Consider the following 114,860-nt stretch of genomic DNA (forward strand, 5'->3'; position numbering starts at 1 on the left):
ATGTAAAAAAAAAAGATTGCAAAATAAAATCAGCTTATTTTTTTTTGGGGGGGGGGGGGGATTGAAAAGATGATACTTCCAAGTCCTGGAACTCGACTAAAAGGCCCGTCTTCCCCGTATGGCTGCCAGTGAACAACAGCAGTAAAAAAAAAAAAAAAAAAAAGGGAACGACAGACATGACGTTTTGGGATTATCATCTGAGTGAAGGCGGAAAAAAAGAAGTTAAGATGGACGTAGAAAGCTATGAAAAGCTCCACGAGTTCTTTCATACGCTGGAACGTTACGAGCAACTGAAAGCCGTCGGCTAAAATATTTTGATACAAGTGGGGAAAGAAAAAAAAAAAAAAAGTGTGTCGGTGTCAAATACTTTCAATCCTTTTCTGATTTGCTGTAACAGTTCACCGGCCGCGATATGAATTTCGTTGGCAGGAGGTAGTAATAGGCGAAAGACCCAGACATTATTGTGTGTCAACCAACGCGTCATGTCCAAAAAAAAAAATACCCACCACCACGTCGAATAACCTAAAGACAAAAGATATGCAGACGAGAGATGTTTTGTTTTTTTTGTTTTTTTTTGTTTGGTCTCTTTTACGTGTCCTCCTTGCTTAGTACTTTTTTTGCTTGTTCTTTTTCCCTTTTTTTTTGGGGAGTTGTGTAGTATACTGTGTTGCGCTGTGGTTGGGGTTATAGTCGGGAAGAAACAAAAAAAAAAAAAAAAGAAAGGATTCCCGCTGCACGATCGTTGTCTATTATTCATCTTACTCACTTGTCACAGTCTTATACAACATGTGATGTCGGGGCGTAGTTCACATTCCTACAACTCGCCCTTCTGCTATGTTGTGCTGTGTGTGTGTGTGTGTGTGTGTGCGCTCGTTCGCTCTGTCTCGCACCCCGGCCCGTCACGAAGCGGATATGCGCCCAGCACCGGTCCGCTACATACAGGCACACACGGTTACACCAGCACCGATATCAAACGTGTTTTCTTTTTTGTTTTTTGAAAGAAAAGACTAAAACCGAAAAAAGGCAAGGAAAAAAAAAAATAATAAAAATAAAAGATTGGTATCGTTTTTCGTTGCTGTTGTTGCCGCGTTATGTAGGTTGTTGTATTACAATGAAATGCCTTTCGGCGTTGTTGGAAATGTAAGTAATTGGTCTCCGGACGAGAACGCAAGAAGTGGCGAGGGCAACCACTGAGGAGCATCAATGAGAGAGAGTTGATTTGCGTTGCGGCAGCTGCTGTTTCGTTTTATTTATTTATTATTTCTTTTCTTTTTTTTTTTTCTTTTGCTCTTTGCGGTTTCTCTTGATTTCTTTTCCCTTCACTCTACCATCCCACCAAAATGAAAGAAAAAAAAAATGCTGTCCTTTTTTCTTTTCCATTTTAATTGTACAAGCCTTTGTGTTATTGGTCCGGCACCGCCACGACTCCCGTTTCACGCTGCGCGTTCGATTCAAGTCCGCAGGAAGACAAAAGCGACATAGGCGGCAAATTACAAACCGTGCGAAGATAGTTTCTCTCTTGTTCTCTTTAAAAAAAAAAAAAGGGGGAGGTGTTGGGTATTGGAGCGAAACTCCCTTTTCTTTTTCTTTTTCACATGGATGTGTTTCTATGCCAGTGTGCGATTAAAGAATCTATATACCATACCACTGTTCACAAATCGCTCAACGTGTTTGATTGAAATGCAAATATCTGATATACCAGTGCAATTGGCCAGAGGAGACGAAATGTTACGAAAGGAAACGAAAAAAAAAATTTAGGTTATTTGAAATGACAGCAGGAGATACACAGATAAAAAAAAATAGGGAGGGTTTATAAACACAACGCGCAGAGGAACAATTGCTAGCGAGGAATCAATAAAGAGCTTCCTTATGGATTGCTGGGAGGGGCAGCGGGGATCATGGCTGCCGGGGGCCAATTACAAGATTGATCGGCTCCTCTATTTTATTTCAATTCTTTCTATACGTATATATTCTCTCTGTTTATCATGCGGTTTAATTATTGGTCTGGCATGCATCATTCCTGTATTGTCGATGACTTTCGCATGCCAACCTAGCAATTTTGGTTCGCAAAAAAATTCCAGTTTCTTTTATTTATTTATTTTTTCTTGCGCGGGTGATGCTATGTAGAAATAATTGATTAGACATTTGCGGCACTCAAAAATTATATGCATAAGTGATTCGTTGGCAAACGTGTTTTATCCTCTCAGCGTAGTTCTGTTTTTATGGGCGGTGGTTTTTCTCAGTTTTATTTTATTTTTTTTTTTTTTTTAAAGAAGTAAACATTATTTTCAATCTAGCTATTTATAGCAGCACACAACATCGCCAAATTTGACTACTGTTTCATTTTTTTTTTTTTCACAAGAAACCGCCCGTCTGCGAAACCGCGCCGGTTTTTACGACTTATCGTAAAACTTAAAAAAAAAGGAAGATTTGCCATTTTTACCTTTGCATTTTTTTTTTTGGGGGGGGGGGGGCAAAGGTATTTTCTTTTTACCGGCGGCTGGCCTGTCAGTCCCATAAAAAACTAAAGGAGGGGTTTTGATATCTGTTTCTCTTTATACCTTTACTGTCCGTGCAAAATTTTGTATGACTTTCAGTTACGCTCTTCGTTGAGCTAAATCAGCAAGTGGTGGACCACACGGCTATTTTTCAAATCATCATGGAAACACTTAGTATTTCTAGGCTGCCGAATTCCATGAAATGGCAAACGGAAAAAAAAAAAGAGCCAGCGGTAGAAAGTCTAGGCCTATATCGCACCCGAGCCGCCATTTTGGTATGGCTGCCCTGACTTATGATTGGCTCGTAGTCAATGCGACACCAGCCCATGATTGTGTTATTAAAAACTGAAATATTCTTCGTGGGTACAAAAATGCAAACATCTTTCAATGGTTTTTTTTTTTCTTTTTCTTTCAGCTTTTTCAAACATTGATTGTACACCGCACGCACTCTGCAAAAAGAAAAAGACAGCGAAAAATATTTTTGACCAAAAGAAAAGAATTCAAAAGATCATCAAAACAAAACTTTGCGAAAATGGGCAAATAGGTCAAAAATGAATACTTTGTACACACACACACAAAAGGCGACACTATTGGTAGAGCGTTCACGGTGGTGGCCGGTCGGTATTTTTCTCAGGGACGGGACGAGGGTTTGTTCACTCTGTTGATATGCGCCCACATAATCCCTGGGATTAACTTAATGTTTCTTGGGGAAGAAAGAAAAAGCCCGAATAGGAAAACATTAGGACATGGTAAGCAAAGGCTGTCAAAGGTGGTGCTCGGGGTGCGCTGGAGTGTCCCTGTTGTTATCCGAACCCCCTCGAAGACGACGGAAGAACATTTTCGAAAAAAAAATAAAAAATAAAAACCCTTTTTTTCTATTTGATTTTTTTTTGCGAGTTATGGAGGTTAAATTCGGAATCTCCGTGTCAAAACGTATCGACTATGTTTTCTCCGTTTTCTTTGCTTTGAATAATAATAGAATAGTATGTACAGTACAACATATGGCAGAAAGATTAAGAATCAAAAAAGAAAAGGCTGAAAATTGTGTGTGTGTGTGTGTGTGCAATTTGCTGTTACTTGTGCCATAAAAGAAAAAGGGAAACAGCTACGAACCATTTGTCAGCCATAGATAACCCCCGTATGTGTGACTGATGAAAATAGTTAAGAAGACGAAACTGCACATGTTTTTCGGAAGACTACTACTACTACTACAACTACTACAAGTACCGCTAGAGTTTTCAAAAAAAAAAAAACATGGGCAAGCAAATTCTATGGTACTGGGTGCGCGCTGTTCCAAACTCCTTATTTCGTTTTTTTTTTTAACCTCCGTCTCCAAACCCTTTTCGTTTTAACCTTTGGCAAACACACACACACACGCACATTTGGGAAAGCAAAAAGAGAGAGATAGGGTGGGCCATCTCCAGATTGGATGGCAGATTGCAGAAGCCCTTTTATATTAGACGGCCATTTACTCAGTGTCTCGACGGCGATCAGGTAAAAAAAAAAAAAAAAAAAAAAAAAAAATGGGAGGATGGATATCTAGACCGTCTGCAAAAGTCTTGGCCAGTCTCCGTTCTATGTACATGTAGAGTACGTTCCATCTTTTTTTTTTTTTTTTTTTAAACGGCTACAGTGCTGCTGCCGCCGCTGCAGGTATTGATAGTTTCATGATGGTGATGAGTCGACGTGGAGACGGTGTGCTCCTCCTCGTCGATGGCGGCGGCCGAGACGGACGACAGGATCATCTGATGATGATGTTGGTGGTGATGCTTGTCCATGGGCGACGAATCGGCGCTACTGCTATAGTTCAGCTCAGCGTTGGCCGAATTGGGGAACGATGATTGAGATGGCTGTTTCGTCTCCTTCTTGGCTTTCATCCGCCGATTCTGGAACCAGATTTTGATTTGGCGCTCCGTCAGGCACAGGGCGTGAGCGATCTCGACGCGCCGGCGTCGCGTCAGGTAGCGATTGAAGTGGAACTCTTTCTCCAATTCCAGCGTCTGGTAGCGCGTGTAAGTCTGGCGCGTTCTCTTCGGGTTTGGCACCACATCTATATGGCCATAAAAGAAGCAAAGAAAAAAAAAAAAAAAAAATCAATGTTTTATCATTACACTAATGTAGCAGACACTTGTAGGGCAAATAATTTTCTTTCGAATGAAGTTCCAGAGTTTAATTGAAGCAAATCGAAACAGGTTCATTGGAATTTTTGTCTTTTGTTTTTTTCTATTTTACAACAAACGAACAGGGAAAACAAAAATATATTCGAATGGCGCTAGAATAAAATAATATGAAAGAAAAAATATGTTTCTTCCGCTCGCGCTGTGTATAAAAAAAAAAAAAAAAAGATCTGTAGCGGAGATTAGATTCCAGCTGGAGATTCCAGCGTGCCAGCAAATGAGCGCGCCACAAGAAAAAAAAAAAGGGAAGAGCTTCGGAACGAATAACAAATCGTGTGGGATCCCTACGTGCGGGCGAAACAAGATGAATCTAGCTTTGCTCTTTTTTTTTCATTCCCTTCTGTGTAAAGTAATAATAATGCGTAGAGACCAAAACAAAAAATTTCTTCCGCTTTTTTGTTTTTGCCACCTACAGTGCGTTGGGTCCGCTTCATCTGCTACTCGGAACGTGCATTACACACATCCAGCCCTTTGAATACCCCACGTGACTTGCATTCTTTTATGGTTTGTAAGCCTTATCTTCTTCCCTCTTTGATTTGGGACTGTCGGCCCAAAATATTCGAACTTTTCTCCGTTGATTTTTTACAAAAACTTATGACGGAACTGTTTGATTTCCTTCCATTTGGAAAAAAAAAAAAAAAATACGCGCACGAATTGCGGAACATATTTTTTCGTGGGGAAATTAAAATGCAAATAAGGAGTTACATACCTGCGTAGGCTTGCATCCAGTTTCCGGGGAAATAACTTGAAGCGTTAGGATTTTTGATGCAGTACGAATTTGCATGCGTTTGGACCATGGCGTGATGTTGTTGCGGCAGGCTGTTGTTTTGGAAACTTCGATGATGGAGTTCCACGTAAGGATTGATGTTGTTGTTGGTTACCGCAAGTGGACGACGATGTTTCTAAAAGCGGATTCACAACCGAAGGGCCACCCATCGATCCGTTGGTCAGCTGATTCTGCTGATGGATGATCGGTGCTCCGCCGTGACGTTGAGAATGGAAGGAATCGATTTGATGTTGGCCGATTCCGTACAAGCCACCGCCGGCCAACGTTCCGACAGTTGCATCGCAACGCTGGTGATCGTGAACGGAGGCTGGCGAAGCGGACGATAAGGAAGGCGATGCGGACAGATGTGAAGACGAAGACGATGTCGGCGACGTGCAACTCGACGCATCGAGACTCGCATGTTTCGCAACCGGAGCCAACGTTGTGCTGCACTGGAAACTGACCGGTGCCGTTGCGGCCGGAACGGGTTGCGGATGATATCCGCCGTGCACGGACGATCCCGCGTACCTGAACGATGGCGGTGATGGTGTGGCCGTCGTCGAATTGGACGCCATCGCCACTGATTGGTGATGATGTTGGTACTGATTGTGATGGCCGTAATACTGCGGCGATTCACTGTAACCGTATTTGTAAAATTGATGATGATGATCTTGATTGGTCAGATGATGGTGGTGTGGCATAGCCGTAGCTGTTGTAGCGCCCCATCCGCCCGCAGCAGCCGCCGCAACGTTACCGAAATACGAAGAACTCATCCTTGCGTTTTTGCGATCGCGTAGAGAAACAAACCAAAACTAAACTAAACACACTGAAAGTCAACTGAAGTTTTGATTTTTTTTTTTTTTTTAATAACAACAAACAAAAATGGGTAGTTGTCAAAGGGGCAGCTAGAGTCGTTTCATCCAGTTCGACACTTGGATTGGCAATGAGGTGCAGTCCGTCAAGACGTGCGCGGATATGTGAAATTGGTGAGAATGGATGTCCATCCCACTACCCTTATACAGCGGCCTATGCTATCCTTCTTCTTCAGTCAACCCTCTTCTTCAAATCACATATGAGCCTATGGATGTATATATATTTTTTCCGCACGGGCCTTTTTTTTTTGTGTCCCAACCACCAACTGATTGGACCAATGGCAAGTCTTGAAAAACAACCCCCTTTGCGTGCTATGGCTCCTGCTGCTACTGTTCCCTACACTCTATGTTGTGTGCGAAATTCACAATTGAATACACACACACATGGAACAGATGGAGAGGGGAGGGTTGAGCATGTGGAACGCTCCTGCCACCCTATTGGATGTCAATCCTCCCCCCTACACCCCTGCTTAACTCTTCAGGCTGCCTCATCGCACAATAGAGCAGCTCTCTCTCTCCCCCTTCGTTCTTGATCTTTGTATTTTATTCGAAGCTATTCAGTAGATTCAGTTATAGAAATCTATTATATTGAATGAAGAAGACCAGCAGAACGAGGATCGTTGCCTCCCCCTTTGCTGTGTGATGTTCCCCCAGCTTTTATCCATCCGTCCATTTATTCCGCTCTTCCTACAATACGTCCACCATCTTTTTTTTTTCTTCAACTCAAGAATTGAATGTAGTGTAGCTCTATAACAAAAAAAAAACGCACGATCCATCAATTCCAGGCTTGCAACGGCACGAATTCTTTCGTGTTTGTACTGTTACAAGCGGCTAATCGATTGACATTCTCGAGCCGACTGTAGCAACAACAAACAACAACAACAACGAAAAACTATTTCTCTAGTTTGTTTTTTTCCCCCTCATTTTCCCGAAAAACTGTTCATTAGGAAGTTTTTGGTACAATGAACTGCTTCTTTGTTTGATCGGAAAGTCTTGTACTTAGGGAGGAAAAAAAAAAGAGGAACTTTGGAATGATGATTAGATTCTAGGGAATGATGCTCGTTGTTTTGTCATAGACCAGTCTTTCATAAAAAAGAATTTCAGCAGTGTGGCCCATTATAACCAAATTTCCATGATACTGGCGTCATTTTGTATCGCGAGCAACAGGTCCCGCAGAAGAAGACACGCTGCGCATTTCTAATGCTTCATTATCTGGCATGTTTCAATTAAATCAGAGAAGAAAATGGAATTACAGACTCGTGCAAGGCTATCGGACTTCTCCTGGAATGACGGAGATGTTCTTTTATTTTTTTATTTTTTTTTTTTGTCCACATTATATTCTACTTTTCATTTCTGTGATATTCCATTTTGATTAGCTTGCAGCCCTTTCATATTAACTTTTTTTATTTTTTTTTTTTTATTCTGTCGTGTCCCTCATTTTTATCATCTCACTCCGGTTCCAGTTTACAAAAAGTTTTCTGGGGAAAACAAAAAAATTGTAGACCGTGTCGATGCGTGTCCGGGGCTGTATATACTACCGTTAGCTTTTAAAATAAAATAAAAAAATCTACCGTAGCAAAGTATATGGTGGATGTTGAAAACCGGTAGCTCCGAAACATATGAGTGCGCAGCCACATTATCCTCATTTTTATCCGCCATAAAAAAATATCCGGTTGTAACTTTTTATATACATTCGCGCTCGCACATGAGTCCAGGCTCTACTTTCAATGAGCTCCTTATGTTTCCGTGATGTGGCCAGACGTATGAGGGTTTCTTCTTCTTTTTTCTCTAAAGGTTAGCAGGGTTAAAATGGCAATAATAGGGTTTGAAGCAATTGAGAAAGAAACGGTTATATTGCTAGTGAGCAAATAGCAGGGTTAAAGTTCTAGGCAAAAGACCAGCTCCCACAATGTTCTTCCATGAGGGTTGTCTTTAACCATTTATTTATTATTTTGTGTACGTGTGTGTGTGTGTCTTGTAGTTTAAATGCCCGGAATGACGGATGAACACGAAGCTTGACATGTCACTTTTTTTTAAAGAAAAGAAATAGGTAAAAGGGGAGTTTTTTTTGCAGCGGGAGCAGAAGCTGTTGCAACTGGGGTCTCTGCATGTCTCTCGGCCGTGGGACTGGGCCTGGTGTACCACTTGTTTGTTGTGTGTCTCTTGTCTTGTATAGGGAATAATAACGCGAAAAGAAGCGTAAGGCATCCACACACACACAAAAATGGTGCCTTGCTGTTAAGGGTAGTTCGTCGTATATAGTAAGTGTCCATGTCTAGTTTTATTGCCCATTAGTTGTCGCCCTCGGAGCACAACAGCCGACATGACTAGCAGTACTCAACTCTCGGTAAGGTCTTCCCCCCTTTCCCAATAAGGGCCACCCCCCTCCTCGAACACTGTAGTTGTGTGTGTGTGCCAAACTGCCATTTTTCGCCATCCGCAAAATCGGAATCTGGACGCGACAATCCGTCCTATTCTCTACTCTTTTTTTCTTTTTTTTCTTTCTTCGTTGTTTATTATTATTTATTATTTCCTTTTGGCTTTATGTTACCCCGTACAACATGCCCATCTTCTTTCTTTTTTTTTTTCGTTGGTGAGTGTGTGAGTCTCCCGTGTCTCGTCTATGCCAAATGGGGTCGTTTGGGAAAAAAATTCGTATATCTATGAACCGACCACGCATTGCTGTGAGCACGTTGAATGGGCCGTCCAGCCAAACAACTTTATCTGACAGGGCCTCCTAGCTGGGCACATTAGACGTTCTAGCTCCACTGCAGCAGCCTCGCGTTTTTGACAATAACAAGTCTATGTTCTCGTAGATATAAATGTAGTTAGGATTTACACTGCTAGCAAAAAATGGAAGTGGGAAAGAAAAGTATATAACCTGAAGTGTAAAGGCTTTAAACAGCATGGTGGGTCTCATGAGAGAAGATTGACGTCTGCTACCGGTAATAAAGCTTGCCAGACAGATGATTAAGCTGCTAAACAGTTGTCCCTAAACACTTAGGCTATAAAAAAAAAGAAAACGTGAAAAGAAACAAGAATATTTTTTTATTTCCTAATTTTCTTATCATTTTCCTGTTGTTTAACTATGGTCCCTTAAAGAAATCAAAAGATTAATTTGATTTTGGATGGGACATGATCGAGGAAACTGTTTAGTACTGATAACGTCGTCTGCCATTAAGTGGAATTTATTTCAAGTATTAGCTGCTGCCATTGCAGTCGTGATTGAATGTTACGCCATCCTTTTCCGTGCAAATTTTGCAATTCGTCACTCAGACATTTGCGGTTGTTCTTCAACCTGAATAAGGAACTAAAAACACACGTGATGAATGCCAAATGTAAACTGTGATGTTCTTGCCTTCCCAGAGAGCCATTAGCCATTGCTGCCTCACCACGTGGTTCGCGCCCAGAGTGAAGCCAACTTTTCACCGTGGCCTTTGAATAGCTGTCGGTCAGACTTCTTCCCAGCGACGAGCCTTTCTCCGCCGCCATTGTCTGTAAGTCATTTTTATATTCTCTTGTTTTTCCAATGCGAAATGCTGAAATGTAATGGCGAACTTCCAGCTCATTTCAATATCTCAGGTTTCCCCCCCAAAACGAGTTAGCAGACTATGACTAGCAAACCCGTTTTTCTTTCTTCTTTGTTCTTTTTTTTTTTCGATCTGCGAAATCGTAATACCTTATGCGAAAATGTAAACGTCACGTTAGATCGCTGTAAAACAAGAATCGAGGTGGAAACACGTAACTTAAAGTCCATTGCAGAAAAGATGAAGCTGCTGTACAATTCTAAAAATGCAAATTAACTTAAAGGATGGAAAGAGATGGACTGTGGGGGAAGGGGGAGTATTTGATTTCTCTATTTTCCTCGTTTCCATACTCTTCGCGTTGCGTTTTCCAAAGAATTATTTACTTTTTTTCTTTTATTTTTTTTGGACACAAGATAAATCAAATTTAAAGCTATTTATTATTCGGACGGCTTGAATACGTGCTCCGTATAAAATAAAAAACCGCACAGCGTTTATTGTGGCTCAGAGGACTTGTCACCGAACACCCCAAAAAACTGCTTTAGCAAACGACAACGAGCGCATTACATCAAATTTACAGGCTCTTTCACGAACCTTGGACAGACTCATTTTTTTTTTCTTTCTTCTTCCACTTTTTTTTTTCTTTTTCATTTTTTGTTTGAACTGACGGAGAAAGTGCACACCGTGTTTGCTTCCTTTCGTCGTACCTGTGTGTTACGCCCTTAACTAGGTACGAGTCAATCAAGGGAAAAAGATATTTTGAGGTCTTCTAGAATATTTGCTGAAAATGGAAGCCGGTTTATTGTGATATTGGTTTTCCAGTTAGTTTTTTTTTTTTTTTTTGAAAAGAAAAGCGTTTTCATTAGGCGAAAGTGTTGAGCAAGGCCGTTCACGACAAGCATACTCGTTACACACCTGGCCACAAACTTTCATCTTGTTGTTGCTGTTGATTTCGGGGAAGAAGGAAACTCAACACTCGCTGAGTTTCTATTTGATTTTTTGTTTTGTTTTTTAGTTTTTAAAATTGCAATTGAAATTTTAAAAGCTAAATTATTTACCTGTTGATAGCACCTAGCGTGTCTTGTCAATTGACGATACACGTACGGTCATCTTTTTCGAAAATCATTTTTATTTCCAATCAATTTACTTTGATATTTTAACACCTCGACTTGTTGACCGCTACCTCCTGTCCGTCTCGCAAAAGAAGCCGCTCTTTTTCTGCAAACGGGCAACAGAAATCCAGCAATGCGTTGGTGAGACGTGGTCGTTGTTCATCATTTTCCGTAAATGCCAAAATAAAAATAATGGTGAATGTCGCTACGTTTTGAGATCGATGCTAATCCAGGCAAATAAAACCGTTCACCCTTGTCTTTCCCCCGTAAACCGGTACGGCACATTGTAGCTCGGCGTACGGTACTTGATAGGAGCTGCGCTATTTTTTTTTTTTTTTTTTTTTTTACTATCGAAAAGAAAATAATAATAAAAGGTTAAGGATCCTTTTTGTGACATTTTTTGAGTCTTTTTGAGTCCACGCGCCCAATCGAGGAGCGCAGAAGCGGCAGCGCATCAACGGTAGCAATTTGAAATTGGCCGGCCTGTCGTAAAAATAAAAAAAAAAAAAATTTTGAATCTTTAGATTAGAAATCAAAACGGCCGCGACTATTCACCATGAGCCGGCATCTGTGTGTGTCTGGCGGCATGGGGCATAGATTTGATCCTGACGGTGTACATATAAAAAAAAAATGCCTCTACCTTAGGCCTACATACCTGTGCCCGCGGAAGAAAAAGAACGGTACAATACTGGACGAGGATCAAGCATCTGCGTTTTGTCTGACATAGTTTTTAGAGGGCTGACATTTTTGTGTTTTTATTGGAGAGCGAAAGAGAGAGAGAGAGAGAGAGAGATTGTGTGTTGTTGTTAACCCGTTTGTTGGAAATGAATTCAAAGCTTCTTGGAGAACGCAAACGAGATTTGATAATTGAGAGGGGGGGGGGGAAAGTAGAACAAGAACCTGGTTCTTCTTCTTCTACACTTACTGCCTATCAATCATTATCTCTTCGGCGCATGTTTTCGATGATGATTCGAAAACTTGGTCGTACAAGTTTTGGGTTTTTTGAATTTCCCGGTGGCTGCTAAAATTTTTATTTGTAGACGAAAAAAAAAGGGAAATCATTGAGCGAGATAGCAAACTAACAAAAAAAAAAAATAATTCAGACCAAATTACCATATTATAGTATTAGTTGTTATCAATGGCTTGCTTTTCCCTTTTTTTTTATTGCCTTTTTGGAGAAATGTAGACGAGCAGAGAGAAGCCCACAAAAGCTTTGTTTCCGTAATTGATTTCATTTTGGTTTGGGTCTTTTTGTTTTTTTATGTCGATTGACATACAAAGCAAGTAGTTTGGCCACACGCGCAAAGTGCAATCACCCATTTTATAGCGTTCCTTTTTTTTTTCTTTGCTGTTGAATCCCCCTGTTTGGGTTGTCTTTCTTGGTCTTAACGAATGTTTACAAAACAAAAATAATAATAAGATGATAATTCAAAGAAGAGGAAAAAGACACAGCCGGTGTGTGTTTTTTTTTCTTTACACGGGGACGTAGAACACACGGGGACATCCTTCAAGAAAAAAAAAAAAAAAGGCTGCGCACAAAGAAGTAAATAAAAGAATATTTAGAATGTAGAAAAGAAAAAATATAGAAGTCCCCCCCTTTAAAAAATAACTTGAAACTACTCGGAAAAAAAGACGAAGAAGAAAAAAAAAAATGAAATTGAGAAGAGTTGGTTTAGGTTCACAGCAGCGAGAAAAGAAGAGAGACAGGGAGAGAAATGAAAAAGGAATCAGCGTAGCCTGCTCGTTCGTCATTAATTTTGCGCCCAGGTTCTTTTCAGTGCCAGTGACGGCGCGCTAGGGACGCGCATCCATCACAGTCCGGCGTTTTTCGTTCGCCTGTCGTTGCGCAGCTGTATACAAGGCAGCTATCCAGCCCAGCACACAGAAAATAGGGAAATAAAAAAGAAGAAGAAGAAGAGAGAGGAGAATATGGGAGGAGTGTGTGTTGTTGTATAACGAAAAAAAAAAAAATAAAAAAAAAAAAAAAAAAATAAAAATAAAAAGACAAGAGACCGGCTTGGTTTTTGTGTACTGCCAACCAACACGGTCGCCATCATCCAATCGGTGGCCGGACTCTTGTCTTTTTATTTTATTTTTTTTTTTTGTTAAAAAAATAGACAGGATAGGAGGAAAAAAAAGGGAATAATAATGAAATAGAAGACGAGAAGAAGCCTCTATACAAATATCGGTTTATCTAATAAAGAAAGAAAATTGGTTTGAATTTTTTTTTCTTTAAAAGAACGCTTGTCTTATCACCCTAGCGGATGGTATAACGAGTAGTAGTAAGTTTGTTTTGTTTTTTTGAAGGAAAAGGAAAATCAGTTTGCCGTTGATTGGCACGAGAAACAGGAAACGAGGATTCACGTTCAATTTGCATAATTGTGTGTTGTCTAATTTCATGCATTTGAAGATTATTTTTTGAAATAACGGACCATCACAATTTTTCTTTGTTGTTTTGTTTTGTTTTATTTTTGATTGTGATGACTCTGTCACTGTGTTTACTGCCCTTTGAGAAAAGAAAGGATTTCTCCTGTTGTTGATGATGATCTTTTTTTTTTTTTGCTTCCCATTTGGCTGCCAAAAGGTGCCATAAAGTCATTGTTTATTTTCCGTATTTTGCGCACTAATTGGTCTGGTGGTGTCCCTGCCGCTCGTTTTCAACGTAGAAAAAAAAAGGGCACACAAAAAATCTATTTGAAAAATATCTGTATACTTATTTCGCGTTGAAGGGTCTCTCATTTTCTTTCGACTTGTTGCTTCAAATCAGGCTCGAGCCATCTTAATTTTTCTTTTCGTTTCTGTGTCTGCCTGTTGTTCTTTTTTTTTTTCTGGTCCAGCACTTGACTCTTGTTTTCGATTTCTATCGCATTCGCCCCATATTTTCTTCTGATTTAATATTTTTACCATTTGTTGAAGGGGGGGGGGGGAGGTTGCCCGTTGAGCCAAAATGGAACGCACGCACGCAAACAATAATGGATGTCGAGTAGACGCTATTTGAAATCAATCAAAAACGAGGTCCCCACTCTGAGTCGGAGGAAATAGTTTCTCTTTTTCCCTCTCTGATTCATACCCATTGACTCGATATCAATCCCCCCCCCCAAACTCTAAATATCAAATTCTTTGAGCTACGCACACACCCCACTGCAAGAGATGAAAGATAATGAAGCAGCCACCATATCTGATTTATTTATATTTAAATGGAGTTCCACTATTGCCGTAGAACTGATGGGAAAAAAAAAAATAGCGAGAAAAACAGAATAAAAGAGAAAAGAGAGAAGGCCCTGCCTTCTAAGCTTTCGATTGGCCGACCCTTCTTTATCCTCCTCCTTCTCCCGCCAGCATGGCACATAGATAATAATAAAAAAAAATTGAGGGAAAGAAAAAAAAAAAAAAAGGAAAAAAAAAAAAAAAAAAAAAAAGGCAGAGAGAAGACCTTTCGGTCGGCTAGTGTAGCAAACACATACACACCGACCGGGACGACGTTGACAAATCGAAGCTTCGAAGCTCCTTGATCGATTTCCGGCTCCGTCTTCCAATGTAACAGAAACTCTCCTCTTCTTCTTCTTCTTCTTCTTCTTCTTCTTCTTCTTCTTCTCTTCTTTTCTTCTTTATAGACGATGTTTGTATATATATATATATATATATCGTGCGCATATATAGACCAACCAAGTACAAACTTGAGCAAAAAGGAAATTGTGCAAAGTTTTTTATTTTTTTAGAAAAGAAATAAAAGAAAAAAAGATCCCCCTCTTTTTTTTTCTTTTATTTCTTCCGAGCTGTTGTTGGTAGCAGCTTGCACTTCATGTTGTTTTTGTTATTTTTTGTTATTGGGTTTTACACTGATTTTATTCGCGTCCCCTCTTTTTTTTTTGCGTTCGGTATAAGGGAAACAATCGTTCAACATTCGATTCCCTTTCCTGTTGTCTGTCTGGGGTAATTTTTTTGTGTGTACATCCGACTTGTATAATGAACGTGTTACCCGGCATGAAAAAAAAAATTGGGAATGTATTATAGCAAGAGGAAAAAAAAAAAAAAGAATTTAGGCTTTGTGTTAATAGTACAGGGCTATCTCGTGTCAGTTCACTGGCTTTTTTTGGGTGGGGAGGAACTTGCAGTTGGATGACGAATGGCCTCCTGTCGCTATCCGCATCCAGTCGGCTGCGTTGCACTCGCGCACGGCGCGAGCCTCTATTTATTAGACATTACGTGCCGAGGTCCGCCTGATTTTTCTTTTTTGCTTTTAGAAGTCCCTCTGATAATGAAACCAGTGTAGGAAAAGTACAAAATAAGGTTGTATTGACGATTGGAAAATATGATGGACGCGACTCAAAATGCGGAAAAAAAAAAACTAGTCGTTCCTGATAATCATAAACCAACCGCATATCAGAGCCAAACACACAAACTCCTTTTTAAGGAGTAGAAGTATCTTTTTTTTTTTTTCGTTTTAAGGGGCTCGTTAATCAATAACCAGCTTCTGGTTTGCCCTGTTCGATTGACAAGGTTTTTTGTTTGTTTTTCCGTAGAAAAAGGAAGCGATGTTTGAAAAAAAAAAAGATTCTTTTTGCTTATTTTCTTGTAAACTCACGGGGACCGTTGCTGCTGCCGCTAATAAGAATGATGCTCTGCCCACGAATGAATCTCGAATTTCTTTTGTATTTATCAAACGTAGCTACCCGTTGTTTTGTTTTTTTTTTCTCTCTCTCGTGTCTCTTTGTGTGAGTAGACACCGGCCACGCCCTCTGTAGCGTCCCGTGCAACCCGAAAAAGAAGTTGATGGCCGTGTATGCGATGTCTCATCGACTAGATTTTCGTTTTTTTGTTCCAAGGCGACCGAAAGTTACAGATTGTCACGACACTCTGTGTCAACCGAGCTCATGGACAACAGCAAACAAAAGGATAGAAAACCAAAAATAGAGCTAAACATATCACGTTTCCCAAAAAAAAAAAAAAAAAATTCAACATGTCATAAACGTGTCTTCAATATCCTGTTGGACGTTGTCCCTTTTTCGGTCGTGATCCAAAGTCCCTCGTCGGTAGCAAAAATAACAAGTCCCTCGGTTTTTGTTATAGGCCTAGTGCTGGAAAAGATAGGTCGGCCTAATCGGGAAAAGGGCTCGTGAAACAAAAGCCATTAGGGGGAAGCCTATCGCGCAAGATTTTCTTTATCAAAAAATCATACCGAAGTCTAATAATAATAAGAATGCCGCGCCGCCATTAAAAAAAAATATCCCACCCACTGAGATCAGCAGACCCCGAGAAAATGACACATGTCCCTTTTCTTTTTTGTGTTTGGTTGCCAACAGTCACGCGGGAGAGAATTTCCCGACCAACCCACACACACCTAACCGTACCCCCCTCGAGTCGTGTACCCGCCTCTTATTTACAAGTCCTGTGAGACATTCATCAAGACAAAAGACCCGGAGGACGAGCCCTAGAAAATAACCCACAGCCGATTAATAATCCACCAGGAGACTTGGGTTTTTATACCAATGCGCTTCAGGGTGTCTCTTGTGTGTGTTTTACACACTGATGACGCATAGCGCAACGGAATGACAATTTCTTTTTTTTTTTCTTTTTTTGGTTAGGCATTTTTATTTTTTAACACTATCAAATCGCTATTTGATTGGCCTGCGGGATGATCGCCCTCTTGTTACCTGTGCTGTGCCATTTGTAATGACGCTAGCACGCTGCGCTATCTAATAGTATGGAAGCAATTAAAAATGGGAGAAGGAAAAATTCAGGCCGTGACGCGCGGTGCCATCGGACGGCCAATAGAACCTGTTGGATGGGAAGGGGGAAAAAAAAAAATCGGGAAGAAGAAACAAAATAAAGAATGGAAGAAAAACCTGAAGAGAAGGAAACACATTAGTTTAAGTCATCTTGGCAGCCGCGCGCGCGCGCTTTTTTCTTCGAGAAAGAGGAAGAAAAAAAAATACTCAAAAGGGAAGATTCTTCTTAAAAAAAAAAAAAAAAACTTAAATGGGAAATGGGAAAAAATGATGCGAAGGAAAAAATAAGAAAAAGAAAATCAGTTCTCTTGATGGAATTATCACCGGGGAATGTACAACTTGCAGAGTCAAATTTTTTTTTTTTTTTAGTGGAGGGACAAAGAAGAGCCAAAAAGATAAAGGTCAAAAAGATACCGAGAAATGGCGGGGAGAGGCTGAGACCCTCTCCGTTGTAGATGATCATTGCTGATTACCTGTAACTTTGCGCGTTTGACTCTTCTGAAGCGAAGCCGATGAGAGATAGGGTAGGAGGATTTGCGAATGTTTTTGAAATTGCTGGGATCGTCTGTAGAAAATGACGTAATTGAAAATGAATGCCTTTAGAAAAAGAAAACAGTGCGTGATTTAATTGGTGGGTTTTTGATTTGTTGTATTCGTGGGCGGATGTTTTTTTTTATCGGTGTGTCCTAACCTGGGCGGCTAGGAAATATTCCATTCATTCGAGTTTCTAAGTGTATTGCGAGTTTCTTTGTCGCCTTTTTGTTTCTTATTTTTATCGAAATGATGGGTTCGACATTGTCCGCATTCCGTTTTCGTTTTCGTCCAACTCAACTCTGGAACAGATACGACTGGGAAAACATTCCGCAAACACCTTTGATGCGAGTAATTACTAAAATTCCGATGCAGTACCACCGTAGAAGGACAAACGAGATTTGTCTCGGACGATGACGATTGTGATTCTATCGCCAAAAAGAACGGGGGAAAAAAAAAGAAACGGGTTTCGGTACGCGGGAAAATTGTTTATAGCCCGTCGTTTTATTGGCCCTGCGAAATTTGTCATTTTCCAAAATAAACAAAAAAAAAAAAAAAGGCCGGAGTTGCCAGCCATCTAGCGGTGGTTCGGTTCACTATACTCAATTGTGCGCTTGGTAGACGTTAACAAAGTTTCGACAAAAAATTTGTATTCAACTTCATTTACAAATTAGTTAGGCTTGTTGTGGAAGAAAAAAAAATATTGTGGGCTTTGAATTGATTCGTTAAGTTCCATCCCGCTACATTGATTTCTGTTTGAATGGGAAACTGGAGAATGAATTCGGGATTCTGGCAGCTTGCGCTATCTGTTGTCAATGTTTAATACTTCTTTGTTGATTTTCAACCTGCTTTCTGGCGGTATTCAAAGTAAACGTTTGCTAGTCAAATCACATCTACGAGAGGTCGAGTTCCCTCCAACCCACATAAGAAGTTTGAAAGTTCGCAAAAAAACAAAACAAAGAATAGTGGGAATGTGAAATAAGTTGGAAAGCAAACAGTATAACAGAAGCCAAGAATCGTGTCATTGCGTGCGTCGTTTTTTTTTTCTTTTCCGTGTTCCAAAAAAGAAGCCAATTCGTTTCTGCAGATGCCCACATATTTTAAGCTCATTAAAAGGCGGTGAATTTACGACTCCCTGGCGACGTCCCGCATTGAAAAGTAGCCGTCGTGATGTATTTTCGTCCGGCCTCCGTTGAGCGCATCCAACGCGTAGGGACTTGCGGATGTTTAGGTTCGATCTTGTATGTACAGCCCATCTTCATCTCCTTCGCAGTTGTGTTGGCCGCTAGCTGGACTAGTTATAAGTCTCGTCCTTCATCCTCGGCTCTCTGCAAATCCCTGCCCGGCACACGAGTACAAAAAATAAATAAAAGATGTGAGAAGAAAAAAAAAATCTGGATCTATTTTAACCTGGCAAAGAAATTTAACGCAATAACGATCAAATTTAGGCTTGTTGAAGAATGTGTGTGTGTGCAATTTGTTATCCGATGCTTGGCCCTTCAACTTAGTTTCGTAAACGATTTCGTTTGGTTGGACGAATGATGTGTCAAGTGGAGAAATTCTTGTGACAAGTCCACGTGTTTTCGCCCTTTAAAGACGAAACGCAATAAAAAAAATGGAGGACAAGGTCGCGGGGAAACACCGTCATTTAGATATCTTTTTAGCTGGCCTTTTTTATTTATTTTTTTTTTCTTTCATGAAGTCCGTCTTTTTTTTTTATTTATTTATTTTTTTTTTATAGCCACCACCTACTGGTTATATAGATATATATACTTGATGATTGCCTTACGTAACCGATGCGGTTTGCCAGTTTATGGACCCATCGCACACAGCTATGATAGCGGACCAATAAAAAAAAAAGTGTTGCGCCCAATCGTCTCCCTACAGTTCTCCATCGAGTTTTTTGTTGTTGTTCTTTTCTAGAGAATTTCCTTTACACAAGTTTGTGAATGGTGTAGGTATACCCGGTTTGACTTGTGACGTCATAGGGTCATATAACGAAGATGGTGGGTTAAAAAGAAAATGGGGGAAAAGACCCCGTTCTCGCCGACCCTTTTTTTTTTTTTTTTTTTTTTTTTTTTTTACTGTGTGTCTACTCTCTCTCTTTCACGACGTGGTAATGGGCCATTGCTGTCATCGTAAACTCGGCGGCGGAACGTGCGCGCTACTGAGGCCTGTAGATACCGAGAAACACCGCAAGAGAAGTGCGGAATGGCCGCCCTAGGAGAAAAAAAGAAAAGATAAATAAAATAAAAAGATTTAGAAAACACACACACAAAAAAAAAGCGACAAACCGCCTACTAACTATTACTATTCTACTACCAACTATAAAACATTTCGTCCCTTCCCATTGAAGAAAAGGGTGGGCAGGGACCGAGGATGGTGGTGGAAAGAGTACCAATTAGCCGAGCTGTGTGTTTCTTTTTGTGTGTGTGTGTGTGTGTGTGTGCGTATGCAAGAAAATGACGACTCTATTCTATTCGTTCAGAAAGGACGGATATCTTGGCGTGTCATCTTCTTTTGTTTTTGTTTTTTTTTTCAAACATTTTTGTTTTTGTTTTCGGTCCCATCCGTCGGTGTATGCAATGTCGTGATTGCTCCGGAGGCGTTCTTCTTTTTTTTTTTTTTTTTTCAAACTCACGAAAGAGACTTTTGGGAAAACCGCAGCGGGAAGTAGGAGGCGATTGTTTTTGTTTCGGGAAGGGGTTTTCTTTTAAAACACATCAACTGACGTAATAATTTAAGACTAGTGTATTATTCAAACCTTATAATTCTTTTCCTCTCCGAGTTCCAAGCCACTGATTGAAAAACAAAACGAACAAAAAAAAAAATAGCAACGAAAAGGGAATCCGTTTTTCGTGTTGTTTGGTTTAAGCAGAGGTCGAGTTACACGAGAGCGCTCAAATCCTCCTGAGACTACACTGTCCATTCCCGACGCCCGATTTGCCTTTTGCGTTTTTTCTTCCACACACAGTCCAGCCTATTTTTTTTTTTTTTTCCTCTTCTCGACTAGTATCTCGTATTTTTCCAGCAGGGTAAAAGCTTTTTATTTATTTTTTTTTTTTTTTGGAATACGAATGAGAATTTTCAAAAGAAAAAAAAAATAACGCTTGGAAGGGGAGAAAAACAGCCGACTGGTGGTGTGACGAAGGAAAAGCTGGAACGTCCAGCTCTCACATGACACCCCTCCTCCTCCTCCTCTAGAAAGTATATAATATGGTAAAAACGAAAAACATTGTGTGGGTGTTGGCTACGTGTCGGGGGGGACGGAGGAAAAAAAAAAAGCGGATTTTTCACAGAGCGGATTAGCAAATTCTTCTTGCTGTCGGACCAGTGGCGCATCGAGCACCCAAAAGAAGGGAGGGGAGACCAGTGGCAGCGATTGATGATGGACCCGAATGAGAAAAAAGAAAGGTCCGCTTTTTCTACATGGGATATAAGAGCCCTCTGTGTGTGCGACGATGAAAAATCGCTCTTGACTCTCTTTCTCGTGTACAGTACTTTTTCCTCGTCTTTTCATTTCCCTCTCTCTCTTTTTTTTTTTTTTCCTTTCCGTAGCGTACAGCCCTCCCTTGTTCCACGAGAGCCTAGCTAGCCGTTTGTACGTTTCCCACCCTATACTCTTTTTAAACGCCAAAAAGGATGGAACGATTGGGCCAGCCCGGACGTCCAATCCTGCGAGGACGACTTTGTCTCCGACTGCGTTCAAAATCGAAATCATTCATCATCAGCGTTTCTTGATGTACATTTTTTTTTTCTTTCTTTTTCTTGTACGTCGTTTATTCAGACACGCATCTTACTTGTATACGTTGGGGAAGGAAAATTTTGGAAACACGCAAAATAGGCTCTCTCTTGCTCCTCATACATATAAGTTCGTAGAGGACTGCCACCTAACGCCAGATTGATGACACGGACATTTTTTTGGAAATTTCGTTTAGTTTTTTTTTTCTTATTAGTTTTTCAAGAGGTGACGTTCTATGTGTGTTCACCCATATAGAACAAGAATGGCCTTTGGGTGGGGACAAACAACAAAGCAGAAAACTATGTAAAGGGTACGCAGTACGTTTGTTATTTCTTTTTTTTTTTTTTTTTTTTTTTTTACATGGAAAAGAGAAAGAATTGAAAAAGATTTATGGCGACGTTGGCCGGTTGGTTATGAATCATTTCGACTGGAATCAATATCTTCAAAAAAATTGTGTATTTAATCTACAACAGGGAAATAATCTCGACGCGAATCAAATACGCCAAGGTTGACGCTTTAAAAAATAATATTTAAAGGGAAATAACATTTAAAGGGAAAACAAAATGTTTTTGGCTCTTTAACGTGAAACGAAATCCCCAATTTATTTTAATATCCAGGATTTCCCGCCAGCTTTTGATCGGATGACCAACTTGATAGGCCCTCTTTTTTTTCTGTGTCTTCCATGTTTAGCTTTTCACATGGAGATGATATCCGACCAAGATGCGACGTGGGGGGGGGGAGGGGGAGATGGCGATCAAGTGCATCTGTGGTCGCACGCGCGATGTAATAACAACGACGTGAGCCAACTGGCCAAATAGTTCCCCCCTTCTTCTCTTTTCCACCCAAACTGTGTTTTAATACCAAGCTGACGATAGAGGGCCCTTATACATGTCCGTATTGTATATTAACTTATATATTTAGAGAAGGGCGAGTGTAGGACAGGAAACAGCGTCGAGGGGTGGTGTCTAGAAAGAAGAAAAAAAAAAGAGCGTAACTATTTTATTTTTCTTTCTCGGTTTCTTGTTTAGAAAAATATACGATAGAGAAATAGAAGAGAGGCCAGAGGATGCGCTGGGTTGGCAGAGCAGGAAAAAATAATAATAATTCGGGACAGCATTTTCTCTTCTTCTCTTTCATCTCCATAACTCATTATTTTGATATTGATTTATTAAATAGAATACAACAGCAGACTTCGCGTGCCGAGCAGTAGTAGGCGGGCAGGGCTGCACACGCGTGCACGTGCAGACTTCCTTTTTTTTTTTTTTTTTTTTTGTTGTTTTTGGCTCAGGCCGTTCTTGTTCCTAAGCGTAACGGATCATTGTCGATCGATTAGTCCCACACACGTACATCGTCATTCTAAACCACGACCTTATTCTATATTTGGTTGTTGTCCAGTTCAAAATGCGAGGTTTTTTTTTTTGGGGCGAAAATCTTGTAGAAATTGAAGAAACATAAATTTACATATTTTATTGCGCAATTTCGGTGCGAGATGAATCGCTTTTGTTCTCATATCACATCAGAATTGAATATTGGTTTAACGAAAGTGAAAGTTTTGATTTTGCGTGTTTGCGTCTTTTGACATCCTGCCTCTTTTTAAAAAAACCGAGAAGCTTGGACTCTCTCTTCGGTGAACAGCTTTTAGGTTTTGGGTAGTCGTAAAAAATCGTTTTACAACCGAAACGTATTGGGAGAAAAAAAAAAACAGGAGACAAGAGTGAACCGCCGAGTTGGATACAGAAAAAAAAAACACGACTTGTCAGTTTTACAACGCTGCCTGAACTTCCAAGTTCCTTTTTTTTTTTTTGCGTCTGTTGTTGTAAGAGCCGGATTTTTCATTTCTTTATAATGGCCGTAAAATGCGCAGAGTTTTCTGTTCGTCCTTTTTGCCTTTTTATTTTTTTTTTTTTGGCCAGTCGCGCCGAAAAAAAATAAGCCCAGCTTGCAAATCTTTTTTAGAAAATCTTGTTATTCTTTCAGTTCCTTCCCATGTTGAAAGAACACCTGAAGGTCGACATGTTGGCCGTGTTTTCCCATTTTGAGAAAATTTTTATTTTCCTTCCAAAAAAGTAAATGAAATAGAATTAAATAAAAAAAACGAGTGGGGGAGCCTATGGAGCTTTTCTTTTTCGTGATTCCCGTTAGGATGGCTGACCTAAAAAATGTTAGTTAGCCGATAGGAATCGTGCAGCAGCTACCACTAGGCCTTCAGTTCACCAGTTCTATCGTACCTGACGACCGGCATGATTTATTGATTAACAACTTAAAGCAGTTAAATGATAATAGTCTTGGGTGGAGGTAGGTCCATGAATAAAGACAAGAGAAGATACGCACAAAAATTTCAAAAAAAAAGAGTTTGGATAGCCGCAAGCTTCTGTTTGACGCAACGTGAATCACCGCCATTTATTATTGACACCTCCCACATCCCCCCCCGACAAATAAAAGTCTATAGTCATTAAATATTTCATTGGAATCTTCCAATCTCCGCCCTTTTTTATTTTTGAACACAAAAGAATTCAGCCAAGCAAATCGTTTGCTTCTGTTGTTTCACGTCGACCGTGAAAAAGGCGTCAAAATGAAACTTTGAAGAAAAAAAAAAAGAAAGGAGATACACACGTGTACGTTTTTCACACACAAAAAAAAATAGAAATAAGGAAAAAAAAAAAAAGAGGAAAAGACAGGAAGTGCAACCGCTGCTGAAACGCCTATGCATATTTATCATGTCTTCTAGTTCTGGCTTATTTGGCATTGTGTCTCTCTCGTTTTTATTTTCGTTATCTCGGGCTGGCAACAGCACACAACGAACTCCCCAATAATATCATCAACTCGTTGGCGACCGAAATAGACGTTAATAAATCATGACGGTATGCAAGAGAGAAGCCAATAATTATAAAGAAGAGGGGGTGTGAAATGATCTTTAGATTCCATTAATAAATATGTCGTTTGAGTTTTGCGTATAATTACAGCTTTTGAAAATCGAATTTTTAACAAATTAGGCGCGCAATTCAAACGACCTATCTTTTTGGCTCTAGACAAACAATGCAATGCCTTTGTCTGACACGAAATAAAACGAGGAGAAGATTGCTGTCGTGTCACAACAAAGCAAGTTACTGTCCATAAAGCCTTAACCACCCCGTTTGGGTGTGTGTGAGTGTGTGTGTGTGTGTACGTGTGTACGTTGAGAATAACGGCGTCGTAAACTCTGACAGCGGAAAGATCCGTTGAGAGTTTTCTGGTTCCGACTAAGTCGGTGTCGACGTCTACGATGGTGTTACCTTAATTGACGACCAACGTGTTGCCCGTATCCTAGTCTATGTATTCGATACGAGCAGCTTGTACTTAATCTTGTAAAACAAGTACCGTATTCACTTGAGCGCGCTACGTAACTTACGAATGATAATGCCCCATCTTGTTGTCAAACGTTTCGCGTCAACGTCGGCGTAATTTGGCGCCTCGCAATGTTTATGTTCTTATGGTAAACGTGCGGTTTTTTCCTGTTAGGCCTAGTTCTGTTTTTTTTTTTTTTTTAAACAAAATTTTCAATTGTAGCGCTTAAATATTTGAACTGAGTGGAGGAAATCTTTTCCATTCATACGATATTTTTCATTATACACCTTGTGGGTTGATGATAATGGCGTCGTCCGTCCTTTAGACAATGTGTCTTTCATAGCTCAACCCCCTTTGGCACCAACGACCCCTGCTGGCCCATGCTGTCTCTTTTTCTTTTATGCTTTAATTGGACGACAACGAGCTGGGCTCTATTTCTTTCTGTTTTTCTTTTTTTTTGTCTCTCTCTTTTTTTGATTTATCTCGCCGGAAAGAAGTAGAAACCTGGAAAAAGAAATGGTCGGAGACACCAAGGACAGAATGATGCGCGTCGATTGAAAAACGTAAAGCCGTAAATCATTTCCCCCTTTTTCTCTCTCCTTCTCTCGCGTTCTTGTATATGTGACGCACGCAGTTAGACGTGCTGTTGTCTAGTGTAAAATACCTTCACCTCGGTATTTGTGTTAGATGCTGTTTACGATATGATGATCATCATCTGCGAGAAAATGAGAATGCCTCGAAAATAGGGCCCACTCTTTTTTTCTTTTTAGTTAATTTTGTTTTTATTTTTTTGAGCTGACGTTGTACACTTTCAGGAGCTGATTGCATTCATTTGAAAATTACACGGGGGTGTGTATGCAAACATCAAACGGGTTGGGTTTCCACCATTCTTTTCCCCCCCGTCTTCTTTCAATCCACGCCCGTTGGCTATGCGTGCGTGTGTGGTATTCATTTAAGCGTCTGCTCAACGATGACGGACTTAGCCCAGCTGTTTGTGTGTTTCATTTTTTTTTTTTTTTTTTTTTTTGTACTTTGTTGGGTTTTTTTTTCCGCATATATTATGGAGCTGATGACAGAAATGCGCTACATATAATTGGCTCTACTCCTTTATCCCCCAAGACTTTTATTTTATTATTAATTTTTAAAGATTGTTATAGCAGGAGAGTGGCATTCCTTTTGCGCAACGGTGTAAGCAAATGAACTCGTCAATTCTTGGGGTCGTGTTACAGTACCGATATGGAAAAGAAAAGCGTCATTTTGAAACTTGCGCTATACTATTAGAATCTTCTTTTTTTGTGTGTGTACGCCGTCAAATATTCTTAGAAGAGTTCTGCTGCAAGAGCGGCACTTTGTCGCTTTGCTTCTCTCCAATTTCTCTCGTTTCCCTTTGGCAGATGTCGTTTAAGAGACAAAGTGAACGTCATTTGTGCTATATACATCCCCCCTTGCCTTCGCTATTTATGTCTGTAAGAAAATGTTGGGCCAAGTTAAAAAAAAAAAAGAGAGAGAGACTCACTCAGACACAATTTTCTTTAGATATTTATTTTTATTTTATTATTCTATATGAAAAAATGGTTGTACGCTCTCTCTCTCTACCAATAGGAAACGCGTCGCTTTTTCATCCAGTGAGAGAGACGCAGGCGATTTACCCCCTCCGTCTGGCCCGCTATCCATTTTTTTTTTGTTTGCATCCGATAGATTTAGTCTTATACACACATGCATATAGTAAATGGACTATATCTTTCATGTTAAGACTAGAAATGAAAGAAAAAATGTCTTCATTTTCTTTTCCTTTTTTTTTTTTTTTTTTTTTTTTTGCAGATCCTCTCAGTTGCGGATAAGACGATTTCCTATTGGAGAAAGAGCGACACGGACCGTATGCGGGTCGTTATCTCTTCGAAGCCGAGGTGAAGATCGCGGTAAGTCGAATGATACTTTTTCTTTTCTACATGATTTACCGCGTTCACTTGTATGCATTTAAAATAGCGTCAGTTATTTTTTTGTGAGGTTAGACAGGCAGGAAAATGTTATATTTAAAATGTATATGGTTTTTTTTTTTCTTCGAACAGTTGCGCGTCGAATAGACTTCATGGAGGGGGGTCGTAGCGAAGCTACTCAGACAACGCAAGAAAATATTATTTCTATTTTTTTTTTTTTTTTTTTTTCAAAAAAAAGCCTGTTGAGTATTAGTCAGTGTCTTTTGCACGCCAGGCCAATCATTTTCCAGCGCAGCAACAGCAGGACAAAAAGCGTTGAGAGTGGGAGGCCTTCACCCCCTGAACGCGCAACTTCCTCCACCTCACAAATGACTTTACGACCAGTTAAAACATTTTTTTTTCTTTCTTTTTCTTATAATAGAAAAAACAAAGAAGGAAAAAAAAAATGCTTAGATTGATGTGCTGACTGGATTTTTTTTTCTGTGCGTGTGTGTCACTTTTCCCACCCTGTGAAGTGTAACAGGATGGGCGGCGGATTTTGCTACATAAAATGAAGTCATTCATTTTAAAGGAGCTGCAACACGAGATTGGCTCGCGGATAGGTTAACGGCATTTAATCAGAAAGTGAAATGGAAGCTGAGCGTCCGACGTCGACATCCATCACAGCCATCCTTCTCTACTACCCCTCCGCTTTCTTCACTCGCTCTTAGTCACTGGCAACAGCAGCGATACAAGTGCAATCACAAGGCCGTAATTTCCTTAGTGAGTTGTTCCCTATAAACCACTAACGATCTACATTGGTTGAGTTTTAAAAAGAAACAAAAAAAAAAAAAAAGGATTCTGCTTTTTCTATTGGTTGGCCTCTTTCTTCCTCGTATTGTGCCACTTAATTCAGAGTTTGAGCGTTAACTATTTACAACACGCCACGTACTATTCGTGTGGTGTTCGTCAAGAGTAGAGACAACACTCAAGCGGATTGAATTCGGAGGTTAGCGCACTCCGGAAATCTCATTTATTAAATGAAACGGGAGTTTTCTTCCCCCAATCCAATCGACTTGTTCTCCCAAGTTCTCATTACATACGATTTCTATTTCTCCCCCCTCCTTTTTTTTCTCTTAACTTTTCGCTTGATGGATTGCCTTACAAAAACTCCGGGCAGCAGAAGAAACACTTACGAACATTTCGTGTTGAATTTTTTTTTAAAGATTATGAACACGTATAATTAACATTATCGGATCTCCTTTTTTTATTTTTATTTTTATTTTTTTTTTTATGATGGCACTTTGGTGCGCAAATGTCGAAGGTTTCGATCAATTTTTTTCCCCCCATACGATGATGGATCGTCAGATGCTCGCCGTTGTACCTCTAGGCCTTTATTATTGTAGGCTCTCGTGATAATACCGGACCATCCGAACCGATATCCTCATGAATTTGGCCGTGACCATCGTTTAAAAAAAAAAAGGAAAAAGAAAATCGACTTTGAGGGGTGACACTATGCTTGGCATTTCCATCAAAATTCTTTCCAACATTGTTCGGCTCTTTTTTTTTTTTTCCTCCCCTTCTCCTGGAGGTATTAGTTGTTTTTTTTTTCTATCCGTGTGGAGTATACGTACTCGGCTGTGTTTAAAAGAAAAGTCATGGCCGTCTTGTATTTTTTTTTTTTTTTCCCTTTATCTTTCTTGTTATCCATTCTTCCTCTTATATATTCCGTTCTTCTTCTTCCAGTTGTGTAGGCTAGCTGCTGTGCAGCAGCAAAAACCCAAACATACTACACGGTAAGAAAAAGAGAGAGAGAGAGAGAGAGAGGTATAAGGAATCCTTTCAGAGAAAAGAAGAGAGAATAAGGCTCTCCGGACACGAGGATTTATGGCGTCCGTGTCAGGGCGAACAAGAAGTGGACGCGAATGCTGAAATTTATGGCCGGTAGTCCGGACAGTACACACACACACACACCCGGGGTTTTTCTCTCTCTCTCTCTCTCTCACAGACTTATTCTTTTTTGGCCGTCGTCCGTCGTCGTCAATAGATTGCTTTCTATAGATTTGGCTCTCTTTTTTTTTCTTCTCTTTTCTATCCGTGTATATATGCCATAACTACTACCGCACAAAGCTCAATCGCCAACTGACGTCAGTTTTCTTTTTTTGCGATCAAAAACCGAGACTTTTTCAGATTTTTTTTTTTTCCAATGATCAAATGACAATTCTCTTCGTATTGAATGAAAAATCATGTTTTATGGAAATGAGAAACAGTTCGTTTGCGACGTCAACAACAGCGGGGGGAAAGAGAGACAAAGATTTCACGCCATTTTTCATTTTACCTTTATGATTTTTCAATATTTGCGAAAAAGAAAAGAAAGAAAAGTGGTGGGAGGGACGGCGGCGGCGAAACTAAACAACGAAAAATAAAATCTGTGTGTGTGTATTAAGTGGCAGCTGCTTGATTTATTACATGCGCCGTGATTTCACCTTGTTCATTTAAATTTTTGTAAGAAAAAGAAAAATGGTTTATTGCTGTTTAACAGAAATGCGTTACTTGGCTGCACTTTTTATTTATTTATTTATTTATTTTTCGTTGAAAATTTTGTTTCGGTTGACGTGCCGGACGGTGGGATATTAATGAACGCAGAGACACGCGTGATGAGATCCGTTTTTTTTTTCTTCTTGGGTCTCCCCCAATTTTTCGTTCTTTTGTTTTCGTTTGTTTCAACAACTCTATACTCTAAATAATCGGTTACGTTTGTACAACATTTAGTGGAACAGAACGGATGCGGACTGGATGTTCACTTGTGCGCAGCGCGACGTTTTTTATTTTATTTTTTTTTTTGTCTACAACTATTAGGTCGCCATCGCTAGCGCATTGGAAAGCCGTTAAACCTTGTGGTGAATCTAAAAACTAATGATGACAATCATTCTTTCTGCACGTCTGTAGGGCGAAATGCGCGGGCGATTTGAAACGGATCAACTAGATGAAAAATAAAGGGAGTCCAGCTATTCAACTGAATAGCTCTATGATATAATAGTAGATGAGTCCTGAAAATGTGCAGGACACCAAAGGGGGGGCTCCTGGAGAATAGAGGGCAGCAGTGGGGAATGAATTTGGAAAAGAAGAGCCGGAAAATGCGGAGAGAGAGAGAGAGCGATACGGAGGGGGTGCAAGAACTGAAATGCGCAACGAAAAGATGCCCAGGTTTTCCAGGCATATGCAGGGGCATGCGGACGGAAGAGGGGGGGTGGAGAGGGGGGGTACAGGTCACCTCCCCTTCTCATCCGTCAACGTCGATTTATGTGGACGGCGACGGGCTGTCGGGCGAATGAGCGAACGGCCCGTCCACCTCGGCACCCTCCCCTTATTCCTTCCTTCCCCCCCCCCCTCGGCTTCTATTTTTTTTTTTTTTTTTCCATCCCAATCACGCGGACGCAGCGACGTGGACAAAGCTGAGTCCGGACCCCTACGGGCTTTTTCTCCTCTTCTTCGTAGTTACTCATTCGATGAAATATAGCTCCGGGTCTATTGATTCCCAACGATCGACTTTTGATACAAACACCTTTCTAAGGCTTTGCCTTGTATAGTGAAAACAACAATAACCGGGTTGATTGCAATCAAGCAACGAGTCATCCATTCAATTATATCATTTATTTTTTTTTTATTTTTACTTTTGACTGCGTCTTCTTTTTTTTTTGCGTTTCGAAAGGTTTTTTTTAAATTTCGTTAACAAACGTGTTTGTGTGTGTGTCTGTGTTCTGCAAAGAAATTGTTTGATACTGAGGGGGGTTTAAGTATTTCAGGAGAAGAGGCTCATATTTTTTGTATATCATATTCACAGTCAATCACACTCAAGCATACACTTACGACTTATTGCCACCATCTATACAAAATTGAGGATCATCAAGGTGGGATTTGTTTGTTTTTTTGTTTTTTTTTTTGTGTTAAAGGGAAAAATAAAATAAAATGATTGGTTGCTGTTGCGTGGGCAGGTAGCATTACACACGGGGACTGGAGGAGTTCACACGCTTTGATTGCAAATTATAGACGATGTGTGAACGTGTTCGCCAGTGAATAGATGAGAGAGAAAAAAAAACAGAGTACAGCACACACAGTTTTACATAAATGTAGAAACAAAAGAAAAACAGCCTGCCCGTTTCTTTGTTTGGTTTCAACTGTACACAACTTTCACTTACAAGAGACACACACACATTTATCTGTTTCTTTTTCTATTATTTTTGTTTTCTGCTGTTTGGGCGACGTTCGGATGAGGTAGTCCCGATAATTTTTTTTAATGTCTTTAGAAAGAAAAGAAAAATTGGACATCCTCATTTTCGTTTTGTTTTAGAGGCGCCTTTGAAAAAATGGGAAATTTTGAAGGGCGTGTCCTTTGTGTTATAGTTACTCTAGATGTCATGAATTTGCTTTTTTTTTTTCGAAAAATCAAATTACGTATATAGAGGAGAGCAGATGACACACAGGAGACAGAAAACAAATTTCTTTTTTTTTTTCATCGAACTTGTTTTTTGGCATTATCTATTTTTACGTAATTTAATTATCAGCGTTTTCCTCGTTATCTTTACACACAAAAAAAAAGTTCTTTGAAAAATGAAAACACGGGATCTGGCAATTTCACAAACAAACGCAAACAAATATAGTATTATTATTATTATTATGCTATACGAAATTCAATGACACGTACACGAATAAAAACCGCATTCTCTCGTCGTCCATAATTTTTTTCTTGGTTTTTCATTTTTGCTTATTTTACGGGGAACAAAAAAATGGGGGGGGGGGTGGGCGGTGGGAACAAGAATTATTATTATATGCAAACCCAAATTGAGAGACAGACATTTTTCTGATGAATAGATTGTGAAAGAAAAAAAAAAAAAAGAAAAGAAAATCGTATACTTTTTCAGGGTTGGTGGGTGGGTGGGGTTTTAGCGCGCGTGTTCCCGCAGCGATAAGACGCCCACAGCGCGGCCAGGAACAGTTGAGTCCAGGGGACGTGCAAAGAGACTGATGAGAGATGAAAGGAAGAAGAACGGTGACAACTTTTTTTTTTTTGTTTTTCTTCTCATATTTTTGACGGACAAATTGTCTGGGATCAATCAAAACCGCGCGCTCACACACCGGAGAATGTAGACACACACACGACACATTCACATGAGAGACGAAATTGAAAGAAAACTGTGAAACGGAATTTTCTCCACAACTGAAAGAATTCCAATCCATCCTTCTTTTGTTTTGTTTTTTCCTATTCCGTCCTTTAATCTTGTTTTCGCTTTCGAACCCAAAATTACATTGAGATAAAGAGACAATCAAACTATTCGTGCGTATATATATTCGTAGCCAAATACACTTATAAAAGGAGGCCTATGTAGGTTTGTCAAAAAAAAAAAAAAAAAAAACATAACTCAAAGGCCACGAACAGAACAAAGAAAAAAAAAACTCTTAAAATAATAATAATAAAAAAGAAATTAAAGAGAAGGAGAGACGTATCATTAAACTAGGACTGGATTGATGTATATCATTTCAATTTTTTTACGTATTTCTGTTCTTCCGCGCAAAGTTTGTTTTTCCCGTCGGCTCTTTTTTTTTTTTTTTTTTTTTTTATGTCGAGGGTCAAAAGTTTGAAAAGGCCCAAAAAGAGAAAATGTTGACCGTAAGCCATTGGAGGAAAAATAAAAGTATTTCTTTTTTTTTTTTTGGTCAAGTAACTACCATGTTGATTTCTACTGCGGCATAGACAGGACGTGCTCGACCAACAGTCCTTCCAGGCATCCGGCATCCAACTTGGCTTTGTTCTCCTTCTTCCATTTCATCCGCCGATTTTGGAACCAGATTTTGATTTGGCGTTCCGTCAGGCAAAGTGCGTGAGCGATCTCGATCCGTCGCCGTCTCGTCAGGTAGCGATTAAAGTGGAATTCCTTCTCCAGTTCCAGCGTTTGGAATCGCGTGTACGTCTGTCGGCCTCTCTTGCGCTCCGCTTAAAAAAACAAGGGGAGGGAAAACAAAACAGAAGAAAATGAGCCAATGTTTTTTTTTTGTGCCTTTGTGTGACGATGAAAATGGCGTGTAAGAAAACGACGTCGTCGGCTTCTTTTTTTTTTGTTTTTTAAAGGGCTTTACGAGCATCGATCAAAATAATGCCCCGGCTTCATTGATTATACAAAAGCCGACGGGCGGCGTCAACGACGTTGTCCGTGCCGTTTTTTTTGTTTTCCTTGCTCGCCTACGACAACGGAGACGTTCATGAATATAAAGTTGCGGTGTCGGCGGGAGAAAATCCCGAAGCCTCCCTTATTTTTTTTTTCGCTGCGGTTAAAATATACGACCGACGCCCCGCGTCGCCTTTCCAAAAAAGAAAAAAGATGAAGGAGATTGACTCACGGCATTTCACCCCTGCCTGGAGCGTGAACATAAGCGCGCCTACTGTGTGTCTGTGTATGTGTTCATATTTATATATTAAAGCGTGCCGTGCGCGTGTTTGATCACCCCAGAACGATCGGGATTGAATGATATCTCCATCATCACAATCACCATCGTTCAAATCCTCAGCTGATCTTTTACATGGTACTTTTGAATAAAGAGTTTTACATTATAGCGCTAGGCCTAGCCGTCCCTCCTCTTTCAACCCGCCCAAACAACGTTTTCATTTAGCGTCATACAGTATACGGGGGGGAAAATTTTATTCCTAATACTTTACGTATATTTTTCAATTTATCTGCGAGCTCTAGCGGGTCATTGTTTAGACGGTTATAGGCCTAGACTGTTTTGCCTCTAACGTACTCTTTTGATTCGTGATGCGTTACGCTATTTACTCTTGGAGATGGCGTACACAGTTTGAACGTAGATAGAAAAAGACTTGAAGAAAAGATAGAGAATGAAAGAATAAAGACGAGGGTTAAAGCTGACTGGATTGTTGTTTGGCCTTTTTTTTTTTTTTTTTTTTTCCTCTCTTGTCTTATTCTGTTTCTTTCTACTCTCTGCGCTATATGTGACAGCAGCAGCAGCGGCGAGCAGCAGTCTAGCGGGAGTGATCGTAAATCAGCTCCGGACAGCCCAAGAGCCTTTTTTTTTCCATCTTCTTCCCCCCTCTCCTTTCTTATAGTATTTTTTTTTCCCACACTTGATTTTTCTTCTCTTACTCTGTGTTCTCTCTCTTTTTGCTCTATCCACACCCTGTATATCTTATATATCCGCCTTCCTATTTTTGTTTTGTTTTAACTGCATCATTCCTTTCTCTTTATAGTTGAGCAAAAAATTCTATTTAAAGAAATGGCGTAATCCTTTTAACTCGGACGCTAGTCTATAATGCATTTGGCCGGAAGAAAAAAAAAACGCGAGAGGGAGAGGGGTGTTATATTTGATTAAAATTAACTTAATTACCGAATTGGCTGCGCATCCACGGATAGAGAGGACTGTCGTGAAGGGAACCGGGCGGCGATTCGCCGTCCATGTCTAATGGAGGCATATGATCGCTGCCATCTAGCGGACTGTGTTCTTGATGGAGGTCGATGGTCAGGTGGTGGTGGTGATCCATCATGACGTCGCCGTGGCCGTGCAGGTCTCCGTGAATATCCCCTCCGTGCTGGACCATTTCGTCCGGTTGGCCAGTCATTTCTTGAGCGGAGGAAACGACCGCACTGCCGGGTATCACTAAGCCTACGCCGACGGGCACAAGGAGTTGTTGCGCGTGGCGTTGCGACGATTGTTGTTGTTGTGACTGAGATGTTTGCTGGTCCGACTCAACCGCTTGTTGTTGTTGTTGTTGCTGGATGGCGGAATGGAGGAGAAGTTGGCTGGGTTGTTGGCTGTTGTCCGCTCCGCTGGCCAGAGCCGCCGGATGCAACGTTTTACCGTTGACCGAGCAAAGATGTTGTTGTTGCTGTTGTTGTTGTCTCTGCTGCTGTTGCAGTTGATCGAGATCAGCTATAACCGGACCGTCCGACACGGCCGATGAAGCCATCGGACCGTGCCCGCACACCTGCTGGCCGTTATAATTGTTGTTGGCGTTGTTGTTGCTCATTTGGCCATTGCTAGCACATCGGCTATTGTTATTGTACATGACTGGTGGCGAATGATTGGGTTGCTGTTGCTGCTGATAGCCGGCCATATCAGCGACGGCCGGATGCTGCTGATAGCCCTCAACTACCGACGGGTTGAGGTTGTTGTAACTCGTTACCGGGTGATCGCTCTGGACGATGGAATGCTGTTGCTGCTGCTGCTGGATGAGGTATTGCTGATGGCTGAGGAGGTGTTGTTGTTGTTGCTGCTGCTGGCCAGCCACTCCGGCAACTATCTGGCGATGATGTTGCGCTTGAAACGATGTCGGGTGACCGTAAGGTATCGACGATAATTGCGGACTCGTTGACGTTGAGGACGACGTCTCCACTTGGCAAGGGACCACCAAAGGTTTGGTGATTTGACCCACAACTACCCCTCCGGTGTAGTTGCCCAGCGGAGGCGATCCGTGTTGAGGTGCCATGGCGCTAATCATTGGCGAAGCCGGCCGATAAAGGTGTTGTTGTTGTTGTTGCGTCGCACCGACAATTCCATTGGCTTCTGATTGACCGATGACGACGGCCTGTTGTTGCGGATGGGAGCGGAGATGTTGTTGTTGCTGGCCAACGGAAGCGAAATAGCCACCCGCTTCTTTGCCGTGTTGTTGCTGTTGATGGATCGTGTACCCGGATGCTGGTGGATAGCGTCCGGGGTAGGATCCTTGTTGATTGTAATTATTCTGATTGCAACTCATTTGCTGCTGTTGGTGATGCTGTTGCTGTTGTTGTTGCTGCTGCTGTTGATTATGATGTTGCGGTTGTATGTGGTAGATCCTCGACGGATCGTAGGGACCCGACTCGAAACTGCCCGTCAGACCGGGATGGTGGACGACGTTGCCGTGTCCGGTGGCCACGCTGACGTGAACAGGTGCCGGAGCGTGATAGTGCTCGGCTTGAACCACATCGCCTCCGCCGCCTCCTCCATAAGAAGACACGTAGTACGAACTCATTTTTTTGTCTTCTTTTTTTGTCCTTCGGTGTCACACTAGCACGCACTGATTTATTGTTGGGCCGCCCCACCCCAAAATAATGATACAATTGCCACTCGTGAAAGAAATTAGGTTTTTTTTTTTAAATTTCTAATTTACGTGAAGAAAGGGGGAAACATAAATTCTTTTTTAAAATAAAATATCCGTCGGTTTTTTTTTTCTTTTTTGGTGCTTGTTCTAGATTTCTTTTTTTCATCTATCTTTTTTTGCACGCCATCAAACAATTTTTTGAATCAGTTTTCAAAATAGAAGATTACTACAATTTATCATATATTTGAGATTGAGTGGGTGGGAGAACCGTCTTGAATGTTCGTTGTCTTGATTTGTTCCTTTTTGTCCACCGCTAGCACAGATACACACGTTCACACACACACACACACACTCACACGGACTACCTGTTAAAGGAAAAAAAAATAAATAAAAGAGAACATAAACAACACGGTATTAGATTGGTCGGTCGTATAATCGTCAACACACGAGCATCTAAATGTAAAACACGCGGTCCCTGTGGCCACGGCACAGTCATATATTTTCACGTTCTAAACGACACGACCGGGATCGCCCTAATGAAACGTTCTTGTATGTCTAATATGCGCGGACTAGCCCTGTTTCTTTTTTTTTTCTTTATGAAAAGAAATAAAATCCACTCCACAGTAGCGTAACCAATGGTGGCGAGCCACTTCAAAAATATACACCAAGTTAGAAAAGAAAAAAAAAACCAAAAAACAAGAGCAGATGATGACGCTGAAACTTACCAGACGGAAACGACGTGTTTAAATCAGTGGGTTTTACAGTACGATTTTTTCCCCCTCTTCCCAAAATTGATGAATGTGAATAATTTTCGATATCTATCTCTCATTGAACGAAGCAGGTGTTTTTCGCTACCGGGAGTATTTCTTTAAAACAAAAAAACGCTAAACTTTGGCAGGCGAATCGCGTTCGACGATGTGGCGTCTTCGCCACTCGCTGGCTATCTGCTTGTCTAATCTTGACGTCTCAATCTCCACCAGTCAAAAAAAGAAAATAAAATAAAAATCCCAAAAAACCGAACTGTTGGAAAGAGAAAAAAAAGGCCCTATGGCAACAACAGAAAAGTCAGATGCCCTGCTTTAACCAATTTATTCAAGTCGACTTTTTTTTTTCTTCATTCCTCCGCCGCTCCTCCCTCTCTTCTCCCTTAGTGAGTAAAAAGAAAAAATACAGACGAAGAAAAAAAAATGAGAAAAGTATTTTCTTTTCTTGTATTTGAGATTGTTTCCGACGTTGCATCATTGGTGAAGAGGAAGCCACCCCACTGGTCGAGCTATTCAACATGTCGTGAAAGAGAGAGAGTCATTTGCAACGTGTCATCCTCGTATTTTTTCTTTTTAGGCCAAAAGGAAGAAAGCAAGCAGCGAAATGTGCGATGGTGGTAGACACGAGATAGTAGTGGGTAAAAAAAAAAAATAAGAAATGCAACAATAACAAAGAGGTGTCGGGAGATTGAATGTTTTCGAAAAAAATGTTCTCATTGGTTCTTTTATGTATCCGCCTCATTACCTTCATCAAACGCGTTGCCTCTCTATCTAAACCCAACCGGGGCTTCTTACATTTTTCTTTACTGCATTACAGATTCCGGAAAAAAAAATGGATTTAAAAAAAAAACAAAAAACATTACCCTCACCTCAGTGGGGTAGAGAACATTATTCAAAGTACGCTTTTCCTTCCCCCCGCATCGTGTACATGATGGTATGAAGACGTCTTTCTTTTTTTTACAAAAAATTTAAATCCAATTCATTTCAGGAGACTTTGAAAAGGATAGCGCTCGAAATTGGAATAACCATGTCGCGACCGGCTCGTTGTGGTTTTATTTGAAGGTTGTTTTTGTGCTAAAGGATCTGCGCGAAAAATGCGGAGCCATAAACTGCGAGCCGTGGCCTAGACACACAGGGGGGAAAAAAGGCAAAATCGTGGCGAAATAGAAAAGGCCATAAAACGGTGCATTGTGTTTTCTTGTTTGTTTCCTTTAGCATAATAACAAAAGCAAAAAGAAAAAAAATTGTACCGAAAATAGCAACAACACACAACCGCACCGACTTGTTGACGAAACGCTTTAACACGTCTGTAGCCTACAAAAAAAGGATGAAGATGTAGAACAATTTTGATGACCCCTGACCTGGTGGGCAATTGAATATGAGACCACCGTACCGGACCTTTCTTTTAAAAAAAATTTTTGCTAGAAAGAGAAATGAAATCAAACATTTTCGAGAAATGTTACATTTCATCATACCACTAAAATCGGATATCTGCCGGATTCAATTGCAAGGCCATCCGGTCAACTGATTATCATTATCCTATAGAGGGTTTGGAGACTAATGAAGACAACTCATTTTGTTTTGTGTAGATTCTGGCATTTCTATTTCGCCTTTGAAACCGCCTTTAATCGCGTTAGCCTTAACCCATGTCACGGGCAAAAAGAAGGGGGAAATGTCAAAGTTGAATCTCATCTACCCGTCATTAGATAATGCTACTGTTTATAAGCAATAAATTATTTCGCGTTGTTTTGATTGAACTATTTATGGAACGGCAATTTTAAAATGGTATTTGCAACAAGAAAAAAATTATTTAATAAATAAAGCGATAATCGTTTTTTGATGAGCTGGCAGCACTGGTTATTAATTAATTTGGAAAATTTGCAACCTTGATTACTTTTGGAGGGAAAGAATGCCAGTCGTGTCGAGAACTGTGGTGTGTCAGTACAACTGTGTCTATTGTGTCACGTTTCCGTGCCATCAATCATCATTCGTCATTTCTGTGAACACTTAAAGATGATTAAACATTTGAGATCTTTGTGCAAGTGAGTGGGGTAAAAAAACAATTGATCCATGGACACATGTGTGCAGAACTTTTCGCAGAAAATCTGGTCTCGGGTGTGCATATCCTCGCCGTTTCTCACAGACCCTGGCAGCTAGTGAGGTAACACCATCATTTTGTCGTATTCTTTATCTGTTGCCATCTCGTGTTATTGAGATCTTACTAGTTTTTGGAATTGCTGAAAGCAGAGTGTCTCGCCATTTCGACTTGTTACTAAGGTCTCGTCACCCTGAAAATCGAACTTTTCATTTTTTTTTTTCGATTTCCAACATTTTTTGTTGCCGCCATTTTTCGTGATCAGTTTCGTAGGTGAAATCTTGAACCTTGAATTTTTTTCTTTTTCGCAACTTGAATTTTTTCTTTTTCGCGACTCGGAACTTTTTTCCCCGATTTCTAACAATTTTGTTGGCGCCATTTTTCGTGGAAAAGTTATTTCATTTGTGAAGTCTCTTGCACCCTCTACCCCCCGTAAAATGAACCTGGCGTGACGTCAGCATTTTGGCGGCCATTACATTTATCTCAACGACCAATAGCCACCAAGAGTTTCTCCCCCCTACCCTACGTAAAAAAAAGGTCTTTTGCAATGAGGCGTAAGAGGGACCCCTAGTTCACAGATGCACTGTACAGTCTCTCTTTCGAAACCTAGGTGACACTACAAGCTTGGCTAAGTAAAATAAAACAAACATGATAAAGACGTTAACAAATAATTTTGTCACAGCAATCTTTTCAGTTTGTTAGTCGAAGCATGCTTTTGTTTTTCCTGATCTATTGCATGTGAACTATAAAAATTTTCTCCATTTTTTCTCGAAGTAAACATGGAAAACAAAAACGGTATTTGCCCTTTCGCTCGTTGGTGGCGTCGTTTTTTGTTTTCGTCCCTAAGCCGCCATTTTTGAAGTATTTTTTTTTTTTTTTTTTGGGGGGGGTTTTGATTAATCGAGTCGTTAGTGATTGACAGTAGGGGAGGAATAAAGCGAGCAGAGGGGCGCGTTGTGAGGGGGAATATCCAATAGAAAACGATGCTAGCTAATGATATGCGGCACGGGGCAGCCAATGCGGGTGAAGGCCAGGGAAGCCGTCGCCCTTTTGTGTATGCCCGTCTGAAAGGACGGACAATGGAGCAGGGAGCTAGTGCAGTACAAGAGGGGAGAACAAGGGAAAAGAGGGGGGGGGGGTATAGCCCTCAAGTAGCGGAGGGGTCTAATGTGAGGGGTTGGAAGCAATCAATAAAGAATCTCAAGTTTCGCCGAGTGTGTGTCTGTTACGTCATTTTTGTAAAATCCGCGAAAGTGCCCATATTATTTATGACTACAGGTCCATAATAATAATCACTTCATTGAGAGATAGCCAAGAGAGATTGTCGTCGATGAAAAGAAGGAACTACTACACCACTTGAATCTTAATGACTATGTTAAGAAGCCCACGCACTTAAAAAAAAAAGAAAGGATTTATTAACACGGAATCAGTGCACGTTTGAACTGTTTCAGACAATTTATTAAACAACTTGTCTAAACGAATGGCACTAAAAAAAAATGTAAAAAAAAAGAAAAAAAGTTTGCAATTCCTCAACATCCCGCCGGCCTAAGCGTTTTTCTTTCCCTACTGATCTGCTTCGTAAACGTTGCGTATTTCTTTTCCTGTAAAGTGGGCCATAACGTCAGCGCGCAGAGCGACCTTATGGGCCCGCCGCTGAGCATATCTTGTTTCCCTTTTTTCTTTTCTATTTTTGCCGACGACAAATATAAATATATCCAAAACGACTCCATTATCGGTTGATGGCTTCTTAAAAACAAGCGCACACACTCATCAATGGGGGGTCGTCGGGGATCCTTTCAACGACTTCATTTGACTCGTAAAGAACCTCGAACTGCTAATTTCTCGCCGCAGTTGTTGCTCTTAATACTTATTTGATTGGGAAAAAGGAAATCGAGAGAGAGAGGCGAGTCTCAAATTACACCGAGCTATTATTAAACATCCATGTGTAGTCTGTGACCCTTCCGATAAAATGCGAAAAATTGTAACGATTTCATGTGACTGGCGTGGTCCCAAGGCCGGACAGTTTTTTTTTTAAACACCCCCATGGCGTCTGTGTGCGTTTATAGCTACGGGCTTTCTTTCTTTTTTTTTTTTTTTTTTTTTTTTTTTTGCTATCCGTCTGGTTCATTTCCGTCAGTTATCACCTCGTCAAGGGGACGGATCTGATGAGAGCGACTTGAAACGTTTTGTAAGCGAACGATTCAAATTTCTTGCCGTGTCATGGCTCAAACCCTCTCTCATCCCGATCTGTTCTCTCTCTCTCTCTTGATCTCCGGAAAGGGAGAGTCTGATACTGGAGAATTGTATGCAACCAAGAAAAGAAAATGCAAACGTATCGTTTTATTCTCGGCCATCGTTTTTAGTTTCACCGTGAATTGATGGTCTATAATTGACGGATGGGTTCGTAAAAAAAAAGCTGAGACGTGAAACAAAAGCAAACGATTATGAGAAGTTAACGTGGACTCCCCTTTAAAGTCAGAAGAAAAAAATAAACAAACAAATGAATCAACTTTTTTGTAGAGACTTCCCATTGTGTGGTTTCCGTCACGACGCCGCCCCACATCGTTGCTAGGCGATCGTTATGCATTTTTTACTTGTTACACCAACAATAAGTCGATGACCGAGGTCGTCCCCAAAGTTTTTTTCTTTTTCTCTTGTGTGTATGTGCGCACTTGTCTGTTATTTAGAGATAAGTCGACGATAATTGAAGAGTTCCTTTTCTTTTTTTTTCCAGGTGGAGACGCTAATTACCAAAACCTCGTTGTGAAAAGATTTTCTCGGCGCTCAACAAACGTAAGTCATTGTTTTCTTTTTCCCCTCTAATTCTAATGTTTTTAAGTGTCGTGTGTTTTTTTTTCCTTTCTGCGTTTGCGAAATGGGTTTCCGATTTTTTTTTTTTTTTTCGTATGAGAAAGTTAAACTAACGAGAGATATTTAAATGGAACATACCGAGACGTTGATGATATTGGAGATGAGACAAACTCCCGTGTCATTTGTTTTTCAAGTCGCACTCTTCTTGTCGTAACCGTACAGTTTGAAAACAACCACCGTTTTTTTGGCGCATTAATTCAATGTTTTGAGTGGGTTGTATTTTTTTTTTTTTGTCAACACTTAAAAACTCGAGATTCACGAAATGTAAAAAAAAAAACATGTAGTCCGCAGAGAGTTTTCACTTTGAGAGCGAACAGGCCGGAGCTCAGCTCGGGAATGAAGACGAACCGAAGGATTAGATACGAAAAGAGAGAGAGAGAGAGAGAGAGAGAGCTCCTCTGGTCGCCGCCTTGCACATGCGAGGCCGTTTCACGCTACTGGCGTCTCAACTGTGCAGGTTAGAGCTCATATTTTCCCCCGGCTGTGCTAGTGCGGCTATTGGGGCTGCTCTTTGCTCATTGCGTGCTAGTAGTTGCCTTTTTTTCTCCTCTCTTTCTCCCCTTAGCCCATTTGTTTTTTTTTTCGCTGTAAGGAGAATAGAGAGCGCAAGCAAAAAAAAAAAAAAAAAAAAAAGAAGCCTTTGCCACAGCCCCCTTTTTGCCCTGCGCTATAGGGGGCTCTTTGCGACTTCCCCCCGCCTCCGCCGCGTGAGTCGCCGCCGCCGATCCGGAGGCCCTTTTTTTTTTCTTGCTGTCTTTGCCATCCACCCGACACACAGACACTCTTTGCGCGCGCCAAGTGACCAACACACGTGACCACCGATTCCACCAATCATATCGCCCGCCCGAGTGCATCCCGCCCTTTTTTACGGCTTCCTTCAAAAATTAACTGAGATCAATTTGAAAATAAGATTTTTTATTTTCAAGTGTAGAGAGAGAGACACGAATTTTGTTTGGTGATGTGGCTGTGGTATAGGCTTGACTCAAAGTTTTGTTGAATTTTGTTTTTTAAACCCACAAAATCGGGGTAAGGGGGTTGTCTTTTAATTTGAGATTAAAAATTTAAAAAAGGAAGAAAATGAAGAAGAGGAATGAGTCTAAAAGAAGATTTATTTCCAATTTTAATGACGAGTGAAATGGTTTAATCATTGGGCAATGGCGTCCCTGCTGCTTCACTCAGTAGGGGTACCTCTGTGCGTAGCATTAATGTAAATGGGTTTCTATTGTCTTCGTCCAGGGGTTTCACAACCGGTGTAGTGTATATCCGGTGGTGTTGGAAGGGAGCGTACCCCCCGCCTCAAAACAAAAAAATTCCGTGTGTATTATTTTTCTTTTGTTTTTCTGTTTTTCTTATTTTTCAAAAATAGACTGAACCGGTTTTTAACGTAGCGGCTGTGTAATAACTGTAGTCTTTTTTTTTGTTCACTAGCCACCTAAATTGGCACCTTGAAAATAAAAACAACAGAAAAGCGAAAAAAACGATCCGATGACATACCCGATGGCTCGTCTCTGTGCAACGTCATAGCCCGAATCCATAAATTGTCGACGAAAATGCGCTTCTTTTTTTTTCCTCCAAAAAAAATCCGTGATAAATACCTCGCCGTGTGTTTGTTATTTGTGCAGTTGGACTAGAGACGGGGAGGTCAGAATTTGCATTGGAAGCTTCTCTCGGTGCAACCTGCGGATTCTCCGCATCTTTTTTTTCTTTCTGATATTTGCGGGGGGGGGGGATTCTTTCCTTCCTTTAGGCTGCAATACGCGCGCTCGTCTATAAAGATATCTATAACAAGCCGGCGATCGCATGATTTATCTTGATTGTCAACCGTGTGTCTTGAGCGGGCCGGTGAGCTATTGGTGCACCTTCTACGTAACGCGACGATAAATCCTTGCCGCCTTGGTGCACCGAGTGGCTGGGGCCGCGCGGCGCGTACAGAGTTACAAAACTCGCACACACACACACACACACTCGCACATAAATAACGCCACAGATTCCCTCCGTGCGACTTGTGTGTATACCAATATCGTATAAATATAGGGACATTTCTCCTTTGATTCTCTACGTGTTTCAATCAAAAATCATCAAGCAAAGAATTATAAGGGAAGAATGCCGGCTGATTTGATGTGCGCTCGGCGGGAATTCGCGTAAATCATTTTGAACCAGTTGAAATTATCGTGTTTTTTTTTTTAAAGGCAAATATCGAATTTTTGCAGCACTCAAATTTTTGGATGTTTTTGTAAACTTGTTTTGAATACTTGAATATAGGAGGGCACAAAAAAAAAAACGAGAGCCTTATAGAGTACATATCTAGGCTAGATTCTTTTATTGATGTTGAGGCTATTTCGCCGACGACGACGGCGAAAATCCCCTCCCATCTTTTTGAGCCCATGAATCTCTGCGAGTAATAAAACGTCTGTTTTTTTTTCTCTCTCTTTGGCCTTAGCATGGCCTATTGCCATATAGTCTGAAATCCCTGCAGGAAGAAAAAAATGTTGCACCGGCAATGTTTTTTCTTTTTTTTTTTCGCTGGGACTGATTTTTATTGCGTTTTACTTCATCTGTTCCGGCCTTCCGCCGCCGCCACTATCGCCGCCATTTCTTGTATTGCTGGTGCAAAAAAAAAAAAAAAAAAAAGAGACTATGGGTCTGTTTTGTTTAAACCATGTCCGGTCAGTAACATTTATTATGCCAGTAAGGCACAAATGTAAAAACAACCTATCCGTTTTTTTTCTTTTGCTCTTTTGGTCGACCTTTATATATACGGCAATTACAGTGAAATAAATCGCAAGTGATGTAAAAGAGAGAGAGAAAAAACAGTCTGAAAAAAAAAAACGATTTCTCCGCCTTCTAAATTGCTTTGCAGATGGTTCCCACTCCATACAAAAAAAAATGCGGATTTTTTTTTTTAACACTAGTGTTGTGACTTGTTTGACTTTGGACCATAACCAATGTTACCTGGTGACCATCCATCACTTGTCATTCTTCAATTAGAAATCGTTTTATTTTTTTGCCTTGAATGTTGTTTTTTGTTTTTCTTTTTTCAAGGTGGGCTTGGTTATGTTTGTGTACATGTTTTAAAGTGTGGGAGAGAGAGAGAAAGAAAAGGAAGAGAGCAAAATCGATCAATTTTGTTTTGGACCAATGGCGTTAGTCCGGTTGAGGTGAACCGTGTTGGTTGGGTCTTTCCCCTCGTCTGCTCGGACGTGTATTAATGATCTTCTTTTCTTTTGCGTTTTTGTATGTGGAAAAAAAAGAGAGGCTCGGTATTGGCGTGGCCGCGTATTGGGTCCGCCGTTTTTTTTTTTCCTCATTTCCATTTCAAAATATTGTGAGTTTTGGTCTTTTTTTTTTTTTTCACTTTGACGATGCGCGGAACTTTTAACGGCCGGCCATTGTATCCCGTCACCTGTGCCCAGGCCATTATCGATATAGCGATAACAGTAGTCAAAGCAAGGGGATTCCCCATTTTTATGTGATGATTCGCCATAGTCTCGTGATTCCGGAGGTAATCTCTCTGTCAATAAAGTCTTCCGTGGCTTTTATTATTTTTGTAAAAACAAAAAAAAAAAAAAGAGAATGTATCCTTTTTTGTGATTCGCTACTTTCCATTTTTTTTTTTTGTGTTGTTGTTGCTTTGGAATGAACGGCAAAACGGGGAGGAAATGAAGACAGGCTCTCGGGACAAATGGTGGTTTGGTTATCGAACTGGCAACGGCGCGCTTAGTTATTATGTATCTATATACATACACACTATATAGCCTGAAGAAGAAAACAGAAAGAAGAATGTCTTCTTTTGATGTTTTTTTTTTTTTTTTTCTTTTTAAATGAAGGCCCCTTTTTTTGTGTGTGCCTGGCATTTATCCAAGGCCCCAGCGTCTCGGGCGCTTGATATGGAAATGAAGAGAAATGAAGGCGAATCTCACAAGTTGTTAATGGCGTTATTTTTTCCATTAAAAACACAAAAAAAAAAAAAAATTCTACTAAGCAACGGGGTTTTGGAGAAAGAAACAAGCAAAAGTTGCTGTTTCTTCCGAAAGTCGGCGGCAACTCATCGCCGGCCCATGTCGGCTATTTGGGAAGTTTTTTTTTTTTTTTCCTCTTTTTTTTTTTTTTTTTTGTATGTGTGTGTGTCGGAGGAAATCGAGTCCAAGATGGCGTGTCTATGATATAAGACTACAGGCTACAAACGAAACACGAGGGAGAAAAAGTGGTGGGGAGAGAAAGAGTAAGAGTACAACGTACTACATACATACACACAGCTCTTTTCTCTTTAACTCTTGTGGAGAGAGCTCCCCCCCCCCCCCTTCTCTTTTTTTTCCCTTTATTTCTTCTTCTTTTCGGGGTCGGATATATATTTCCTCTCTGACTATTCCCCCCCCCCCCTTTTTTTTTTCTTTTTCTGATGTCGTAAATTTCGTCGGGTGGTGGCGGTGCTGGAAGCCTTGATTCCCCAAAGAATAGAAGCGCCCCGCTCTGCTGCGAAACCGATCAATGGATCCGGCGGGCTAGAGGAATATCCCCCCCCCCCTCTTTATTTTTGCCCTCCCACAGATCCACACACACACACACACGATTCGTATCGGCCAACCATCTGCATTTCGTCAATATTGGAGAGAAAAAAAAAGCCTACGGGGCAACGTAACTAATGTATTATATTTAAATTTAAAAATAAATAAAAGTGAGAGGAAGGTACGATATTTTTGTTTCTTGGTTGTCATACCAACGGAAATGCATTTGCCAATCGACCAATCGCGTGATGCACGGCCGTGAGCACGGCAGGGGAAAAAAACAAAAGTGCAATGGAAGTATTTGGAGCTTTTAGAGATCGAATGCCTTAAAAAGTCTCCGTTTGATGATGAATTGAATGCAGTAAAGACTTTAAAAGTAAACGAACAGAGGTATGGTAAGGGGAAAAAAAAATGAAAGAGTGGTAAAACGAGAACTTTTTTCTTGAGAAAGGCGACACCGCCCAGCGGCCTATCCAGACGAATTGCTTCTTCCTTTTTCTTTTTTTGTTTTATAAGCTCACTAAACTTATACATATGAGATCATTGACTGCCAAATTTCTAGCCGGAAGAAAGTGAAATGAGAGACGCTATGATATAAACTTGTTTGCTTTTTTTGCTAGAGGATCTAAAACTTTTGACCCAAGGTCTCGTTCCCTTCGACGTCTGGCCTGATATACATTTTAGACTTAGATTCCGGTCCGTCTTTTTTTTTTTTTTTTTTTTTCAGAATTTTCTTTTCAAGGTTTTGGCGTGTCCACCACCACCACAATAAAGCAGTTAAGATGGTTATCTAGCTCTCTTGTGTTTCTAGCGTCCAGAAAAAAAGAGAGGCATATACAGCATCGTATGCTATATTTACAATCTTACCTTTTTTCTTGCTGCTGTCAGCTGGCGTTGAGACAGAAGAAAGAATCCGACACTGCGTATCGTTTCAAACTGCTTTTTTTTTCTTTCTGAAACTAAGGGGGGAAAGAAAAAAACGACGGCGAAGAAAATTCGAAACGGCTGAGACTTGTACCACGAGGGCTGCATGGCTTGCGTTAGCCTTTAGTTCTTTTTTATTTTCCCTGACACTCTTGCGCAGAGCCAAGAGTCAACGTAAGCGGGGCTTAGAGAGATGGATGGGCTCGGAAGATTCATGGCTTATATTGGCAGCTTTTAGAGAAGAAGACTGGGTTTGGTGGCACAACTCCTACGATGTGATGGTACTACTACCCGTATGGTGTGGTAAACACAGCAGGAAGTCCATAATGGCATGAAACAATTCGATTTCTCAGGTGGTCTTTTTATTTTTTATTTTTTTTTTCAGGTGGTCTGCCGCCGTTGCACGCCCACAAATCACTGTATTGTTATAGACGTTATGTTGTATACTTGAAATTGCACCGAGTCACCCACATCGTTAAGAATGAACAATACCCGTACGCAAGCCAAATGTTTCTCTCTCTTTTTTTGTTGGTGGTATAAAATGTACATATTTAAATATCGACGGCCCCAAAAAAATTTTTAAAAACCAATTGCTTTTCGAAATTTTAGAAAATAGTTTTAGGCCTGGGCATCTTTGAGTGTGAGAGATATCCCGCAAAGCCGTCGGCGGCTTTCCCCTCCATTATTTTTTTATTTCACCTCATTACGAATGCAAATGGCATCACGTAATGACATTTACTTTGAAATCGTGTTTAAAGTTAAAAACACAATTTTTTGTTTTGTTCGCATCATGTTGTTTCTAGTTATAAAATTCGGATCGTGTTTCGAAATGCGTTACGCACGTGCGTTACAAGTCCCTTCTGTTTTTCTGCTTCGTTTTCGAAATTGGCCCATATAAAACTGTAGGGAGTCTTCGGAAAAGAATCGCTCGAAAAACAAAAACCAACAGGCGTCGTCGGCCAGTAGTGGTGTAAAAAGTGTGCGACTGAAGGGCCCTGCTATTAAAGTCGCTATAAACCTTTTTTTTTTTTTTTTACGACATGACCCCTCGCATGCGGAGAAAGCGGAAGGCCTAAAGAACCATTTTTCTAGCTCGCGCGCTCCCATTCCAATTCACAAATTTCCTCGCCAAAAACGTAAACTAGGCCTGTTTGCTATTTTTCTTTTGTGTAAAAACGAATTTCAATTTGTAGTGAGAAAAAAAAAAGAGTGAAAGATTAATGAATGAGGTGCAAATAAAGTCATTTGTAAAAGCCTTAAACATACACACACACACATTACAAGATGGAAGGGCGGTATCCCTTTTTTTTTTTATGCGACGTGATTTGTGAAAATAGAGTGTTATGTTGTTGTGATGGTTATGTCGACAGTTTGTTTTGTGTGTGTATGTTTTTGTCTGTTTTACGAGAATGTGAGGGAAAAGAAGAAGAACGCGGGGGCCCTTTTGGTCTGATTGAGTGGAACCCAGCGGTGCTAATAGGCCCATACAGTAGCAGCTCGTCAGGCTATAGCTGCCAGCGGAGTCGTTAGATGGCAATCTGATGGCCCATAAATGTCACCTTGTATGGTCCGGCGCTGAGCTAATAAAAACTCCTGCTTTACCGTCTGTGCGAGTGTGTGTGTGTGTGTGTGTGAACGTTTAGACGTACACGCGCTTTACCGCTCGTTTTCTACGTCAGCTTTATCGTCGTTGTATTTACCGCGAGTGTGTCTCTATAGGTGTTTACGGCTATCGTTAACGATGGTTGTTTCCAGGATATTTCGGGACTAGATAGGCCGCATTCCCTTTTTTTTTTAGTTTCTTTTAATTTGTGCTTGCGCTATTCGTACGTTCTTTTGAGTTGCTCTTCTGCTTTTAGTTCGATGGCGAGAAAGGGGGAAAATTACCCAAGCAGGTCTTTTTCTTTTTTCTTTTTTTTTAAGTAACAAGCTTTGGTTATTCCAGCAACCCCATTGGAATTTAAGGGCGTGTCTCTTCTCTTTTTCTTTCTTTTTTTCGTACCAGAGTTTCGACTCACTTACTCGTTCAGGCCGTGGGGCTTGTTCAAAGGCTAAATAAGACGAGCTCGGACATCTAGCGGTAAATTGGACAACGTGTTACTTCACGAGGGAATTATTTCATTTCGTTTTGGCTTACACGTGCTTTCAATTTACAAATTTAATTGCGTGATTCGCAAATTGTAATTGTTTGCCACAACATAAATGAAATAATGGAGTAAAATTAAAATCATTTTCAGGTTTTTCAAGTTAAGGAGTAGTTTCAAGTGAGGAAGTAAACTGATATTGTTATTGTAAACTGAGTAAATTTTTATATCGTGTTCGGCAACAATTTTACTCTTAATAACGTTGTCGAAATTTCGTCCGCAAATTCCAAGTTGGTGGTCCATTTTGTAATAAAGAACAAAAAAGAAAAGTAAAAGAAAAAAAAAACATACGAAAGTCGCGTAGTGGTCACATTAGTAACTGCGTTTAGTAAAAACCCCTGGTACTTTTCAAAATGACCGTTAGAGGTCTCTAGCGACTGAGCTCTACTACCATGTAAAATAAACCTTTTCGATTTTCCTTTTTTCCCTTTTTTTTTGTTGCTTGCAACTACAAAAGCCCAGCAAAAAAAAAAAAAAAAAAAAAAACACACACACACACACACACACACACACACACACACACACACACACACACACACACACACACACACACACACACACACACACACACACACACACACACACACACACACACACACACACACACACACACACACACACACACACACACACACACACACACACACACACACACACACACACACACACACACACACACACACACACACACACACACACACACACACACACACACACACACACACACACACACACACACACACACACACACACACACACATTATCAATGGCTTTTTTTTTGGGGGGGGGGGTTTTGAACTTGCCCTGTAGACTGTTTACTTTTGACCATCTTTCCCTTGTTTCACAAACAGTATATTTTCAAATCACGACAATATCCCAATCGTTAGTAAAATCCAGTAGCCGATATTGCACCCTACCCACCGTTAACCCACGCGCGCGCGCAACAGCGGACTCCCTTGGAGAGCGATATCTATAAAAGTCACCATTTGCGGCCTGGAAATGTCTTATTGATGGTCGTTGAGGATTACACACACATACACACACACACACACACCGTTGTGAAAAAGCCGGTTGGGCTTCCCCAGTCTTTAATTGGGTCGTTAATGTCATCGAGATGGGCCATTTTTTTTAAAGAAGAAAATCCTTTTTTTTTTCTCCTTTCCAAACAGCGGTCACAAGACAGTCGTAACATTTATAAGGCGACTTATATTATGTGTCGGAGAGCAATAAATACAACATCATTTGGCCGGTGTGTGTCTATTGAGTGTTGCCCACCTGAAGGAATCTCTTTTGACGTGCGTTGCGAACGAAAATGGTAGAGTTATGCAACACGGAGGAAAAAAGATGTAGATAACGGGCTGTTGTTGTGTACGTGGGGAATCGTAAATTAGACGTGGCCGCAAGCTCCGTAAAGATAGCCTACAAATTATTGGTCATCATTTTCTCTATCTCTCCCTCGGGTTCAAGCCGCCCGTTTTCTCCGTCTGCGATTACTATTATGCCAAAAAAAAAAAATGCTTCCAACTGGTCACGGCCGGTTTCTAATTACGCAACGCGACCGCATAGTTATTACTGAATTGAATGCGTCGAGGACTTTGTACGCAATCGCCTACCATTTAAATATAAAATGAACTTTCCAAGTGTGGCTTTCAATGGGTGCGCTTCTCGTTTTCTTATTTCCCCGGCGTTTTCAAAGTAGGTCGCGCAATTTTCCAAGTAATAAATCCCCACGTCACTGGGAACGGATGTGTGAATTTAATATTGTAAATCGATGCGGTAGTGAATAGCGATTTTTTGTTGTGCGTGTTCGTAGTTGTATTCCCGCTACATGATATATATGAAGTGAACTGAATCGAAAGAAAAAAGGGAAAAAAAAAATACTTTTGTTTTTGTTTGAAATACGTATACATTGAATTTGTATGTGCGTCTCGTCTGTCACAATATCAAAGGGCGCCCTCGGCTGACTCTGGGGGGGGGGGGGGGGGGGGGGGGTAGGGATAATGTTTAACGTGTGCAACATAAAATGTTGTGCGCGCTCAGACAAAAGAAAAAGAAACAACAATAATACTACATTTTTTTCATACGCGATAGTGATTCGAGCGAGATAGAAAAATGAAGAGAAAAATGAGACAATTGCGAACGAGGCTTACCTTTAAAAGGTTTGACGATGCACTGCGACGAATGATGTTTGAATCAAAAGATACTAAAAAAAACGAAGCTTTGGTTGTGTGGCAAACTTGAGTGAGGTATGCAGGGATGGGGATAGTGGGACAGGAAGAAGGAAAAAAAAAACATAATTTGTTCTTTGCAAAAGGGGTAAGAAAATATTGAAGGAAAGTTAAAGAAGAAAATCGTGGGAGTAAGGATTTTTTTTGGAGGGGGGGAGGGAAGGAGATGATTTGATTTAGCTGTTTGCATTTTCTAGTAATGTTTTTGTTCTCAATCTCCTCCGTTGGGCGTGGTAGACGCGGTGGACGAGTTGGAGCTTCCGCCTTTGGTGTGCGTCGCTTTGTCCTGCTCGTTGAGCTCCTTGATGGCCTGGATCTCTTTCTTGAGCTTCATGCGCCGGTTTTGGAACCAAATTTTGATTTGGCGCTCCGTCAGGCACAGGGCGTGAGCCATCTCGATCCGCCTTCTTCTCGTCAGGTAGTGATTCGTATGGAACTCTTTCTCCAGTTCCAGCGTCTGGTAGCGGGTGTACGTCTGACGACCGCGACGCCGAAGTCCATTGGCACCTTGAAAACGGGCCAAACACAAGCACGATCAAATACATGGATTCCACTTATCGCGTACATGATACAACACTTGAATTTTTATTTTATTTTATTTTTTTTTTTTTGCTAGTATTTTAATGATTCGAAACAAGGACGCAAGGCAAGAACGATCTCGACTCTGGCGCAGTTTCCCAACAACTAGAGTAAGGACACGTAACAAGAACAAGATGAACTTAAAAGAGCTGTTATGCCACCGTGGCATAAGGGATAGTGAGGGGGGGGGGGAAAGATGGAGCACATCCGATTGTCAGGTAGCGCGATACTTGCTGTTATATATATCTCTGGTTAACACAAGAGATAGTAACTTGTCTTGTTTCAATGTCTTTTTTTCTCTCTTGATTTTATTCTTTTACGAGAGCTCGTAAAATGAAATAAAAAAAATTGTTTGAAAGAGTGACGCAAAAAGGCCGCCCGAGGGATGTCGTAAAAAAAAAGAGAGCGAGAAGAAGTCAGGTCAAACTCTTTGGCCTCTTTGATCGCTGCGCGCTGTTAGATATACACATTTTGTTCTATGTATAGATAGGGCTCTCTTTTACCCTGTTTTTTTCCCCCCTTCCGTATATAATACCCTTTGAACTGTGGATAGTGGAGGATCGTTTTATTACCTCACATAAAGGTCTCTCCTTTCACACTCTCTTTGTCTTTTTTTTTTCCCTTTTTAACCGTCAATTGTTACGTTTTCAACCTCTTTTTTCCTCTCGTTTCTTGTGAGAGTTTTGAAATTGAAGGGGAAAAAGATAACACCAGGAGAGAAGAAACTCTTGACTGACACTTCCGCCTAGACTCGTCGGGAAATGGCTGACTCTTGGAAAACAGATGTTTTGGGTGATCGAATAATTGGGATGATTCGAAATTGGGTTAACACTTTTACTTTGATGCCTACAATTTTCGAATTTTTCAACAAAATGTTCGAATGATAGGTGTGCGTAGGTCTTTGACAGGTCGTTTGATTCATGACTCTGTATGTGTAAATAATTTAGAGGGGGGATATTTATTTCTCTTTTTAAAGGCCAGTGCACCAATAGGCTGGTTGCAATAGACTTCTCCGCCCTCGTACTCAAAAGGGAGGGGGTCATGCAAGTTTTGGAAAAAAAAAAGAGCCACATTTTTGGGGTTCCAGCATTTTTTCTTTTCCATTTAGGAGGGAGGTTGAAAAGAAGAGTCGCCTATTCTTGTTGCTTTTCAGCTGTCTCCGTTGTGGACTTTTTTCAACCCTCCCAAATACGCCACCCCTCGTTTTCCTTTCATCTGCTCATTTTTTTTTTTTTTTTTTTATACCCTGTTTTTGTCTGGCGACCAATCACAGAGCGTGGCTCTTTTTATTTGTGTCATGTTTGCCATTTTTTATTTTTGCTTTTCGCCATTTGGTCTGCAGGATTGGCAAATTTCCCAGTCCAATCAGAGCAACTCTCGTGGTTGTGTGGGTCGTCTGGTCCGTTCGGTTTGTGCGTTAAGGTCCAGTGTCGAAGTCAATTAAAAGTTGGCCCTCACTAAGTCGTAAAACTGCCAAAAGGCTTTTTTTTTTTTTTTTTTTTTTTTTTGTATTTTCTCTTTTCGGTTGCCGTCATCAGCAGCGAAAAAACCGGGCCAACGCACACACGTACACACAGACACGTAAAAAGAAAGGCAAAGACAGAAGACCTAAATTGAATTTGTGTTTCCTTTTCTCTTCTCACCGAAATGAACCCTAAAGAAAAAGAGGCCCTATTGCACTGCTGATTGTGTTTATCCGTTTCCTCTGTTTCATCGACGCAATTACTTTACACCACACCGATGTCGATTACTTTTTTTTTTTGTTAGGGGTTCTATCCTCCCTTTCTTTCGATTTCCGTCTTTTTGGTTTTCGTTTTCATCCATCGCCGCAACACCTTTTAGGAAACGCGGCGATGGTTGCAGAAACAATGGGGGCAGTACCTATCGAAAGATTTATGGCCGGACCTTCTCGCAGCCTTTCCATCAAGGAAAGAAGCTAAGAAAATTACAAATGCGAAGACAATCAGCGAAAAAAAAATTATCGTGTCTATCGGGGGATCCCCGATTCGATTTTCTACTTTCAAAAATAATTAAGACCTGTTTCCAATTTTTCATTAAAGCGCACGTTCAATTAAAGAAAAAGAAACGAGGTGTAAAGTTGCAACGTTTTGTTTTGTTTGAAGTAACGGGGCAGGGCGTTCGCGGCGAGAACGATGTGTTGATCTATTAATACGCCCCACAAAGAAAACGAAGGCGAGTCGGAAGAATGGTCTTTCGTAGAGAGCGGCCGTCAAACCACCCGAAATTCACAGATATATTTAACAGTTGCATGACAAAACAATGGCGTCCCCCCCCCCCTTTTAGTACTGCAACAGAGAAGTAGAGGGGACTTCGCTTTGCTGCTTGAAAACTTCTTGAGCATGCCAACACATTCAACCCTGCTGGTTTTGTGTAATAAAGTAGACGCTGCGAGAGGGGAAAGAGGAAAAAGGCAAGAGCAGTAGCTTTTTAGAATGGAGAGTCGGACTCGCTCTGTCTGCAACTCTTCTCATCCATCGTCACGAGAGAGAGAGAGAGAGAGAGAGAGAGAGAGAGAGACACAGAAAGGAACTGAAAGAAAAAAATAAATGTTTTGGTCCTATTTTTCTTGCGGAAGCCGAAGACGACAGACTCGCCTGCGATGCATATTTCACAGTGCGTATACTATACATTTTGAAAAACAGAAAAGAAAACAATTTCAATACGCTGAATTCGACTCCCTTTCCTATTCGGCAACAAGCGTCTCCTATTGGTTTATTTTCAAAGTTCTTTTTTTTTTTTTTTTTCTTTTACTCCTTTCGTTTCGGTCGGCGGGAGACATGAAACAGATTGCGCAAATCATCTTGTGTTCCTCAACCCTGTTTCCTTTCGGCTTGTTTTATTTTCTTTTTTCTTTCCTCCGACGTCTAAATATTAGGAAATCTCAGCCGCCATCGGCTTGGAAATAGAACCAAAAAAAATATATATATATCTTTAGATATTTAAGTTAATAGAAATATTCAAATTTCAATCCGCAGAAAACGGGATGTTCTATTTGATTTTTTGGGGCTCATTGTTACGAAGTGGAGGAATCGAACATCGTATGATTTGGTATAGCGGATATTGAGCCCTCGTAGAGTATCCCATTCATTGTATGTTCCGGCTGGTTTTCTTTTTTTTGTATTTAAAAGGCCAACTGTTGTATTCAAGACTACAAAGCGAATAAGGAATATAATAGAACTGGCGCACACGGAAGGTGAAAAAAAAAAAAATAATAAAAAAACGGAGCTATTATATAGAATCGAGGTAGCCGTGTGTAAATCACACGCCAAATCCCATAAATTTAGCCCAATCATGTGTTCACCATTATCTCCTCCTCCTTTTTTTTCTTTTCTTTTTCTTTCTCAGCTGAGAAAATATAAATGGATCACAGCCGAGGCGGGAAAAATTTTCAAATATATTAGAACTTTTTTTCTTCAAATTTCGTTCGTTTGGATGCAACATGTTTGATATCAAATCTTTTTTTGGCCGAGAAAAACAACAACTATAGATCCTCTCCAATACGCAGTACACACATTGATGCATAAAACAGCTAGTTCCATCGCATAGGCAACACACACACAGTGAAAAGAGACTCGAGCTGAGAGAGTTTTTCAGCTGTCGAAAAGTTACCGGCCTGAAAAAGGATCGTAAATCCTTTGAGTTTGAGATATTTCAGTGGGAAGAAGAAGGAAGAAAAAAAAAGGGGGGGGGGGGGGAGGAATGGAGGCCTGAACAAGTTTTTTTGAGAAGGAACTAGCAAGCACTATATGCCGCCAGTGAAGTCAGTACACGCAAGAAGTCTCCGATTCTAAGTTAAGATTTCCTTTTCTTGTAGTAGAATTTATATATATTTTTTTGGGGTCCCCCTTTCGCATTGCCCCAGCATCTTGTCGGAATACTCTGGTTCTTTCAACTCCCCTGTCTTAACTCGTCGACCTCCCCCGCACATTCGACGCCAAAATGAGCCGCTCTTGACGCCCTCCTACGACCAATAGCGCTTCAAGTTAAATTTGTAACAGTCGCCGACCGACCCGCAACCAATAGCGCAGCTGCCGTTCCTGCCCTACTCCCCCACATGAGTGTTTTTTTTTTTTTTTTTTTTTTTTTTTTTTTGTTGGAAGTGAAAATGGCGTCTTAGAGAAGAAAGGGAACTTATTTCTTCTTTATTGTCCTCTATCATTGCCAAGTGGTAAATATAAACCCGGCGCCAACGCGCGCGCGCGCATCTGTTGAATGATTTCAATGCAATTTACACCGACACGACACCGAGTGCCCCCGAAAGACCAGAGGCTTTCAACTGTATACTTATAAATAAATTATTTTTATTTTTTATTTTCATTTCTTAAATTGATTCAAGCGTCCTCGTAAATTTCTTTAGCGGTTTCGTCTAGTTCAGCGTGTATAAAACCGCACGTCATTTTGTTTTTTTGTTTTTGTTTTTTCCGATAGCCTTTGCGGTTTTTGCGGCAGCGCTACTTTTCGTTTTCTCGATGGAAAAAGCCAACAGGAAGAAAAATAAAATTTCGATTAAATGTTTACAAAATGAAAAGAAGAATTTCCATTATAGGATGGGCGAGAGAGAGAGAGAGAGAGAGGGAACTGAAAATTCCACAGTAAGGAATTTGCTTGGAAGTGAAATGGGAAAATAAAAGCCTTGATATAAATAAACGGTTTCGACCGTTCTGCGGGGGTTGCTTAGTTTATAAGATTTTGTTGTTGCGTCTCCCAGTATATATTTAAAGGAAAATATCGAAGACACCGAAAGAGATGGAGAATAGAGGCTGGCTAGCATTGAGAGAAACATGCGCCCATTCCTCTCTCTGCTGGACACCGAGGAGACGACAGCCGTATCTTGACTTAGTTATACACACTTTCACACTCAAAAGAAGTCGAAGATGCCGACGATAATCCAATCGTATCTTATTGGGGAAAAAAAAAAAAAAAAAATCCTACCCCCTTTCTTCGCTTGTTGATTTCGATGACGGGCACACACGCACACAAACAAGTTCGATGATCATTGATCCTTTCACACGAGCGCCGTCGGAATAAATCAAATGGAATCTCGGTAGATGATTTACAGACACGGAGAAGACCTGCCTGTTATTACCAACTGGCAGTGGTAGCAGTCGAGATTTTTAAGAGGTTTTTTATTAGGTCCCAATAAAAGTAACAAGCCCCTCTAGTCGTAAAAGGATACGCTCGTATAGGCCCTTGCGTCGTAACGGCAATGAATCTTTTCGGTATTTGCTAGCTCGTTTAATGACATGTAACTGTTATGTTTTCTCACATTCCAATAAAACGATTCAATAATTTATTCTTTCCTTAATAAAATTAAGCGCGTGAAACTGTATGAATATAATTATTTCAATTTAATTAATTCGCATTTCCTTTTTTCAATTTCAGGCTAGAAGAATGACGGGTTTTGGCAGCGAGCAACGGGGTTTATTTCGTCGCTAAACGCAAGGTAAGAACACCCACTCTACATACTTATGTTTGACGCGTACGTGTAGTCCGTTAGTCTTAATGAATCAATCAAGAGAAGAGTTTGTCGGGTACGATTTTGATTTATGGCAGCGCAATTACTCTTGACGTGACATGTTTTATGCACGCCCGCCCCGCAAACTCGCTCATTCTAGTGATTTCCGCACAAGCGTCCGGTCGAATGAAAAGTTTGATGTTTTGCGTTTGTTAGCCTTGCGACATTTATGGCATCCAGCAAAGCGCTCTTGCCCTTGTGGTCTCCCATCTTGCATAATGATGAATGTGCCCTTCTCTCTATTTTCTCTCCTCTGTGTGTGTGTGGGTATAATCACGGTAATGAAGTGAAACAAATGGCCTACATCAGGAACCGTGTGCCCTCGAGAGCTCAACAAGATGATCTGCGGGATTCAATTCAGCGGGACGGCCAACGCTGGCGAAACACAAATTTGCCGTGGCATTTTTTTTTTACTCTGGTCGATGGAGAGATCTACGCTCGTCTTGATGCCTCGTGTGTGTCTGTGTGTGTGTGTGTGTGTACATCACAGGGACAGTTGGTTTCTCTTTCTTTTAAGGCAAAGCTTTCAAAGCCATAAAAGTCACACAAATTCTTATTCTTTCTTTTGCCCTTTCCGTGTCTGTGTGTGGGTTACAAGACGAGCGGGTTAGGCTTCTATTTAGAACCGTTTAACCCGGCCACCATGTTGAAGAGGTCCAATAAAACGTTTTTCTTTTCTTTTTGGACTTTGATGACTCGGTCGTTGTCATCATCCTAAAATAAAAAGGGGGGAAACTGAAGAGACACCAGGAAAGGGAAAGTGTTTTGCTCTCATTCTTCGGTCGTTTGAAGAAAAAAGGATGACCCTGAACTAATTCGTCCGGAAGGATACGTTGTCATAAGAAACTTTTAATAGAGGGCCATATAAAGTCTTGTTTTTTTTAGTTTTTTGAGGGGCTGTTTTTTTTTTTTTAAAGTTGGGTCATTCATCGAGTCGCCTGAATTTTCTTTGTTCTTAAAAAAAAAAAGAGTGAGTTCAGTTTTGCGCCGACCAAACTGCCCGAAACTTCTAACGATCATTTTTTTTTTCAAAGCTAAGTTGATAGATGGCAGTGCATAATGGACCGGATTTATCAGATCTATACCGTCCATGATTTCGTAGACTCGATTCATTTCAAGCACACCCTTGAGGCTTAGGCAATTGGTGCGGCAACGCGTTCGGACTTTAATTCCCTTCTTCATCCAATTCCCCAATAACTTGACGTTACGTATTACAAAAAAGGAAGAAAAGCGATGTTCATTTTTTCAAATTTATTTTCAAAGTTCTCATTTCGAGACCTTCGAGCTTAATTATACCTTAAACGAAGATAAACAAACCCTGTGGCTCCCGTCAGTGATTAAAAATTCTACACATATTTATATCTCCCCCCCCCCCCTTTTTTTTTTTTTTTTTTTTTTTTTTTTTTTTTAATTGCGTAGTCGATCGAAAACGGTTCAGGAAGAACTCGGACAAAGTTTCCGCTTTTTGCTTTTCTTCTTTCCTTCTTTGCGTGCTGAAGTTAATTGAAAAAATAAAAAATGAGAAAATGCAATTGTGGAAATGCTCCGTACATGGGGGCCAACGAGGCCAAAAAAAAAAAAGATTGTAATTCATTCTACAGTCAGCCGAGCAGAGAAGTCGAAAGGAAGAGGGTGCTAATGCTTTATAGAGTTCTACCGTAAGTTCATAACTCGTACAACTCTCGTCCGTTTCCGCTCTTCTCTGACGCCTGTGTCTAGTCTTGTCTTTTGGTTGAGTATAGTTTGTTTCTATTTATTTGTACTGGATGTCAAAGTTACGTAACGTTCAAACAGGATTGTGAATGTTCCGTATCCTCTCGGATGGGAACAGAGCGGCATTTTTTTTTTGTTTTTTCTACTCAAAAACCAGAGTGTCGGATTTACTTTTCTATTTAGGGGGATTTTTAAACCCCCGCTCAGCAAAGATCGTTTTTACCCAATCATCGGGTGAGAAACGTGTTGTGGGTAACTCCCCCTTTTTAAAAAAAAATCTTTGTCGGGGTTGTCTGGGTATGATTCTTTTTTATTTTGCTATCCACGTCATGGGAATGGAACCATATGTTAAATAGTTTAGCCTCTTTCTTTTTTGTGACATTTTTCTGTCGATTTACAATTTGATCCATGCGATTGGCTGAAAAAAAAAAATTGAAGCACGTGAGTCATATTAAAACATTCCCCCCCTAGTTCTCTGTGCGGAGCACCGTCTGTCCCGCGACGGACGCGATACAGGAAAGAAGCTTTCAATCCATGAGTGTGTGTATGTGTGCGTATCAAGCGAAAATCGCATAAATCGTTCAGCGACCATCCCCTCCCACCCCCCAGGGGGGCTTTCATAGGGAAGAACGTCTAAACGAGAGAGAGAGAGAGAGAGAGAGAGATTCAGTCTGTTCCTTTGTTGTTGGCATTACGCGTTGTGTGAACGATCCGTTACTCGTTGCAAACGTGCGCTTCACTCGCTGGCGTCTGCTCTCGTGTGTGTGTTTTCCCGTTTTTCTATATAACGACATAAATCTAATATACAAATACGTACACACACATATGATATCTGCGCGTGCATTCGTTATTCCGCCCGACCCTCTTAACCGTAACCCCCTCCATTTACGACACGCGCTTATTTTGCACAGTATTGTTACAATTTCGAATATTTCCTTTTATTGATTAGAAATGGATTTACGATGGCTTTTTTTTGGGGGGGGGGGGAGGTATTGAGTAACCTTCGTGACATTTCCGCTCGGTTAATTTCAATTTGGCCGTTTAGGTGGGTGGGGGAGGGCTGCGATTTCACGATCCTCCCTCGTTCTACACCTACGCGCCGTATTTTTCCCGCAAACAAAATGGTGATAACGTTCGAGTAGATTTTGAATTACACACGAAACAACAAACAAGGAAAACACGGCGGCCTTGGCTTTTACACACACACACACACACATCAGAGGGTCGATGATGAATTGCCGTTGAATGAAGATTCTTTTTTTTTTTTTTTTTTTTTATTCCGTCCTTTAAGAGGGAAGAGAAACAGAGAAGGAAAAAAACAACACAAGTTGCGTGATTTATTGGGCTCTCTCCCTCAGGGAATTTTTTGAAAAATAAAATCATTATTGTTTTTATTTATTTATATATTTTTTTTTTCATTAAAAAAAAAGGATTTTCCTGCCCAAGAGCAGAGTGTCCTCTCTCGTGCGGTTTATGTCCTCGCCGCTTTCTATTACACGTTTCTTTTTCTTTTGTTATAGAGCGTGTGATGGTGATCACTCGGGAGTTGTTGTCCCGTTCGTGTGTGTACATTCTTTTTTTTTTTTTTTTTTTTAACAAGAATCTAAAAATGCTAGGAGTCTTTTTCCAATTTATTGTATTTTATTTTTGTTTCGCCTTTTTTCCCTTCTCGCTTTCGGTGGTGGCCGCCTCCAGGTCGGACTGAATTCTCGAAACGTATCAGCGGCATAATTATAGGTTGTATCTGGTTTGTATCGAAGTGATTTATATCAGAAAATAAGCGGTCGACCCCCATTTGTAACTGTTAGTCATTTTTAGAATCAACCGCTTTACTCTTTTCTTTTAAACGCACTAAAAAAATTGGATTGCAACTGAAAAGTGTCGAACAATTTATCGATCCGTGGGTGTCGCATTTTGATTGATAATCGTTGAAAATAATCGTAACATTAAGGGTAAAACAACGCGATGTTTGTTCTAACTTTGGTGTCAATAAATTTAACTGTTAACGAGATTCACCAGCTGCCCTACTCTTTTGCTAACGAAAAAAACCCAAAACGGTACGTTCATTACCGCCTTAATCTACCGCCTCGAATTATAGAGACAAGTTGATTCTTAAATCCGTCCCATTACTTTTATTGCCTGCGTAAAAATAAAAGAGGGCGCAATGAATATAAATAAACTGTGTGGACTCAACAGGGTAAACAGTAAACAAACATTAATAAAGATTCGGATGACCGTGCTGATGTTGTGTGCGCAAGACTTGACGTTGTGGGAGGGATAGGGTATGTTGGCGCACGCCATCTAACGACGGTTAGATGTACTGGTTTTTTTGTTTTTTTTTTGCCCTTCTCTTTTTAAAAAATTTTAAAAGAAAGACTTGAAAAGGGAAAACACGAAAGAAGAAAAGAATAATTAAGTTCCGCAATGTTGCTGATGTTGCTTGTTGTTGTTTCTCTGATGGGTCTCACTATGAAAACAAACCTCGACGCTTTCGCCACCGACGGACCACCCGTGACTTCGTTACTTAACTACCAGTCGATTCACGTAATTCTCTTAGCCTTTCCTATTTCTCTCATTCTTTTCACTGCGGCGTCTGATTTCCTCCAATTATTAATTGTTTTCTAATTTTATTTATTTTTTTTTTTCCTTTTTTTTTTTTTTCCTGTTTTTTTTTTGTTGTCAACTTTCAACTTAAAGTCAGCACGCAAACAGTTTTCTAGCTGGTGTGTCGTCCTGGTTTTCCTTTTAGAAATGCTCCGCTTTTCCAGTGTAGGATTCAGCCTGATTTCGTTATACGGCTGAAGAAAAACACCGTACCCGATTTCGATCTGCCACGGGGGTATCCAATGGCGTTGCATCGCTTCTGTATACGTATACTACACAAATGAAATGAACACCCCACCTCGATCCCTAAGCTTCAACAATAGTATAGCTCGAAAGTTCCTCTGCCGGAGCGAAATACGACGAAGTGTAATCGATGATGAACGGAATACTACTGTTAGCCTTTTTCCTTTTTTTTTTTTTTTTTTTTTTTTTTTTTGCCTCCTTGTTCTGGTCAAAGAAAAAAGAAAAGCAAAACGAAAAGGGACAAGAATAAGATCGGATTCTGTAGCGCCGAGCTGGAGCCACTACCGTTTTTATTTTTCGTTTAGTGTGCGCGTGTGTGCGTGTGTGTGTGGTGGAGGTCTTTCAACTCGAAACTGTTGGCAAGGAAATAAAAAAGAGGTCATAGCTTTGGATAAACTTTGTGCGTGTGTACGTATCTGTTAAGCATGCAATGTTCACTTCAACTTCTCTTTGGTTCTTTTCTTTTTTTTTTCTTTCCTTTTCTGAGTGAACATTGGAGTATTTTTCGCTCTTGTGTGTCCATCCAGAGCTCACAGTGCAACGCAGACGTGTGGCTCTAGATGAACATTAGGTCCCTGGTTCATGAGAGAAGATTTATCGCTTTTTCCAGCTCCAATTCCCTCTGTCGACCCATCCGGCCCATGCAAGTTACAACCAAAAATAGAGGGGGTTTCTCTCTTTTTCTATTTCTATTTCGTGTTTTTTTTTTCGGGGGGGGGGGGGAAGGGGGGATATAGGGGTTGAAAACGAACCCTTCGAATTTAACTTTTTTTTGTAATGAAAAAAAAAAAGGAAACAGTTCGTCTTTTGGGAGGAATTCATAGTTGGATGCTCAAAAAACGTTTTTCGTTTGAAACAATTTTTGCCTTTTGTCTTGAACCAATTAACTCATCGCTCAAATTCCTCCTCCGTAATAGCGAACACTCTTCAGCCAATTGCTTCTATTTTTAAGGTGATTCGAAAAAAAATATCATAGAATTTTTAAGTTTTCAATTTCGCTCATTTTGTTGGCTGAATGACGTGTCATTTTCACCATTTGTTTGGAACTGTGCAGATTCTACGCCAGCGATAGTAAATCCCAGCAATAATAGAATGTACTCACACGGTCACCAGCTGGTTAAACAACTAGCTAAACTAGGCACCGTATAGAAAGATTGAAATCAATCCCACCACCATTTGCCCTGCTGCGTTGCTTCTCGTGAAATATTGCCGTGCGTAAACCACGACTGCTATTCGACTACTATGCCGGCCGTGATTTATGTCCAACCTGATCGTTATGCGCGCCTCTTCATCTGTCCTTCGTACGATCATTACCAAATAGCGAACAGCAGGTGGTGTTTTTTTTTTTTTTTTTTTTTTTAAATAAAAAGAAATGAGTGGAAAATAAAAGGCAGTTGTAATTCCTAACGCGTGGCTCGACGCTGTCTGTACGGCTTAGTACCGTCGTCTAGCCGACCGAGTGTCAACACACACGAACGAACACGAGCGCCTCTTTTATGAATGATGTTCATGTTTTTGGAATGTTCCCTTTGCGCGCCCCAATTGAACTGCACTTGCGAAAAGAAGATGTCTCTTTTTGGATTGTTTTTTTTTTTTTATGTTTGCGGACTGGACACGATAAATTATTACATAAAAAAAAAGCGCAGTGTTTTCGTCCTAGATACCCACGGAGTCATCTGAACAGTCCCCGACCCCCCGCATCTCTCACCTGAAGGGGCCAAAAAAAAAAGGAAACCTTTTCATTTATTTTTCTTTTCGGGGTTCCCGCCTACTAAACCTCTGGGGTTGCATTTCTACAAATCTTGTAGTCGCTGTTACATGGTGTTCCGGTGATACGTTCCAACTAACCCTCACTCTGCTCTTTTTTTTCTTACTTGAGATGTCACTCTTTTCATGACTTGACCATTTAACGACCCGTGTCGAACGATAGGGGGTCCATAGCATTTCAATTTCAAATTTATGCATTTTATTTTATTTTTTTAATATTTATTTATTTAAAAATGAATGGCGAACTCAGTTGGGTGTTTTTTCTCGATTTTTTCTCGTTTCTTTGAAACGTTTGTCGACTATTGATAAATCGATGGGGTTATGTCGTCCTCCCGCAAGACCTGTTGCGCACGCAGCGCCTCAGGACTCCCGGGCGCGCGTGCAAATGGTCAAACTCTATCTCTCTCCTTGTTTTTCCTTTTTCTTTTCTAGATTTTAGCGTTATCGGTATAAACGAACGCTCGTAGCTGTATTAGATAGTAGTAGCAGCAACATGAGGAATTTGTTTTTATTTTGTTTCTGTTTTTTTTTTTAATTTTTTTTTTATTGAAGAGGTAAAGAAAAAGGGCATATTGGGTAATCTCTATGGCCCAGCGTAGCCTTATCGGCTGTGCTGTACCATACGCCCGGCTAGCCACCTGGAAAAGAAAGGCAAAGAAAGGGAGGAAATGCTGATAGATAGTGAGTGAGAGAAATGGTCATTTGCATAATACTTGGTTCTTTTTCAAGTTACTGACGGGATAAAATGTTTTTTTTTTTTTATTGTTGTTGTTATGTTATTATTGTCGGGGAAAAGAGCGAAATTGCTTATGAATTGCCGATTGACGACAATGCTGTTGGATTAAGACTGTCGTCTCGTTCAATTATGATAAAAATCTTGAAGATAATTTTACATTGTTTCCTGGGGAAAGCGAACGGAAGGATGTCAATTTTAATAGCTCTAACTGAACTTCCATTGGCGTATTTCCTTTTTTTTTCGGTTTTTATTTGTTATGTTGTACCCTTTCTGAATTGGCGTGGCGACCCTCTCGCACAAAACAAACGTAAACGAAATAGAAACAGACATTTTATGTGATTTGGGTGCTTGTTACCACTGGATACAAAGGAAAGTTACGAGCGCTTGCAGAGGTCCGACGGTTTCGAATTTTTATGGAGGTCATCAAAAAAAGGGGGGTCGGATGTGTAAGGATTTGCGTGTTGTGCGCGACACGATAAGGACGAGTCGTTGATTTTTTTTTTTCTCCCCTTACCAACGATCGAAAAAAAAAAAAAAAACGTAACGCGTTGCCGGGGCCACCCGTCTCTTTCCGCTAGTTCGGCCGGTGAAAAAAAGAGTTATGGCTTTGATCCGCCCCCTACTTCAACAGCCCACCACGTGAGGGCATATCATCATGGCAGCAAAACAACAACAGTAGGGCGAACATTCAACAGGGCAGTAGTCAACAACACACAAAATCGTGATCGGCCAGAGTTTTGAGACTTTGTTTTTGCTGTTGTCGATCATGACACTACGCACTACACGAATCATAAATTACCTCACGCACGCGTCCGTCTCTTTTTTTTTTTTTTTTTTTTTTTTTTTTTGAAACGCCCGTAATTTACGATGTTTAAAATTAAAAACAAGAAAAAAAAAATGAAATGAACGGGCGCGGACTTACCGGCGATGGCCATCCAGGGGTAGAAGGTATGGGCGGACGATTGACTCTGGGGTGACTGCTGCTGGCTGATGGCGTGCTGGTTGGCCGTGTTGTGGTGCTGTGCTGTTGTACCGAGTTGTGTTGATGTTGTTGCGAGTGTTGCGTGTTGTGCTGCGAGATGACGCCTCCGCCGTGTTGCGACACGGGCGCTTGGACGGCCGTCGTGGCGTTGAGAGAGCACGGGCTCCACGGGTTGTTGTTGGGACCGACCGAATTGGGGCCGGCCGAACGGGGGGTGACGGCGCTGACGGCGGCCTCGGGGCCGACTCCTACGCCGCCCGAGACGTTGGACGCGACGCCCGGATAACCGCCGCCGCCTCCGACAATGCCGCCGCCGCCGCCCACCCCACGATTGTTGATGTTATTGTGTCCGTGACCAACGGAACCCACTCCGACACCTCGGTCGTTGACTCCTCCCTGTTGGGTTGCTCCGGCCACGGCGGCCGCTGCAGCCGCTGCCGCCGCCCATGAACTGATGGCCGAATTGTTGTCGGATTTGACGATGCCCGTCGAACTGTAGCCGTTCTGGTCGGCCTTGCTGCAGTCCAATTTGTACTGTTGCTCGTAGAGTTTGCACGAAGCTGCCGCTGCTGCCGCCGCCGCTGCTGCCGCCGACGACTGGTCGTACGAGTCGACTTGGCGCGTCACGCCTCCGGACGGCGGGCCGTACGGGTTGACTCCCAAACCCAGCGGGAACCGATACGCCTGTTCGGCTCCCGTTTGTCCGTGACCGCCGTAGAAACCGGATTGTTCGAAATACGAGTTCATCATTTTCGACGTAGCAAAAATGTGACTGTCCACACGTTGTTATGTCGTTTGCACTTTATTGGAACACACCAATCACACACACACTTAAAAGGGAGAAGGGAAAAAAAAAAAGAGTTAGGGACTTTCGTCCCGTTGGAACGTTAAAGCCCGGGACTTGGTTCCGTTGCGATTGCACTGAGGAGGAAGCGCCAGAGAACACTGAATTATTCGACTGATGTGTTTCTTTTTCCAGGCTACCAGATGTGTTTAGAAAATAGATAGCACTGAATTCTTTTTTCTTAAATTCAAATGGGACTCACACTCTCCCGCGCTTCTTACGTTCCAGGTTGGATGCTAGAGAAAGAGAGAGGCGCTTGGCACGCGGTTGCGTCGAAGTCTGCTGATAGCGATCAACTAAAGCCGTTCGCCGTGCGCGGGACTCACAAAAGGGTGCTGGGCAAAGACACGGAGGCCTCTATAATGGGGGTATGAGTAGTCGTAGTTGTTGTAGTAGTCGTAGTCGAAGAGAAGGAGGGGTTTCTCTCCCTCTCTTGGCGAGGGGGGGGGGTCGGATGCGAAGAACCAATGAGCGTCGCAGTCGTTTCTACACGAACCCTCCTAATGGCTTTGCGGCCGCGGGCCGGGCCTGCGCTCTGCGGCAGCCACAACCATCATGATGGGCACGAGAACCGAGTTGGGGGTGGGATGAGGGGAGGAGCTTTTGCTGTACTTTGATGGATGGCTACGCCCACTTGTTCTGCGGATCTCGGGGCAATGGAGGACACGCTAGCGCCACTCGACGGTGTTTGAAACAAGCGCGTAATGGTTACAAATGGGATGGATGGATGGAAAATGTGTTTGCTGCTGCGAAAACACGGTAAAGTAAGTTGTAACAGGCTTTCTTGATTGTGTTTGGGTAGGAAACAGCAGGCTCGTTTATATGGCCAGCCGATTGCGCTCCGTTACTCTTTCTTTTTCTTCAATAATTTTGATGGTAAGTGTCCGGAACTTGAGCCAGAAGGTCTCTGCAAGTTAAAAATACAAAAGAAATCAGGGCATTAAAAAAAAATAATTTCACGTCACTGAGCCGTTTGATGAGATATATCGAATCTGTTTAGTCTGATTGATCGTCGTTTGATGAAGTAACAAGGAAAGCTTGCCGTCGTCTTGTATTTCAACATAAGCGCGATTTTTCTGACAACGTATCGGATGTCGTATTTACTCGTTAGATGACTCTACTGACCTTTACACTTTGCCTTTTTATTATTGTTATTATTACTATTTTTCAAATGACGTAAATAGCACAAACAGATCGCCGGAGAAAGCTCGACGAATTGATAAAAATTAAAAGTTAATAGATCAAGCAAATAGATTGAGTGATGTAACGGGCGGTTGAAACGATAATTGGGTGAGATGATGACGACGCGCTTTGTTGCCTTTATTTTTACGATCGATAAAACAGATCGTAACGATTTGAGTCTATGGGCGCTTCATGTCTGTTTTGATTGCGGCATCCATTTTTAAAGGCTCTTCTTCGCGTTCCTCCTTTTGTTTGCCATTGCGGTGGTTGAGACGATGATAGAGAGTGAAATAGTGCGTACTACTAGTCGTAGTATAATAGTAGTAGTAACACTTTTTTGATGGGCTATTTAGATCATTCCCTACAACCCCAAACGACCTCTCGCTGAATAGCGCAACAGCATTCAACTCTCATCTCTCTCTCTCTCTCTCTCTCTCTCTCTCTCTCTCTCTCTCTCTCTCTCTCTCTCTCTCTCTCTCTCTCTCTCTCTCTCTCTCTCTCTCTCTCTCTCTCTCTCTCTCTCTCTCTCTCTCTCTCTCTCTCTCTCTCTCTCTCTCTCTCTCTCTCTCTCTCTCTCTCTCTCTCTCTCTCTCTCTCTCTCTCTCTCTCTCTCTCTCTCTCTCTCTCTCTCTCTCTCTCTCTCTCTCTCTCTCTCTCTCTCTCTCTCTGGTGCCGTAAAAGATAAGAAGAAAACCTTTGCACATAATGGTTATGACGTCGTTGCTTCAAGTTTTTTCATGCCATGTTTTTTTTTTGTTTTTTTGTTTTTTTTTTTACTCTCTGGAGTCAAGAGAGAGTGCTGTTTTATGTGAATGCGTTTGTGCCTGCGTGTATACGGTGCGTGTTTGTGTGTTAAGAAAGCATCAGCGAAGCCTTTGGCTTGTCTCTTCGTTGCCTGCTGCTATATTCAAACACAGCCGGCGGCCAAAGATGATGAAGAAAACGAGAGAAAGAAGAAGAGCTCACATATTTGGCCGACCGCAAGAATAGGCCAAAAAAGCAACAGCGAAAAACAGCGGGTGGACCCATCGGCCGTGACTGATGGCTAGTCGGCACGGTGTTCCTTTGCCACAGTGACCAATCCACTGGGCGGCGCTCTAATAGTCTGATAATTTCATGCGACTTGCATCTTTTTTTTTTTTTTTTTTTTTTTTTTTTTTTTTTTTTTTTTTTGTGTATATTCTCCTGTTTCTTTTCGTTTTCCCCGTAACGCCGGATGATTTCATTATTCTAATGTTGCAGATGTTTGGGTTAAGTAGGAGAAAAAACTGAGGCAAAATAGGAGAGATCGTTCTGCAATTGCATTCAATTAATGTTCGGCTTCTCTATTAAAGCATAAGTTTTTAGACGTTCAACGTAGGAAGAAGGGATTGAAAATTAAGATGGTGTATAACATCGTGATAATCGCGCATTGATTCATTAACGACTATACAACGTTACGTTCCAGGTCTTCCCTGAATTTTGACGTTGCGTCCCTGAATTTCCTCAGTTCAGTTATTTTTCGAATACGATATATAGGCCTATTTTGGTATTAGAAGTTTCCTTTATATTACGCTTTAATGTTATGTAGTGTTAGTGTTCTGCAAAAATTATTTTCCAGCTAACAAATGCAATGATTTTAACTTTCGATTTTTTTTCTTTCTTTCTAGGCCTCTTGTGTTACCCCACTCACCGGCTCCGGGTTAAGCGCCTAACATCTACCGACGGGTAAGTCAAGTTTTGCTTTTAAATCTCTTCGTTTGCATGAAAGTTAAAGTTTGTTCAATCAATTCGGTCGATTTGGGGTCTTTTTCATTTTCGATTCGCGTCATGAGTTAGGATTAAGGTTTATTTTACTTCAGCTTTGCAAGGCGTGTTGCTGTACACAACTTCATCTGCCATTTAAATTCGCAACGATTGCTTTTTGATTGCCTTTAATTTCTTGGCGTTGTTCGAACCATCCATTACCGCTTTTTCATCCACCGGTTCTTTAAAAGTTCGAAAAATGTTGCTGACTAGAATTCTAGGCCTTTTGTAATTTGTGTTACTTTGCCAACGCGTACAATTACTGTGACCATCTGTTATTCTTTTGCGAACCAATATTTAAAAACACCAAAAGAATTGGCGGCTCGATACAGCAAACGTAAGGTTTCAAAGGATCTGCAAGGAAAAGGTAGATTTCTTTGCCCAGGTTTTGGCCTGTGTTGGTACACAGTCGGTTCATCGTCGGTGTTGGCGTAACCCAAGGATACAAAAGGCACTTAAAGGAGGGAATAGCACAATAATCATTAAAAAGCCACAAAACGCGCATTTAATAGTTCATAAAACCCTGCAGGTGTCTGCAAGGCAGTGCGGATGGTCTAGGCAAACCTGAATGATCTACGATGTGTCAAAGACGATCTCGGTCCTGATTTATTTTCTCGTGTTTGACGAAAATGTCCTTTAAAACACCGTTAATGGCTTCTCTTTTATGCGACACTTTGAATCGACCTTTCGAAATAAAGTCGATAACGTTGCAACAAGTTTTTGGTGACGATCTCATAAAAAAACGAGTGGAATATCATTGTTTCAAGTTGAATCTATCCTGCCAATAAATTGCGAGGTAATCGACGCTAGAAATGGCTCGTTTTGGCTGGCAATAGTGGAACTACTATACACAGGCGCTTGTTGATGGCGGAATTCGTTCTTGATTGGATAAAATGTGACAGTCAGAAGTGGCCATCAAAAAAAGAAAGGAAGAAAATAAAAAAATGAAACGAGAGGCGCACGCTGTTTGATGGCCATCAAGAGCAACGCTAGTAGCAACACGGTTGCCCATATTTTCGGGATTTTTATGGACCGTTTGGAAAATTAAAGGGCCGGCCGCGCCATTTGCCCATACAGCCGTTTTACTTATATGGGCAATCAACGTTCAAATCTTTTAAACTACAGTATCTCACACTTTTTTTTTTAACAACGAAACGATCATTAACCTGACCTAAGGTTTCCATCTGATTTTTTACGTTGGGAACTTCTCATTTCTGATTTACAGTTAACTAAATGAAAAATCACGTATAGGCCTCTTACCGTTCAAATGTTTTGTTGTTGTTCGCCTCTTACGTTCGGCAATAAGATGTCGCGCTTTATTTGTTCTCTCTCTTTTTCTGCAATTTTTGTTTTCGTTATTTTGTTTCTTTTTTTTTTTTTTTTTTTTGCTGCTGCGTCGGCTATTCGACGAGTCTCACAAGTCAAAGAATTGCGTCCTATTGGGGCCACGGCGCCAGATGCAACTATAGGACGGCCGTCGTTTCTGCTTGCCTATGGGGGCTTATGGAGGGGGGCCACTGCTTTGCACTCCCCCTTTGGAAACGGCTTCTACTGCCACTAGTACAAACTACAAGAGTACGGGCAACAAAAAAAAAACAGTCAGGGCGGGGCGTGTAATAGCGTCCAAAATGGCCGCCGCAACGACTTTAGTATGTTACACTCACATAGCCTCGTCCACGCGCTCATATAGCGCGGCCTCTTAATAATATCTTCTCCCTCTCTTTCTGGCTGAGTAAAGAAAAAAAGAAAACGGGGGTGGGGGGTGGGGTGGGGAGGGAGAGACGAGACATCACGGAAATATCACACTGCAATCCAATCTGAACGAGCACTTGCGGGCACACACATACACACGTTCTTTGTAATTAAGAACTTTTTGCCGTGGGTTGCATTTCGATCCGTCGGCTTCTTGACGACGGAGAGGCCAACATGTTTGATGGCTGTCGTGCAATTGTATCGTAGAAGCGAAATGAAAAGCGGGATCGCTTCATCATATTGGCTGTTTAACAACAGAAGAAGAAGGAGAAGAAAAAAGAGAAGGGTCGCGCAAACAGCACGAAATTACAAACTACGTACTTTAGAAAGAGAGTAAAGAAAATGATAACATAGCAGTCGAGGCGATAATGTCTTTTTCTTGACTAGTCCTCGGGTATCGTTCGTGTTTTGTTTTTGTTTTTCCACCTGTATCTAATTTAGCGATTTTCTTTATTTATCCTTTTTTTTTTTTTTTTTCTCAAGGAGATGGGTCATTTCTTATTTCCTTTTTTTTTTTTTGTTTTGTTTTGTTTCACGTTACCTTTCCGCCTCCCGTTCATTCCCCGACAGGTTTTCTGGCCGCTCAGAGCTCGTTTATTATGACGGTGATTATTATGATCATTGTTATTATTATTTGTCTCGTTGCGCGCGCTTTTTTCACCCACCATTTTCTTGGTGTTCCTTTATATGGAGCTTTAATGACTCTATTAAAAACAAGAAAAAAAGAAAGAGCTCGCTTGCTGGGAGTGTATATCCACTATGTACCGGTGTGTGTGTGTGTGTGTGTGTATAAACACTTGGCCGGCCAGTTGAGTAACAATGCCGCCATACCTATACACACGCAGCCAAAAAAAAAAAAAAAGGAGAGTATTAGCTGTAGAGGAGGGGGGTAGGGTTTTTATTTCCACCTGCGTAAGAGCAATTTGACCGTGCAATGATTTTTATTTTTCGACGTCATGGTTTTTTGGGTATAGATATTTTTTTTATTTATTTATTTTCTATAAATGCAACGCTTTGGTTGATTTAACTATGAACTCTATCCACCAGTTCGCAAGAAAGTTATTTTTTTTTTCCGGTTTTTTTGTTCCCTATAAAAGCTCTTTGTGAGAGTAAACTGATGGTGAATAAATCTTTTTTTTTTTTTTTTTGAAGGGGGGGGGGGTTCATCCAATCAAAATCTTAAAAAGAAAAAGTTTGGGAGAAGGGAGTTGTTTCTATTTTTCCCTTTGGGAACTGAAGAAAAAAAAAAGCCCGAAGACGACGGAGAAAAAAAAAAGGAAGCATCTGCGTTTGAAAATACCAGCTAAGAAATGTTTCTTTTTTTCTGAACGAAAATTATTCATTTTCTATACAGTCGGGACCGAGTGTGTGTCTGTATGTTTGTTAGCTGGCGTGGTGATTTATTGCGGCCGCGCACAGCGTTTCTTTTCTAAATTCATAGATATATATAGGCCGTGCCAGCAGCAGAATCTCTTGGCTCTTTCTCTCCTTTTTTTTTTTTTTTTTCTTTAAAAAAGAATTCCCAATATACACAACACGGGGCAGAAGCGGCGGCGGCGGCTTCTCGGCGGCCATTACTGCCGCCGTTATCCCTCTTTTTATTGGCTGGGCTATAGCCACCGATGGGCGGAGCTTTGAAATGGTACACACACACACACACAAAAAAAAGAAAAGAAAAAAAAAAGAGACCTCCAGTCGAGACCCTTTTGGCTTTCCCTCTCTCTCTCTTCTCTTGCACAAGAAGGGTATCTAAAAGGGATGACCGAAAATAGGCCTATAGGTTCACGTTCCCTCTGTTGCGAGAGAGTAGTATAACTTTGCCATATTACACTATTATAGCGCACCAAGATGCCGAGCGCTTATAAATAAATGAATAGGCATACTATTAAAGGGCTGTATCGGTCAGACCTGAAGATGAAGGATTTCTTCTTGCTCGTGTCCTTTACTCTTATGGAACAATTTCTCTTCTTTTCTCAACGTCCTTGAGCCCTTTTTGCGCTCGTAAGAAAACCTCCACATTTCGTTTTTTTTCGGAGCCCGTAAGCGGGGCAAGCAAGGCACACAATAAGACGCAACTGTTTTTCTTTTTTCTTTTAGTGCAATCTAAAAGGAGGTCGTAAAAAACAATTGCCGATAGCCTAGAATTTTGTAGCGTATTGTGTTTACCAGTTGCAACATCCACCGCGTTCCAGATCTATCCCTACCGATGACGCACACATTTTTTAAAAGGAAATGGAAAGCCTAGCCTTGATGCGGGATGACCTTTGCATCGCTCCGGCCGGCCACCTTTTTGTTATTGAATTCGAGCAATTTCAAAAAGGACTATAGGTTAATACTCGTCTTGTGTAAATATAGATCTGTTCCATTGCCATCGGCTGACGCTGTAGGCATTTACCAAAGTATTTCACTCTTGTGTTATGGCAGTCATCCAAAGTGCTACTATGCTACTCTACGTCGTCGCCGTCGTCTTCTTGATTTGCTGCCAGCAGCATCCGATAGATCGCCCTAGCTCTTTTTTTTTCTTTCAGTCCTGTCTTTCTCGCTCTGACTTGAAAATTTATGAAGACAAGGAAACCATCCGTAGTTATATCTGCGGAACGAAACTCGCTTTTTTTTTTTTTTTTTTTTTTTACCCTTCAGGGCTGCACTGTTTTGTGTTTCCCGGCAGCTTCACGCAGTCCTGATCATTCGTTGCAATTCATTATATTTTATGTATTTAGTATACACATCTTATTATTGTTTTATTATTTTTTTTTTCCAAGTTTTTCTTGCGTAGTCTTTATGTTTATATGGCCCCTTCTTCTAGTTGAGAAATATATACCCGTCGTCTCCACTGCCGCTTTCACGCGCCGGATGTAAAAAGCAAAGAGAAACGAACCGTCTTTTTTTTTTTTTTTTTCAGCGGAAGTGCAACGAAAATGTACTAGGCCACATTAGGAATTTTTATCCTAACTATAGTTATACTTGCGCACTATCATACGTCCTATTTATTGTATAGATTTTTTTTTTTGTAAGCTGAAGAAGTCGACAACGCCCACATAATAATCATTATTACGTAGTAGCCTACATGTACGTGTACGCTACAGAGTATACGCAGTGTTATGCATTAGAAGCCTAGCCGTATTAACACGCATACACTCTGGCGTACACTAAAGTCTTTTGGTTATTTACTCGCAATGTTTTTTTTTAGATATTTATTTTTATTTGGAGAAGGAAAAGAACAAAAAAAAAAAAAAAAGAATGAAAAATATGGCTGAGCCGTGTGGGAAATGGGGCCACCGCCGCTGTTGTTGTATAATGTTGTTATGAAACGCAACTTTGAAGACGTTTTCCGAAAAGTAGAAATAAATGGGCAGGCTTTTGTTTTTTTAATTACATATTGCAGTTGTAGTGTGTGTTTGTTTTCCCTGTACGTTGCCTCACTTCGCTTCACCAACTTCTTGCGGCCGCGTCCGGTCTAATATTCACGCGGCATACTTTGCGCCGGTGTGTGTCTCTTGTTGTATGTCGTCTCTTTTGCGTAATCTACGCGCACGTAATTTGGGCGTCGTGAGTCGACACCACCGAAAAAGCTAGTGGCAGTCGGGAGTAAAACAGGGAAAAGTAAAGGAAGGAAAATAATAATAAATGTGTACCGATGTTGGGTCCGAGACTTTGAGCAATAGTCACGAACGAAAAAAAAAAAAAAAAAAAAAAGGTTAGCAACCGCAAGTTGTCTGCTACCAGCGGTTTGATAGCTTTTCTGTTCATTTTAGTTTGTCCAGAAAAAAGTTAAACAATCATCAGTTAAACCGTGCTGTGTACTATTCGTTAGACCGTCTTGTTTGGTTTTGGACTAACGAAAAAAAAGTCGATGCGCTTAGGCTAGTTTGTAACATTTGACATCGTAGGCCTAAATTTGCGTGGTGCGGGGGGGGGGGGGGGGGGGGTTCCGAATAGGTCTTGATTCTATTTATTGTTTCGTTTTTTTTTTTAAAGCAAAAAATGGCGGAAAATGTTTCAAGTCTGTTCTGATAATAAGCGTGTAATGTGTTTTGGGTAAACACTTGAAAGACAAAGTGGTTTAAGTTTGTTTTTTTATTGGCCATTTGAAGCGCCTGTTAGGCCTACAATCTCTGGCCGACTACACCGCGCCCTATTTTCTTTGCCGACAACACTCGAAAGATTGTTTGTCTATGAAAACGATTGAAACCCTCTTTGTTTTTCGGTTTTTATTGTGTACCTTAAAATGTTGTCAATTCAACCAATTGATGCGTGCCAATGGCGTGCTGGGTTTTCACCGAACGCAGTTTGTTAGAGCGATAAATTGGGAAGGAAAAGATAAGACCATGAACTCACCAAAACCAGCACTTTAAGCGACTGCGATCTTTTCTTTCTTTCTTTCTGTTGAATCTTCTCGAAATGAAGCGATAAAAAACAAAACAACTGCCAGTGAGAGGTAGGGAGTAGTCGTGGTTTTCCGTAATCCGTTGGCGTGTCAGGCGTGGAAATGGCCGTCCTTCGGCGTCGTCATCGGCCCGGCGCTTTCCGCTCAACCAACAGACAGGAAACCAGCAATTTTCATCGGGGATTCTCGACTACATTAACTCGGCAGCGCTTCGAAACACACACAAACACGTTAGCAACACTGGCACACGCGGACTAGGTAACACACACTGCGGGAGCAAAACGCCGAAAGAAGTAAAACAAAAAATGGATGGATGGATGCCGATAATTATTGCGACGAAATATTTTTCTTTCTCCCCCCGCCTTTTGCCGAGTCCGGTAATAATTGGCGATCACGCACACTGAATCACCTGCCGGGCGCTGCTGGACGGACAGCGCGGGACTTTAGGAAAAACCATCGGAGGTGAAAAAAAAAAAAAAAAAAAAAAAAGTGGACCAACAGTTTGCGTATAACTCGGTCGATGGACGATTTGATGGACAATGTGTCGAGCAGCTCAAAACATTGTGATCGGTCAAGCATCAGGGCCGGCACTGATGTGATTGTGAAAAATAGGGGAGGCTGATCGGCAGGCGCTTGAGTAGGAATGGCCTTTTTCGTTTTCTTTTTCTGTGTGTGTGCATGTATGTATGTGTGTGGGGAAAGTTACAAGATGCTGCGATGGTCTTGGCTTTTTATTTTGTTGGAATTTGTTACAACCATTTTTATAACCCCCTCTCTCCAGTTGGGAAGGCTGTTGTAACCCCCTCTCAGCCGTCTGCTGACGGTTATATTGCGAAGAATTGGGGGGGTCAGTCTGTTGCGTCGGAAGAAGAAGAAAAAAAAAAAACGGGTGATCTCTTGCATAGGATGTACGTGTGTACATATAAAAGGGTCGAAGAAGAGAAAGGACAAACTGAGGGGAAAAAAAAGGATGTGCATTTTTTTTATGACTCTTCTTCTTTGCTCTTCTCCGCGTTTTATTGGGATAACAGGAGAACCCCCCCAATATAAAAAATTGGCCAGGCAAGCCTATATGGCACAGTCCTTGTGTACGCTCTTCAAGGTCTCCCCCCCCCCCCCCAAAAAAAAGAGAAGAGATAAGGGTTACGTTTTAGAGCAGCGATATCCGCCGCCAAGGATGAGTCCCTTTTTGTCGATTTTTTATATTCCATCCTTCCTTTCCTTTTTTTTTCCAGGAGGGGTTATATAAATATCTAGCGCAATACAAGAAAGAAAGAAAAAAAGGTTTTTTCTTTTCCAATAACAGGAGATTGTATAACTCTCTAACAAAAATCCAATATACCACTCTGCTTGCTGTATACATTTTATTTTAATTTTTTTTTTTTTGGCCTACGCGCACAGAGTTTTATATACAAGGGGTTATATTGGTGGGGGTTGCGCGGCTCCGGCCATCCTTTTACTTCTAGACTCTGTCGCTTGTCTATTAGGCCTAGAAAAGACACGTAGTCTTGAAGCTACACAACAATGTTCTGTTGCCCTTCGTTTTTCTTTTTACAACGTTGAGTTGATCTCGTAGAAATTCTTAAAAACTTTACCGAGCTTTCGGAAGGCCCAGAGTTTCTAGAAATTTTGGGAAAAGAAAACCTTACGGGGCTATTTTTGCTTGTAAAGAAATGCATCATGAGAATGGATTAAAACAACATTGATTTCTTATCTTTGTTTTTTTTTTCCTCCATTTTCGCGTTTACCGGGCTTCATTTGGTTGGAGATGATGGACAGTGATGTGACGAACTTGCATGTTGATCTGTCTACTCCAAACACCATCATCATTTCGCCTATCACCACCGTCATTTCGGCTTTTGATTGATGGACGGATAAATGGTCGTATATGCTCTCTTGATTGTCTGTAAAAGATAAAAGAAATGAAAAAGTGAAATAAAGCGGCTGTTTCTCCGCGCACAAAACCGCCAAATGGGCAATAACAATATCAGCAATGGTCCATTTTCACATCAGCGACGGTGGCAGTTGTTGTGTCTATAAAACACGGCGAAATGATGCAGCAATCACGACACATACTCACACAAGTCGTCGCCTGCGATGGTGACCACGTAAACATCAACAAATAACACACACACACACACAAAACACTTACAACATTGTGCGCGGTGTAAAAAAAAAAAAAAGAGCCGAGCATGATAGGCCGTTCCTTACGTGAATAGGGGGAGAGATAGAGAGCGAGAAAGAAGGAAAGAAGATGGTTGGGTATTTTGATGGCCTCTTCGACTTGATGTTTATGCGCAATTCAATCAAGTTATTAGGGTCATTTTGATGAGGCCAGACACCGTTGCAAGTGTCTTGTGTATACATCAAGACTTGGAAACGATCCCTATCCCGAACGAGATACTTTAACACACACACACACACACACAGCCCCCCGCTGCTGCATGTGCTGTTGCCACTGCCGTTTGTGTCTGTTAAACTTTGGCTCGGCTTTTTTTTGGTTGTACGGTCGATGGCGTCATCATCATCATCTTTACGACGATTGCCTTTCTTTCTTCTTTTTCTTTTTTCAAAAAGCGCTACTGTTTGCCAGGAATCAACGGCGATAGAGTCATCGTCGCAGTTTGAAATAGACGCCATTTTACAAGTGAATGTGTTCAACGCCATTTTCTAGTTTCTTTTCTCTTTTTTTTTTTTTTTTTTTAGTTATATGTTTTCAGCCACTTGCAACGACAGACCTCAAGTGGTCGTTGTGGCCAGTCTAGTCCCCTCTATAAAACGTTTTGTTTTGCTCCCATGTTTTTGTTTGTTTATGTTGCAGCTTAAAGATTACGTACAAGTGTCTTATGGCGTGTGACGTAAGGAGAGAAAGAAAAAAAAAAGGTGACTCTTCACTAGACAGAAAAAATGATCGTTAAAAGAATCCTGGTTTAGTGAGAGAAAAAAAAAAAAGGCTAAGTTGTTCTTACACGTGAAACAACAGAAACTCTTGTGTTTTTGGCCTCGTTTTTCGCTTGATTTTTTTTTTTTTTGTTTTATTTTGACGACTGTTGTATAACACCACAGGAGAAGAAGAAGAAGAAGAAGCGGCAAAGTAGAAATAAAAAAAAACTAGTCAATACCATAAAAATCATAATAAAAATAAAAACAAAAAAACAACCCGCCCCCCCCCCCCCCCAAAAAAAAAAAAAAAAAAAAAAAAAAAAAAAAAAAAAAAAAAAAAAAAAAACGGGCTATTCCTATTCTATCCGGCTACTTGTGAAAGACGGGCGCTAGTTATAAAGGGGTTATAAGAAAGGGGGCTCGCTTCCAGCCCACCGCTCCGCATTTTTATTGTTATATCTTTTCCTCAAATTGATATTGTTTTTCTCGTTTTCACTTTTTTTTTTTTCTTCTTCTTCTTTTAAACGCTCACTTTAGAAAGAAAGAAAGAAGAAAAAAGAACTTGGATCACACCTTGGTCTATTTCATTTTTCATGTTGAGAGCATTTGGCTCAATCCCATTATTGAAACGAATCGGAAATGAAGATAGCGAACAACCTTTAATGTGTTTTCTCTTGATTGGCGAAAGCGATCGTTACATTATTAAAGAAATGTCTTTTTTTTTTTGACAAATTTCTTTTTCTTTCACTTAAAGATATGGAATCCATTTGGAAGCGGCCGTCGGATGGAGAGACCGACAACGACATCGGCAGATGGTAAGTTCAAATACGTTTTGATGTAACTCTTTTATACGCGCACCTTAGCAATGCTTCCTCTTTCCCTCTCTCTCTCTCTTTTATTCTTTCTTGTTAATTTACGAGCGCACAATAACAGAGGAGAAGATAATTCCTCTTGGTACACAGCGGCCGTTGGCATTTTTTTTTCGTTGTTTCGGATAATGAAGCCACTACGCCGTCAAATAGATAGAGACAAAGAGATTAGCGACTTAAATTCTTGCATTTAAAAAAAATAATAATGTTAAGTTACTATCTAGCCAATAAATAAAGGCACACACACACAAAGATAGAGTTGTTTATATCTCTTTTAGATTCTTTTTAAATTGAGACGTTTGGAGAGGCAAAAGGTTCAGTTCAAGGTTCCGCGTAGATGGTACGGATGGACCCTGCGGGGTTCATTGTTTTCATCGGCGTCGGTTCTTTTCTTTCACGATCCCGCCGAAAGGAGTAGAGAAACAAGTAAGCTGTGATCACGAAACTTGTTTCTTATAGGTCGGTCTTATTCATTAATTTTTCGTGTTTTTTTGTTGTTTTTTTCCAACTGCTCCCGGTACGAGGTTTTTGTTTTGTAAACCCTCTCCATTTGATGTAGCGTGCAAAAATAACCCAGTCTGTAAACGGGGCAAGTGCTCCTCCTTTTCTCAGTCCCGAAATTCTATTCAAATTGCACGCAACATCCTTCTCTTCTGGAAAAGAATGATGATTATTAGTTTGTTGTGGTCCAACAGGAGGGGGGAAGAGAGAGAGAGGAGGTAATAATGAAAAGCGAAGCAAGCGGCTTGATTGGTTGCTTGCATAAAAGGGGACGGTTGGTAGACGTTCTCGCGTACGCTCGCTAACTTTTGGTCATTTTAAAATAATCTCATCATCATCTTGTTTTTTATTTTCTCGTTTATTTATTTTTTTTTCATTTTCCGTCTTGTTATCAAGTCGATGGCCGTATTTGGGTAGGGTTTGATTTATGTCCTGACACGCCAAAAGGACGAATAAGAAACACGCGTTGGGAGGGGGGGAAGGGGGGGGGAGAGAGAGAGAGAGAGAGAGAGAGAGAGAGAGAGAAAGAAAGAAAAGAATAGGCGAGTATGCACGAAACACACACACACATACGTCTCCAGAGAGAGTGAGACATAGCGTGTCGTGCAAGTCAAAAAGGAGAGGCTGTTCTTTTCCTTTTGTCTGTAATATTTCCCACCCGCTTATTTTCCGTTGCATATAGCCACGCCCTGGCTCGTCGACACACTCATAGACGAAACCGTGGGAGGTAAAACTACGCGTAATGTCTCTATTTTCAGCGATTTTCAATTCAATTCTATATGGAAGACATGAACGTACGTTAAACCAAACAAAACAAAAAAAAATACATTTTCTTTTTTCATCACTCAAATTCGATTTTGGAGGTTGTTTTGTAATTCCGTGACATAGCCACCGATTTTTTTTTCTTTTTCCTACTAACCTTGCGGTCGTGTGAAAATTGTCTTATTTCTTCTATATTTTTTTTTTTTTTTCTGTAAAAAAAAAAAAGTAAATTTGAAGCGACCGACCGACGAACAATTGGACTCGTAAACCAGTCGGACGGCGGCAGGAGGCGCACACACAAGCCGCAGCTGTGTGTGTGTGTGTGTGTGTGTGTGTGGATATATATGCCCATTTTTTTCGTATATATCTCTGTAATTCTCGTCTTATTTTTAATTTTTTTTTTTTTCGTCTTCTCCAATTGCTTCTTTAACCATTTCCCCTGTTGCAATTTTTCTTTTTGTCTCTCTCTCTCTCTCTATTTCGGATAAGACGAACGCTCGCAACATGCGGTCGAATTCGTCACGAATAGGTGGACCTATTCTCCCTCCCATTTTTTTTTTCTTTTCTTCCTTATCTTTCGTCGATGCATCCATCAATGCTGACCCACCTTGCGAAGCCGTGCCGTGCATAGACAGTGCGTAATAGTAGATCGCGCGGAGCCATTGGATCCTTTAGCTGTGGGCGTGTTTAATAATGATGTTATATATTTCCCCCCTTTCTTTTTTCTTTTTTTTTCCCTTCTTATATCCTGTAGTTTCTTGCGCTTTGACAGGCCTCCATCAAGCCAATGAAGTCATCGGTTTTCTGTTCTTTTCTTCTTTTTTTTTTTTGCCACTCAACACAAAAGAGCCCTCCAGACACAGGGGCGAGCCACAAGCTCGTCGGCTTCTTCTATTTTTATATATATATATATATATTTTTTTTTTATCGGATGGATGGGATCTTTTGCGCTATAAGTTGAACCGTAATAGAATTGCACTTTCGCACGTCATCGTCCAGGTGAAACGCGATGATTACGGTGTTGCGCCCGACTCTCTCTCTATATATATATATTCTTTTGTTTATTTTCGTCGTATTTATTATAGACTTGTTTTTACGATGGCGGCTATAGATTGTGAGTGCGTAGATTGGTCTGGAATGAATTCCGTAGGTGAATCGGATGGGAACGTTAGCGCTAACTCTCACGACATTGATCAGTTTTTTTTTTTTTTCTCTCTCTCTCTCTCTCTCTCTCTCTCTCTCTCTCTCTTGTGTTTGTTGGGACATTATTTGGGGGAAGAAAAAAAAAATGCTGGAAAAAAATAATAATAATAACAAACACGGAGCGGAACGAATCGTCTTTTCTCGTGACTTGTTGACGCTAAAAAAAAAAAAAAAAAAAAAACTCAAAATGGCTCCGTTTTTTTTTTTTTTTTTTTTTTTTTTTTTTTTTTGTTGGCGTTGTTATTGTTGTTGTTGATGGCGGTCGTATTTTGCTGAACGCAGGAAGAAGCAGAAAAAAACCGGAGCTGTTTGTTGCCAGCGATATGTGTGTTCAAGTCGTAACTGTACGTCCGCCAATCCATCAAGCGGAAGGAAACTAAAAATAATAAGAAAAAAAAAAAAAAAGCGAGAAAGCCGCGAAGAGGAGAAAAAATAAAAATGGCGGGGCCTCGGAGTGGGAAGGAGATTTATCGTATCGCGTCGTCGCTATTTCATCGTGACAGGGTCAGTGAATTAGAAAAATTCCGGGTGTCGTCGCCTGCGCGTTTCGTTTTTTTTTTTTGAAAATATTTTTGCTCCGGTCCCGCTCATTTTTTTTTCCTGGGGGCGAGTTTGCGCAGCGACGTTTTCTTTTTGCTCGGAAATTGTAAACGACTTTTCTTCGATCACCGACACACCAAAATGGCGTCCCAACGATGACAGGAAAGAAGGAGACACAAAAAAAAAAAACAACAACAACATGACGCGCATTTCTCCTCCAGCCAGTAGAAAATAAGAATTCGGATCTGAAAAAAAACAAAAACGATTTGTTGGGGTTGGGAGTGGGGGGGGAAAACAAGCAACAAAATCAATACCAACTCGGTATGATATTTTTTTCTCTCTCTTTTTTCTTTCTCCCCCCTGTTCTTCTCGCTGCAGTTACTCCTCCTCCGTCGCCGTCGTAGATGTCAGCGGCGGAAGATGTAGTAGAGTCCTGGCGTAGGAAGCGGATGGGGGGGAGGTAGAAGCCATCCATCCCCTTCGCTTCGTTTTTCCTGCGTAGCGAAAATATATATCTGGCAAACCTTAAGCGTCTATCGTTTTTTGTTTTTTTTTATTTATTTATTTTTATTTTTTTTTTTTTTTTTTTACCCCAGTTCTTGTGTACATAATAATACGTTAGCTCTCTATTTATTTATCTATTTATTTTAGCTTCATATATTTTTTTTTTTTGTCTTTCTTCATAGACTATCAGACTATCCGCTAGGCATTTATGCAATGGTGGGGGGGGGGGGGGGGGAGGGTAGGGAGGGGGGTCTCTGCATCCATAGCGCACGCACAAGCATCTTGATGGATTCTTTTTTTTTTGTTGTTGTTGTTGTTCTTCCATCTAAAAGAAAAAAGAAGTTAACTTGTATGGCGAAGCAATTTTGTGTGTGTGTGTGTGTGCATGTTCTTTTCTCTTGCATCCGCAACGCTTCCTGTTTTTGTTCTTATTGAAAAGGGGAGTTTTCTCCCTGCTTCTTTTTTCGTGTGTGCTCCATTTAGAGTTTTCCTCTTTTTTTTTTTTTTTTTTTTTTTTTTGGAGGGCCTAGTGAGTGGCTTTTATAATAATGATGAAAAGGAAATTTGTTGTTTGCCTAAGATTTTTGTTTTGTTTTCTTTTGATGGAGTGCTCCGCAGAGACGCATTATACTATCATCTTTTTATTTTTATTATTATTATTCTTTTTGAATTGAATTGAATCAAGTCACTGAAGAGTTGTGACTCCTTTTGTTTGTTTTTTTTCCTCCGCACAATCGCGATACGCTACCGCATGACGATGCAATTGCAAATGGCTACGTCAACGGTCGACGATTATACCTTTCCCGGAAATGGGAGGGGCTTTGGTACCCAAACTAAAAAAAAAACAAAAAAAAACTTCTCGTCGAGATACTCTGATATTTTGTTTTATCTATCTATTTGTACTCTAAATAAGGGTGTGTGAGCGTGCACGTAGCAAGATTGTGTGTCTCACTCTGCGCAGAAATGATGGATACATAAGTAACCTTTCTGTTTAATTGGAACACTCTCACGATAATGAGGCGGTAGATCGTGGAACACACCCTTGTTTTTTGTCTCTATTTCGTTCTTATTTGGTCTTTTTTTTTGTGTGTGTATTTCTATGCTTTTAGAGAATTCAGTCCTATTTTTAATTTTTTTTTTTTTTTTCTCTCTTTCCCTTTTTTTTTTTTCCTTCTTTCTCTCCCCTCTGGTCTGTTCTCTTCGCTGATTGGTTCTAACCCAAAGCGGATGCATCACGTCGGGTCCATCCATCCAAACGGATAAGATCTATACTTTTTCTTTTTTTTTTTTTTTTTTGGATGGAACTCCTTTTCAAACACGAAAAAGAAGAAGAAGAAAAAAAAAAAAGAAGGGGGATAGGGTGAATGGGTGGGGTGTGTAAGGGATGAGGGGGGGGTGCGCTGGAGGGGGCTGGAACTACGTTGCGGCAGAAAAGAAAAAAAAAAAAAGCCGGGAGCAAGCTATCAGGACTTGGGATCGTGGTGAGTGGAGGGAAAAGAAGGGCGGAGGAAAACATGGTGGCATGGCAGCCGGCCAGAATTTCCATACGCTTTTTCTTTTTTTTTTTTTTAAGTAAAGAGTAAAAAAAAAAAAAAAAATCTTTTGAAAAGAAGGAGGCAAAAGACCAAAGTTCAAATCCATCGCCATGTTGAATAAATGCCAAAGCCTTGGAATAGGTGACGAAGAAACAACACAGTCACACACGGAAATTGTTGAAATTTTTTTTTTGATTTCCTAATGGATTCCGATGAATTCCACATTTGTTTTTTCCGGGGCGGTTCGCATCGTACCTTTTTAATATTAACACCCTGTCCTACGTTTCTAATAGTGTTTACGTTAGGGATAAGGACGATCAGTTTTTTTTTTTTTGCCTGGCAACCAATTTCTTTTTTTTTTGGTGACGTCCGCTTCTCCTTCTACCGTTTGAAAAATAACAAGGTGGAAAGAGAGACGTGTGACTGTTTTTTCATTTGACGACGGCCTTTTGAAGTTCATTCAAGAGCGCACTGGCCGTCTGGGATCTCTCTGTTCACAAATGTTAATATATAAAAAAAAGACCCAAAATGTTTCTTACTCCTCCTTGTATTTTGCCGGGTTGGTCAGGCAAGTAGGAACTAGACGATAATTTAATGGCCATGCATAATCTTCTCCCGACGGGCGCGTGTGTGTGTGTGTGTGTGTGTCTGTGTGTCTGTGTGTATGTTGTTGGCGTTCGTGTCTTCATCTGGCGAACGCCACGTACATTTTCACGGACAAAGAAAGAACGTTTTCTATTCGAATCTGTCGGAATTGTAATGCATAATAATAACTCTTTCGATTATTTATCGCAAAGTTGAAGGATTAATTTCTTTATTTTCCCTAGGCTTAAATTTTTTTTTTTTTTTAAGATTCAAAGGTCTGTTGAGCTGCCACCCATGTAGAAGGCTGGCCAACTCGAACCGGACAAAAAAAAAAAAAACACGTCTTCTTTAATTCCTTTTTTTTTTTTTCTTTTTGAAATATTTATTTTCACATTTGTCGTACTTTTGGGTGGCTGGGAAACGACGAAGAAAGACACTCTGGTGTTTCTAAAAAGCTTGTGTAACACTGAAGTAGACGAGAGAGACACGTAACACGAGAAAAAGAAAAGGACAACATCGTAAAATGGTCGATGCGCCGTATATACGTAAGGGCCCATATCGGTTACGTCAATTTCGGGGGATGTCCTAAAGCTTTTTTTTTTTTTTTTTTTTTTTTTTTTTTGGTTTGTGTTTTCCTTTTCTTGTTGCATAAAGCGAAAATAGAAAATGTGTTATCAAACAAAAAACAAGACGCACACTTTTAGTGCCCTTGTTATTGTTGTTCTTACCTGACCAAGCGATAGACGACAATGGCCAACGTGATTGTCGTCATCCATCTTCGACTTGTTTATGAACAACATCCCGTTTTTTTTTTTTTTTCTTTCCTATTTATTTGTCGGTATCTTAAGGTTTTTCTAGTTATCTGAAAAAGCTCCCCCCCCCCTTTTTTTCCCCCAACTTTTTAGTGTGTGTACAGACGCGCTTTTTGATTGTATTTCTCGGTTCGCATTTTCCGGAGCGGTTGCAAATGTACGTAACCCCAACCCTGGGTACGTTACATCCAGGACGAGCATTCAAAAGATTAGCAGGAGAAATAGAAAGGATCTTTAAAGATCTGACATTTTGTTAAATTCGCTGACCTTTGGATGGTCTATCCGATCTTTTCGTTTCTCTCACGGCATAATCTTCTATCGCGAAATTGTTTCGATGAAATTGCACCAAACAAGCTAGAATATTTCAGGCCACCAACATTGTTTTTAATTTAAATTTATTATTTTTTTATCCACTTGAATTTGGTTTTTTTTTTTTGTTTGTTTGAATATTCCCAATTTTAGTATTTGTAGACTGTTGGTGCGATGAAGTGTCTGGGTTCGCTTTTTCACTGGGGGGGGGGGGGTTGTGTACACGCACTCAACTCCCGAAAATGCGTGCGTAGACGGTACACATAATCAAACAACCGCGGCTCACGCTCGCACGTTTGCATTTGGTTCATTTTCCGTCTCAATCGAAAACGCAACTTTGTTTCTAAAGACAAACAACACATTTTTTTTTTCTTCTTGAATTATTCGAAGATTATGCGTAGCAGTTACGGTTAGACCATATCTAATCACGTGACTGTGAATATTTTACTACCGATTTGCTTCTTTTTATTTTCATTTCGTATAATTTAAACTTTTAAAAAAAAAGTTCAACCCATCAGAGGATCTTCATCTTTCTTTTTTAAATAACAAAATAAATAAATAAATAGAAACAGCAGTTTTAAGAGCGGAACGCATTCCTCGATCGCGAGAAAAAGAGAGTGTGAGAAAATACGAGATGAGAAAAGAATGTAAAGCGCACACACTCAAAGTTGTGTGGTAATGCCACCGGCGGCACCGCGGGGGTGGGGTTGCATGGGGGTAGACGCCATGTGAAGGGACGAGAGGCTCCGCATTGCACACATGTAACGCACACACACACACACACACACACACACACAAAAAAAAAATGTCTTTTGGGTTGCTCTTCGTCGTACATCATCGACTTGCCTCTAGGCGAATAATGATTGTAATACTACCAGCATCGCATATCATGCGCAAGTAAAGCGGCATCGCCGTTTGATTTGTGGTCATCTCGATCACCATTGAGCCAATGGGAAGCGAGCGTTATCTTTCATAATACTGGGGGCCATGCATCAGCCTAGCGCAATGCAATGCGAAAGAAAAAGAAAATATTGGGTGAATAGATTCATCACATTGATCAATGAGGCAATCTATATACGCGGGTAAGAGTATTTAAGATTCTGATAAAACAAAAAAGAATGGTGGGGGGGGGGGGCTCGGGAAAGAAAATTGTCAACGCGTTCAAAATGCCCGTGTGATAAACTTTTGCTCGATCCCATAAATAAAGACAAATGGAATTCTCACGCCGGGCGAAAACAAACACACAGACACACGTGCATTGAAACAGGGGGAATGAAAAGGAAGTTAGGACCGACCTACATCGAAACGTGAGAGATGCGTACCCGTCAATGTACGTTCGAAGTTCATCGTCGTTTAAATTTCTTTAACGACGATAATGAGATCTTTGGGGAGTCGTCCGTGCCGTTGGAATCTGTCCGTTAATGCTGCGCCTATCGTGAATATCTAACAGCATCCGTCTGCCAGTAATAAACAATTGCTATCATCGTCAACGAGCCGTAATGATATAAGGAGAGTATATTGCGGTATTACCATCAGAACTATTACCCATTCATTTTTTTTTTTTTTTTATCGAACCCACCGCAAACGTTAAGAGAAAAAAAAACAAACGAATTAAACACGTCGTTTATTCTCAGGTTAGATTTTTTTTTTTTTTTTTTTTTAATTTATTTGTTTGGTTGTTATTTCCAGAGTTTATTGCGCAAGTTTCATGGTTGGCTCGCGTGCCATTCGACATGACGATGGCGTCGTAAAATGTATAGTACCACCACTACTGCTGTGCAGTATATAACCGGTTAAACTAACATAACAGATAGTATACATACATAATGGACGGGAGGGGGGCTAGACTTGAAGAAACCCTTTTCTTCTTCTTCCTTCCCCCTTTTTATTATTATTTCTCGTGTTTTCGTTAAGGATTTCATCGCCCATCGACTAGATTGATCGTAAAAAGTGAAAAACGGCGTGTCCTCAGTCCTCACTCCCTCCCTCCCTCCCTATTCGGCATACACACATCGTATAGTCCTTTTGCTACCTAAATACCACCCACTAGAATCGTAAAGAAGATGGCGGGGGACTTTAACAGACGTAAAAATAAAAAGAATTCTTTTTTTTTTTTAAGGGAAGTAGGGAAAAAAAGAAAAAAAAGGCCGCACTGAAACCCCCTCGCCGCCTTAACCCCATAACAAACCATAAAACCGGTGGGTTTACATGCATAAAAAAGAAGAGAGAAGACGTTGTGTAATATGGCGGTTGGTTATGAATATCAATGTCAATGCGTCTTGTGTCAATTCCCTCTTGTTTAAACAAAGAGGAGCGTACTTTAATGGTGCCATTTTTACGGCCGCTTCCGCACCTTCTTTTTTTTTTTCTCTTTAAAAAGATGAAAACGAAGCCACTTCCTTTTATTTTTCCATTTCGATATTTTTTCACTTTTATCTGTTTTCTATTTTATTTAATTTAATTTTTTTTTTTTTTTGAATTTCCCTCCTTCATCTTGGCGTATTAGGAATGACTTCATTATCCGCTAGCAACAGCAGACATTCCGATTTCCACTCAGCACGGGCTGATTGCCACCACACGCTCCCCGTCGATTTTATTTTGTTCTCCTTTTTGCTTTTGCTTTTCCTTTCTCTTTCTTTTTTTTTTTTTTTTTAGTGTTATTATTATTATTTCTTCCTTCTCTTTCACGGCACGGCTTTAATAGAAACCATTCAATTTTATGAAGTGATATGATGCTATACGGCTCGTAAAAGCCAGCTTAAGTACAACATTAGGAGAAAAAAGGATGGGTGAGGAAGGGCAGAGGAAGAGGAAGAAGAAGAAAAAGAAAAAGACTAGACAACCTAGTCGGCCGTTTCTTCTTTAACCGCGTGTGTGGGATGCCAGCGCAGCGGCGGATGTGCGCAATCAAACAGCTCCCCCTTTTTTTCTTCTTTTCTGTCCTTAAAAATTAAAAGAAAACAAAAAATGAATGCCTTAAATATTTGAAAATGTATTTTTTTTCTCTCTCTCTCTCTTTAGGTTTGATAGAGCCATTAGAATAATAACCGTGTAATTGCAAGATGGTGGTCGAAACGAGCCCTTTTGTCGGTAACGTGATTCTACATTAAGGGCGAATCGAGAGTGTTCATGTTTATGTTTTAATTTCTCTACAGATTGGCAATGCAATCGAATCATTTCCCCCGGCAGCGCGAAATTCTGCTGGACTTGGCCTCGCAGGACGTTCATATTGTACTCGAAAATTCCACAGCAGTTTCCCTTCTCGCGGACAAAGTCCAAATGTCAGGTGATTCATTCGATATTGACATGTGAAATGCGATATTTATGATTCGATCGTTAATATTCCAGAGGAGTCTTGTATTCATTGTCTATGCGTTTTGTTTTTGTTTGTTTTTTTCTTTTTTTTCAGGTCAAATTCGATCGCTTTTGAAATGCAATCCTTACCCATCACCACTATACCACCACCTGCGATAACAAAATGCGCATTCACGCCCGGCACAACGTCAATGACCAATCCGAAACGAGCCGGAATACAACGAAAGGTAACACATTCACCAGAACACAAATTTTTCTTCCCTTTTTTTTTTTTCTTTTCGACTATATTTTATTTTTTATTTATTTATTTTTATTTATATTTTTTTGGTTCTTTCCATTTCTTTCTTCTTTCTCGCTCCCATCCCAGCATTTTCTTAATATAAACCCCCGTCATCAGTAACGTGAACTGTGTGTGCGTCGGTATTAAATCATTCGGCACCGTGCACACGCAGAGGGGGCTACGTGAAGGGGAAAAAAAAAAAAATTTGGGAGAAGATGAAGAGGTTCCGCAGAGCAAATGCACACACTCCCCGCAATCTTCTCCTCCTACTCCTTTCGGGCTATCGTAGACGAAGAAGAAGAAGAAGAAAAAAAAGAGTATGAGATTAAAAAAAAAAAAAAGAATTCCAACGAATATAATATTTTCATCAGACGAGAGAATAAGCGATGGGAGGGAGATAGATCGTAAATAAAGCTCCCCCGCCAGAAGAGGTCGGGTGGGTGGGTGAAGCTGTGTATATACTGTATGGCGAAGGAGAGAAATAGAGAGAGAAGCAGGAGCAAGAGAGGAGAGATATACGAGCCGGGCGACGTCAGCCAAGTGCTCTCTCTCTCTCTCTCTCTCTTTTTCTTCTTCCTCGGTCGATGGTTGGCTGGAGAAGAACTGCTTTTGCTGGGACCGAGAAGGGGGGGGGGGAGGGGGAGGGAGTTGGATTTTTCCTATAGGGCAGAGGCATTTTCTCTTGTTATAAATCACTCGGCTGACTCGCCCGTCTTTTTTTTTTCTTTCTTTTTTTTTTTTTTTCCTTTTTTCCCCCTTTTTTTGCCCCTTTAGCTCTTCGTCCGAGTTCACAGCTAAAATGGGAAATTTTTTTGTTACGTGCTGGGGTAGTAGCCAAAAAAAAAAAAAAAAATTTGTAAATAAACTGGAGCGCAACAGCGACTCCGCCACACACACACAAATAGGCGAATTTTTGAAAGAAAATGGATCTTTGTTTACCAAACCGCTAAATTCATTTCAAATCCAATAGCGATTCGGTGTGCTAAGGCCATTTTCTTTTATATAATAGAGTGTAGGGAGAAGGTTACATGTGTCCCTTTTACGATAGGATTTTCTTTTTTCTCTATTGAAGGATGCAACCAACTATGTAATAGAGAAACTTCGCATGTACCGCAGTTTTGAAGGCGTTTGGGGGAGAGAGGGGGTTGACTTTTGCGGAGGGTTGGTCTAGTAATATATGAAGTGAATTGTCTCTCGTCTCGTTTCTCATCCTTCAATAAGAGGAATAAAAGAAATCGAAGAAGAAGGGAGAAATTTCAATAGGACTTATTGCGAGCCGCTTATTGTTTGACGCATTGTCTTTTTGATGGGGGCCTCGGCTGCTGGGAATTTTTCAAACTGCGATCGAGAGCGAAAAGGTTCGATCTGCTCTTTTGTGTCCCTCATTGCCGCCTGCTCCACTCGTTTTGTCCCTTTAATACGAATGCCGGCAATAAAGACGAACCAATAAGGTTTGCTCCAGTTTCACCGCCAATTGGATACCTGTAGCTTCCCCAGCACGTAGCATTTAAAGTTTAATGCCATCGTTTCCATAACTTTAACCCTCTGCCCCTTTTTTTTTTTTTGTTTTGTCGATTGTTGTAAAACAATGGGATTAACTCGTAAGTCGCTCAGAATTCTTTGTTGTTTGGGTTTCGAATCTTGGATGTGTTTTAAAAGAAAAGAAGAAGAAGAAGAAGAAGAAAGAGATCAGCTGGCAGGGGGAAATGTGCGTTTCATTAATACTCACGTCGCCCAGGGTTAAGTGGAAAGTCGCTTTCCGTGCTGTGCAAGACGCGATCCTTAACAAGAACAACAGCAATGAAGAAAGAGGTCATTCTCTCACGTCTTCATCTAGCCAGGAAGGAGGAGAGAGAGAAGAAGGAAAAAAAAAAGAAAAAAAGAAAAGAGTTATTAGATGCAATATAACATTTCTTCTTCTTTTTTTTCCCGGGGTATTTTCCTATTATTATTCGGAGCTATGGGGTCTTTTTCTCCCGGTGATGTATTACTTAGTTATCATACCCCAGGTATATATCCACGTAGCCGTGCGTAGCCCTTCTTTTTCTTTTTTTTCTCTTTACTACTAGGCTACATATATAGTATATAAATATAGACGGCACGGACAACACGCTCACGACGAGACACAAAGATGGAATACCTTGGCGTCTGTCAGCCAATGGGCACAAAGAGAAGAAGAACCACCGCTGGTGTGCCCCAGGTGCAGGCACGTAATTAAGTTGAGAGACTTCGAAAAAGAAGGAGAGCCTAGAGCGAAGGGAGCCCTCGTGTAATTACGCATGGTTGGCCGACTTGTGTGTACCCGTCGTACGTTTTCTCCTACGTGATTGGTCACTGGGTTCTTTTGCAGTTAAAAAAAAAAAAAAGAAAAAAGGGAGACATAAGGAATTTAAGAAAAATAAAAATAAAGGGATAAAGATGCACACAATTTTTGTCTGTTTGTGTGTGTACAAAAGAAAACGAGAATTAGAAATATGAACAGCGCATTTATTCGACTGTGTGCGTACCATTGTTGTGCTGGCGTAAGACGGAAAGAAGAAATAAACAATCCCGCCTCGCCCGCGCGCAAAACCCGCCGTTCAATGACTTGATTAGCCAAGCTCGAATGCGTCTTCTTTTTTTTTTTTTTCGTTGGTACTTTGACTCTTACGCATAACGCGCTTGCACATTAGCTTCGAAAAAGCTCGCTACGCGGGCTTCACAATAACTTTGACGCAGCGGGTTACTCGCTGCCTGCGCTCTTCGGCTCCGTTGTAAATCACATGTCGGGTTGGGATATGATTAAATGCTTTTTTTTTTTTTTTTAGTTTTTTTGGTAGGGTATTTTTTTTTTTTTTCTTTGTTGCGAAAACGGCCGCAAGGAGCAATCCAAGAAAATCCTTGGATTGCTTTTTTCGCTGGTGCTTTGAAATATTTGTAATTGCCCCCAAAACTGCAATGACAACAGTAAAGATACACTCGTGTTGTTTCGTTGATAGTTTTTTTTTTTTTTTTTTTTTTTTTTTTTTTAAGTACGCTTCTTCTTCTTCAAATTATTCCTAGCAATAACTGTGTATTTGTTTTTCTTTGGCGCACGGCTTTGCATGTTTTATTTTTTTAAATGATAGCAGTGGTATAGAGCTATATCCCGCCTGCACTCTAACCACGACGTAGCCAGGGCTTCTTTATATAATTCACGGTCATTTTCTTTTCTTTTTTTTCCGCAAACACAGTCAGTGATTGCGATAATAACGAGTTTCAGCATTACTTGACGGGGCACTAGTGATGTAGAGCTTTGCTTTTTTTTTGTAACGGAAAAAAAAGCAAACAACGGTTTTCATTTAGCCTTGATTTCCATGCAAACAGCATCGCCTGATGTATTTGTAATATATAGCAAACCGAAACACTCGGGTGCCCCAAATGGTAACGCAGCCCACCGGAAAGCTCGTCTTATATTGGAAGTCACTGCCAGTGCAATACGCGCTCCTTCTTTTCTAGTTTGTCAGCCAGGAGTTGATGGAAATATTATGAGAATATAGGCTTTTTTTTCCTTCTTCGTTTCCATCGTTTTTATTTTTATTTGTTATTCGTTTCTCTTTTTTTACGCTTTCTATATATCCATCCATCCTTCTCTACTGTTAGTCTCTCGGCAGCCGGCGCTGCTTGCTGTTCATTGGTTGCATAGAGTAGACAATATGACGCAATAAGTCTCTCGCATTCTCTCCCCTCCTTTCCTGACACACGCTGGCGCTGCCTGGCTTGTTTCACATTTTCAAGAGAGACCCCCTCGTCAGTGTCTCGTATAACCATCCGCCAGATGGAAACTATCGTTTACAACCTCAAATGGGCTATATACCCTGTTAGACGATGACGTGGGATTGCGTACATCACCAGCAATTCATTTCGCATCGTTATATATATGTGCACGGTTAGGAGTTGTAATAGCGGTAGTACTACAACACTAGTGCAGTCGTCGTTTTATTGGTCCACTAAAAAAAAAAAAAAAAGGCAAACAAGCGCTTACTCCAACCGCATTATGAGGTGTCGATTCAAGAGCCTTCAAATTGATATTTGATTACGAAAAAAAAAAAAAGAAAAAGCCGTCACTCCTTTTTTTTTTTTTCGTAATTTATTTCGAGTTATTTTCATACGAAGAGCTTTCATTCCAAGAATACAAACACGATAGAGTGCGCTACAAATCAAGCCAAAGCGCTTTAGATATGGACATGTATATTGAACCCCCTTGTCTTCTCTCTTTTCCTCTGTGTGTTTGCGCTATCAAAAAGGGAAGGGGTGATTGGTATTCCAATCAGATTGGCTAGTGGACTTTGGGGGAAGATACAAGTTTCAGCTCCTTCTCCAACTCGGCGAGAATGGTATCGCAAAGTGGGCGAAAAACCCGCAAGAAATAAAAAAAAAAAAAAAAAAAAAAGCGGAGCGATTCTTGTATTTTCTTTACCTTTTTTTTTTCTTTTGCACTCCACTATACTTTGACTCCTGTTTTCGATTCATTATAAAATGCTAATGCGCAGTTTCGTTTGTGTGTTGGCGTGTGGTTTTCCTCGAGCGCCCGAGGTCTATCGTTTCTTTCTTTTCCCTTTTTGTGTTGCTGGGGTCTCCAGCTAAGAGGAACAGCCTCAGTATGTTCGTTCAGGTAACACTGTTAGACTTGCATCTAGGACAAGAGAAATGAAGACGTTTGGCCGTCGCGGCATGAAAGGGGAGGATAAAAGAACATGATGAACGCGGGCAAGAAGAATAGACGAAGACGTGGAAGTTGAGTCTAACCTTTATAATAATAACGAGCAATTATATCCGTCGGGGAAAGAGAGAAAAAAGTATTATATATATATATATAAGAAGGGTGCTGTGTATAATTACGAAACGCTTTGCGCGCCATTGGGCCGACAGTTCTCTCTCTATTCAGTTTCATGTTAATGTCTTTCTTCTTCTACTTCTTCTCCACTTGTTTCTTGTGTATAATTCGGGGCCTGGCTGGCGTGTGGGTGTGGCAAACCCGCATCCGTGTTCACGGTGGAGGCGGGCAGCGAGGCGATGATGCAGATGCTCATAATGTTATATTATCTTGATACTACACTCTTTTTTTCTATTTTTTACTTTAACCTTTTTTTTTCCAAATATTTTTTAAAAAAGAAAGATTTTCAATGCGAGCATCATCTTGTTCGAATCTTACGTTTGTTCCAGTCTCAGCTCAGCCGTGCTGTACCATATATACTTCATTTTCCAGTCCAGCAAACCGGGACGTGCCGGGCACGACTCTCAATTTTTATTTCCCTCCTATCTGCGCTCCGTTTTGGCCCTCCTCCCCCGTAACTGATGAAAGGAGGGCTGCTGCTAGAAACGGACTGGGCCGTAAAGCTTGAGAGCTCCTCGTGTGTACACGCTTGGCCGGCTCCGGCAGCACGGAATCCGACATACTTCGCTACCAGTTTCTTTCTCTCTCTCTCTATCTCTTTTTTTCTTTTTCTTTTTTTTTTTTTGCTTCCATCCATCCGTTTTCTTTCCCCTTAAAGAGCCGACTGTTTGTTTTCGTTTCCGTCCGAGCTCGAGCGTGCGTTTTCTGCAGTGCAGCAGCCAGGAACGAGAAAGATTTGTATTCCTCTTTTACAAACAAAAAAAAAAAAATCCTTCGTTTTATCGCGTCTTCTCCTTGACTTCTTTTCGTATTGGATAAATTATCCTAGGCTAAAGAGAGTAACAAAACGAGCAAACAGAACTGAATCGATCATTTTTTAGGATGTCATGATAACAAAAGGGTTTTTGTCGCACCGTTTTCATTTGCAAATTAATTTGTTTTGGTTTTACCTACCGAGCACGTAACACTGCCCTTTGTCCCGAAGTCTGTGCCGTCTTCGTTCTTAGCATAGAATGATAAAGAAGAAGGGAAATAAATCGCCGTTTCTAATCGCATTAGACACAAGTGCAACACAAGCAATGATGAGCCCAACAACTTAGAAGAAGAAAAAGCTGATGAGCGCTCCTTTTTTCTTTCCGTTTTGCCGCTATTCTTTTCTTCCCTTTTATACATTATGGATTCCTTTCTTATGTCTGGGTGCGCACATATATCTTTGGCGAGGGGGTTTGTGCTGCGCTGCTGTGATTAAGATGGCAATTTCCTTGGGAGCGCTGCTGCACGCTCCTGCTGCTGCCGCCGCCTCCTCTTCCTCCTCCTCCATGTAACATCGATTGTATCAAAGTGCCATCCATACATCTTACGCGCCTCCGCCTCTTCTATACGACAAGCCTCTCTCTCCTTCGTCTTAAATCATGCAAGAGAAGGGAAACAAAAAAATGAACAAGAGGAAGAATAACAACTTGATATCCTTCTGCCCTTTTTTTTTCCTCCGCAAGTTCTGCAATGTTTTTTCCCCATTTTACATTTAGCGCACCAAACACAATTGCCTCTCGAATGAGAGCTGATGTGTTAATAATTATAAAAAAGTAAAACAATGTGGTAAAGTGTTTCGTATAAAATGCAGAATATCAACCTGGCATGACTATAGCCTAATATATTATGATGATTGTAACAGGAGAAGAGGCGGAGTTTGAGTCGACTTGCCTGGACTTTATTGGGCCGGACGGGAGTGACGAACCAGCGGATAGCACGAGCCAGAGATTCCGTTTGGCGACCTTCCCATTCTTTCCATCTGCGATGCCAGTTATATTTCTATCTTCGTCGCCGTTTATAATGAGTTTTATTTTTTGTTGTTTTTTTTTCTTATTTATTTCCCCGTGACTGAAGATGAGTCACTATACGATGAGGGTTGTAATGGTTTTGCCTCCCTCTGAAATGATCACCGATCGCCAAGAATACTCAGCAGATACGTTCAGAAGCAGCCCGGCCAGGGACCTGGCAGCTAAGCCTCGTTTATCGCACATAAAATCTGAAAGCTTAACGCAGTTTCCGTGACAAATGATTCGATAACTCCATCCGGATGCGTTATTAAAAATAGCACGAGCGTTTATAATAGCCGCCATCTGTTAGCAAGTTGTTCAACCCCATAAAATGAGAACCTACTTTTATCTGAAGTTAAGAAAGAGGGAGAGGTTTTCGATACTGTACTATTCCATAGTTCAATTTTTTAATAGGGGAAACAAATGAAGTTTCATGGAAAGAGAGTGTCTTCCGGGTGGAACTCGCTTGATTTTCCTCAGTACATTGACGAACCAAGAAGTGTTTTTAAATGTGTAACGATGTGCCCAAAATTCGTCCTGTGACACGCGGCAATGTTAACGCGAATTTCATCGCATTCTGAGAGATTTCGATTTTTTACGATTTTGACAAAAGTAGGAAGGCTATAGCCTTCTCACTTTTTCAATTTTGGCAAAATTTTAGATTTCGCTGTAAATGCATGGTTTCGATGCAGAATTGAACGGGCATCACGAATATGAGGGTTGTTTTTTCCTGGGACTCATAGTTTTTGAATAAAACGTAAAAAACGGTGTAGTTGGGTTTCAAAAAGTAAGCAAGGCCTTAGCAAAATGACAATTATTTCAAAAACGGCTTACTTGACAAACAAACAAAGGGCTTTTTCTGCAGCGTTAAAATTGGGTTATACTGTGCGAATTTCATCGCATTCTGAGAGATTTCGATTTTTTACGATTTTGACAAAAGTAGGAAGGCTATAGCCTTCTCACTTTTTCAATTTTGGCAAAATTTTAGATTTCGCTGTAAATGCATGGTTTCGATGCAGAATTGAACGGGCATCACGAATATGAGGGTTGTTTTTTCCTGGGACTCATAGTTTTTGAATAAAACGTAAAAAACGGTGTAGTTGGGTTTCAAAAAGTAAGCAAGGCCTTAGCAAAATGACAATTATTTCAAAAACGGCTTACTTGACAAACAAACAAAGGGCTTTTTCTGAATCAGCGTTAAAATTGGGTTATACTGTGCGAATTTCATCGCATTCTGAGAGATTTCGATTTTTTACGATTTTGACAAAAGTAGGAAGGCTATAGCCTTCTCACTTTTTCAATTTTGGCAAAATTTTAGATTTCGCTGTAAATGCATGGTTTCGATGCAGAATTGAACGGGCATCACGAATATGAGGGTTGTTTTTTCCTGGGACTCATAGTTTTTGAATAAAACGTAAAAAACGGTGTAGTTGGGTTTCAAAAAGTAAGCAAGGCCTTAGCAAAATGACAATTATTTCAAAAACGGCTTACTTGACAAACAAACAAAGGGCTTTTTCTGAATCAGCGTTAAAATTGGGTTATACTGTGCGAATTTCATCGCATTCTGAGAGATTTCGATTTTTTACGATTTTGACAAAAGTAGGAAGGCTATAGCCTTCTCACTTTTTCAATTTTGGCAAAATTTTAGATTTCGCTGTAAATGCATGGTTTCGATGCAGAATTGAACGGGCATCACGAATATGAGGGTTGTTTTTTCCTGGGACTCATAGTTTTTGAATAAAACGTAAAAAACGGTGTAGTTGGGTTTCAAAAAGTAAGCAAGGCCTTAGCAAAATGACAATTATTTCAAAAACGGCTTACTTGACAAACAAACAAAGGGCTTTTTCTGAATCAGCGTTAAAATTGGGTTATACTGTGCGAATTTCATCGCATTCTGAGAGATTTCGATTTTTTACGATTTTGACAAAAGTAGGAAGGCTATAGCCTTCTCACTTTTTCAATTTTGGCAAAATTTTAGATTTCGCTGTAAATGCATGGTTTCGATGCAGAATTGAACGGGCATCACGAATATGAGGGTTGTTTTTTCCTGGGACTCATAGTTTTTGAATAAAACGTAAAAAACGGTGTAGTTGGGTTTCAAAAAGTAAGCAAGGCCTTAGCAAAATGACAATTATTTCAAAAACGGCTTACTTGACAAACAAACAAAGGGCTTTTTCTGAATCAGCGTTAAAATTGGGTTATACTGTGCGAATTTCATCGCATTCTGAGAGATTTCATCGCATTCTGAGAGATTTCGATTTTTTACGATTTTGACAAAAGTAGGAAGGCTATAGCCTTCTCACTTTTTCAATTTTGGCAAAATTTTAGATTTCGCTGTAAATGCATGGTTTCGATGCAGAATTGAACGGGCATCACGAATATGAGGGTTGTTTTTTCCTGGGACTCATAGTTTTTGAATAAAACGTAAAAAACGGTGTAGTTGGGTTTCAAAAAGTAAGCAAGGCCTTAGCAAAATGACAATTATTTCAAAAACGGCTTACTTGACAAACAAACAAAGGGCTTTTTCTGAATCAGCGTTAAAATTGGGTTATACTGTGCGAATTTCATCGCATTCTGAGAGATTTCGATTTTTTACGATTTTGACAAAAGTAGGAAGGCTATAGCCTTCTCACTTTTTCAATTTTGGCAAAATTTTAGATTTCGCTGTAAATGCATGGTTTCGATGCAGAATTGAACGGGCATCACGAATATGAGGGTTGTTTTTTCCTGGGACTCATAGTTTTTGAATAAAACGTAAAAAACGGTGTAGTTGGGTTTCAAAAAGTAAGCAAGGCCTTAGCAAAATGACAATTATTTCAAAAACGGCTTACTTGACAAACAAACAAAGGGCTTTTTCTGAATCAGCGTTAAAATTGGGTTATACTGTGCGAATTTCATCGCATTCTGAGAGATTTCGATTTTTTACGATTTTGACAAAAGTAGGAAGGCTATAGCCTTCTCACTTTTTCAATTTTGGCAAAATTTTAGATTTCGCTGTAAATGCATGGTTTCGATGCAGAATTGAACGGGCATCACGAATATGAGGGTTGTTTTTTCCTGGGACTCATAGTTTTTGAATAAAACGTAAAAAACGGTGTAGTTGGGTTTCAAAAAGTAAGCAAGGCCTTAGCAAAATGACAATTATTTCAAAAACGGCTTACTTGACAAACAAACAAAGGGCTTTTTCTGAATCAGCGTTAAAATTGGGTTATACTGTGCGAATTTCATCGCATTCTGAGAGATTTCGATTTTTTACGATTTTGACAAAAGTAGGAAGGCTATAGCCTTCTCACTTTTTCAATTTTGGCAAAATTTTAGATTTCGCTGTAAATGCATGGTTTCGATGCAGAATTGAACGGGCATCACGAATATGAGGGTTGTTTTTTCCTGGGACTCATAGTTTTTGAATAAAACGTAAAAAACGGTGTAGTTGGGTTTCAAAAAGTAAGCAAGGCCTTAGCAAAATGACAATTATTTCAAAAACGGCTTACTTGACAAACAAACAAAGGGCTTTTTCTGAATCAGCGTTAAAATTGGGTTATACTGTGCGAATTTCATCGCATTCTGAGAGATTTCGATTTTTTACGATTTTGACAAAAGTAGGAAGGCTATAGCCTTCTCACTTTTTCAATTTTGGCAAAATTTTAGATTTCGCTGTAAATGCATGGTTTCGATGCAGAATTGAACGGGCATCACGAATATGAGGGTTGTTTTTTCCTGGGACTCATAGTTTTTGAATAAAACGTAAAAAACGGTGTAGTTGGGTTTCAAAAAGTAAGCAAGGCCTTAGCAAAATGACAATTATTTCAAAAACGGCTTACTTGACAAACAAACAAAGGGCTTTTTCTGAATCAGCGTTAAAATTGGGTTATACTGTGCGAATTTCATCGCATTCTGAGAGATTTCGATTTTTTACGATTTTGACAAAAGTAGGAAGGCTATAGCCTTCTCACTTTTTCAATTTTGGCAAAATTTTAGATTTCGCTGTAAATGCATGGTTTCGATGCAGAATTGAACGGGCATCACGAATATGAGGGTTGTTTTTTCCTGGGACTCATAGTTTTTGAATAAAACGTAAAAAACGGTGTAGTTGGGTTTCAAAAAGTAAGCAAGGCCTTAGCAAAATGACAATTATTTCAAAAACGGCTTACTTGACAAACAAACAAAGGGCTTTTTCTGAATCAGCGTTAAAATTGGGTTATACTGTGCGAATTTCATCGCATTCTGAGAGATTTCGATTTTTTACGATTTTGACAAAAGTAGGAAGGCTATAGCCTTCTCACTTTTTCAATTTTGGCAAAATTTTAGATTTCGCTGTAAATGCATGGTTTCGATGCAGAATTGAACGGGCATCACGAATATGAGGGTTGTTTTTTCCTGGGACTCATAGTTTTTGAATAAAACGTAAAAAACGGTGTAGTTGGGTTTCAAAAAGTAAGCAAGGCCTTAGCAAAATGACAATTATTTCAAAAACGGCTTACTTGACAAACAAACAAAGGGCTTTTTCTGAATCAGCGTTAAAATTGGGTTATACTGTGCGAATTTCATCGCATTCTGAGAGATTTCGATTTTTTACGATTTTGACAAAAGTAGGAAGGCTATAGCCTTCTCACTTTTTCAATTTTGGCAAAATTTTAGATTTCGCTGTAAATGCATGGTTTCGATGCAGAATTGAACGGGCATCACGAATATGAGGGTTGTTTTTTCCTGGGACTCATAGTTTTTGAATAAAACGTAAAAAACGGTGTAGTTGGGTTTCAAAAAGTAAGCAAGGCCTTAGCAAAATGACAATTATTTCAAAACGGCTTACTTGACAAACAAACAAAGGGCTTTTTCTGAATCAGCGTTAAAATTGGGTTATACTGTGCGAATTTCATCGCATTCTGAGAGATTTCGATTTTTTACGATTTTGACAAAAGTAGGAAGGCTATAGCCTTCTCACTTTTTCAATTTTGGCAAAATTTTAGATTTCGCTGTAAATGCATGGTTTCGATGCAGAATTGAACGGGCATCACGAATATGAGGGTTGTTTTTTCCTGGGACTCATAGTTTTTGAATAAAACGTAAAAAACGGTGTAGTTGGGTTTCAAAAAGTAAGCAAGGCCTTAGCAAAATGACAATTATTTCAAAAACGGCTTACTTGACAAACAAACAAAGGGCTTTTTCTGAATCAGCGTTAAAATTGGGTTATACTGTGCGAATTTCATCGCATTCTGAGAGATTTCGATTTTTTACGATTTTGACAAAAGTAGGAAGGCTATAGCCTTCTCACTTTTTCAATTTTGGCAAAATTTTAGATTTCGCTGTAAATGCATGGTTTCGATGCAGAATTGAACGGGCATCACGAATATGAGGGTTGTTTTTTCCTGGGACTCATAGTTTTTGAATAAAACGTAAAAAACGGTGTAGTTGGGTTTCAAAAAGTAAGCAAGGCCTTAGCAAAATGACAATTATTTCAAAAACGGCTTACTTGACAAACAAACAAAGGGCTTTTTCTGAATCAGCGTTAAAATTGGGTTATACTGTGCGAATTTCATCGCATTCTGAGAGATTTCGATTTTTTACGATTTTGACAAAAGTAGGAAGGCTATAGCCTTCTCACTTTTTCAATTTTGGCAAAATTTTAGATTTCGCTGTAAATGCATGGTTTCGATGCAGAATTGAACGGGCATCACGAATATGAGGGTTGTTTTTTCCTGGGACTCATAGTTTTTGAATAAAACGTAAAAAACGGTGTAGTTGGGTTTCAAAAAGTAAGCAAGGCCTTAGCAAAATGACAATTATTTCAAAAACGGCTTACTTGACAAACAAACAAAGGGCTTTTTCTGAATCAGCGTTAAAATTGGGTTATACTGTGCGAATTTCATCGCATTCTGAGAGATTTCGATTTTTTACGATTTTGACAAAAGTAGGAAGGCTATAGCCTTCTCACTTTTTCAATTTTGGCAAAATTTTAGATTTCGCTGTAAATGCATGGTTTCGATGCAGAATTGAACGGGCATCACGAATATGAGGGTTGTTTTTTCCTGGGACTCATAGTTTTTGAATAAAACGTAAAAAACGGTGTAGTTGGGTTTCAAAAAGTAAGCAAGGCCTTAGCAAAATGACAATTATTTCAAAAACGGCTTACTTGACAAACAAACAAAGGGCTTTTTCTGAATCAGCGTTAAAATTGGGTTATACTGTGCGAATTTCATCGCATTCTGAGAGATTTCGATTTTTTACGATTTTGACAAAAGTAGGAAGGCTATAGCCTTCTCACTTTTTCAATTTTGGCAAAATTTTAGATTTCGCTGTAAATGCATGGTTTCGATGCAGAATTGAACGGGCATCACGAATATGAGGGTTGTTTTTTCCTGGGACTCATAGTTTTTGAATAAAACGTAAAAAACGGTGTAGTTGGGTTTCAAAAAGTAAGCAAGGCCTTAGCAAAATGACAATTATTTCAAAAACGGCTTACTTGACAAACAAACAAAGGGCTTTTTCTGAATCAGCGTTAAAATTGGGTTATACTGTGCGAATTTCATCGCATTCTGAGAGATTTCGATTTTTTACGATTTTGACAAAAGTAGGAAGGCTATATAGCCTTCTCACTTTTTCAATTTTGGCAAAATTTTAGATTTCGCTGTAAATGCATGGTTTCGATGCAGAATTGAACGGGCATCACGAATATGAGGGTTGTTTTTTCCTGGGACTCATAGTTTTTGAATAAAACGTAAAAAACGGTGTAGTTGGGTTTCAAAAAGTAAGCAAGGCCTTAGCAAAATGACAATTATTTCAAAAACGGCTTACTTGACAACAAACAAAGGGCTTTTTCTGAATCAGCGTTAAAATTGGGTTATACTGTGCGAATTTCATCGCATTCTGAGAGATTTCGATTTTTTACGATTTTGACAAAAGTAGGAAGGCTATAGCCTTCTCACTTTTTCAATTTTGGCAAAATTTTAGATTTCGCTGTAAATGCATGGTTTCGATGCAGAATTGAACGGGCATCACGAATATGAGGGTTGTTTTTTCCTGGGACTCATAGTTTTTGAATAAAACGTAAAAAACGGTGTAGTTGGGTTTCAAAAAGTAAGCAAGGCCTTAGCAAAATGACAATTATTTCAAAAACGGCTTACTTGACAAACAAACAAAGGGCTTTTTCTGAATCAGCGTTAAAATTGGGTTATACTGTGCGAATTTCATCGCATTCTGAGAGATTTCGATTTTTTACGATTTTGACAAAAGTAGGAAGGCTATAGCCTTCTCACTTTTTCAATTTTGGCAAAATTTTAGATTTCGCTGTAAATGCATGGGTTCGATGCAGAATTGAACGGGCATCACGAATATGAGGGTTGTTTTTTCCTGGGACTCATAGTTTTTGAATAAAACGTAAAAAACGGTGTAGTTGGGTTTCAAAAAGTAAGCAAGGCCTTAGCAAAATGACAATTATTTCAAAAACGGCTTACTTGACAAACAAACAAAGGGCTTTTTCTGAATCAGCGTTAAAATTGGGTTATACTGTGCGAATTTCATCGCATTCTGAGAGATTTCGATTTTTTACGATTTTGACAAAAGTAGGAAGGCTATAGCCTTCTCACTTTTTCAATTTTGGCAAAATTTTAGATTTCGCTGTAAATGCATGGTTTCGATGCAGAATTGAACGGGCATCACGAATATGAGGGTTGTTTTTTCCTGGGACTCATAGTTTTTGAATAAAACGTAAAAAACGGTGTAGTTGGGTTTCAAAAAGTAAGCAAGGCCTTAGCAAAATGACAATTATTTCAAAAACGGCTTACTTGACAAACAAACAAAGGGCTTTTTCTGAATCAGCGTTAAAATTGGGTTATACTGTGCGAATTTCATCGCATTCTGAGAGATTTCGATTTTTTACGATTTTGACAAAAGTAGGAAGGCTATAGCCTTCTCACTTTTTCAATTTTGGCAAAATTTTAGATTTCGCTGTAAATGCATGGTTTCGATGCAGAATTGAACGGGCATCACGAATATGAGGGTTGTTTTTCCTGGGACTCATAGTTTTTGAATTTTCTTGTTTTTATTTTTTATGTAACCATAAAAGAAACGACAAGAATCGCGGGGAATGCATACCTTAATGAATGGCGGTCCATGCAGGCACATAGATCCGTCTTTTAATTGGGTTGTTCGCAGGATCTTCTTCATTTCACTTTAATACTCTTACGTCCAACGTACTTTCTTCGCGTGCTGGTCGAAGCGGCGGCGACTGTATAGGCCCACGTAATAAATGATTGGGTCATAAAATGGAAAGAAACAGGTATTTAAACTTTAGGGCCGTTCTGCCTGTCCCCTTCAACCCTTCATCTCCACCCCCAGCGTTTCGGTCTACACGTAGGAGCTCGTATAAAATAAAGGCAAAGTAAAAAATATATAGATAATAGAACTGACCTACTCTCTTACTTCGGTGAAAGGGCAAAACCATGTTGCTCTCTCACCTGTCTCAATCACTTTTATTTTTATGCCGCTGTTGGTGGTGTTGAAAATCACAACATCGACCTTTAAAAGAGAGAGAGGAGAACAACCGGGGGGCGGCGGCGTCCTCGACAATCAGAAATTTGTTGAAACGATAAAAGTAAAAACCTTCAAATAAAATAAAAGATTGCAAGCGCGTACATACATACAAAGTCCGGGGCTCGTGCTATATAGCCTATATAATGTAATTCGAATGGCTGCTCGTTAATAAAATATACGGCACACATAGACAAACTCTAAAAAAAAAAGGCAAAAAAAGAAACATCTTACGTATAATACTTTACGTGCCCCACTCCGGTCTATGTGGGTATTATCTAGTGGCACGCGACGGACGACGGCCATCAAAAATGATGGATAACGACTTGTGAAATGATCAATTAAATATTTTTGCTATCCTGATTTTAGTAATCATTTGGCGCGTCGGTTGTTTTTGACTGTTTAAAAAAAATAAAATAAAGAAATATGCGTTTACCTATAACAGTTATAGATTTATAGACGTTATACGTCTATTACCGTAGGTTTACAGATATACCCAGAAGCTGGATGGCCACTTAGCCAGCTTGAAAGGGGAACGAAGAGGTTGGCCAGTGACGAATCATAGCCCATTCCAAAAGTTCCTCCCCATTTATGATGGATCGTATAATGAATCATCTAGAAAGCAATAACAAAAAACGAAAATAGATGTTACATTACGTGTATATGGATAAATAGATACGCTATATACATACCACCCAAACTATATGGCGCGCGGTTTACTTCATCTCTTTTTTCTTCTTCTTCTTTTATGGCTCCTCATGTTCTCCTAAAGTCAACAGTCAACACCTTTTCGGAAGGTTGGTAATAATAATAACAATAATAATCGTGATACTACTAATAATAGCAGCTAGCAACAGTGTGGATTACACAGCATCAAAATCTCCCAGCGGAATATATTGATAGTTACCATAGTTTTCGGATTGGTTCTTTCAAAAAAAAAATAAAATAAAAAGAAGAACATGATACATAATAACAAGAGGGGGGGGGGAGACATATACGTCGTCATAGACTAAAAGTAGGCTATATATACTAGTACCATACTACACTATAAGGTTTATATGTATATAACCAAGTGCCCTCTATTACAGACACAAGTCCGCCGAGCCTATCAGTAAGAACATTGGCCTTTGGCAAGATCTTCCTGACTTTTCCGCTTTATTTTTTTCTCTCTTCCTTTTTCTTCTTCTTCTAAAAACAACATGGCGGGCATGTAACATTATCGATCGTTTCTTCTTCCATGTTCTGCTATATATCTTACGTCTGGCGCTGTATATATATACTATGTCGAAGGGGAACTGTGGGCGGAGATGGAACAGGAGCCAACGGCATTCGAGCAAAAAGCTAAAATTGGACGCTGACTTCTAGTTTTCTTTTTTTCTTTCCTCTGTTTCTTCGACTTGAACTGGTGTAATTCAATGGGCCGGAATAGATCTACGGCCGAGTAGTATATATACGTGTAGGACGAGACGCGAGGAGTCAAGCATATCCATCCATGGCTGGCTGGATAGAAAGAGACGGAAGAAAACGAAAAAGACGCACAGTTTCATGGGCGGTATATATGTGTACCATCATATGTACCGGTTGTCGTCGTCGGTGGGGCGTGCATTGCTTTCTGGTGCAGGAAACTGGCAGAAATGAGAAGCTCCTTCCTTGCGGATAAGCGGCGCGCCAGAAGTCATCCGGGCCAACGTTTTGAAATAATTCATTTGCTCTCTGCTGTCAGACTCCGTTTTTTTCTTCTTCTTCTTCTTTTTCTTTCTATTCCAAGTTGTTCACGTCCGTGTGGTTCTTCTGTCATCTCTTAACTCACTCCGCCCTCCCCCACACACTAACACAAGACGGAAAACTAAACAGACTGTGTAACATAAAAGCGTAGTACGTTTCTCGGTATGGCGAGGGTTGATTGTTAGTAAAAAGACGATAAAAGATGATTGAGTTGATCGTTTGAAACGGAAAGTTTGTGATTAATCTCGTTGTCGGCAAGTAAAAAAAAAAAATTGTTGTTAGTCCTATTACATTGATCGCGTTTTAGAACATGCGCCGTTTAGAAATTTATAAACTCGGGGGACGAGATGAAAACTGAACAAACGGAGAGAGAAATGTTCTCATCTGGCACGGCGCAGTGGAAACACAATAAGGGTCAATGGATCGCGAACACATTCATTTTCGATTAAGGCCCCGCGTCGCGGTGCGGGGGTCACGCTGGCACGCTTTAATCAAGCATTCCAATCGGAGGGAAGAGGATAGAAAAAGAAAAAAAAAGAAAATATTTCCTTTTTTTTACAGGGAGAAAAAAAAAACAAATAAAATGTTGATTGGATGGCGGTAGAGTGATGCCATCTAACGTCAGGAGAGTTAAGCCACATCCAGGACAACGTTGTGTTTTAATGTGCCACAATTCAAACAAACTGCACACAACTGAGCCATTTCAAACTGAAACTACTGCAGTAATACTATAGTATACTATTATTACTAGCACTCAATCTCTATTTATATCTAAATAATAATTAAATTTAAGCGGAGGCCAGTCTCAGATCAACTGGAGCGCGACACCGTCATCAGTTTCAAAGAGATTTATAATCGAAAGGAAAAAATCCTCGTTTAGCCTTACGCTTTGGCCTGGGAGGGCAACTCACCACGCGCACAAAAAAAGCGGAGGGATCATGTCGTCGTCGTGCCAAAAATTTACGACGGCCGTCGAGAAACAAGAAATCTCTTCGTTCTCCGTCTTCATCCACAATCCTCTTGAGAGCTTGAGCAAGAGTACAAATCTTTTTTTTTTCTTCTATTTTCCGTCTTGTGTTAAGCTTTCTGATTTTTTGCCCAGCATCTGAGACCCGATCCTTCTTTTTTTTTTTCTTGCTTCTTCTAGACTCTGGATCCTCACACAGCGCAGGCGTCCCTTCCGTCTTTTTTTTTTCTCTTTTTCCAGAGCCGATCGGTTTGATTACATTGAATATGGAAATCCTTTGCTTTGCTCTCTCTCACGTAGCATGGTATATTGCTCCCTTTCCTCCTTTAGTCTATGGGTCATATAGTTCCATTCCCTCGACGAGTTTCGCATGCATATTTCATACTACTCTTGTGTGTAGCTCTATAGATGTGACGGGGAAAAAGGCCCGGAACACACATCTCTTATGCTGCACAGCTGATTCCGACCGTCTTCTTTCCTCCGGCCGGCTAAAAAGCTTTTACTGTATAACACACGGTACGTGTATGCGTTGCATACAGTAGATGCTACATAAACAGGCAAAGCAAAACAAAAAAAGAAAAGATCCTTTCCTTTTTGTTTTCTTGCGCTTGCCCTCTTACATCATCTGCGCGATGCCTTCATCCAACCATCACTCGCGAAGATATGTTTGATTCGCCTGCAATGTTTCCTAGTATGCGCATCAAACGGTCTGTACTTTAACTGCCTTCTGATGCATTAATGTTGGCGATAGAACTTAAGTAGCACAAGTTGCAAGCAGTGGAGATTGTATCGGAAGACATGTCGTTTGGAACATCAGCAGTCGTCGTCTAGCAGTTGGCGTTTTAATATAGTTTTCTGGGCACAGCTGTCTTACAGTTTTCTTCTTCCTTTTCATTCTACCATCTTGTTTTTTAATCCAATAGTTTTTTTTTTCTTCTTTCTCGTTCAAATGTTCAGTTATATTGGCCGTCGGGTAGACACACGGCCGCATATCCAATTCCTTCTTCTCTTGTGCCATAAATTTCTCCTTCGAAGGCCATCGGTGTGCTTCGATCGGAAACAGACAGAACAGGATTTGCCATCACGACTCCGTTCTTTTTTATGTACAAGGCTGCGCTTTTACACAGACTGCAAATCGAACGTTAGGTCTTGTTCCCTGTACGTAACGCACTCCATTTGTATAGTCCAATAATAGCAATGGCGGCAATGAGTGGCAAGATGACGGTCGTTCAATGGCACAGCTATTGGCTGTTGTTTGGTGCGTACGAACTACTGTTAATAGGTTTTCTTTTTTTAAAGAGAGGAAAGTGTACAAGCTGTCCGCTTGTCTCGGCAGTGCATCAACGCTGAATGCGTTCAATTACCAACCACACTACGTATAGAGGTAAACTAGTTTCTTATTCTTTGAACGGCATCTATTGTATGCGCTTCAAAAGGAAAAGAAAATGTTCTCTACAACAAGTAAGAAGCCCGTTTCCTTCTCTTTTTTTTTCTACAAGAACGGATGTGAGTGCGTGCCGGTGCTAGTTAAACGAGTTTTGTGCTTTTTTTTTTTTTTTTTTTTTTTTTTTTTTACATGTATGTTTATATGCGTGGTGCACGGAAACAAGAAATGATCATTTTTCCCACATTGTTTATATATTTTTTGTCTCGAAAGAAAAAAAAATTCAAACTAAAAAAAAGAAAAAAAAAATATACGGAAAAAAAGGGCAGTTAAAAAGTAGAGAGAGAGAGAGATAGAGGGAGAGAGAAAGAATTACTACAAGTGTCGACACCGAAACAACAACAAACGTAAAAAAAAAAATGGCGCGCGTGTGAGGGATAAGACAAGATAGAGAGAGAGAGAGAGAGAGATTTCAAGAAAAACAGATTTGTTTCTTACAAAAAAAAAAAAAAAAAAAAAAGGGAAATCTTTTGCGTCAGAAAAAAAAAAATCGGCGTCATATCGCGTCTTCATCTCTCAATTGCAAAATTTTTCTCCCGAAAGTCCGAGACAAGAGTGAGGTGTGTACGTTATGCGCGTGTGAAAAAAAATCGTCCCGGGAGAATTTTGGATAGAAAGAGACACAGAAACAAAATTTTTCACGACCGATAAATTTCGTTTTTACTTTACGTAACACGTGATGGAGCGGAGGGGGGGGGATTGTTTTGTCGTAACGTTTTTGGATGTCCAAAAAAATAAAAATCGTTGGTAATAATTATAATAATCGTTAAAGAAAACACACACACACACACACACAAGTCGAGACGTCAAAAATGTTCAAGATAAAAAAAAAAAAAATAAGAGATGTGCATGGCGGAGATTGGGAGACAGGGGGCGGAGTCGGCGTGAATTATTTTTGAAATGAACGAATGAATTAATCATAATAAAAAAAAAAAACGAGAAGATGAAGGAGGAAAGGGGAAAATGAGCTTATTAATATACGTGTAAGAGAATAGAGAAATAACACGTTCACTGAGCCAGCAAAAAAAAGATGGGGGGAAAAACTTATAATAAAACGTAACCATGTAAAATATAAAGATACAATAAGCGAGCGGAGGGGGCACACACACGATACTTGATTTTCTGAGTAGAAATAGAATAGGACAGAGAAGGGGAAACGGGGATCTGAATTTGAATTTCATTTTTAAATATTAGAAATGATACTAATAATAAAAATTAAATTAAAAATCGTTCCCAGTTTTCGATAAAACGAAATGAAGGTGAGAAAAAAAAAGGTCAGCTCCATATAAAAAATCTCACTGTGTACGGAACAGAAAAAAAACGAAATTGTCTTTTAAACTCAGGTTCCTGAAAACAACAACACACGCACACACACGACCGCAAACAAAAAAGAAACAAATCTTTCTGTACATACTTAACGTGTTATTTTTTTTTTTTCGTATTTTCTTCCTATTTTTTATTTTATTTTGTAATTAAAAACAAAAAAGGAAAAATAAAAAGAAAATTGGATTCGCTACTTTTTTTTTGTTTCTTTGGGAGTTGGTTTCTTGTTTCTTTTTTAATGGGTTAAAAAAATTTTTTGTTTTCCTTATTGCACACGGGGAGAGGATTGTGTCAGTTGTGATTGTACGGAAGAGCCTAAATTATAACAATAATAGGATATAGCTAAAACAAAAAAAAAAAAAAAAAAGATCTCCCAACTAGCTATGCATTTTCTTCGATCGGTTTTTCTTTGTATATCTTCTCTGTTTTAACTGGAACCGGTATTGTGGTGGAAAAACATTGGAGGGTATTGAAAATGGAAAACGCGTTTGTGTAAGCCCAACAACTGCTGTTGTTTCAGAGTTGAACGGCATAATTGCTAATCAATTTCTTTTTTTTTTCCTATCGTTTCAGCATGTTAAAATAAACGATGTCGGGCCGGTGCTCTTTGAAACGAAAAAAAAAATGTTTACATCAGCGAAGAGAGTAATACGGATTTTTTTTTTTTTCAAAATAGAGAAATTACGAAATTTCCTTTAAAAAAAAAAAAAGATAGTGGGGGTTTGGGGAGGACATAACGAGTCAACATCAAGTGTAACTATATAAAGACAAAAACACACTATATTAGTCTTTTTTTTTTTTTTCTTTTCTCATTTTTTGTTTGTCTAGAAAGAAAAAAAAAAAAAAAAAGCTGCCTGCGTGGGGGGTCATCGTTTCTCTTTTTCTCTTCAAGAGATCCTCCACTTTTTTCTCCCTTTCTCTTCTCCGTTTAGACAACCAGCTACGTGAGAAGCGGTGCGTCTGACGAACGCGCAGAGAGACAAGTCAGGAAGAAAAAAGGAGAACCAAAAAAAAAAAAAAAAATAATAATAAGTAAAGAGTTGAAAGAATGTCTAAAAAGCAACGATGACAATTTAATTCGGCCGGGAGAGGTTTTTCGTTTTCTTCTAAATTTAAAATTCAAAAATCATCCGGATAACGCATTCACGCAAAGAGAAACAGACGCACTATCGAAAACTTGTTCTTTAACAAACAAACAAAAAAAAAAACAAAAACAAAAAAAAAACAGACGTGATGAGGTTTCGATTGAAAAGAAAAAATAATTCATCATTCGGACGATTTCCTAATTTAGAAAAACGCCGAAATGAAAAACAACCCAAGAAAAATTGTCATTCAACAAGCATTCATAACACGATCAGATATTCCTAGAAAAGTCAAGAAACACAAAACCCTTGCTGGTTTAAGTTGAATGAAAAAAAAAAAAGCTCGGACGCTTCGATAGTACAAAAGTCCTGCATTGGCCTCTAAATGCTTTCCCCCCCAATCTTAAAAAACAAAACAAATACACGTTAAGTGCGATTCATACCAAGACAAAATCAATCACCCGGGGGAGCGAACAACAAGAACCTACCGAAAAAAAAAAAATTAAACACAACAAAAAACTCAATTGCAAAAGGAATTAGAATTTTAAAAAAGGGTTAAAAAAAAACACCTTTATAAGGCTATAAGATACTCTCGAGTATTGATCTCAATGTTTTACGTATTTTCGTTTCTTTTTAGCCTGCATTTGTGTTGGGTTGCGACGATTATAGGAGAACAATTCAAATTCATTCAAAGAAAAAAATTAAAAAAAACAAAAAAAAAAAACAAAGAGAATTAAATGGGTTAAACACTTGTTCACTTGATCATCACGGACGATCATCAATGTACGTATTATCGTTTTCTTTTTGGTTGTCTAATTTTAATAACTGGCTCGAGACCTTTGGTATCGGTCTCGAATGTTTTACGTATTTGCGTTATTATCATCAATCGTCAAAAAGAGGAGGAGGGGGATAACGTTTTGCTTTGTTTGTCATGGCGGTTTTGTTTTTTTCACGATGAAAAATTGGAATCATCGGGACCAAAAATTCAAGTGAAGGGCGAAAAAAAGTGAAGACATAAATGGGCGCACAATCGTAGTACACAATCACAATGACGTATACTCGCAGGATTTCTTTCTTCAAGAGGGGAGGGTAAATTGCTTTTGTTTGTTTTGTTTGTTTTTTTCGTGAAAGAATTAAAACTTTTCGAAGGAATCACGGAACTCCCGAAAAGGAGATACGTTAGAAACGTGACGGCATCGGTTACGCAATCGAACGGCCTGTTTGTGGCGCGTGTAAAGCGAACGAAGCCCAACGTGAAGGGTTGAATAAAAAAAAAAAAAATCAAATAAAAAAACGTAGATAAAACAATACTGAAGTGGCTACAAGATAAAGATGATGGGTGAAAGGAGATTTTAGGTGAACCGGAGGGCAGTTCAAAAATGTTTCGTGTGCGGGTTTGTTTGTTGGCCTATCACAAGCGCATTGCTAAACTTTAGTTGTTTTTTTTTTAGTTTTTTTTACTGTAGATATACTGGAAAATGAGGAGATATTCCCACTGAACAGTTTGAAGGATCTATATGTATAATAATACTAATAATATATAGAGAAGGGTGTTGCGAGAAAGTGGCGATTGACGAGAGTGAAATGGGCGGATGGGAATGGCTCAATAGCTGTAAAAAATGATACGAAGGCCAGCCAAGTGAGACACGGAAACGACGGATGAAAACATGAAAAGCTTCCGCACGGACTCGCGTCAATAAAAGATTTAAAAAAACATAATTAAAAAAAATGAAGGAAATAAAAACAAATTAATGTGTGTTTTTGTGTTTCAATTTTAAACCATTTTCTTCGTTCCATTCGTCCCTCGCCTTTCACCGCTTTGTAAGACCTTCTTTCAAGATTAAAGCGCAATTAAAGTTGATTTTAATTCCAACCCTCCCCCGAATTGCAACGCCCCTTCATCGATTCCCCGCATGAAAATTGACCCTCCACAAAAAAAAATGTGCGCCGATCAGGAAAGAATAAAAAAAAAAAAAAAAAACCGGCTGATCGGCTACTACACGCGATCCAGTTATAAAAGAAATGGAGGAGAGAGAAATCGAACGCATTGCGGGACATCCACACGGTCAGCACGCTCACGAATAATAATTTCAAACATCCACACGGACGAGGATACATAACAAGACGGACACACGACGACGGCGAAACGCACCCACACACACACACACGGACAAAACACAACAAATGTTAGCGATTATAATCATCATCATCATCATAATAATAATAATAAAATGCGCCCCCCAAAAAAAGAACTCGAAACACAAAAAAGAAAACAACAGCGGTTGTACAAATGCATTTTTTACGTACGTATTTCTGTTCCATGTATCTTTGTTTTCTCTTTTGTCTTGTTTCTTTTTTTGTTTTCCCATCCCGGATCAGGATAGAAAAATAAAAAGTGTAAAAAAAAAAAAAGGGTTTCCTCAACAACCAAAAAAAAAAAACAAAGTTTAAACAACAATGTTTTTTCTTTTCTTTTACGTATAATAAGTTCATCAATTTTCGCGGAAATGTTCCGCTCTTCCCAGTTTTCAACAAAATGCCTCACCCAAAAAAAAACAAAACAAAAAAACTAACAGGATCACGAAGCTCCTGAAATCGCCATCATCGCGCATTCGGCTTAATTTGTGATGACTACATTTTTCTTTTTACGTATTCATAGTTTCGCACCAAACACAGATCAGAACATTACGTATATAAGTGCTTAAGAGAGACGGGGGAGAGGACGGGCCAACCACTAAAAAAAAAAATAAAAATTTGTTTTCAATTTACGTATTTTGCGTGTAAAAAATTCCCTGTTTAGTTGGACATTATTTTCTTCGATCGTGATCTTTGCTTTTCTTCTCGGATTGACTCGGTTAGATGGGGCTTCTATCGGGATTCCCGATATTTTTTTTTTTCATGACGAACTTTGGCCTTTGCCCAATCGCCGAGTTGACGTAGAAAAAACTCTTTTGAAACATAACGCTCGCACGCACCCCAAAAAAAATATGAAAATCACCCACAGAACGCCAACAATCGTTTCAACAATTTCAAAGCGATTGCTGCGCTTTTCCCGAAACTTGTCAAGAGAACAGAAAATGGACAGAAAAAAAGAGTGGGGAAAGAAAAAAAATAAAATAAAATAAAAATAAAGGTCAATGGCATTGGTACACGCGATGAACACCGGTCCATACTTGCAGGCGCCCCCGAACGACTGAACCAGAGACGGCCATTGGCCGACGGTGAGCCAACCAATCATTCTACGTACACAAGCGATCCTCCGCGGGGGTTTGTTGTGACTGGACGTGTAGCACTGCATAGCAGTAGAGTGGTGTGTATATATATATATATATATGTACGAGGCCGTTTGTGCGCGTTTCGCGGATGGCTTCACACACAATCATCTCGAGCCATCTCATCATCGATAATCAAATTGCTGATTGGAACCGGAGTAGAGTGTGTAGAAATGGAGGAGTGGAATCCAAACGCGTGTGTATACATGCTCACGTTCCTCTTCACTTTTTTTTTCTTCTGTTTTCTTTGTCTTCCTCTCTTTTCCGGGGGGAGAGAGTGGGGGGGGGGTGTAGTATAGGCAGTCCATCGGGAGTCATGTTGAGAAGAGACAAAAGAAGGAGATGGATCAAACGGCCTGGAACGGCATCGGGGAGACGGACGAACAAAACAAAAAATCTTCTTTTCGCCCACAACAAATGGTGATGGATGTGTCTCTGTCCGACCGTGAATAGAAAGAAAAGAACTGGTAGTGGTGGTGGCCATTTGTTTCCAACGGAGAAAGAAGGGGGGGAGAGAGAGAGGAAGGTAGCAGTAATAGAAATTGGTGGAGGGGAGTCAAATGAACTGAGAGATGTAGATTACATTACGAAAGAAAAAAAGAAGAAAAAGAAGAAGAAGGCCGAGGGCTTTTGTAGTAAAATGCAGTTCAAAGTTCTTTTCTTATTTTCTTATCGTGTCTGTGGTTTTTTTCGGGAAGAGCTCCTTTTTTTTTCAGATGGCGTTGGTGCATACAAGTCGCATTAGTTATCTTCTTTTCGTGTGTTTTCCCCCCACTTTTTTGCCTTTGGAATTTCTTCTTCTTTTCTTTTTTAGATTATAACATTAAG

General features: G+C 40.2%; 3 protein-coding genes and 1 long non-coding RNA gene across 5 annotated transcripts; 1 reads left to right on the top strand and 3 right to left on the bottom strand.

Moving 5' to 3' along the window:
* Nucleotides 1-2,941: 2,941 nt before the first annotated feature.
* On the bottom strand, nt 2,942-6,391 carry LOC130696164 (homeobox protein Hox-B5-like). The gene is given in 3 exon segments (XM_057519243.2): nt 2,942-4,548; nt 5,385-5,553; nt 5,555-6,391. Coding segments are annotated over 3 exon segments (1,260 nt in total). The 5' UTR covers nt 6,215-6,391; the 3' UTR covers nt 2,942-4,117.
* A 25,496-nt stretch (nt 6,392-31,887) lies between these two features.
* Nucleotides 31,888-50,870, bottom strand: LOC130696158 (GATA zinc finger domain-containing protein 10-like). 2 transcript variants are annotated; one of them, XM_059495339.1, is made up of 3 exons: nt 50,733-50,870; nt 33,587-35,644; nt 31,888-32,183 (listed from the first exon to the last, which is right to left on the bottom strand). In XM_059495339.1, exons 2-3 carry the CDS (start codon nt 35,208-35,210, stop codon nt 31,930-31,932), a joined length of 1,878 nt encoding a protein of 625 aa, XP_059351322.1. In that variant the 5' UTR covers nt 35,211-35,644; nt 50,733-50,870; the 3' UTR covers nt 31,888-31,929. The 2 variants fall into 2 exon arrangements, with proteins under 2 accessions (XP_059351322.1, XP_057375220.1); XM_057519237.2 differs by lacking the exon at nt 50,733-50,870 and adding an exon at nt 41,088-41,242.
* LOC130696165 (homeotic protein ultrabithorax-like) lies at nt 50,388-70,454 on the bottom strand. The gene is given in 4 exon segments (XM_057519244.2): nt 50,388-51,317; nt 64,911-65,006; nt 65,009-66,721; nt 70,042-70,454. Coding segments are annotated over 3 exon segments (1,104 nt in total). The 5' UTR covers nt 65,721-66,721; nt 70,042-70,454; the 3' UTR covers nt 50,388-51,021.
* Nucleotides 70,455-88,454: 18,000 nt separating this feature from the next.
* On the top strand, nt 88,455-96,215 carry LOC130696169 (uncharacterized). Its single transcript, XR_009002570.2, has 4 exons — nt 88,455-88,513; nt 88,579-88,709; nt 88,833-88,965; nt 95,549-96,215. It is a non-coding gene; the product is annotated as an uncharacterized LOC130696169 (long non-coding RNA).
* The last annotated feature ends 18,645 nt before the right edge of the window (nt 96,216-114,860 follow it).

Source organism: Daphnia carinata, chromosome 5, assembly GCF_022539665.2.
Source record: "Daphnia carinata strain CSIRO-1 chromosome 5, CSIRO_AGI_Dcar_HiC_V3, whole genome shotgun sequence".
NCBI classification, from domain to species: Eukaryota; Metazoa; Arthropoda; class Branchiopoda; order Diplostraca; family Daphniidae; genus Daphnia; species Daphnia carinata.

What these genes read in the sequence shown, in the direction of transcription:
- LOC130696158 (XM_059495339.1), bottom strand. Translation starts at nt 35,210, where the DNA reads ATGAGTTCGTACTACGTGTCTTCTTATGGAGGAGGCGGCGGAGGCGAT. An exon ending in GTGGATGCGCAGCCAATTCG is followed by an intron (nt 32,184 to 33,586) that starts GTAATTAAGTTA and finishes TGTTTTTTTAAG; the next exon opens with CGGAGCGCAAGAGAGGCCGA.